This window comes from Mobula hypostoma, chromosome 23 (genome assembly GCF_963921235.1).
Source record: "Mobula hypostoma chromosome 23, sMobHyp1.1, whole genome shotgun sequence".
Lineage (NCBI taxonomy): Eukaryota > Metazoa > Chordata > Chondrichthyes > Myliobatiformes > Myliobatidae > Mobula > Mobula hypostoma.
Genome location: NC_086119.1, coordinates 25,333,951 through 25,478,129, shown reverse-complemented (window position 1 = coordinate 25,478,129; position 144,179 = coordinate 25,333,951). Strand labels below are relative to the sequence as shown.

The 144,179-nt window shown below is 40.5% G+C and overlaps 3 protein-coding genes across 4 annotated transcripts; 1 reads left to right on the top strand and 2 right to left on the bottom strand.

Moving 5' to 3' along the window:
• Nucleotides 1-24,790: 24,790 nt before the first annotated feature.
• Nucleotides 24,791-52,594, bottom strand: sdf2 (stromal cell-derived factor 2). The gene is made up of 3 exons (XM_063031906.1): nucleotides 52,370-52,594; nucleotides 46,831-47,027; nucleotides 24,791-25,632 (listed from the first exon to the last, which is right to left on the bottom strand). The coding sequence occupies exons 1-3, from the start codon at nucleotides 52,548-52,550 to the stop codon at nucleotides 25,345-25,347; spliced, it is 666 nt and encodes a 221-aa protein (XP_062887976.1). The 5' UTR covers nucleotides 52,551-52,594; the 3' UTR covers nucleotides 24,791-25,344.
• Nucleotides 52,595-54,856: 2,262 nt separating this feature from the next.
• On the top strand, nucleotides 54,857-128,793 carry supt6h (SPT6 homolog, histone chaperone and transcription elongation factor). The gene is made up of 37 exons (XM_063031795.1): nucleotides 54,857-54,967; nucleotides 55,814-55,930; nucleotides 63,320-63,499; nucleotides 63,871-63,941; nucleotides 68,173-68,365; nucleotides 69,599-69,683; nucleotides 70,149-70,425; nucleotides 71,791-71,892; nucleotides 76,086-76,202; nucleotides 78,777-78,866; nucleotides 82,177-82,319; nucleotides 83,345-83,499; nucleotides 84,916-85,017; nucleotides 85,493-85,622; nucleotides 85,825-85,975; nucleotides 87,035-87,189; nucleotides 87,907-88,102; nucleotides 88,883-89,025; nucleotides 91,623-91,740; nucleotides 95,428-95,504; nucleotides 96,253-96,388; nucleotides 98,385-98,522; nucleotides 98,990-99,157; nucleotides 99,983-100,110; nucleotides 100,941-101,148; nucleotides 101,794-101,941; nucleotides 102,050-102,192; nucleotides 103,843-103,983; nucleotides 104,067-104,262; nucleotides 109,152-109,390; nucleotides 109,809-109,922; nucleotides 113,693-113,817; nucleotides 119,124-119,236; nucleotides 119,925-120,005; nucleotides 120,882-121,036; nucleotides 122,135-122,292; nucleotides 123,394-128,793. The coding sequence occupies exons 2-37, from the start codon at nucleotides 55,825-55,827 to the stop codon at nucleotides 123,581-123,583; spliced, it is 5,172 nt and encodes a 1,723-aa protein (XP_062887865.1). The 5' UTR covers nucleotides 54,857-54,967; nucleotides 55,814-55,824; the 3' UTR covers nucleotides 123,584-128,793.
• A 1,741-nt stretch (nucleotides 128,794-130,534) lies between these two features.
• Nucleotides 130,535-137,865, bottom strand: proca1 (protein interacting with cyclin A1). Of its 2 annotated transcripts, none has more exons than XM_063031797.1 (4): nucleotides 137,294-137,865; nucleotides 136,118-136,250; nucleotides 135,751-135,885; nucleotides 130,535-131,930 (listed from the first exon to the last, which is right to left on the bottom strand). In XM_063031797.1, the coding sequence occupies exons 1-4, from the start codon at nucleotides 137,778-137,780 to the stop codon at nucleotides 130,814-130,816; spliced, it is 1,872 nt and encodes a 623-aa protein (XP_062887867.1). In that variant the 5' UTR covers nucleotides 137,781-137,865; the 3' UTR covers nucleotides 130,535-130,813. The 2 variants fall into 2 exon arrangements, with proteins under 2 accessions (XP_062887867.1, XP_062887866.1); XM_063031796.1 differs by having other exon boundaries at nucleotides 130,536-131,930; nucleotides 137,228-137,865.
• Nucleotides 137,866-144,179: the final 6,314 nt, after the last annotated feature.

Below are 144,179 nucleotides of genomic sequence, written 5' to 3'. Positions count from 1 at the left end.
CTCATCTCTGTTTTAACTGGGTACCCTTTAATTCTAAGACTATGGCCTCTTGTCCTGGACTCACCCACCAAGGGAAACAACTTTTCCACATCTACTCTGTCAAACCCTTTCAACATTCGAAATGTTTCTAAGAGATCCCCTCTCATTCTTCCATACTCTAATGAATACAATCCAAGAGCCGAAAGACGCTCCTCATATGTTAGCCCCTGCATTCCAGGAATCATCCTCGTAAATCTTTTCTGAACTCTCTCCAACATCAGTATATCCTTTCTAAGATAGAGGGCCCAAAACTGCACACAGTATTACAAATGAGGTCTCACTAATGCCCCATAGAGCCTCATCAACACCTCCTTACTCTTATACACTATTCCTTTTGAAATGAATGCCAACATAGCATTCACTTTCCTTACCGCCAATCCAACTTGGTGGTTAACCTTTAGGGTATCCTGCACGAGGACCCCCAAGTCCCTTTGCACTTCCGATTTTTGAATTTTCTCCCCATCTAAATAATAATCTGCCCGATTATTTCTTCTTCCGAAATATACAACTGTACATTTGTCAAAGTTATATCTCATCTGCCATTTCTTTGTCCACTCTCCTAAACTGACTAAGTCTCTCTGCAACCTTTCCGTTTCTTCAACATTTCCTGCTCCTCCACCTATCTTGGTGTCATTCGCAAACTTGGCCACAAAGCCATTTAATCCATAATCCAAATCATCGATATACATTGTAAAAAGAAGCGGCCCCAACACCGACCCCTGCGGAACACCACTAGTAACCGGCAACCAATCAGAATAGGATCCCTTTATTCCCACCCTTTGCTTTCTGCCTATCAGCCAATGCTCCACCCAGTTCAATATCTTTCCTATAACTCCATGGGCTCTCATCTTATTAAGCAGCCTCATATGCGGCACCTTATCGAAGGCCTTTTGAAAATCCAAATACACGACATCCACAGCCTCTCCCTTGTCAATCTTATTCCAGATTACCTCAAAAAATTCCAATGAGTTGGTAAGGCAGGATCTTCCCTTCATGAAACCATGCTGGCTTCGGCCTATCTGGTCATACACCTCGAGATATTTCATAACCTCGTCCTTGAGGATTGACTCCAATATCTTTCCAACCACCGATGTCAGACTAATAGGTCTGTAATTTTCTTTTTGCTGCCTCCTTCCTTTCTTAAATAGCGGAACTACATTTGTGACCTTCCAGTCCTCTGGAACCATGCCAGAGTCTATTGATTCCTGAAAAATCATTTCCAAAGCTTCCACAATCTCCAAAGCCACCTCCTTCAGAACCCTTGGGTGCACCTCATCCGGGCCGGAAGACTTATCTATTCTTAGTCCACTTAGCTTCCCAAGCACTTTCTCTCTAGATATCTTGACTGTACCTAATTCTATTCCCTGATACCTCTGGCTATCAGGTATATTGCTCATGTCTTCCACTGTGAAGACTGATGCAAAATACTCATTCAGTTCCTCCGCCATCTCTTTGTTATCCATTATAATTACTCCAGCATCATTTTCAATCAGTCCCATATCTACCCTTGTCACTCTTTTACTCTTCATATATTTAAAAAAACTCTTAGTATCCTTTTTTATGTTAGTTGCCAACTTCCTTTCATAATTCATCTTTTCTTTCCTAATGACTTTCTTAGTTTCTTTCTGTAAGTTTTTAAAGGTCTTCCAGTCCTCATTTTCCCCACTAATTTTTGCTTCCTTGTATGCCATTTCTTTTGCTTTTATTTTTGCCTTAACCTCTCTCGTTAGCCACATTTGTGCCATTTTTCCATTCATGATTTTCTTTTTTCTTGGAATATATTTTTCCTGCATTTTCCTTATTTCTTGTAGGAATTTCATCCAATTCTGCTCTGCCGTCCCTCCATTTAGTTCACTTTTCCAATTGACTTGGGCCAGTTCCTCTCTCATACCACTGTAATTTCCCCTGTTCCACTGAAATATCGATACACCTGATACCAGCTTCTCCTTTTCAAATTTGAAACTGAACTCAATCATATTATGATCACTACTTCCAAGAGGTTTCTTTACCTCCAGCTCCCTAATCGCCTCAGGTTCGTTACACAGCACCCAATCCAAAACAGCCAGTCCCCTGGTGGGCTTCTGGACAAGTTGCTCCAAAAAGCCATCCTGTAGGCATTCTACAAAAATAGTTCATTATACTTGCAAATATACTATTACAATTTTGCACGACCAACCCGACAATTGTTAGAACTTGTTGTGTTATGCAAATTAGCACTTAAAACGTAGCTGGTCAACATAAAAAATAAACCTAAAAAACAAAACAAACTAAATCGTGTCAATTTCCTATTTTGTTTCATTGGAATTCCAGAAAAAAAATCAGAACTTTCACTTCTACAGAGTGTCACGTGACCGGCAACAATGAATTATCAATTGAGTCAGGTTTTATAAAAACAAACAAACATTTATTAAACTTTGCTCAGCAATAGAGAAAAGTTTTCCAACAACTAACTTAACCGGAAGTTAACTGCTATACGGCCACTCTGGAACAGTTCTTAAAAGGGTAAATTCAAAAACAGTTCTTAAAATGGTAAATTTGAAAGTCTAAGTGATTTACACAGTCAATAAGGAGAGACTTCTCTGGAAACGGATTTCTTCGAAGACGTGATGTTACTGTTGATTCTCCAAAGGATTCACGACGAAGGAAATAAAACGGCTTAAAGGAACTGACCTTTTCCTGGCAAGTGAACACTGCGCAAACTTCCCTGCTCTTGCAGGAGTTATCTCAGATACAGGTCACTATTTCTGAATAATACTCAATAAGGTCGATCCTTTATTAAACCGCCGAAAGACTCCAACTTTATTCGGGCCTTCAAGGTTCCCGTACTTTAGTAAGGTCTTCGCTCTCCACTACTACTGTAAAGGTAAATCCTAGGTACACTGAACAAAGCTGGCAGCGATAGGTGAAACTGCCAGCACAACGATTTTACCTTACAATAGAAAGTAGAACTCCACTTTAAAACGAAGCTGCGTCATGAGACGAATACACAGCATAAGGAGTAACTGACGAACTAAACTGAAAACCAAACTGAAAACTAACTGCGTCACAACAGGGTTCCCCTTTATACCTGTTGGGAACATGTCATCACGTGACCTCACACTGGTGGGAAAATTACATCATGTGACCTCCACAAGACCATTACATCATGCTCATAAGACAGTCAATTACATCATGGTCATAAGACAGTCACAAGATACCCACAAAGTATGTAGCAAGAGCTTTGCATAACAATGGTTCATAGGAATTTCCTAAATGAAATACAAACGCAAAAAACTCTGCAGGTGCTGGAAATCCAGTGTAACACACACAAAATGCTGGTGGAACTCAGCTGGTCAGGCAGCATCTATGGAGAGGAATAAGCAGTTGACCTTTCAGGCCGGGATCCTTCATCAGAACTGGAAAAGATGAGCGAAGCAGTCGGAATAAAATATGATACTTTGGCAGAAAAGCTTGGTCGGAGGTGAAAATTTTTTTTTAATTACTGGAAAAGCTCCAGTTAGACGAGATCTACAAAAGAGGTAAACAAGATTAATATTTCAGATCAACATTCTTTCATCAAAACCATGCAGTACCAGAAATCAAAGATGATTAAGATGCAAGAAGGGGGAAGGGTACAGAGAACAAAAGGCAATATTTGTGGTAGAGTAGATCGCAAGAGCATCTACTTGTCAGCCAGGAGAGGATAAATGTTTGTAGATTATCCAGGTTCAATAGCAATGGCATACTTTTATTACACCCATAGTATTCCATCAGTATGAACTTTTATTTATTAGTCCAAAAAGAATCTGTCAGAAATTTAGATGGTCCTCTGTAACACAGGAGCCCTGTCCATCCTTGGAGATCCTTGAAATATTGTTATTAAAATTGATAAAGACTGCTTACATTTTCCTGCTCACGCCTTAGAACAACATCAACAAGAGATCAAATGTTTCATTTGCTACCCTGTGACCAGATGCCGAAGACACCACACCTCTACATCTCAGGTGTTATCAGCCCAAGGCCTTTTCACCTGACAGTTTCTGACTATTTGAAATCGAAATGCAGAAAGAGCTAATTCTGTAACCCTGGACTTGTAAAGCAACACCTGTGGAATTCAGCCAGCATCATTGACACAGTGCATTGATTCATTTCAAACATATGCCAAGATCTGCAAATATTACATTTATCAAAACATGCTGCCTGAGACATATTACACAAATTGATATAATCTTTAAAACCTAACATTAGCCCTGTGGGCTAAAGCCTACATACAGAAAGTTATTGGGCCAAGTTATCTTCGCTGAAGATCACTGTTATCAATTAAAGCATGCTGCTCAAACTTCCATTTCTTTCTATATGGACAAGTATTTTTTAGATTAATTCTGCCTATTCATTAGGTCTAAAATTACAATGTGCAGAAGATTAGATTTCTTAAGACTGTCTTGTCTAACGTCTCAGGATAAATTGACTGCATTTTACTTGATAAGCAAGATCATAACATAATAAATTGTTTGCTAAGCAAAGTGCTTTCAAATAATTGAAAATAATTTGATTTACAGTTTATGTATTGTTGCTTTAATGCTCCACTCTCCTTTCCAATGTTATCTGCCTCTTTTGCTTTGAAGTACAATAATGTTCAATGGAAAGTGGAGATTATTAATTTTAAGTCAGAGATCCTGTGATATGGACTGAAATTTCTCATTGATTTTTCCCATTATTAAATTGCATGTTCTTCAAATAAATGGACATTGAATCAAGATAAATAACCTTCCCCTGGATACAAGGATGATGGACTACAGCTTCATTTAGGAAAAGAAACAATTCACTGAGGTTAAATTCAGAACTTTATATTCCAGGAAGAGCATAAGTGATAAAAACATATTGCTTTGGTCATATTCTATTTATCAGGAATTAATAGCAACTGGGGTGAAAATATTTTAGTGGTTGTCATAGGGAACGTTGAAGAGGAGATGTGAGAACTGAAGCGATACTTCAGAGTAATATGACAAGACTATGACATCTGCAATAAGCCTAGGAACCTTCTTGACCAAGCTCCCATGTGGGGCCTTATCAAGTGCCTTTCCAAAGTCCCCGTAGACATCATCACTGCCTTACTTTCATCAATTTTCCTGGTAGCTTCCTTGGAATACTCTATAAAATTGGTTAGACACAACCTACCATGCACAAAACTATACAGACTATCCCTAATCAGTCCATGTCTATCCAAATACTCATATATGCCCCTTAGAATACCTTCCAATAACTTTTCCAATACTGATGTCAGGCTAACTCACCTATAATTTCCTGGTTTATTTTTAGAGCCTTTCTTAAACAGTGGAAAAACGTTAGCTATCCTCCAATCCTCCAATACCACCCATGTTGCTAAGGATAATTTAAATATCTCTGCTAGGGCCCCTGCAATTTCTGCATTAGCCTCCCACTGGGTCTGAAAGAACACCTTGTCAGGTCTGTGAGTAGCAAACCCCTCCTCCACTATCATCTGTACAGGGTCCATGAAGTTGATGCCACTTTGCCTCACTTCTATAAACTCTTGTTTCCATCGTCTGAGTAAATACAGATGCAAAACATTCATTTACGATCTCCCCCAAGTCTTCTGGCTCCACACATGGATTACCATTCTGATCTTGTGGAGAACCAATTTTGTCCCTTAGAAATCTGTAGAACTCCTTAAGATTCTCCTTTACCTTGTCTGCTAGGGGAACCTCATGCCTTCTTTTAGCCCTCCTGATTTCTTTCTCTTGAATCTCTCATACTCCATAAGCATCCCATTTGTTCCTACCTGTCTGCTATGTACTTCTTTTTTTTTCTTAACCAGGGCTTCAACATCTCTTGAGAACCAAGGATCCCTGAACCTGATATCCTTACCTTTCACGCTGACAGGCACATATAAGCTTTGTACTCTCAAAATTTCACTTTTGAAGGCCTCCCACTTACCAAGTACACTTTTGCTCGAGAACAACCTATTCCCAATCCACTTTTGCCAAATCCTTGTTGATACTATTAAAATTGGCATTTCTCTAATTTTGAATCTCAACCCGTGGACCAAACCTATCTTGTTCCATGTTTATTTTGAAACTAAAGTTGCAGTAGGTGCTACAGGACAACGTAATTCAAGGGAATAGCAGCTTCTGTATAACAATGGCATTGGCGTTAAAGATACAATTAAATGTATCTCAAAGTTAGAGGATTGACTGAGGAACTAGAAGGGAAGCAGCACACACAAGATGCTGGAGGAGCTCAGCAGGTTGGGCAGCACTTATGGAGGGGAATAAACAGTCAGTGTTTCAAGCCAAGACCCTTCATCAAGACTGGGAAGGAAAAGGGAAGAAGCCAGAATAAAAAGGTGGAGGGAGGGAAGGGAGTACAAACTGGCAGGTGATAATTGAAGGCAGGTCAGGTGGAAGGTGGGTGGGTGGGGAAGGTGGGGTGAGGAGTTGGGAAGTGTTAGATGGAAAAGGTAAAGGGCTGAAGAAGAAGGAATCTGATAGGAGAGGATGGTGGTCAATGAGAGAAAGCGAAGGAGGAGGGGTGCCAGAGGGAGGTGATGAGCATGTGAGGAGAAGAAAAGGGGTAAGAGGGGAGCCAGAATATGTAATTAAAAAAAGAGAAAGGCAAAGGGGGAGCAATTGTCAGGTTGAAGACAGACTGGAAGATATTTGTATTAACATGGATTACAGATGATAAATTGAAGACTCTAAAGAATACAATGCTAAAAATGCAAAATAATCAGGTTCCACCCTGGCAAAGGAAGGACAAGATTGTCACAGCCAACAAATAATGGGAGGCATATGCAGAGAAAGTAACTTCCCTTCAGTATAATCTAAAAACAAATTTAGTGCCTGTGGAAACACGAAGATAAAGATCATGAGGAAGATAAACCAGTGGCTATATACTTCATTAAGACTCTGAGGAGACTTAGTACATCACCAGAGACTCCAGCAAATTTCTGCAGAGAACATAAAGAACCTTCTGCCTGGTTGCCTCACCACCTGGTATGGAGGCTCCAGTGCACAGAATCAAAAGAGGCTGGAAGAGGTTTGTAAGCTCAGCCAACTCCATCAAGGACATCTTCAAAGGTCTGTGCCTCAAGAAGTTAGCTTCCATCATAAAGGACCCTCTCACCTTCACCATCTAGGACATGCCCTCTTCTCATAACAACCATCAACCATTGTTCTTCCACGGAGAAGTTACAGGAGCCTGAAGACCCATACTCAATGTTTTAGGAACAGTCCATGAAAACTACCTTGCTACTTCTCTTTTGCATTATTTATTTATTCTATTTATTTTTGCAACTGATGGTCATCTTGTACATCTTGCTGCCACAAATAAACAAATTTTACGGCCTACATCTGTGATAATAAACCTGATTCTGAATTCATTAGAACGAATGCAAAGAATGCTAAGAATGTTAAGGCAGAATGCAAATGATTTCCAGCAAATGTATCTACTCCTATAATTCAAAACTGTGTATTCCATAAAAAGAGCTGGAAAGGTGTGATTGCAGAAATAAGCAATATTTAATAGAACAGAGAAAGGTATTTTTTACAACCACTTGATGGTTTAATTATCGCAAGGTCCAATGAATAGGTCCCACAGCAAGTGATAATAGAAGTCCAAAGCCACAATTTCTACAATTTTTATGTGCTATTTTTCCATTGCTGCAATGATTTTCCCAGAAATCTGCAAGAAAATATAGAAATTGAAGTCAGCAACTCACTAGAGACATATTCAGCCCCAATCCCTGCTGCAGCATATGTGAAGACTGCCCATTCTCCATGACCGCAAGAGCTTCCTTCCTCCCATATACCAAATGCATCCTCCAAAAATCAACAAGCTCCAAAACCTCGGCCTCTGTACCTCCCTCTGCAAATGGATCTCATCGGAAAACCACAATCGGAGCAGATCACAAATAACATCGTTGCCTCATTGAAAATCAACACTGGCGCACCTCAAGGATGTGTGCTTAGCCCACTGCACTGTTTTCTCTACACTCACGATTCTGTGGCTAGGCACAGATCAAATGCCATCTATAAATTTACTGATAACATAATTATTGTTGGCAGAATTTCAGATGGTGACAGGGAGGTGTACAGGAGTGAGATAGATCAGCTGGTTGAGTGGTGATGCAACAATCTTGTATTCAACGTCAGTAAGACCAAGGAATTGATTGTAGAGTTCAGGAAGGGGAAGTCAAGAGAACATTCATCAGTCCTCATCGAGGGATCAGCAGTGGAAAGGGTGAGCAGTTTCAAGTTCCTGATTTTAGATCTCTGTTTATTTTCTGATCCTTGGGGTTCTTCCATGAGTCAAGAATAATGACCAGTCGTAATTCTAATGATCATTTATTTGAAAGTATAAAAAACATAAAAATACAAAGCAAACTCAATAAAAAGCTGAGAAATGATGTTACGAGATAAATGAACGGCAAAGAATATGAAGACAAAAAGATGGTGCCTCTGAAAAATCCATCACTTTTATATTTAAGATAAGGAAAACTCCTTAGATAGAAATAAACTAGTTAAAAGGCTACATAATTAAAAAAATTACTTCACATGTGTAATGTGCAAATACTTAACCAATGAAAAATGAGCAAAGTGATAAATGGTTAGTTTAACTGCTATACTATTTTCTGCCAGTAGTTGGGAATGAACCATCACATACTGTGAAGCATATTGATGCAATCACAAAGAAGTCATGATGGCAGCTAGGAGTTTGAGGAGACTTAGTATGACACCAAAGTCTCTCATAAATTTCTACAGGTGTATCATGCAGAGCATTCTAACTGATTGCATCACCATCTGGAATAGAGGGGCAACTGCACAGAATCAGAAAAAGCTGCAAAAAGTTGTGAACTCAGCCAGTTCCATCATAGGCACTCGCCTCTCCAGCATGGAGGACATCTTCAAAAGATGATACCTCAGAATTGTGGCATCCATCATTAAGGACCCCCATCACACAGCACTTGCCCTCTTCTTATTGCTACCATCAAGGAAGAAGTGCAAGAGCCTGAAGACAAACACTCAACATTTTAGGAATAGCTTCTTTCCCTCTGCCATCAGATTACTGAATGAACAATGAACCAAATCAAGACACTACTTGTCTTTATTTTGCTTTCTTGTTGCACAACTTGTTTAATTTAATATTTTAAATATATTTCTTAATGTAATTTATAGTTTTTAAATATAATTAGGTATTGCAATGTACTGCTGCTACAAAACAACTAATTTCACAACATATGTAAGTGATATTAAATCTGATTCTAACTCTAAATGCATCTTTGGTACATCTTATGTCCAGCAATTTTACTTGAATTCTGCCACTTGAACATCCAGAGAAGAGTGGAAGGTTAAGAATACTGACAATAATTCAGCATTTCAGACAACATACTCCTCTCCTTTATAAGCAAGATTGCTCAAGAAAAATATGCCGTGCTAAACCCTCAGCCACCACATACATGAACTGCTATGGTTTGTAACTCCAGAAATTAATCGGAAGAAAAACACTGCAGCAGGGATACTTGTCTACCTAGTTTTCTTTCAGTGAGACACTCATATATGTTGCAGTGGCGTAATGATGCATGCTATTCACATGGTTCTTACATATAACCCATTCTGAATTATCTAAACACACAAAGAATGCTTAATCAAACAATATATTTACAATATTACTCAAATACAGTATTACTGAAATATTAACACACTCCTCTCTGCTTAGCTATAAACTCAACTCAATATAGAATCCATCTCAACTCAAACATGTATTGTATTGCCCTCTAGTCATTCTATATATGCAGAGTATACTATATTACACAACTACTATATATTGCAGGTATCCACAGCACAGTAAATTTTAAATTGTCCCATTCAGGCCTAAGATTTAATAACCCTGGAGGATTTCTTACTTTGTGGGATGATGCCTTTCTTGAGGAGGAGAAATCACTCTGCTTGGCAGATGAGATTGTGGCTGTAAAGCAATCTCAGGCTCTGAGGCCTCCTTCATGTTGGTTGTAGGAGTTGACTCTGGGACTGCAGGAAATGGTTCTGAGAGCTCTCGACACCTTTCTTCTCTAATGGCTGACTCTGCTCTCAATTGATCAATGTCTCGTCTCCAGACGATATCAGACGCAATCTCCACTGTGGAGGAGAGTGGTCCAGTTCTGTCCTTAATCTTTCCAAGTGCTCACTTTTGATCACCTCTCTTCTGCCTTGCCAGGACTGCTCGTCCAGGAGTGAATCATCGAATCTCCTTTGTTTGATGAGCCCTCTATCTGTCTTAGCTGTTTCTTCTGCATATTCCTTCTGAGATTGGGTGGTGGAGATCCAAGCATGAGCACAAGAGATGACCCAGGGACAGCATAGCTGGGGTGAATTGTTTGTTATGAATGTGCTGCACTGCAATAAGCAAAGAGAATGTTGGTGAACTTCTGATTTAGTGTAGTGTGTTCTACTGACGGTGTTCGCAGTGTATTCTTTAGACTCTGGATAAACTTTTCAGCTAAGCTGTTGGTAGCTGTGTGATCGGGTGCAAGTGTACTATGTCATATTCCATTCATTTTCAAGAATGACTGAAAATGTTCCACAACAAAAAAATTCCATTATAACTATACCAGTCTTTGAGAAGAGGCTTCTCAACACATCAAGTGTGTGAAGCTCAAATCAAGGCTCTTGGGAAAACTTCTGGTAACTTTGTAGCTGCAATCCACTACTACCATGAATTTGTGGCCATGAATGTTCCAGCAAAATCCACATGAATCCTCTGCCGGGGCAACACAGGCCATTCCCTTGGTTGGAGAGGTGCTGCTTTAGGAATCTTCTGAATGTGTTGTCATCTTGAAAAGTGAATAGCAAGCTTCTCAATCTAGTGATCTATCCCAGGCCACACAAAAGAGCTTCGAGCCAACATTTTCATTTTGACCGTGCCTAGATGACCTCCGCCAACATTCTAGCTCTCAGCTTGGATGGTACAACTCTCAATCCCCACATAAGGCAACTTCTGTCAAGGGCAAATGCATCCCGTCACTGGTAAAAATGGTGGAACTTGAATTTCTGCTGCACATTCCAGTTATTTTAGTTTGCCATGTAGACCTGAGATAGTGTTTTCTCTTGTTTTCCTTTGGAGCATCTCTGCCATAATAGGAGGACTTGATTTGCATTAGGGAGAATACATCAAAGGAGTGTCCTCTTTTATAAATTTTTCATGTATTTCTTTTTCCAAGTGCAAATAGGACAATCCATAAGCATTTCCATTGGTTGTCCTCCTGACTTCGATCTTGTAATTGTATCCTCCAAGAAACAAAGCCCATCTCTGCATTTATGCTGCTGCTGTTATTTGACAAAATCTTCTGTGGATTGATAATGGACACTGGTGGTTGATTAATCAGTAATGAGGGCAAACTCTCTCCAATACAGGTACTGGCTGAAATGTTTACACCCTAAATTAGATACAATTATGTCAATCTGCGCACATTTTTTCTCTGCAGCGAAAAGGCAACATGATTCAAAGGCTATGAGGCATTCACTTCCATCATTCATAATATACGACATGACTGTACCTAAAGTGAGGTGTCGCAAGCCATCTTCACTGACGATGTGGATTATAATGTGTGCATACAGTGTCTGTTGTCACAATTTCTTTTGCCTTCTTGAAAACCACTTCACTCTACTTTGTCCATTGCAATTTCTTACTGATCTGCACTAACGAGTTCAAAGGATGAAGCATAGTAGCCAGGTTTGGCAGGAAGCTATTATAGTAATTAACAAATCCTATAAAGAACTACAACTGTGGCACATCCTTTGGCCTTGCGTATCCACGACTGCTTGAACCTCAGCGCACTTGTGTAATCCTGTGCATCAATGATGTGACCACAGTAAGTGATGGATGGTTTATAGATTTCACACTTATGGCGTCATGCTCTGAGCCCATAATCTTCTAATCTTTTTAACACTGTCATGAGATTTTGGAGATGATCCTTGTCATTCTCAACAGTAACAGTGATATCATCCAGGTAACACTGAGTGCCTGGACAACCTTGCAGCACCTGGTCCATAGCTCTCTGCCAGAGTGCAGATGCTACTCTAAAATAAGCCTATTATAGCAATAAAGCCCTTTGTGACTGTTTATGATGAGATGCACTTTGGACTCTTCTTCCATCTCTGCTAAATGTAGGCCTCAGCTAAGTCCACTTCGCTAAAATGTTTTTCTCCAGAAAAGTTTGCAAAGATATCTTTTATGCTGGGCAGAGGGTATTGGTCTACTTTCAGTACTAGGTTGGTGGTGACCTTAAGATTACCACAGATCCAGGCAGACCCATTTTTCTTGGTGACTGGGACCACTGAGCTGCCCGTGAGCTCCACTCAACCATGGAAAGATGCTTTAAGCCTCCATGTGGTCTAGTTCACAGCCTTTTTTATGGATGGTATAAGGAACCAACCAGACAGGCTTTGTAAATCTTGGGTATGGAATTTTCAGTTAACACTACTTTATCCTTGATATGTTTAAGTCATCCTTGACCATTGCTGTGGTTTTCTTAATTCACTTTCGGTTGACGCTGTTGCAGGGGATGTGAGTTACAAGTGTAGAATGGATCTCCAATCAAGTTGCAGTTGCCTCAGCCAATCACAGCCCCACATGCTGGCCCTCCTGTTTTTACCACAGACAAGCCCAATGTGGCTTGTTGGTTGATGTATTTCATTGTTATGAATGTCACTCCCACAGGAGTCATCTTTTCTCCAGTATAGGTTCTTAGTTGGCTATCTACAGGCTTCAATTCAGTATCTTTGAATTGCCATTCAAACTCATTTTATGGAATGACTGAAACAGTTGAAGCAGTGTCCAATTCCATTTTTCATTAATTAATTTTATGATGTAAGCCATATTGTTTGTCTCTTGTTACTTTTCACATTGTAAATCTCATGCCTATGCTGTTGTGTGTCATGATTATCAGCATCATTAGATTAGATTAGATTCAACTTTATTATCATTGTGCCGAGTACAGATACAAAACCAATGAAATGCATTTAGCATCTGACCAGAGGTGCAAAAGAATAGTGTTGTTTACAAAATAACTGTGAATAAAAAGTAAGTGCTACAGCACACAAATATAAAAGTACTGAGACAGTCCAATATGGGTGCAATACTGCTTAGTGCTGTGATGTGAGGTTCAGCAGAATCACAGCCTCAGGGAAGAAGCTCTTCCTGAGCCTGCTGGTGCGGGAGCGGAGGCTCCTGTAGTGCCTACCGGATGGGAGGAGAGTAAAAAGTCCATGGTTAGGGTGAGATGCATCCTTGATAATGGTTTTTGCCCTGCCCAGGCAGCGTTTATGGTAGATGTTCTCAAAGGTGGGCAATTGGGTGCCGATAATCCGCTGGGCAGTTTTCACCACACGCTGGAGTGCTTTGCGGTCCGATACGGGACAATTGCCATACCACACTGAGATGTAGTTGGTGAGTATGCTCTCAATGGTACAGTGGTAAAAGTCCGTCAGTATCCTGGAACAGAGGTGAGCTTTCTTGATGCTCTGCAGGAAATAAAGGCACTGTTGTGCCTTTTTGATCAGGATGGAGGAGTTTAGGGACCAGGTGAGATCCTCAGAAATGTGGACACCAAGAAATTTGAAGCTTGATTCACACTCCACTACAGCTCCGTTGATGTAGATGGGTACATGAGTGTGGCTCCTAGCATGCCTGAAGTCCACAATGATCTCCTTGGTCTTCTGGATTTTAAGTAGCATGCAGATTAGTGCTCTTTTTGAAAATGCAACTTGACTTTTTATCTTTTTCTCTTCCCTGTGAGTCCACTTATTTATGTCTGCCCAACATGTTCTTTGTAGTGTCCTACATTGTTGCATTTTCTGCAAGTTTTGCCTTTAAACATGCATTGGTCTTCTGTATGTGAGCCTCTGCCACAAGGGTAACACAATTTATTTGGCCAAGCAGGTTACTGTTTAGACATTGCTATTTTGTTCAAGCTTGCCTTCATTCCTGAATACAACTCAATTGTGTCTCCTGCTGGCTGTTCCCATTCATACAGCAATTTCAACTGCTCTTTTAAATGTGTGTTGTACTTCAGTTAGGAGCCATTTTTGACTGCCTTCTTGTAAGATTTCGCAAACTAAATGATCTCTCAGTGCATTATTATTCTCATCACTGAACTGATAATGCTCAGATAATTTCTTCAATTCAGCCACGTAAGCCCCTTCCTTTTCATTCCGCTCATGAAACCTAAAGCATTTTGCAATCAACAATGGCTTTGGTCTAAATGTTCCTGTATTACATTCACAATATCGCCAAAGCTCATTACTTCTGGCTTGGTTGGAGTAATTAAACTTCTAAACAAGCTTTATGTTTTTCCACCCATTGTACTCAGCAACATGGGCACTTGTTTTGATCGACAATCTCATTTGCTTCAAAATACTGTTTAATTTGTTCAGTACACATCATCTACACATGCAATCGAATGTGTCTATTCTTCTGATGTAGTCAAGCATTTCTGCTTTTCATTTTACTTATTATTCTTATTATCACCCAGTACTCATTATTTATGAACCTGTGGCCATACTCATTGTTTGTTACTTTCATCCGTTTTCTACCTTTATCTTTTAACTCGAACACCTCTCAACCCTCCTGAAGAAAAGCATGCTGCACTTCAACTGGTAGGTAGTCATCTCAGGTTTATTTTAAATCTTCCTATTGCCACTGTTAAGTTTTGTAACTCCAAAAACTAATCAAAAGGAAAAAACACAGGAGCCGGGATACATGCCTACTCTGTTTTTTTCTTACTGATGTGCTCACATATGATGTGGTGTTGTAATAACGTATGCCATTCACATAGTTCTTACATATAACTCATAATGAATGATGTAAACAAAGAAAGGATGCTTAATCAAACAATATATTTACAATATTATTGAAATATTAAATACACAACATGAACCACACTAATTTTCCTGGGAGTGTTGGAGGAAGCTCATTATGCCTCTGCTTTAAAAGAGAGGCAGTCATGGGGCTTCAGCATTTACCTCATGATAACATACAAATAGCTGGAACAACGACAGCTTCTCATATCAAAGGAATACCAAACACAACATGTAGTTTTCATGCTGAAGCTAGATAAGGTGCACAGCTTTCATTTAGCAAAGGTTTGCTCGAGAGCCATGGATATAAAATTCAGCCTCCAAACAGACATTAGCTCTCATGTTATATGAGCAAACAATATTCAATGCATGATAAAAAAAAATGTTATCCATGTACTTTACTGAGATGTTGAGAAAGCTCATAGCTTGATCTACCCCTTGCTGGTTGTTAACAACTCCCACCACAGAAACAGGCCCTTCAGCCCAACTAAAGCATGCCGATCAAGATTCCCACCTAAGCTAGTCTCATTTGCCTGAGTTCCCATATCCCTTCCAACCTTTCCTAGCTATTTACCCATCCAAGTGCCTTTTAAATGCTGTTTATGTATTGTGTCTGCTTCAACCAGTTCCTCTGGCAAGTCATTCAATATACTGACCACTGTCAGAGTGGTGCCCCCCACCCCACACCACCCCCCAAGTTCCTAGAAAAGATCTCCCTTTTCACTTTAAATTATGCCCTCTAGTGATTCACTTTCCCTGGGGAAAAGACTGTGTGCATTCATCCTATCTATATTATTCATAATTTTATATACCTCTGGAAGATTGCCTCTCAGTCTCCTACACTCCAATGAAAAAAATTCCCGACCTGCTCAACCTCTCCGTTAACTCGATCCTTTGAGTCCCAGCAACATCCTTATAAATCTCCTCTGCATTTTTTCCAGTTTAAGGGCACCTTTCCTATAGCATGGCGATTAAAACTGAGCACAATATTCCAGACGAACTGGGAGTCGACGTGCCTGATCCACTTTGTTCGGTTTTTGAGCTGGAGGAGGGATATGGGGGCTGGTGTGCCTGATCCTTTTTGCTCGATTTTTGTGGGGGAGGAGGGATTTGGGGGGTTGATGTGCCTGCTCTGTTTTTGTTCTTTTTTTTTGCGGGAATGTGGGATTTGGAGGTTAATGATCATGCTGCCTTTCTTATCTTTCTTGGTTTCATGGCTACCCAGAGAACTGAAGAATTTCAGAGTTGTATACTTTGAAAATAAATGAATTTTTGAACCTTCGAAATTCAACTTCACCAACGTCTTGTACAGCTACAGCATAACATCCTAACTTCTTTACACAATAACACGTTCAACTAGAAATGCCAATGAAGTCTGTACACGATAGTTGAACACAGATAAGCTGAAACTGTATTTCGTTTCTCAAATTCTCTATTGATTGCATCTGTTATCTACAAGTGTTTTACTTTATGCAGGAATGTAAGTCAACAATTTGATTATACATCAAAATTTGATTGCACCAGGGAATACATGGTGAGAGATCTAATATATTCATCATTCCAACTAATTTATTATAATTGATCTAGAGACATTTACCTCACAAGTTTCAGAAAGTAAGCGAAGAGCAAATAATGGAGCAAGTAAATACCAGGGTGAAAGGAGATACCAGCGTAGACTAACCAGTCCATGGAGCCCAGGTAAACAATGAACGCAAAAATAAGACAGGTACAAACTTGTGAAGCCTGCTCAAACAAGAGTTAAATCTGAGTATTGCTGCTGTGACTGTTAATAAAATGCATCGTCACCAAGTCAAAGTAAAGTTTATAATCAAAGTACATGCATGCGACCATATACTACCTTAAAATTCATTTTCTTGCAGATATTTCCAGGAAAATAAAGAAATACAATATAATATTTACCAACTATACATAAACAAAGACTGCCTAACAACCAATGGGCAAAAGACTGCTAATTGGGCAAATAAAGACAAAATATCCAGAGCATAAGCTGTAGAGTTCTTGAAAGTGAGGTGGTATGTTGTAGAATCAGTTCAAGTTGTGGTGATTGAAGTTATCCATGGCGGTTCAGGAGCCTGGTGGTTGTAGGGTAGTAACAGTTCCTGAATCCGGTGGTGCGGGACCCAAGGCTTCAGTGCCTCCTACCTGATGGTAGTAATGAAAAGAAAGCATGGCTTGGATGATGTGTGTTATTGATGATAAATGCTATTTCCCCAGTTAAACATGACTTACTTCCAGCAATACACAGAATGCTGGAGAAACTCAGCAGGTCAGGCACTAGCTATGGAGGGGAATAAACAGTCAAAGCTGCTTTTGTGTGGCAGTGCTCCACTGTAAACATACCAAATGGTGGGGAGACCTTGTAAAATATTGAAGTGCATCAGAAGGGTCTGCACATAGGTTAAATTTTAATATGCTAACCATGGGTGGACCATTGTAAAAATTTCATTTAATTAAATACTTCATCTTTCTCATTTGCTCTCATTTCTATGTGACTCAATTACAGAGGAAGCAATCAAGAACCATTAATAAATCCGAAGAAAATTAAACAGTATAAAGAAAAATAAATCAAAATGTACAGTACTGTGCAAATGTCTTGGGCACATATACTGTATATAGCTAGGGTGCCTGAGAATTTTGCACAGTACTGTATTTGTCAATGTGGAGCGGAGAGTGAGGTTGTAAATCTGGCGGGAACAAAGGATGTTGGGAATGAGGAGCATGGAGCACCGCAGGAAAGCTGTGGAACAAGTGGCAGAGAAGGAGTGTTGGGGGGGTGGGGGAGTGGCACGGGTGCAGGCACACCCAGCCCTGAGTCACCAGGGGGCAAGGTCATTTAATTCCAAGCAATTAATTTGTCAATCATAACAGATCTCTCTGGTGCTTCCCACTCCCTCTTCTTTAACATACCCTTTACCAACCATAGTTCCCCTCTTCCTGCCCCTTCCCATTCTCTGTCCACCTGTATCAGAATCAGATTTATCATCACTCACGTATGTCATGGATTTTTTTTTTGCGGCAGGAGTACCATGCAGTATGTAAAATTACTACAGTACTGTGCAAATATTTTAGGCACTCTAGCTAATAGAATCGAAAATACACTTGGACTAAGATGTTAGCTGTCCTGTGCTATCACCAGTGGGATCATCAGTTGAACTGCCACCTGTCTTCAGGAGTTTCGGCCCACTTATGATCAAGACTCCCTCGAGGTGGTGGGCCAGCAGTGATAAAGCACCACCTCCCACTGGTGAGCTTAAAAACTTGGCATCTGCCGCTGTCAGAGTTGTAGGTCGCTTCCATCCAACAGATAGTCTACTCTTCAGGTGTCTATGCAACTACTGAAGATTTTGCAAAAGATGGATACACTGTCCAACTATCTGCCCCTCTGGACGTACTTGGTCCACACTCATGATGATCCTGTCTCTGCTGCCTCAGCTACAGCCCTGCTGGTTAACTTGATCTCTCTTCTAGTGAAGCCAAGGTCATGCAGCCACTTCTGGAAAGTGAACGCAATAAAGCCACGGCAGCGTACTTCGACTGGATAGCATGAGACCTTCCACCCTCTGTCTCTGCACTCTGATCTTAATTCTGCATCCTTGGTTAACTTGCGCTCATGGGCTTCATCGATGTTGTCTTCCCAGGGGACTGTGAGTTCACCAATAACCACTTCTCTACTGGTGTCAGACCATACGATTATATCTGGACACAATCTGGTGAAAGCTATTTGCTTCGGGAAACTGCCTTTCCCATCCAGGTCGGCCTACCAATCATTGGCTGAAGAAAGTATGCTTAATCGTGGGCCTGCGCTGTACACCCTTGACTTGGAGCCTTCTTTCGCAAATGATATGTGATGTTCTGTGCAGCATGGGGCATGAGATAAGTTGTGCTGCAGTACTCTCTGCTCAACCGCTTCTGTTACAATTTTGAGAACATTGTTATGTCTCCAAGTGTACATGCTGCTGGAAAGATCGACTCTGGATGCACTCAAGATATGTTGAAGTGTTCCCTTCTCGCCACAAGCAGCACACCTGTCTGTCTTATCTTCATACCAGGTGCTGAGGTTGGCAGGTGTTGGGAGCCGATCGTACGCTGCTCTGCATAGAAAAGAAATGCAGAGCGGTTCCATCTGCCACAGAACATTCCAAGATAGATGTTGCTGTTCAACACTTTCCCACGAGGTCCAAGCCCCTTCCTTGGCCAGGCTAGCTGTTTTAGCTAACCTCTTCTCCTCTTCTACATCTCGTATTTCTTGCGTTACAAGCTCACGGCGCTCCTTACCTGTAGAAGATGTGGGTTGTCCATCCAAGTCCCTGGTGGCCTAGCTGGGTAGCCCCAACCTCCTTGTGCTTCAGTCTAGACTCTGCCTCATCAACTGCTACACAGGCTGACCACTTCCTGCCTGATTTCACATCCAGCTGGGTGTGTTTGATGACAGGGCCTTTTGAGTCTCGAAGCATCAAGAATGATCTTAACTTGGCTACCTTGACCTCTTCAACAAGGGATTGCACAGGGATGGTAAGCTTAGTCTGGCAACATTGGTGAGGCTGCTCGGTACTCCAAGCTATTTCTTCACATACTTGTTGATCTTCCGTTCCATTGTCTCAACATGGGACATTACCACTTCATAGACAGTTGGTGGCCACATTATCCGTGGTATCAGTCCGTACTTCAAGCACCACAACCACACTTGTTGACAGACATCAGACCTCTGCTGATCTGTTCTCCTGTCTCTTGAACCCTCTTGGTGTCTCTCAGTTACTCTGTGTACCATTGCCCGAGGCTCTTAACTGGTTGGCCCTGAATGGATGGAATCTCCTCTCCACAAAGGGTGAAATGAAAGTCAACCAGCTTTCCTCTCCTAAGAACAAGGCTCCTTGACTTCTTGGTCTTGAACTTCATTCTTCCCCAATCCATTAGCTCCTCGAGTCTAGATAGTACACTTTCCACTGCCTCCGTGCTCGGACCCAAAAGGGTGAAATCGTCTATGAACGCTTGTATTGGTTGTAACTCCCCTCCGCCATCCAGTGCAACACCTGGTCCCACTGATTCTGCAGCCCTCACAATGACCTCCATAGCTAACACAAAAAGGTTGGGTGAAATCGCACATCCCATTGGGATTCTAACATCCAAGCTCTGCCACCTAGTTGTAAACTGCTGAGTGGAAAACCTCATCCAGAAATCATTGTAGTACTGCTTAACAAAGCTCCTCACCTTAGCAGGAATCCATAGGAATTCCATCGCAAACTCAATCAGGACATGGGGAGCAGAACCATACGCATTTGCAAGATGAAGCCAAACTACAGCCAAATTTCTTCTCAGCCTTTTCGACTCCTGGATAGTATGCCATATCATACTAGTATGTTCAAGGCATCCCGGGAAGCCTGGTATTCCTGCCTTCTGCACAGATGTATTTACCAATCCATTCTCTATCACAAATGAAGATATTCTTTCTGCTAGAATCTTCCCCTCTTCATTCAGGAGTGAAATTGGTCAGAACTGATTCAATGTAGTAGAATTCTCTTCCTTTGGGATGTATAGTCTTCAGCCTCACTCCATGACAAAGGAACAACACCTTGTCTCCACACCACCTTTAACAATCTCCACAAGTATTTCCTCAGCTCTTCACACTTCTTGAATGCTTTATACGGCACTTAATTAGGTCCTGGCACTGAACCTGACCTTGCCTTTCTGATGAACCATTCGACTTCTGCCAGTTTGGATTCTGACAGATCGAACTTCACGCCTGGCTCGGTAGGCTTCACAAGCCCTGAAATCTCAAGCAAAGGAGCCTCCCGCTGTTCGTTAGAGTAAGTGCTTGCCAGGTGATCCTCAAGTTCTTGTTGCCCGCTCTTACTTTGTTCAATTTCTTTGTGAACTGGTGAGGGTTCTCAAAGAACAACTTTCTTGCCTTCTCTCTCTTCTTTCTCTTTTTACTTTGTGACTCTGCACAAGAGTGATGTGATGCTAACTTTAATTGAAAATGCTCTTGGAGATCAGCAAGCCCTGGCTTGTCACCCTCACTTGCTACCTTCCATCTCTGTCTGAACAATCTAAGCTCTCTCCCCAACCTACTAATCTCCTTCTGGCGCCTGCTTGGTGTCTGTGTAGACTTTGCTTTCTTCAACTCAACCAAACCAAACTGGTACTTTTCAACATTGTAAATCATATCACCCTTCACTTCCAACTTTCTCTTTGATATTCCTATGAAAGTGTTCTCCAACATCATATTGATATCCTCATCAAACACACGCCAAGCCTTCTCATCTCCCATTGCTGGCCACTTGACCTTCCTCTTCTTCTCTACCTCCTCACCACCACCATCATGCGAAGGATCTACCTGGGTACTGTGGTCCGAAACCCGACCTGGAGTATGATGACACTCTCCCGAGCGAATCGCTGTGGCTTGTGAATCAGTGGTTGAAAAGACCACATCATCTGTGCTTGGTGAAGTAATTTCATCTTCATCCACTGGGATGGAATAGCACTTCAACTTATATGTGTGTCGAAGACTTTTGCGCAGTAATTAATTTAAATGTGAAAAGTTTATCATCCCTTGCTCATTTTCCCCACAAGGGGAAAGCTATAGCAATAATCCATTTAAGGTAATACTTCCAGTGCACAATGAATTCAAAAGTACAAGTCTGCAAGACTACAAATCAATTTCTGATTAATGCTGTGTGCCAAATTTGCAGTCTCAGTCAGGATTACAGATGAATGCTCAAATTGGTCAAAATGAATAATGCAGAAGAAATAATGTGATTCAATTGTTTAGAAAGAACTTCCAAAGCTGAGATCCAAATTACCAGTATTGCCAGAAAGTAAGTGGCTACATCATAGCTGTAAACACTTCCTAGTGATACTGCCATCAATGGAAGGTGAAATGTTTGAAAAATTCTTTGCACCAAGAATAAAACTGGATGGAAAAAGCTGACTCAATTTTGAGAAGCCAAGGGACAAATTTTTGAAGTGAATCTAATTGATGATTTCAATTATGAACCTTCCAAAATAAACAAAAATTCCATTAAATATATCAATGTGATTAGAGACTTAAATGTACTAGACTCAAGAAAATGTTAATTGAATTAGAGAGGGACAATACTGAAAAAGATAGATGGAAATGTTCCCGTTAATCATTTAAGAATAATACGATAGCTAATATAATTTAAAATAATCCAGATAGGTAATAAAACTTAATATAAGATAGGTAATATAATTTAAATAATCCACACAGTACTTGTTGGTGCTTTGTTATTACTTATGGAGAATCAGCTCAAGTGTCAATTAACATTGGAAAAGAATGCAAAGCTCAGAAGTTTGGACTGGTGTGCTTTGTTTAAAGGAAGAACAATCTTTAGTATTCATCACAAGTGATCCATTACTGGAGCTCAAAATTAGTTCCAGGTTTCAGATTTGATTTGTTTGTAGTGAAAAACAATTTTATGCTGAGTTAGCATAAATGCTGGAAAATGAAAATGTTACTTAAAGTAATCAAAGTAAATACTGCTGAAAAAAGAAAGGTTGATACTTGAAGACAAAAGACATTTACAAGAGACCCCAAAAAGAGAATTTAATATAGATAAAATAATGAAAGATGGGTAAATTCAAATGTGGGAAAAAGTTAAATTTTTTTCACTACACATTATGATGGCACGGTAGTGTAGTGGTTAGTAGTGGACAATGTCTTACAGTACAGGTGTTCCGGGTTCAATTCCCGCCACTGCCTGCAAGGAGATGGTACATTCTCTCTGACTTCATGGGTTTCCTCCCACAGTTCAAAGACATAGCAGTTTGTAGGTTAATCAATCGTTGTAAATTGTCCAGTGATTAGGCTAGGATTAAAACGGAGGATTGCTGGGTAACATGACTTGGAGGGCTGGAAAAGCCTATTCCTCATTGTATCTCAGTAAATATAGATTTTGATCATCTGCTTACAGGCCACAATATACAAGAAAAATCAAAATCATAAAACAATTTACTTGGACTGATTACAAGCCATATCATGGAGATAAATTATTACCTACTTTAATTACAATCTTGCCATATCCCATCTATCTCTGTTGAAATAGATTGCACTTCTGACCCAAATGTATTTTGGAAATCTATGGTATTGTCATTCTCAAACAGTCCACATGGAGAGCAGTACCAAGTAGAAACATATGGAAGGTACAAAATCTTACACCTGCAAATACATGTTGCAAGTAAAATTGTTCAAAAAACACCTTAAGGATCAGATAGTGTGATTAATAGTGTGCCAAATGTTCCACCAGCAGGATGACAGAGTCTGGAGAAGGCAGCTGAAAAAGGAAGTATTTCTTCTTGGGCAGGTCAGTGGAATCGTATGATTTCCAGCAACACACCCAAAATGCTGGAAGAACTCAGCAGGTCAGGCAGCATCAGACAGTTTGGGCTCAGGATTGGAAAGGAAGGGGGCAGAAACCAAAATAAAATGGTGGGGGAGGGGAAGTGGTACAAGCTGAAAGGTGATAGGTGAAACTAGGTGAGGAAAGGTGGTTGGGTAGTGGAGAGGGAAATGAAGTAAGAAGCTGGAAGGTGAAAAGGGGAAGATATCTTGATAGACATGGACTGATTAAGCAGTCAGCATGGCTTCGTGCGTGGTAGGTCATGCCTAACCAATCTTATAGAGTTTTTTCATGAAGTTACCAGGAAAGTTGATGAATACAAGGTATCGAATGTTGCCTACATGGACTTCAGTAAGGCTCTTTAGTATTGGCTTTATGAGGAAAGCCAGAGAGTGAGAGTAGATGGTTGCCTCTCTGACTAGAGGCTTGTGACCAGTGGAGTGCTGGGTCCAAATGATGTTTGTCATCTATATCAATGACTGGATGATAATGTAGTTAATTGGATCATCAACTTTGCGGATGACACCAAGATTGGGGTTGTAGTAGAGAGGCTATCATGGTTTTCAGTAGCATCTGGTCAAGCTGGAAAAATGGGCTGAAAATGGCAGATGGAATTTAATGCAGACAAGTGTGAGGTGTTGCACTTCGGTAGGGTCACCCAAGCTAGGTCTTATCTAGTGAACATTAGGGCATTTTCAAGTGCGGTAGAACAAAATGATCTGGGAATACAGGTCCATAATTCATTGAAAGTGGTATCACAGATAGACAGAGTCGTAAAGAAAGCTTTTGGCACATTGGCCTTCATAAATTAAAGTACAGAGTACAGGAGATGGGATGTTATGTTGAAATTGTATAGAACATTGGTAAGGTCTGATTTGGAGTATTGTATGCAGTTTTGGTCACCTACCAAAGATGTAAATAAGTTGAAAAACTACAGAGAAAATTTACAAGGATGTTGCTGGGTCTGGAGGACCTCCGTTATGAGGAAAGATTGAATAGGCTAGGACTTTATTCCTTGGAATGTAGAAGATTGATTGAGAGTAGAATTGATAGAGTAATACATAATTATGAGGGGGTATAGATGGGTAAATGCAAGCAGGCTTTTTCCACTAAGGTTGTGTCGAATTACAACCAGAGGTCATGGTTTAAGGGTGAAAGGTGAAAAGTTTAAGGGGAACATGAGGGAAAATTTCTTGACTCAGAGTGTGGAATGAACTACCAGCATAGGTGATGTGTGCAAGCTCAATTTCAATGCTTAAGGGAAGTTTGGGTAGGTACATGGATGGTAGGGCTATGGAGGGTTCTTGCCTGCGGGTTAGGTCGATGGGAGTAGGCAGTTGAAATGGTTTGGCACAGACTAGATGACCTATTTCTGAAAGACCTATTCCTATGAAAGACCTATTTCTGTGCTGTGCTTTTCTTTGACTATGACCCTATTGGGAACTGAGGTCTTAAAATACGAGTAACCAATGAAAGTAGATTCAAAATCTTCAAGGTATAAAGACACATTTATTTACTAGCTTTTTGTATAGTCAAGTTTTATTTCAACAATTCCACATTTGAAGCAAATTTTGCAATTCACCTATACGTGAAATTCAAATACACTTGAAATTAAATCAGGGCTAAAAGTAAATGACAATCTTGGTATCTTTGATACAATAATCATATTTGGTACTGATTTTCAGTGACCCAAATGTAATAATTTTATTATTCCTTGAAACTATCCCCCTAAATTGATTTCCAGATATGAATACTCACTTGGTTATGTTCCCATTGAAGAACACATTTAATGCACCATAAACATTGTTCTCAAGTAGAAATGTATAAACACTGTCCACAGCAAACCAAAACAGTTTTAAAATACTTCCACGCCCATTCCAGGCTTCGGAATAGAATTTTGCAAACACCAAGAGGTCTCTTCACGATTACCAATATTTGAAATACATAACATTTTAGCTGTAAGAATTCATGTAAAAGTTTAATACTGGGAAAAAAAAATCCATGTATGTAGATTAAGAGATTTCATTCAGGAACCTTTGCTTATAAAGTTACACATCAGTACTGATGATTCCTTATCATAGTTCAGAATGTACACTTCCAGCCTTTGGCCCCTCCATAGGCTTCATAAAGATTCCTTCCATCACTTTCCAAGAATTATATTGGTTTGAATACTGCATGCCATGAACTTCACGTTGGCCATTTATTGGTCGCCCATACTGTTCCCCTGTAATGGACAGCAGGACTTCTGTAACAGTATGCTTAAACCTTACTGAATTTTTTCTTTCCCAGTACGTTCCACTACACATGACAGTCCAATTATCCAGGTTATCTCCTTCGCCATCTTCGCCAAATGCACTGACCTCCTTTTTCAAAACAAAAGGAAACATTCATGAGTTTACCTTTAACCAAGTGCAAAAAAACCTCAAATACGTAAAGGCTTAAATTACAATGTAATCTGAATACCATTCACTGTTTTCATATTCAAGGCAGTTTCATAAAGATCTATTATTATCAAATAAGTTGAGCAATAAACAAGTTTACACTTTCAATAATTTTCACAACTAAAGGAAGGCATAAAGTTCTTTTGTGCCAGTGAAACACATCTGAAGTGTAATCATTATTAAAGTCTCAAAAATAAAACAGCCAATATACACTGCAAATTCCCAGTTACGTGATAATGCATTAAGAATATGCATTAATAACACTAAGTTAGTACTTGCGACTTAACAACCCATTATTTAACACCATAAACCTTGAAGAATTTTTTTTAGATATTAAACTTGTTTTTGTTAGACATTAAAGTTGGCACCATTTTCAGATTTCACTAATTAGCTTTTTTTTTAAGCAATATTTCACTAAAACTCATTCAGCACCCAAATTTACTGCATTGCAGTGCACAATTCATCAGCTCTATGGAATCATGCAACTTTCAAATTTAATTTGAGGGGTCACAGCCTCAAAGGGTAGATCATTTTAAATTGAAACATGGTGGAGCATCTTCATCAAGAGCAGTGAATCTTTAGAAATCAGTACCCTATTGAGCTGTGAAGATGCAGTAATTCAGAATGGATCAACGGGTTTCTGGATATAACAGAATCTATGGGACACAAAGTATGCCAGAATCAGAATCAGGTTTGTTATCATCGGCACGTGACATGAAATTTCTTAACTTAGCAGCAGCAGTTCAATGCAATACATAATATAGAAGAGAGACAAAAAATAAAACTTAAAAAATAATAAATAAATATGTAAATCAATTACAGTATACGTATATTGACTAGATTATAAAATGTACAAAAAACAGAAATACTGTATATTAAAAAAAGTGAGGTTGTGTGCAAGGGTTCAATGTCCATTTAGGAATCGGATGGCAGAGGGGAAGAAGCTGTTCCTGAATCGCTGAGTGTGTGCCTTCAGGCTTCTGTCCCTCCTACCTGATGGTAGCAGTGAGAAAAGGGCAGGCCCTGGGTGCTGGGGGTCCTTAACAATGGATGCTGCCTTTCTGAGACACCGCTCCTTGAAGATGTCCTGGGTACATTGTAGGCTAGTACCCAAGATGGAGCTGACTAGATTTACAAACCTCTGCAGCTTCTTTCAGTCCTGTGCAGTAGCCCCCCACCCCCCATACCAGACAGTGATGCAACCTGTCAGAATGCTCTCCACGGTATATCTATAGAAGTTTTTGATTGTATTTGTTGACATGTCAAATCTCTTCAAACTCCGAATGAAGTATAGCCGTTGTCTTGCCTTCTTTGTAACTACATTGATATGTTGGGACCAGGTTAGATCCTCAGAGATCTTGACACCCAGGAACTTGAAACTGCTCACTCTCTCCACTTCTGATCTCTCTATGAGGATCGGTATGTGCTGCTTCGTCTTACCCTTCCTGAAGTCCACAATCAGCTCTTTCGTCTTACTGATGTTGAGTGCCAAGACTGATGTAAGGTCTAAGACCTGTCTTGATCTTGTTGAATAATGAAACAAATCAAAGTGACCAAATGGCCTACTTCTGCACCTGTTTATCATATCTCATTCCTGTATTTCGTTTCCAAAATATTCTCACAGCAGCCAAGCAGATGATCTGGCAATCAATTAATCATGCATGCTTGCATTTGTCATTTTCTTAAATAACAAGCCAAACTTAAACCAAATTAGTTTACTTGCCAGATTCTTCTGGAAAAAATTAATAGCAGCTTTTAGGTGGACACCCCTGCTGTGGAACATAGAATAATACAGCACAAGAATAGGCCCTTCAGCCCATGTCTACACTGACTATGATACCAATTTAAACCCAACATCATCTGCCTGCCCCTCACACTCCATCCCCTTCCTGTTCATGTACTTGCTTAAATACGTTCCTTTTGCATCTACTTCTACCTCCCCTGAAATCACCCTGGGGAGTTATCCACCTTTATGTTTTTCAAAGAACCAATACCTTCTCCATCTTGACATCAAGATGCCCTAGAATACCTCTCCCTGATCTCACTATCCTCCATATCCTAACATATCTGGGTTTCTGCATTTTTGTGCAGATGAAGTTACTATTATAGCTACTGTTTTATACATTTTCTGAGGATACCCACAGGAAAATGAATCTTAGGGTTGTATATAGTAACATACAGTTGGCCCTCCTTATCTGCGGGTTCAACCAACCGCGGATCGGAAAAAAAACCGGAAGTTCTCTCCCAAGCATTCGTTTGAGCATGTACAGACTTTTTTTACATAGCATTTACATTGTATTAGGTAGTATAAGTAATCTAGAGATGATTTAAAGTACAGGCAGTCTTTAAGTCGGATTTGTACGTAAGTCGGAACAGGTACATCCGTTATTATTTAGCGTCAGTTAGTCAAACGTTTGTCTTTGTATATAGTATATAGTTTACCTTTCCATGCATATAAAACACTTAAGAAATGTATGTATTTCAATAATTAAACCACTGCATTGCTTAGTAATAATTGTAGTTTTCATCAGGGCCTTTCACATGCTCCATTATTCTCACTTTATCCTTTAAAATTGTTCCAATCGTTGACCGACTGTAGCCTAACGCTTTTCCAATGACCGATGGCGTTTCTTCTCTTTCCGATCGCTTTATTATTTCCACTTTATTTTCAACTGTGATCGTTTTCCATCAACAGAACAGAAACTGCGGATACAGCAGCAGCCGCGGGCGGCGGGTCTGAGCTCCCCCGGGTCCTACCCACACTGAAACAGGTTAAATAGGGTCCGGAGCTCCCCAGGTCCTAAAGTCCACCTGCACTGAGACAGGTTAAATAAAGGATTTGAGCATCCACACTTTTTTAGTATCCGCGGGGGGTCCCAGAACCAATCCCCTACGGATAAGGAGGGCCGACTGTATACGTTCTTTGATAATAATATTTCTTTTGAACTTTACCTAACAATTAGCTCTTGGTTTCTTGACTAGTATTCTACATCATTTGCACATCCTTTATCAATGTAGGTTGAGATTAACGTTCAATGTAAGTTAGTTGCATATTTGTCAGCTCTTTGTGTAACTCAATTTCCCTTACATTTATGTTCAGAAAATTTAAACAGCTGTTTCTCCAGCAGTTGCTGGAGATGCCATATTAATTAACAGTGTCATAAATAATACAAAGGCCCCCATAAGCAACATTATTCACAGGAAAAATTCTCAGGCCTTCATCGAGTGCTGGATCTCAGCTAGATATCGAGAGGGCAGGAAGTCAGAAGATATTTATGATTAATACTGAACAAGTTCAGAATGGTACATGCATCTTGGCAAGAGATAAAAGTATAACATTAGCTCTGACTAAACAACCCCTTTGATAAAATAGCAGGGCCATCAACCTCTGAAAATTTAGAGCTGCTCTCTCAATAGGTGTTGGTTTGATGAACGTAGATTCCTGACAGGGAATTGTGCACTGATTATGAGAAACTGTGATCACACATCCACACTCAGCAGATCAACACAGCAAGTGAGCAAAGTCCATGCTACTATACAAGGGTATGACAGGGTAATGAAGATGTGTATCAGAAAAGATATCCAAAATGATTTGCTCTGCAAAAAGTGCAATGGTATTAAAAATATTTTGCTGCTTTTAATAGTTTAAAAGTAACTGGTTTATGAGTTTGATGTTAAAAGTCAAATCAACTTGTGATGTATTTTCAAAATGTATCCAAGTAGACCTGAACCATAACATTAGAATTTCCCTCTATTCCCAAAGAACAAATCCTATACCAAACTAAGAAAGATCACTCCAATTGTGGGGCTTAGGGTAAACAAAAAAAAAGTCGTCAGTTAATTCTTTAAATAAGTTAAAAGAAAGCAGTTGAAGTACCTACTATCTTTAACAGCTGTCAGTCAGTTTACCTTCCCCAGACCACTACTGAACTGATGCTACTGACACATAAAGAGCTAAAGTCTCTCAATAGGTTTTCTGTCAGTCAAGTCACAGATAAAGACCATCTAAACAGTTCACATCCTATTGTCTTGGTTTGCAAGTTTACAAATACTAATCGTTGCCTTTTGCCAATTGTCCCTCAGTAGCAGGAAGCATATATGATTGAATACTACACCAGTTTGAGGAAGAGAATATGGCAAGGGTATAATCATGAGACCCTGCATTGGTTGGGATTGACCATGGATGTTGTATCGCATAGACAGCTGGGATACACAAGCCATGGCAGTACTATATGGAGAGCAAGCTGTTGTCCATGTAGCAGGCTCCCCCTCTCTACACAGCTGATTAATTCAAAGGAATGGCAGAGACCAGTAAAGTTTGGCAACAGCGGCATTGCAGAAGTTGCCTATCAATGCTAAACTCAACATAGGACTACCTTAAGGACTCCAGCTCCAGAATTTTCTTTGAGGTTTGCTCCCAAAGCCCTCCCTGTGAGTGGATATAGCCACAAGGCAGCAGACAGTTGAGATCAGTTATTCTTCTCCTAGATGAGCTGCCAATCATAGCTGATGAGCTCCATTTGCCCAAAGCGACTTGTTTTAAGGTGCCCGTAACCCCCCCTCCCTTTTGCCCCTTCTCCCGTCAGTAGACGTGGTTCTGCCTGGCTTAGTGGCTATGCCACACATGAAGGCCCAGAGCTGGACTTGAGATGCACGCCATTGGGAGCATCTGATAGGTAGCGGGAATTTATCCCCACTACCACTACCAGCTATATATAACAACCTTAAGGAACCAAGGGTAGAATACTCAACTTGAAAATCAATTATGAGGGCATGAAAGTAGTCTGCTAAAGCAGGCAAGCAAGATTAAGAGATCAGGTCATCAAGAACAGCGGCAGATAAAATTTAAATTCTTTCAAAATACAAAATAACAGGCCAACATAAAAGAAAAATTTCAAGGGGTAGATAGATCTACCAACTGAGTTGAAGATTGTACCAGACATAATAAAAAGCAAGTGTACAATGGGTGACAGAATTATTAAAAAGCAAAGCCAAAACTGTAAATAAAAATAAGTATACAAGATAAAATTTACCATGAACGTAAAACAATTTCTATAAATAATCAAAACAGTAAGCAAAGTGAACACAAGGAAAACAAGGAAATGGCAAATGAATTTTGTGCACCACACATCACTAAGAGATGTTGGAGTGCATATAATTAGGCACTTAGCAAGGTCCAATAAACATGGTAGTTTTAAGCAGAGTGACCATTGTTGGGAATGGGCCAGCATTGGATTACAGAGTGCAGGCTTTGGTTCAAATGGTAGGAAGAGTGACAAGGTCCTGTAAAGTGAGTTTAGGGACTTAGGTGCTATGTTAAAGGACAGGAGCTTCGGGGTTGTGATCTCAGGATTATTACCTGTACAACGTACTAGTGAGGCCAAAAATAGGAAGATGTGCCTAAGGAGATGGTGCAGGAGGGAATACTCCACACTTTTGGACCATTATGCTTTCTTCCAGGGAAGATGAGACCTATACGGGTGGTTCAGTTTGCACCTGAACTGGAGGGGAACTAGCAGGAAAGTTTGCTAGTGTTGCACAGGTGAGGGTTAAACTAGAGCTGCAGACAGATGGGAACCAGAGACCCAGAGGAGTTAGTGGAGTGGTTGGGGGGGGGGTGGTGAAAGGGGGGCAGATGTTGTTAAGTCTGTACAGAAAATCAAGAATCAAAAGTTTCAGCATGGTGGGATTCAAGTTTTGAATTATGTATATTTCAATCCACGGAATATTGTAGGAAAGGTAGATCAGCTTAGGGCATGGATCAGCACGTGGAACTATGACATTGTAGCCATTAGTGAGATTTGATTGCAGGAGGGGCAGGACAGGCAACTCAGAGTTCCAGTGCTCTGTTGTTTAGAGCAGGATGGATTTTCGGGGGAAGGGTAGCATTATTAGGCTGGGGAAAATAACACAGCAGTGCTCAGACAAGACAGACAGGAGAGTTCACCCATTGAGGCTATACTGGTGGAGCAAAGGAAGAAGAAAATGATGACCACATTAATGGGATTATATTATAGACCACCCAACAGTCAGCAGGATTTAGCGGAGCAAATTTGTAGAGATTGCAGACTGTTGCAAGAACCACAAGGTTGTGATAGTAGGTGATCTTAACCTTCCATATAGGGGTGGCATTACTGGTCAGGGATACTATTACAGCCACAGAAAGGGTGGGTAATGTAGCAGGATCCTCTTTTGAGTCAATATGGGTGGAAGTCAGGAAGGGAGCAGTTACTCTATTGGGGGTATTTTATAGGCCCCCTGGTAGCAGCAGAGATACAGAAGAGCAGATTGGGAGGCAGATTTTGGAAAGGTGCAAAAATAACAGGGTTGTTATCATGGATGACTTTAACTTCCCTAATATTGATTGGCACCTGATTAGTTCCAAGGGTTTAGATGGGGCAGAGTTTGTTAAGTGTGTCCAAGACAGATTCCTGTCACAGTATGTGGATAGGCCGACGAGGGGGAATGCCATACTAGATCTAGTACTAGGTAATGAACCGGGTCAGGTCACAGATGTCTCAGTGGGTGAGTATCTGGGGGACAGTGACCACCACTCCCTGGCCTTTAGCATTATCACGGAAAAGGACAGAATCAGAGAGGACAGGAGAATTTTTAATTGGGGAAGGGCAAATTACGAGGCAAAAAGTCTAGAACCTGCGGGTGTGAATTGGGATGATGCTTTTGCAGGGAAATGTACTACGGACATGTGGTCGATGTTTAGAGATCTCTTGCAGGATGATAGGGATAAATTTGTCCCGGTGAGGAAGATAAAGAATGGTAGGGTGAAGGAACCATGGGTGACAAGTGAGGTGGAAAATCTAGTCAGGTGGAAGAAGGCAGCATATATGAGGTTTAGGAAGCAAGGATCAAATGGGTCTATTGAGGAATATAGGGAAGCAAGAAAGGAGCTTAAGGGGCTGAGGAGAGCAAGAAGGGGGCATGAGAAGGCCTTGGCGAGTAGGGTAAAGGAAAACCCCAAGGCATTCTTCAATTATGTGAAGAAAAAAAGGATGACAGGAGTGAAGGTAGGACCGATTAGAGATAAAGGTCGGAAGATGTGCCTGGAGGTTGTGGAAGTGAGCGAGGTCCTCAATGAATACTTCTCCGGTATTCACCAATAAGAGGGAACTTGATGATGGTGAGGACAATATGAGTGAGGTTGATGTTCTGGAGCATATTGATATTAAAGGAGAGAAGGTGTTGGAGTTGTTAAAATACCTTAGGATGGATAAGTCCCCGGGGCCTGATGGAATATTCCCCAGGCTGCTCCACGAGGCGAGGGAGGAGATTGCTGAGCCTCTGGCTAGGACCTTTATGTCCTCGTTGTCCACGGGAATGGTACCAGAGGATTGGAGGGAGGCGAATGTTGTCCCCTTGTTCAAAAAAGGTAGTAGGGATAGTCCAGGTAATTATAGACCAGTGAGCCTTACGTCTCTGGTGGGAAAGCTGTTGGAAAAGATTCTCAAGAGATAGGATCTATGGGCATTTAGAGAATCACGGTCTGATCAGGGACAGTCAGCATGGCTTTGTGAAGGGCAGATCGTGTCTAACAAGCCTGATAGAGTTCTTTGAGGAGGTGACCAGGCATATAGATGAGGGTAGTGCAGTGGATGTGATCTATATGGATTTTAGTAAGGCATTTGACAAGGTTCCACATGGTAAGCTTATTCAGAAAGTCAGAAGGCATGGGATCCAGGGAAGTTTGGCCAGGTGGATGCAGAATTGGCTTGCCTGCAGAAGGCAGAGGGTCGTGGTGGAGGGAGTACATTCAGATTGGAGGATTGTGACTAGTGGTGTCCCACAAGGATCTGTTCTGGGACCTCTACTTTTCGTGATTTTTATTAACGACCTGGATGTGGGGGTAGAAGGGTGGGTTGGCAAGCTTGCAGACGACACAAAGGTTGGTGGTGTTGTAAATAGTGTAGAGGATTGTTGAAGATTGCAGAGAGACATTGATAGGACACAGAAGTGGGCTGAGAAGTGGCAGATGGAGTTCCACCCGGAGAAGTGTGAGGTGGTACACTTTGGAAGGACAAAGTCCAAGGCAGAGTACAAAGTAAATGGCAGGATACTTGGTAGTGTGGCAGAGCAGAGGGATCTGGGGGTACATGTCCATAGATCCCTGAAAGTTGCCTCACAGGTAGATAGGGTAGTTAAGAAAGCTTATGGGATGTTAGCTTTCATAAATCGAAGGATAGAGTTTAAGCGTCGCGATGTAATGGTGCAGCTCTATAAAACTTTGGTTAGGCCACACTTGGAGTACTGCGTCCAGTTCTGGTCACCTCACTATAGGAAGGATATGGAAGCATTGGAAAGGGTACAGAGGAGATTTACCAGGATGCTGCCTGGTTTAGAGAGTATGCATTACGATCAGAGATTAAAGGAGCTAGGGCTTTACTCTTTAGAGAGAAGGAGGATGAGAGGAGACATGATAGAGGTGTACAAGATAATAAGAGGAATAGATAGAGTGAATAGCCAGTGCCTCTTCCCCTGGGCACCACTGCTCAATACAAGAGGATGTGGCTTTAAGGTCGGGGTGGGAAGTTCAAGGGGGATATTAGAGGAAGGTTTTTTATTCAGAGAGTGGTTGGTGCGTGGAATGCACTGCCTGAGTCAGTGGTGGAAGCAGATACACTAGTGAAGTCTAAGAGACCACTAGACAGGTATATGGAGGAATTTAAGATGGGGGGTTATATGGGAGGCAGGGTTTGAGGGTTGGCACAACATTGTGGGCCGAAGGGCCTGTAATGTGCTGTACTATTCTATATATGGATTGGGACTCCCATATTGTAAAAGGGCTGGATGGGACAGAGTTTGTTAAATGTGTTCAGGAAAGTTTCCTTAATAAGTACATGGAAGTCCAAACCTGAGAGAGTGTGAAACAAGATCTCTTATTCGGGAATGAGATAGGCTAGATGACAGAAGTTTGTATAGGGGAATACTTTGCATCTAATGATCATAATGCCATTAGTTTCAATATAATTATGGAGAAGGATAGATTCTCAGGTTGAGATTCTAAACTGGACCAATTCTAATTTTGCTGGTATCAGAAATTATCTGGCAAATGTGGATTGAGACAGGTTGCTTTCAGACAACGGTGCGCTTGGTAAGTGGGAGGCCTTCAAAAATGAAATTTTGAGAGTGCAGAGTTCATATGTTCCTGTCAGAGTGAAATGCAAGGATAACAGGTTTAGGGAATCCTGGTTTTTGAGAGATAATGAGGCCCTGGTTAAGGAGAAGGAGGACATAGCAAGTATAGGCAGAAAGGAACATATGAGGTAATTGAGTATAGGAAATGCAAGAGAATAGTTAAGGAGGAAATCAGGAGGGATAAAAGAAGTTATGAGGTTGCTCTAGCAGATAAGGTGAAGGAGAAGCCTAAGGGATTCTACAGATATGTTAAGAGCAAAAGGATAACAAAGGACAAAATTGATCCTCTTGAAGATCAAAGTGGTCATCTGTACATGGTGCCAAAAGAGATAAGAGGAGGTCTTAAATAGATTTTTCTGCATCTATATATACTTGGAAGAGGGACACAGAGTCTACAAAAGTGAAGCAAAACAGCAGTGAGGTTGTGGACCATATACAAAATTGAGGAGGAGGTGTTTGCTGTCTTGAGGCAAATCAGGGTGGATAAATCCGCAGGGTCTGACAAGGTGTTCGCTTGGACCCTGTGGGAGGATAGTGAAGAAAGTACAGGGGCCCTAGCAGAGATATTTAAAATATCTTTAGTCATGGGTGAGCTGCCGGTGGATTGGAGGACAGCTAATGTTGTTCCATTGTTTAAAAAAGCTCTAAGAATAAGCCAGGAAATTATAGACCAGTGAGTCTCACATCAATAATAGATAAGCTATTAGAAGGTAGTGTAAGGGACTGCATATATAAGTACTTGGATACACTGGAACTGATTTGGGATACAGGTGTCCCCCGCTTTTCAAACGCTCGCTTTACGACACCTCGCTGTTACGAAAGACCTACATTAGTTACCTGTTTTCACTAACAGAAGGTGTTTTCACTGTTACGAAAAAAAGGCAGCATGCCCTGAGCAGCCAAGCTCCTCCCCCAGAACTGCATTCTAGCAGGCATTGCTTAAACACGTGCCTGTGAGCATCTGTGCTTTATGTCGATTTATCTTGAGCATCTATTAGCAAGATGAGTTCTAAGGTATCGGAAAAGCCTAAAAGAGCTCATAAGGGTGTTACACTTAGCATAAAACTAGACATAATTAAGCGTTTCGATCGTGGTGAATGAAGTAAGGACAAAGTGAGTTTGGCTAGTGGAAGTTGACAAAGATGATGTTGAAGAGGTTTTGGCATCCCATGACCAAGAACTGATAGATGAAGAGCTGATGCAATTGGAAGAGGAAAGGACAACAATCGAAACCGAATGCAGTAGAGAACGGACCAAAAGTGAAGTCGTCCAGGAACTGAACATGAAGCAACTGCGCAAACAACAGGAATTCTGCAGATGCTGGAAATTCAAGCAACATACATCAAAGTTGCTGGTGAACGCAGCAGGCCAAGCAGCATCTATAGGAAGAGGCGCAGTCGACGTTTCAGGCCGAGACCCTTCGTCAGGACTAACTGAAGGAAGAGTGAGTAAGGGATTTGAAAGCTGGAGGGGGAGGGGGAGATGCAAAATGATAGGAGAAGACAGGAGGGGGAGGGATAGAGCCGAGAGCTGGACAGGTGATAGGCAAAAGGCGATACGAGAGGATCATGGGACAGGAGGCCTAGGGAGAAAGACGGGGGGGGGTGACCCAGAGGATGGGCAAGAGGTATATTCAGAGGGACAGAGGGAGAAAAAGGAGAGTGAGAGAAAGAATGTGTGCATAAAAATGAGTAACAGCTGGGGTACGAGGGGGAGGTGGGGCCTAGCGGAAGTTAGAGAAGTCAATGTTCATGCCATCAGGTTGGAGGCTACCCAGACGGAATATAAGGTGTTGTTCCTCCAACCTGAGTGTGGCTTCATCTTTACAGTAGAGGAGGCCGTGGATAGACATGTCAGAATGGGAATGGGATGTGGAATTAAAATGTGTGGCCACTGGGAGATCCTGCTTTCCCTGGCGGACAGAGCGTAGATGTTCAGCAAAGCGGTCTCCCAGTCTCCTCCTCTTATTTACCCCTCGATCGTGACCCCACTAAGGAGCACCAGGCCATTGTCTCCCACACTATCAACGACTTTATCCGCTCAGGGGATCTCCCATCCACTGCTACCAACCTTATAGTTCCCACACCCCGCACTTCCCGTTTCTACCTCCTACCCAAGATCCACAAACCTGCCTGTCCTGGCCGACCTATTGTCTCAGCTTGCTCCTGCCCCACCGAACTCGTTTCTGCATACCTCGACACTGTTTTATCACCCCTTGTTCAATCCCTTCCGACCTATGTTCGTGACACTTCTCACGCTCTTAAACTTTTCGATGATTTTAAGTTCCCTGGCCCCCACCGCTTTATTTTCACCATGGATGTCCAGTCCTTATATACTTCCATCCCCCATCAGGAAGGTCTCAAAGCTCTATGCTTCTTTTTGGATTCCAGACCTAATCAGTTCCCCTCTACCACCACTCTGCTCCGTCTAGCGGAATTAGTCCTTACTCTTAATAATTTCTCCTTTTGCTCCTCCCATTTCCTCCAAACTAAAGGTGTAGCTATGGGCACCCGTATGGGTCCTAGCTATGCCTGCCTTTTTGTTGGGTTTGTGGAACAATCTATGTTCCGTGCCTATTCTGGTATCTGTCCCCCACTTTTCCTTCGCTATATTGACGACTGCATTGGCGCTGCTTCCTGCACGCATGCAGAACTCGTTGACTTTATTAACTTTGCCTCCAACTTTCACCCTGCCCTCAAGTTTACCTGGTCTATTTCCGACACCTCCCTCCCCTTTCTAGATCTTTCTGTCTCTGTCTCTGGAGACAGCTCATCCACTGATATCTACTATAAGCCTACTGACTCTCACAGCTATCTGGACTATTCCTCTTCTCACCCTGTCTCTTGCAAAAACGCCATCCCCTTCTCGCAATTCCTCCGTCTCCGCCGCATCTGCTCTCAGGATGAGGCTTTTCATTCTAGGACGAGGGAGATGTCTTCATTTTTTAAAGAAAGGGGCTTCCCTTCCTCCACTATCAACTCTGCTCTTAAACGCATCTCCTCCATTTCACGTACATCTGCTCTCACTCCATCCTCCCACCACCCCACTAGGAATAGGGTTCCCCTGGTCCTCACCTACCACCCCAACAGTCTCCGGGTCCAACATATTATTCTCCGTAACTTCCGCCACCTCCAACGGGATCCCACCACTAAGCACATCTTTCCCTCCCCCCCTCTCTCTGCATTCCGCAGGGATCGCTCCCTACACAACTCCCTTGTCCATTCGTCCCCCCCATCCCTCCCCACTGATCTCCCTCCCGGCACTTATCCGTGTAAGCGGAACAAATGATACACATGCCCTTACACTTCCTCCCTTACCACCATTCAGGGCCCCAAACAGTCCTTCCAGGTGAGGCATCACTTCACCTGTGAGTCGACTGGGGTGATATACTGCGTCCGGTGCTCCCGATGTGGCCTTTTATATATTGGTGAGACCCGACGCAGACTGGGAGACCGCTTTGCTGAACATCTACGCTCTGTCCGCCAGGGAAAGCAGGATCTCCCAGTGGCCACACATTTTAATTCCACATCCCATTCCCATTCTGACATGTCTATCCACGGCCTCCTCTACTGTAAAGATGAAGCCACACTCAGGTTGGAGGAACAACACCTTATATTCCGTCTGGGTAGCCTCCAACCTGATGGCATGAACATTGACTTCTCTAACTTCCGCTAGGCCCCACCTCCCCCTCGTACCCCAGCTGTTACTCATTTTTATGCACACATTCTTTCTCTCACTCTCCTTTTTCTCCCTCTGTCCCTCTGAATATACCTCTTGCCCATCCTCTGGGTCACCCCCCCCCCCGTCTTTCTCCCTAGGCCTCCTGTCCCATGATCCTCTCGTATCCCCTTTTGCCTATCACCTGTCCAGCTCTCGGCTCTATCCCTCCCCCTCCTGTCTTCTCCTATCATTTTGCATCTCCCCCTCCCCCTCCAGCTTTCAAATCCCTTACTCACTCTTCTTTCAGTTAGTCCTGACGAAGGGTCTCGGCCTGAAACGTCGACTGCGCCTCTTCCTATAGATGCTGCTTGGCCTGCTGCGTTCACCAGCAACTTTGATGTATGTTGCATGAAGCAACTGCGAGAGACTTTTGCTGCAAATGACAACACTGCAATGATTGTAGAAAAGTACGACTTTAATTTTGAAAGGGTACGTAGCTTTAGGGCATACTTGCAGGATGGTTTGAGTGCTTACAAAGAACCATATGATAGAAACATGCGCGAGGCTAAGCAGTCAAGCATACTGTCGTTTTACAAGCCTTCCACATCAGCCACAGCAGATGACAAACCTCGACCTTCGATATCGAGGCAGGCAGACATAGAAGATGACCTGCCTGCCCTGATGGAAACAGACTACGGTGAGATGATACCCCAGTTCCCCACCACACCAACCTCCGATGACTCAGCCTAACAGACCTTCATCAGTGTGCTCGCTGTCTTCCCGATTCCGGTAAGTGATACTACACTGTACATACATTATTTCTACTTTATGTAGGCTGTGTATTTTTATGTGTTATTTGGTATGATTTGGCAGCTTCATACCTTAAAGGTTACTGGAGAGAGTGTTCCTGCCGAGAGGCTTGCGCCGAGTGTTCCTGCCAGGAGCGCTTGCGTGAGATTTTCGCTGCACTAGACAGTGCTCCAATGATTGCAGAAAAGTATTTCTACTTCATATAGACTGTGTATTTATCATATCATTCCCGCTTTTACTATATGTTACTGTTATTTTAGGTTTTATGTCTTATTTGGCATGATTTTGTAGGTTATTTTTTGGGTCTGGGAATGCTCAAAAACTTTTCCCATATGAATAAATGGTAATTGCTTCTTCACTTTACAACATTCCGACTTATGAACCGTTTCATAGGAACACTCTATCTTCAGATAGCGGGGAAAACCTGTAGTTTACATGACTTTGTGCATGGTAGGTTATGTCCAAGAAAGTTGAGGCCAGGCATGGACTTTAGCAAGGTCTTTGACAAAGTCCCGCATGGAAGGCTGGTCAGGAAGGTTCAGTCCCTTAGCATTCCGGTGAGGTAGTAAATTGGATTAGAAATTAGCTTCACTGGAGAAGCCATAGGATGGTAATAGATGATTGCCTCTGACTGAAGGCCGGTGACAAGTGGAATGTCACAGGGATTAGTGCTGGGTCCGTTATTGTTTGTCATCTACTGTACATCAACGATCTGGATGATAATGTTGCAAACTGGATCAGCAAATTTGCAGATGACACCAAAATTGGAGGCATAGTGGACAGCGAGCAATACTATCAAAGCTTGCAATGGGATCCTGTAAATTTCTGCAGATTTGGATCCCAATAATGTATTTCCCATTAATGTATTTCGATTTGTTGGTTGTGAGATGAATAGTATCCAGGATACTACAGAACTTCCTGATCCACTTCAACAATTTTATATCTTAACCAAGAGATAAAAAGGCAAAATCCACTTCACTCAAGCCCTGGATTGAGGCTAAACACGAAGTACTCAGAAAGAAAAATGTTACAAATTTTATCTCAGTTAATTTGTGTTCATGTGGATTGCTTTGCAGAATAGGTACAAATTAATCCCAATTAATTCACAAGAAATTTACAAGAAAGCAACATAAAAGTGATAATAAAAGAGTTTTACAATAAAGCAGCCACATTAAGGAATAATCGGGTGTCACTTCTCTACTAACGTGGGTTCTGATTGCTTTCATTGATGGGTAATCAAGTCCATGTAACAACATATGCAAAATACTCCACTGGAATAAAAGATACAAGTCTGAATTCAATATATAACACTGCGCAAAACTATGCTTTTTGCCACATACAGTACTCACAAATTAACAGCTAATATGGTCCTGATGAGTTTCTTATATAGTAAGTAACGCTGTAACAATTTGTGAGAAAGTACAATGTCCGAACAAGTCGAGGGTAAAAAGCAGACTTAAACACAAGGCTTGAGTGTTAACCTTACTGAACCCATTATTTCAGATGCAGTAAACTGAAGCAAATTCAAGCATTTGCCAAAAGAACAAAGCTTTAAAACATATACTCTAAATTCCAAATTCCAATGAATTCCAAAACTTGTCTACAAATTGCAAATCCAACGGAACACCAGCATCTAATTTACGTAATGTGATACCAAATCTAGTCCCTCAGGAACAAGATTTAAGTTCACAGAAGGTACAATGACCTGAAGCTTGTAGGACTTTGTTGTTTCCACTAACAATAGGAAACTACAGAAACAGACAAAATGCTAGAAGAAGTCAGCAGGTCAGGCAGCATCTATGGAAGGAAATGAACAGTCAATATTTCAGGCCGAAATCCTTCAGCAGGACTTGAAAGGAAGGGTGGAAAGCATGCAATTGAGCTAGTCTTCCACTGAATGAATGGGCAGCACTAACAGAAGGGGAGATCTCCCAATCCAGCATGGTTGCCGCGCTGCACTGCTTCTGGCATTTCCTCTCCTGGACTGCTGTAACAGTCAAGCCCACAGCTTGAGGTCTAGTCCTCAGTACAACCGAGGCCACAGAGCTCTGTCACCTGTCTTGCCAATAAACAAGGGAAATGGACTTGCAGTATTTTACATTACCAAAGTCCAACATGGTCTTGCGATCGCAAAAGAAATGTCGAAGACAATCACTCGCTATTAGACTGCACACCACCTTCACGCACTGACAAAAGTACATCTGTTGGCCTTGAAGAGGAAAGTAGAGGAAGATAGGTAGGATTGGGGGTAGGGGGAAAGAGGAGTGGTAAGAATGGGAATAATGTGAGAAGCTGGAAGAGTGACAAGTGGAAGAGGAAAAGAATGAACAAGATGGGATCCAATTAGACGACAGACCATGGAATAAATGGAAGAAAATGGGGAACCAAAGGAAGGAAGGTGTGGGTGAAAGGCAGATCATGAGGGTGAGGGAGGGAAGGGGTAATGTAGCTGGAGGGATAAGGGGAAAAAGGGGGGCAGAGCAGAGTGGTTACAGGAAGTTACAGAAATCAATGTTGCTGCCATCAGGTTGGAGACAATCAATCTGAAATATAAGGTGTTATTCCTTTAATCTGCATCTAGCCTGAACTTGGCAGTAAAGGAAGCTTCTTACATCATTCCCACACCCCCATCACCAGGATACATTTATCACCCTTCCCCTTCTCCCCACCCTTTTATTCTGGCTTCTGCCCTTTTTTTTTCTAGTCCTGATAAAGGGTCATGGCCTGAAACAACCACTGTACATTTCCATCCACAGATGCTGCCTGACCTGCTGAGTTCCTCCAGTATTTTGGGTGCTACTCCAGATTTCCAGTGTCTACAGTCTTTATATTTATATGAAACTACAGAAAATTTAGTACAGTTGCCTTCATCAGATCTCATCAAGGGTCTCAGCCCAAAACGTCGACTATTTATTCCTTTCCATAAATACTGCCTTACCTGCTAATAAATAACACACATATACATACAGCAAATTCCAGTTAATTGGGCCATCGGTTAATCAGGGTAGCTGTTTATTTGGAACAACACTTGAAGAATAAAAACTAAATGGAGAAAATAACTGGGACTCCCTTTGTTTATTTAGGACACTATGTCACTTAATTGGGACAGGAAACCGTTGCCAGTTTCAAACTAGTGTTGGTTGCATGCACTTGCATGGTCATTAAATATTACACCATGCTTAGAGCAGTTAGTTTTTAAATAGCGTCAGTTGTGTGTGTTTGTGCTCAAAAAGCATAGGTTTTTGTTACTGATAGTTGGTGATAATTAAGTAGCATGACAACTTGGAATGGTTTTACTCACTGCAGTTTCAAGCATTCAGGCTTGGAGACGCCAGAAAGAGCTGGGGGTGAAAATGAAATGTTTTCACTACTTCAAAAAGTTATGAATTACAAAGTTATCTTGAATTATTACCATACAAATCAAGATCTGGAGGATGTAGTCATCTAAAAAATTGCATGAAGGCAGGCTATTATCTGCACTAGGTGTCTGAGCTGATTTTGTTCATTCACAGTCAATCAAAAGTACACGGCAGTTGAGTTCCTCTGTCAATAACTATTAGGAACTAATACAGTTTCACAGTACATTAGAGGCATTGGTAGTGTTCTAATTTGTTCTATATTTCATTTAAATACATAACTTGTTATTCAATTAAACTGTAGTTTGTCTATACCTTTTAAGTATTTCCATGAAACTTAAAAGGGCAGCTAATTGGGCAGCTGCATAGTTTGGCCAAAACGTACTGCTTCTGATGTGTCCCAATAAACCAAAATCCACTGTATATTATCACAGATTCAAATTCAAATCATCAAGCATGAAAAATTCTCAAGTAAATTCAGATGGTAAACTATTAACCTGAATTACCAAAGAAAAAGGTGGATAGAAGTTTAAAGATAAGTCAGTAGATGAAAAAAATAATGTTATTATAAAACAACTATCTGACACCCTTGGGACCATGGTTCAAGTTCAAGTTTATCATCACCTGACTGTAGATATAGAAGCAAGCAAAACAATGTTCCTCTGGACCATGGTGCACTAACAAAAACATACACCACACACAGAACAAAATATTACCACGAATAAGTTGATAAAATATAATTCGAAGTGCATGTAGTCCACAGCACATGTAAACAGTAAATAACTCACTGTCCTAGTATCAAGATCTTGATGGTGGCAGGATATTCATTAGTCTCATGGCCTGGGGGAAGATGTTATCCAGTCTGGCAGTCTAGTCCTGTGCTCTTATACCTCCTCCCTGATGGCAGTGGGTCAAAGAGATTGTGGGATGAGCAGTCTCAACAATGCTTCTGGCCATTCATATACAACGCTCCCAGTAAATGTCACAAATAAGGGGAGATCCCCATGATCCTCTCAGCAGTTTTTAGGGTTTTGCGGTCCAATACCGTGCAGCTTCCATACCACAAAATGATTCAGCCAGACAGGACATTCTAGATGGTCCTCCTACAGAAAGTTGTATGAATGGGCGGGGGGAGATCACAAACACCTCACACTCCACAGAAAATGCTGTGCCTTCTTGACTATTGAGGTGGTGTCGTGGGCCCAGGTTAGATCATCCGTTATGTGCACACCAAGAAACTCTGTGCTCTTCTCTCTCTCTGCTACAGCAGGGCCAGTGATATGCAATAGAGAGCGGTTGACCTCACCTTCCTGAAGTCCAAAATCATCTCTTTTGTCTTGTCCATTCACTTGAGACTCAGTTTGTTTTTCTCACACCACTTGACAAGTCCATCTACCTCCTCTCTCTATGCCAACTCATCCTTCCTGTCTAAGATGGACTGGTGAAACACAGCGATGACTTGCTAGCAGCAAACACAACAAACAAAACTATTAATTATAGTATTAATCACACTTTTTATTGGAAACGATCACTGCAATTAATAGCCTGTAACTTCCCTTTCAGAGCTGAGCTTTTGAACTACCTGTACGACCTGGCATTTTTGCAGTGTGAGTTAAGTCTCGAAGGTGCAGGATGGTTGCGACGGGGTGGGTATGAGCCGAATTAAGGTGACAGTGCCCAAGCCCAAGACTGGGAAATGAGCCAAAGTTTGGCCATTCATGAAGCAGACTCCAAGGCGATTTGATGTAACCAAATCGAGGCAAAGCAGAGTAGAGACAGCGGGGCCAGGCCTGAGAGCGAAGAACGACCCACTGTTTGGCTGATTTACGTGTCGAGCCAGATTGGAAAGGTCAGGTATGGGCCGAAATGAGGAGCGGGGCCAGGCCCAAGTGCATATCGAAGCAGCAGGGCCCAGGTTTGAAAGCAAGGAATGACCTGAGGTTTGGCCAATTTAAGTGCCGGGCCAGATTGAAAAAGTCAGGGTGTCGGGACCAAAAGAGAGGTACGGGCCAGTGTTCAGCTTGCTGTTTTTGCGAGGTTTACTCATCTCTGCGTGGAACTGAGGGGCTGTGGCCTGTAGCTAATGGATTGAACTGAGGTTGTGGCCTGGATCAGCTGTAATGGTGAATGGCTCCAAGGCTGTGGACTTACTTTCATGAACTTTAGTTCTGATTGTTATTTGCTTACTTTTATTGCTTGCATAATTTGTATTTTCCCCTGCAGATTGGGTGTTTGACAGTCTTTTTTTAAATGGGTTCTATTGGGTTTCTTTGTTTTGTGGCTAGCCAAAAGAGACAAACCTCAAGGTTGTATATTATATATGTAGTCTGATAATAAACGTACTTTGAACATTATTGTTGATGAGGCTAACCACTGTTGAACAATGATGCGGTTTGAACTGGATCTGGCAGTGCAGCTATGAGTCAGCAGTGTGAACAACAGCAGGCTGAGCACACAGCCTTGGGGGGTGGGGGGGGACATGACAGAGCTTGAGATGTTGCTGCCAACTCAGACTGACTGGGGTCTTTCCATCAAGAAAGCCAAAATCCAGTCAGAGAAGGATGTTGAGGCCCAACGAGGACAGTTTACCCACAGCCTCTGAGAGATGATCATGTTAAACACCAAGATAAAGTCGATTAACAACAACCTGGCATATAATGCATCGTTCTTTATGTGGGACAGAATGGAGTGGCAGGCCAAGGCTATGGCATCATCAGTACACCTAGTATGAGCGGTAGGTGAACTGGAAAAGGTCAAATGATGCAGAAAGTGGGATTTTGTGTGATCCATTACCAGCTATGGTTGTATTACATAAGCATTGACTGACCCAGTGCTGAAGAAGGGTCTCATCCCGAAACATCAACAGTTTATACATTTCCATTGATGCTGCCTGACCTGCTGAGTTCCTCCAGAATGTTGTGTGTTGCTATGATTTTATTACATTTGGTTTTCCAGACTATTCTGTTACTCTTGCTACCCTTCCACACATCAAATCAAAATGAAATGCACGCTACCCAATAGTATAATAAATTTTGCAGTGAGCCCAATGAACTTCAACTTGTCAAAACATGCTGAAACAATGAATATTCCAGACCCTAGCCTGACCCTCATTATCAACCACTGGCATTCCCAACTCTGGCAACATTCCTATTGCACACACTTTGAATAACAAGGACTTGGTGTACCGACTGCTGGGATTTCCAAACACACTGATATGGGGTTAGAGTTTTATTGCATATAGAAGAAAAACTTCACAATTTCTACTGCGTGTGTTACTCTCAAATCACCACTTGGTGGCAGGAACTGAATGCCAGTAAATATGCAAAGACCTAATATGGCTTGACAGAGACTGTAAAAGAAACTAAATGATTCCTTGATGTAGGTATTTATTATACCATGTCTAATTGAATATCTTAACTGTGTATCTGAAATGCTAGTAAATTCATGCTTCTGTTTTGCGTAATGTATCAATTTTCCTTCCTCTCCATTTGGATCTAATATAAAGGAAATTGCTCAGTATACAGACCACCTATCAATTTATATTAAAGGTGCACACTGTACACGCAGTGCCTACAATTTATATCACTTTGTGCCACAACAAAATGAAAATGTGCTTTCTCTGGAAAGTTTAATAGAATGAAGACAATTGAAATTTGTTAAAAACTATTTACACTAGACGATCAAATTAAACCAGAGATTTAAAGAAATAACTGAGAGTGGCTTCATTAATTCTAGAATTCAAAATGGTCTATTATATTTAGGCAAACTTCAGGTGTCAATAGAAAATTGGTAATAAAGAGATCCAAGTTAGATCTACATTCTGCACACTCCTGTACCCACTCCAGTCCTCTTGGCACAACACATCAATGCTCCCCCCGCCCCCAGAAACTATGGGTATGATTTTAAGAATATGCAGCAGCAGAGATATTACATTACTTTAAAACAGCAATGTTAATATGAACCTCAATGTTAACATTCACTGAAACATAAAAATTGACAGAATGCTGACTTCTTTAGAGTTAGTTCTGGTTTGATTGATTCAAGATTTCCAAACTAATTCTGCAAACAGCTAACTTACAATTTTTCAGCTTGGCAATTAACAAGCAGGTGCCAACATTATCAAATACCAGTTCAGTCAACACACCTGATTTCCTGACAATGGTGAAGTAAAGTAATGGCTGTGCAGGTTACGGCCTGTGTTGACATGGGTCAGTCGAATAGTCTCACCACATTTTATTGGATTTCCACGTTGACAAACAATGTCACTTTTTCCACGTATCCTCCAATAACTATTGCTGTCGTCTGCATCAGTTACTCCAGTGACAGATTGCTGCCCACTTCCTGAAACAAAAGCAAAGTGTGTCTTGGAGCTGCTTTCAATATTAGCTTAAGTGAGGAAACAAAATTGAAGATCTGCTATTTAGCCCATCAAGTCTGCTCCGCATTCAACCATGGCTGATCCTTTTTTCACCTCCTCAGCCCCAATCCCTAGCCTTCTCTCCATAACCTTTAATGTTGTGGCCAATCAAGAACCTATCAATCTCCACCTTAAATACACCCAACAAGGTGGCCTTCACAACTGCCTGTGGTAACAAATCCCACAAATTCATCACCCTCTGGCGAAAGAAATTTCTCTGCATCTCTGTTTTAAATGGACTTCCCTCTATCATGAGGCTGTACCCTCTTGTCCTAGACTTTCCCATCGTGAGAAACATCCTCTACTCTGTCCAGGCCTTTCAACATTCAAAAGGTTTCAAAGAGATTCTCCCCTCCCCCCACTGATCATTCTAAATTCCAGTCAGTACAGGCCCAGAGCCATCAAACGTTCCTCATACGACAACCCTTTCATTCACGAAATCATCCTTGTGAACCTCCTTTGAACACTGTCCAATGTCAGCACATCTTTTCTTAGAAAAGGAGCCCAAAACTGTTCACAATACTCAAGGTGAGGCCTCACCAGTGCCTTACAGAGCCTCAGCATCACATCCCTGCTATTAGATTCTAGACCTCTTGAAATTAATGTCAACTTTGCATTTGCCTTCCTTGCCACTGACTCAACCTGCAAGTTAACCTTTAGGCTGTTCTACATAAGGACTCCCTGGTCCCTTTGCATCTCAGATTTTTGGATTTTCTCCCCACTTAGAAAATAGTCTGCACTTTTATTTATTCTACCAAAGTGCATTTTCCAACATTGTATTGCATTTGCCACTTTCTTGCCCTTTCTCCTAATCTGTCCAAGTCCTTCTGCAGCCTTCCTGTTCTCTCAACAGTAACTGCCCCTCCACAAATCTTCGTATCATCAGCAAACTTGGCAACAAAGCCATCTATTCCATCTAAATCATTGATATACAGAATAAAAAGAAGTTGTCCCAACACCAAACCCTGTGGAACACCACTAGTTACTGGCAACTAACCAGAAAAGGATCCTTTTATTCCCAGCAGGCCAGGCAGCATCTATAGGAAGAGGCGCAGTCGACGTTTCAGGCCGAGACCCTTCGTCAGGACTAACTGAAGGAAGAGTGCTTTACTCTTCCTTCAGTCAGTCCTGACGAAGGGTCTCGGCCTGAAACATCGACTGCGCCTCTTCCTATAGATGCTGCCTGGCCTGCTGCGTTCACCAGCAACTTTGATGTATGTTGCTTGAATTTCCAGCATCTGCAGAATTCCTGTTGTTTCCTTTTATTCCCACTCGCTACCTCCTACCCATCAGCCAATGCTCAAACTATGCTAGTAACTTACCTGTAATACCATGGGCTCTTAACTTGGTAAGCAGCCTCATGTGTGGCACCTTGTCAAAGGCTTTCTGAATATATAACATACACTGCATCCCCTTTATCTATCCTACTTGTAATCTCCTCAAAGAATTCCAACAGGTTCATCAGGCAAGCTTTTCCCTTAAGGAACCCATGCTATCTTGTCCTGTGTCTCCAAGAACTCCATAACCTCATACTTAACAATTGACTCCAACATCTTCCCAATCACTGAGGTCAGGCTAACTGGTCTATAATTTCCTTTCTGCTCCCTTCCTCCTTTCTTAAACAGTGGAGGGGCATTTGCAATTTTTCAGTCCTCTAGCACCATGCCAGAGTCCAATGATTCTTGGAAGGCTGTTACTAATGCCTCCACAATCTCTACCACTACTGCTTTCAGAACCCTAGGGTGCAGTTCATCTGGTCCATGTGACTTATGCACCTTAAGGTCTTCCAGCTTTTTGAGCACCTTCTCCCTTGTAATAGTAACAGCACTCACTTCTCTTCCTTCACACCCTTCAACATCTGGCATACTGCTGGTGTCTTCTGCAGTGAAGATTGATGCAATATACTCATTTAATTCGTCTGCCATCTCCTTGCCCCTCATTATTATTTCTCTAGCCTCATTTTCTAGTAGTCCTATATCCACTCTCATCTCTTTCTTATATACTTGAAAAAGCTTTTTTATCCACCTTGATATTGTTTGCTAGCTTGCTTTCATGTTTCATCTTTTCCCTCTTAATGATTCTTTTAGTTGATTTCTGTAGGTTTTTAAAAGCTTCTCAATCATCTAACTTCCCGCTAATTTTTGCTTTGTTGCATGCCTTCTCTTTTGCTTTTGCATTAGCTTTGACTTCCCACGTCAGCCGGGGTTGTATTATTTTGCCATTTGAATACATCTATCCTGCACTTTCCTCATTTTTCCCAGAAGGTCAGCTGGTGGCGCAGTGAGATCGGTGCTGGGCTCAAGAACAGAGGTTCCCGAGTTCGATCCAGTGACAGACCGCTCCCAAGCGTGCTCTCCATCCGTGCCGGGTTGATGTCAAGCTCACAACTCGACCTCGTAAGAAAAAACACCTCCAGTTTAAATTCCCATGCAGAATATTGTGGAGGATCAACTACCCAAACCCAAACTCAAGCCATGCTGCTCTGCAGTCATCCCTGCCAGCATCTCCTTCCAATTTACTTTGGCCAACTCCTCTCTCATACCACTGTAATTTCCTTTACTTCACTGAAATACCGATACATCAGATTTTACTTTCTCCCTATCAAATTTCAAGTTGAGCTCAATCATATTGTGATCACTGTCTCCTCAGGGTTCCTTTACCTTAAGCTCCCTAATCGCCTCTAGTTCATTTAGCTGATCCCCTAGTAGGCTCAATGACAAGTTGCTCTAAAAGCCATCTCAGAGGAGTTCAGCAAAGTCATTCTCTTGAAATCCATTACCATCCTGATTTTCCCAATCTACCCGCATATTAAAATTTCCCATGACTATCATAACATTGCCCTTCTGACATGCCTTTTCAATTTCTCGTTGTAATCTGTGGTCCACATCTCAGCTACTGTTTGGAGGCTGGCATATAACTGCCATCACGGTCCTTTACCCTTGCAGTTTCTTAACTCAACTCACAAGGATTCAACATTGTCCAATCCTATGTCACATCTTTCTAATGATCTGATGCCATTCTTTACCAGCAGAGCCATACCACTCCTTCTGTCTACAGTCCTATTCCTCCAATACAATGCGTAATCTTGGACATTCAGCTCCCAACTACAACCAACCTTCAGCCACAATTCAGTGATGGCCACAACATCACACCCGACAAACTGTAAAAGTGCAACAAGATCATCCATCTTATTTCTTATACTCTGTGCATTGAGATATAACACTTTTAGTACCCCTTTTGATTCTGCATTCCTAATGCACTGTTAGTCACCCTGGGGCTACAATTTCATTCTATCATCTGCATGCCCTTCCTGACAGTCTGACTGCACACTATCTTTGCTTTTTATCTATCCATCCTATCCCGAGTCCCTTCATTCCGGTTCCCATCCCCCTGACAAATTAGTTTAAACTCTCCCCACAGCTCTAACAAACCCGCCTGCAAGAATATTGATCCCCCTCGGATTCAGGTGTCCCTTTTGTATCTTTTACAAATAAAGATTAGGAATGAACTAAAGATTTCAATCCAAGGACACAGTAACAGAATTCCACTCCATTCAAACACCTTTTCCGATAAAATAGCACCAAAATGTCCACAATATGCAGACTTTCACTCTCGTACAATAGTGAGGGAGCCACAAGTGCCATTTTGCAGCTAAGATAATAAATTGAAGTAGCGCTTTTGATTTGGTGCAGAGAGAACAATGACACAATACTCCATGCAGTTAATTTGATTATGATCACATTGTTGTTTATGGAATCATGTAATGCACAAGCTTCCAAAAGTGCTCAATAAAGTAGCGCTGAAAGGGATGTAATAGTGGTGCACTAAGCAGAGATAGAAACAAGCCACTACAGCATACTGGGAAAAGTGACAAAGGCAATCAACACAAATCAGTGAGGTTAGTAATACTATACTACTGTAGTATTAGTACACTAGTTCATCCCCCTTCCCCGGTTTCACCTATCACCCACCACCTTGTGTTTCTTCCTCCCCTCATCCCACCTTCTTGCTCTGACTCCTCATCATTTTTTCCCAGTCCGAAGGAAGAGCCCCAGCCTGAAATGTTGACTGTTTATTCATTTCCATAGATGCTGCTCGAGTTCCTCCAGCAGTTTATGTGTTTTGCCCCCACTATACTAGAGAGCAGGTTAAGTTACTTCCACCCTCACATAAATGCATAAACTGCACTTTTGCCTTCGAACCCATGACAGGTCTTTGTGCTCTCCACACTCCCTGTTCATCGACATGTTAAAATTGTTTTATCTCTTACTTCTCCCGTTCTAATTAAAGCCTTCAACCGAATAAAAACCATTAACACTAGAAACATTCAGCAAGTCAGGCAGTATCCATGGAAAGAGAAACAGTTAATGTTTCAGGTTTATCTCCAGGCTCCTTCCCTGAACTGGAAAACAGAGCTAAGCAATTTGACCTTCAGCAATAGTTAGGGGCTTAAGTAGAACAAAGGAAATATCTCTTAAAGAGAGAAATCAGATGAGTTGCCAGAAGCACATTACACAATGATACATAATGTGCTGTTAATAATGAGGCTGTAGGACATACCCAACAGGTGAGACTATACTACCAGCAAAGGGCAAAGCTGTAAGACACACAAAACAAGTGAGACTAGTATATGCCCCGCAGCCTCGCCATTAATATAGCTGCTCTGCTAACTGCCCCCATTCTGACTCGCTCTATCTAAGATTCCCCACTTTTTTCTCCTCCAAACTATTACCAAGAAAAATTAGCTTGTTTTTTCCTTCCTTGCTGTGCAATGGAGTCCCAGATCTGAAAGGCTAACTGATTCTGCTTTCACAGATGCTGCCTGACCTGTTGATAATTCCAGTTTTAATTCAGGATTTCAAGCACCTGCAGATTTAAAAAAAATCTTCTCCAATTCAAAAGTTTTCTTTTTCAGATGACATATAGATTGTTTCCAGTATTATTTGTTTTATTACAGATCTCCGTTTATTTTCATATACATACGATCTTAAGGCCAAGGCTGAGCAATGCTGGGGAGTGATGCCACCCGGTCCCTTTAACGACAACAGCACCAATTACCAATCCCATCCCACCATATCATCTCAAGCCCACACTCAACGCGTCCTTAGCCCCCTCACATCCCGCACCATGATCCTATCCACAGCCCCGGCCAACACAACCTCCTCTCCCCCTACCCAGACCCCCATTCTCCAATTCTCTCCCCGTCCTCGGCCTCCTCCTCTCCTCAACAGCTCCGACCTCCATCGCGTCCCGTCCCGTCACTCACCCGAGCCGTACTTCACCTCATGCGAGTGCAGCCGGACGTTGTGCTGCGTGTTTAGCAACTTGATAACCGACCCGCAAGTGACATAACTCAGGTCGGACTCGCCCGAAAGAGCGGGGACAGAAAGAAAGGAAAGAACGAGGACGCGGGCCAGCAGCAGGAACCGATCTAACAGCCCGCTCATCTTCCCTCCACAACCGAGCCGACAGGTCAACGTCAGCCTAACGGAGCGGGCGGCGCCGTGGAAAGCGAGCCGTAGCGCCACTGGGAGGACCAGAGGCCATCCGGGGAAGTGACGGCGCCGCCGGGAATTCCGGAGGACCTGCTGACCCGGTCAAACTGCTGCGCGCTGGGAGGGTGGCAGCCGTCTGGTACAGAGTGTCACAACGCCTTTGTGGGGTTTCAGCAGGAGCTGCTGATAGATAAGCTTAAGTAGGAAGGGAGGTGTAAAGAGTCTCCTGAACGCAGGTGTTGTTACAGGACACAGCTGGAATCGGGAACTTATTAATTGTTCACAAAACTTGCAGGAAGTTCTTAGCATCTTCAGCTCCTCCTGATATATAGCCTTGGAGTTACTAAGGTTTAGGTGCTCTGTAATTCGATTTATTGACTATTTTTAATATTTTAAAAATGTTTGTTTCTCTTTTAACAGATTCCTAATATTAAAATAACTTTTTCATTGCATGAACTGAGGCCACTGTAAAAGGCTTAAATATTAAAATAATTTACAATAATAAAGTTCAAATTACATTTATTATCAAAGAATGTATAAATTATACAACCTTGAGATGTGTTTGCTCACAGGTAGCCACAAAGCATGAAACCCAAAAGAACCCAATTTTTTTTAAAAAACAAAAATAAAAACACCCAATGTGCAAGAGAAAAAAAAACACAAATCATGCAAACAGTTGCAGGGAACAACAAAAATCCAAACCTAAAATTGTGTACTCAGATTTGAACCCCACACAGATGTACAGCACCCAAACTGGAAGATAATTTCATAATTTTGTAAACACACATTCTACAAAGTTAAAATTTGTCTTTGTTTTAATGATTTTGAATCAATTGTCCTTACATCATTTATTTATTTTACATTTTTACATTTTCATTGCTTACATTTACTTGACACATTTCACTGTATGTTTCAATGTTTTTTGATGTGCATGTGACAAATAAAGCTAACATTATTTAAATATTTGTAAAAGGGCGTATTCCTTGAGTTGGCCACTACTCATGTTGATTAACAAATGTAATATGGAGAAAATATTTATCATGGCCTTTGTCTTGTGGATATTGTATTATCTTTCTGATGAAGGCTATAAAACGTTTTTCTAGCATAACTAAATAATTAAAACCATAACATTGACCAATAAGCTTAACATACTGAATCAGAATTGTTAGATATGATGGAAGAGAGGCAAATATCATATCACAGCAACAAAATAGAATGTGGTTTTAAATTATTTCTCCAAGCTCCAAGCTCAGGCCACATTGCTAAAGTTCCCTTTGAATATCAACATTTCCTCTTCATCTTTCAACGTTTAAAAAATGTTTTTTTTTCCCCCCAATGTTAGATAGCTTTTTTTCAGATTGCCTTATAACGGCCCATTCACTGAGTTTGTCTGTATCCCCTTTGTGCAGGCTCTTTGCTCCTTGTATTCCCAACTAGTTTCACGTGATCAACAAACGTGTAAATGTTGTATTTTTACACAGCTGATTATTAATGTGTATTATTGGTGCCCAAGTAGACACCCCTGCAGTAATCACAACTTGCCAACATAATGACTCGTTTTCTCCTGATGAAGGGTCTCGGCCCGAAACGTCGACTGTTTACTCTTTTCCATAGTTGCTGCCTAGCCTGCTGAAATCCTCCAGCATCTTGCGTGGGTTGCTTGGGTTTCCAGCATCTGCAGATTTCCTCATGTTTGTCATTTTCTCCCACTGTTTGTTTTCTATCAAACAGCACCCTTATGGATGCCAGTTCAAGTCGAGTTGATTGTCGTCTATACAAACACAGTGAGGTACAGGTATAATAATCTTGCAGCAGTATCGCAAGCACTTAAATTCAGACAGCACACAGAACATGAACTATGCAATAAATTATTCAATACAGTGAAGAAAATGACTCTGCAAAACAAGACTTGATTAAAAAGGAACACGATGAGAGACAAGCCTGTGGTATTGAGGAGGTGGTCTGTAGTTTTCTATTTCTGAGGTAGGGTGAGTGTGAAGATTTGTTCAAGAACTCTACTATAAGAATGGAGCTAATCCTGAATTTGTACTGGCTGCGGATTACGCGATAGAATGAAAGAAAAGCTTAAGCGCAAATTTATTTAAACGCCCATTTATTCTTGGCAGTAGTAAATGGGTGGGTTTGGGTAGAGTTGACATGTAGGCGGCGCATGGTTGCTGTGTAGATTCCTTATTCAGTTTTTTTTAATCTACCACTCCCGCATCCGGAACCGTGTGACACCGTCTGAAACTGCGGGGAGGACGGACTGCTGTTGCACACAGTCGGCCATTTTTAAACCAGTCGCTGGTCCGGGTGGCTGGGGAACTTGGTCCGTTTGATTTTTTTCCCGTCTCGTCGTGTTGATCGAGGTGCGGACGCTGTTGTTTCTTCCGGCAAGGGTTGTGGCATTTTAACGCGTGCCGTCGTGTTGGGATTGCGGTTAACATTGTCCTGTAATAGGAGCTGGAAGCTCGCGATTCCGAGCCTAGGCCCCGGGCCTTGAGGCCGAGTAAAGACCCCTAGTCTAAGTCAAGAACCACGGGAGAGTGGGAGTTGGTGGATGGGAGGGAACCCATTTCAGGACTGAGGTGGAGGAAGGATCACCGTTGGAAATGCGTGGAATTAGTCGCAGCCAGGGGGAGGGAGGGCTGTTGGGGAAGTAGGTGATAAGCTGGACACAGCTCCCCGAGGAAGAGGCCGAGGGTGGCTGTTTAAAAGGCCTCAATGGGAAGCTGAGGAGGAATCTGGGTGTAGATCCTGGCAAGAAGCCGTGACCGGGTATGTAGGGAGCGAATGGAGTGGGCAGAGGCTTGTACAATGCTATCCATGGGGTTGTTTTTTAAATTCTCTCTTTACCCCCGCCTCCCCGATGCGTGTACTTTGTTAAAATTCTGATTGACTTTTAGTTCCCACCATCTGCATTAGGGTGACGTCCGATAAGCATCGTTTAAGCAAGCAAACTGTTTAATGTGTGCGCATCTTTCCTCTTCTACACCATCAGTTCTGTCTCAAAATATCAAAAATGACTATAGCGCTTTCCTATTTAACTTTATAACTAAGATGGTGCTTGCCTCATGATTTTTGTTATTGAAAATTAAAAGTATTTATTAAAATTCGTTCAGTGGGGGCTTTGGTTAAAGTAAGCAGCTCTTTATTTCTTAGTGTTAGTGTGGGTGTCAGGTAGACTTACATTGCATATGTTCCTTTTTCTGTAGAGCTTGCAGACATGTCTGACTTCGTGGAGAGTGAAGCTGAGGAGTCTGAAGAAGAGTATGATGAAGGAGGATCAGTGGTGCAGAAAAAGCCCAAGAAGTTCATAGAAGATGATGATGGTACGTGCACCCAAGATGCAGCATTAGTTTTGTTGTTGTGAGGTCTTGGCTGATGTTTTTTTAAAAAAACTTGAGAGGCAGCTGTTTCAATTAATTTGTATAGGTTGGAATTTAAGAAACTAAAAATAAAAGTTCATCTACTGCAGGGTTAAAGTTATTAGTTCCTCTGGAGCAACTAATATAAAATGGCACCTTGGTTTATTAAGCATTACGTTTTTAATACTGGATATCAGAAATCGATGGAAGACTGATAATTTCCTTGTATGTGTGTACTTTATAATCTAATGATCTATAAAGAAAGGATTTGTAAATACATATGCTTAGAATTTTCCTGTTTGAGCCAATGTAAAGAAGCAGTAGTACATGTCTGTCAAATGTAGGTCATTTTCTCATATATGCAGCCTGGTAATTTTAACATGATTGGCTTTGAAGGCCAATTCTGGATTCAGTGTAAACCTGAAGTGAAATAGCTTGCTGCATGGGAATAGGAGAAAAAAAGAGATTCCACCCATCATTCAATTCTGATACGCAAACACGAGGAATTCTCTAGATGCTGGAAATTCAAGCAACACACATCAAAGTTGCTGGTGAATGCAGCAGGCCAGGCAGCATCTCTAGGAAGAGGTATAGTCGACGTTTTGGGCCGAGACCCTTCGTCAGGACTAACTGAAGGAAGAGCTAGTAAGAGATTTGAGAGGGGGAGGGGAGATCCAAAATGATAGGAGAAGACAGGAGGGGGAGAGATGGAGCCAAGAGCTGGACAGGTGATTGGCAAAAGGGATATGAGAGGATCATGGAACAGGAGGCCCAAGGAGAAGGAAAGGGGGGAGGGGGGGACCCAGAGCATGGGCAAGGGGTATAGTCAGAGGGACAGAGGGAGAAAAAGGAGAGAGAGAGAGAGAAAGAATGTGTGTGTATATGAATAAATAACGGATGGGATACAAGGGGGAGGTGGGGCATTATTAACGGAAATTAGAGAAGTCAATGTTCATGCCATGAAGTTGGAGGCTACCCAGATGGAATATAAGGTGTTGTTCCTCCAACCTGAGTGTGGCTTCATCTCTACAGTAGAGGAGGCCGTGGATAGACATATCAGAATGGGAATGGGACGTGGAATTAAAATGTGTGGCCACTGGGAGATCCTGCTTTCTCTGGTGGACAGAGCGTAGGTGTTCAGCAAAACGATCTCCCAGTCTGCATCAGGTCTGGCCAATATATAGAAGGCCACATCAGGAGCACCGCAGGCAGTATATCACCCCAGCCAACTCACAGGTGAAGTGTTGCCTCACCTGGAAGGACTGTCTGGGGCCCTGAATGGTGGTAAGGGAGGAAGTGTAAGGGCATGTGTAGCACTTGTTCCACTTACAAGGATAAGTGCCAGGAGGGAGATCGGTGGGGAGGGATGGGGGGGACGAATGGACAAGGGAGTCGCTTAGGGAGCGATCCCTGTGGAAAGCAGGGAGAGGGCCTTGGACTAATCCAAAGATACATATTAAAATCTCACCTCAGGAGCTGGAGAATTTAATTGTGGTGACTGGAGAACCTGGAGCTACATTGGTGACCATAGAAGCCACACATGGGCTTGTCCTGTTCTATGAAAAAAAATGTCATCCTTACTTAGAATTGCATCATTGATTCTAGACATTTAGCAATGTGAGAGGTAGTTGCCCTGTGAAGTGGTGTTAGAAAGCATCAGTTACATCTTTATGCCAAAACATAAACCAGTAGGGTCACATCAGTAATCTTGGACCAGTTCTGAGCAGTATGAAAGAGCTCAACCTGGTTAACTCTCAAACTCGCTGATATCAGCATAAATGGGGTTAAATTGGAAGTTGCCCCACAGAACATCTTTTGGCATTCTCAGTGTTGCAGGTTCATCCATCGCTGTATCTGGTTGCGGCCCCTGTCGCAGCAGAACAGTTCCATTGTAAGTCATAGCTTGGTGGTATACATTTGAGAGGGAGAAGTTATGAGTATTGACATAACACCTTAGAAAATGTTCTGAAGCCTGATGGCATCCTCCTTTAGCAAATGACAGTGATGGTGATACTGAGTCCTATCTGCACCTTGAAGCTGAGGCCTATCAGCTGCAGGAGGGAGATTTCTACCACAATCTGTGACAGGCATGGCCTAATATAACTTTGATGCTACCTTCTGCAGTCCATTCATTGATAATCTTCCTTCAGTCATAAAGAGAGGATGTTCATTGATGATTACACAGTGATATGTATTATTCCAGTCATGCATGTCGGCAAAGCTGGACCATATACTAGCGAAGTCTGATAAATTGCAAGTAATATTTCCTAGCGCACAGTACTGGTGATGACCATTTCCAATAAGAAGTTCAGGGTTCACTCCTTGACTTTTAAGTCTATGGCCTTCAATAACCAGCTTAACCAAGAGGGGCATACATTAATAAGAAACTTAACTGGTTTGTCATATTCAGTTTGAACACGTTTTCCCGAAATAATAGACATTGGGTTCAGCAATACTGTTGGTTTTGCATTTTAGTGAATTTGCAAAAAAGTCATTTTAAGTGGTCGCCCCAGAATGACAAATCACCAGGTTGATCTCTGGAACTGCACTATGTCAACTGTACAGCCTTTTCTATTAAAGATATGGGCAAAATAAAATTCATTTTCTCTAATAGGGATTTTCAACAGTAAAAGAAGATAACCATTGAAATACTCGTGGATTTTATAGTGTATCAGTTACATACATTAGCTTCTAATTGAACTAGCAATATTGCAGAAGTTCATAAGTGGTCCTGTAGGGAAAAGCTCCCAGAAGTAGTGTATTATATGAAGTGATGTGCTTTCCTCATTTAATATTTCCCCTGACTTAATCTATAGTTCCCATGGCAGTCCAGATAAATTATACCTTTTCTGGGAGAGGTAATATTTGCATTTGCACTGTGGTCTTTTATTACTGATATAAAATTTGCTGAGTGAGTAAGTTCCTATGTGTTTTAATAGCATGAGGCTTCTACACTATGAGAATGGAAATGACATATTGTGGCACTCCAGGGGTGCAGTCAACAGCCCACCCCAGCGCTATTCCTTGTGGCCAGCGCTATTTACTGTTCTTATTTTGAAATGCGTTTGTGGGATTACGGTGGGTGTTCATTTATTGTTACATCTTAGCTTGGGTTATACATTTATTTACTTGTGTGTTTGTGGGTCACCATGACTGTAACCAGGGTGTGTATTAATCACCTCCCCCATCTGTATGTGACTGAGTGGGATCTCTCCCTGGGTCATAGTGCCCGGTCTATTTTTATGCTTAGCTCAATAAAACATGAAGCTGAGCTAAACAAGCTTCTGTCGTCATGAAGTAAATGCTTGCCACATTGGTGTCGGGAGTGTGATTAGAGATTGATGGCTGCGATGTTGGGTGAAGCGATTTAAGACCCTGGGAATAAGTTGAGGAACCAAGCAAAATCTGCTTCCTCTGCATCCCTGGGCAGGGCTCCTGAAGATGGGACGCCAACGTGGAGGGAAACCCTGGGAACCGAGCGCTGTGCCTTTCCAGGGAACCCCAATGGGGCGAGCATAACCAGGCTCTCCAACCTGGGGGGCATGGCGGACTGCATCACCCACCTCCCTTGTGGCAGGTACCATCGATACCACCGGAGAAAGAGGAAGACCAGTGGGCCCCAGCAATTAACACCACAAGGTCCACCCTGAAGCTCCCCAGGTACAACAGTACCGGCTGCCTCGAGCCTTACCTGGGGCAAGTCAAACTTGCCACATGACACAACGGGTGGTGCACCTTGCCTTGGCACTGGAAGGGGGGTGTGTCCTGTAGGCTTTCCTTGATCTAATGCCAGCTGAGCAGCGTGACTTCAGGGCCCTGGTAGTGTCGCTGGAGGGCAGAGGCCATTGGAGGAAGCAATGAGGGAAGAACTGGGCAGCAGACGGCGCCATGTGGGAGAAAGCCTGGAGGCATTTGCAGCAAATCTCCACCACTGTGCTCTGCATGGCTACCCCCAGTTCCCTCTCACGGTCCAGGAAGAACTTGCCCTCCATGCCTTTGTAAAGGCGCTGATGCCGTAGCGCCTTTGGCATGTGCTCACCTGATATCACCATCATCTCTGAAACAAGTGCTTGCAGAGGCAGAGAGAGCAAAAGCAATTTTAGCCCCCAGAGGTGTTCCAGTGCCGCCCCACGTGCCACGAGCTCAGACTCAGTGAGACGGAGGACGAAATTGATGAGGAGCAGCCCATGAGAGGGATCTGACCAGCGTCATGCCAGTCCTGCTGTGTGCTATGGAGTGATCTCTGCTACCGGTGTGGTGAGGTAGACCCGGGAATGCCCACACCGGCACCACACCATAGCCCAGAGCAGCCATCGGGAAATGCGGAGTGGGCGGCAGTGCCTGAAATCTCCAGGAGAATCCTTTCATTGTCACCTCTCCTGGTGATCCGTTTGGTTGAAGAGCAAGACTTAAACAGCCACGTGGTGGAGGGCATCAGATGCTGTGCGTTGGTGCACACAGGGTCAACCATCACCATCACCTGTCCGGGTGTCCTCCCCAACACAGACCAGCCATCCCTGCCTGGGTGGACAGCAGTGGCGGTCCAGCTGGAATAGGTCACCAGCGACTGTGTGGCGATGAGAAGGAAGAGGTGGCTGCACACTGCAGTAGGGATAAACACAGTTGACATCCGGCACTCCTGCATCATTGGCCTGGACCTGCTGTCCCAAGGGCAGACTCTACCTCAGCGCTGAAGCTGTGGCAGCTTTGGGAAGCGGATCAAGCGGGCTCAGCCACGACCACCGCCGGTTTCACGGTGGCCCACCGCAGTGCAGCACATCCCACAGTGATCCAACGCGACACAGTGGAACCAGGGCAAGCAGTGGTTGTGGTGTTTCAGGTGGCAGCCGGCGGCGAGGCAGGCCTCCCCGCCATTGACCAGCAGCCTCGCGGCGAGCAGGTGGGCCATCCTGTGCTGGCCTGGGTGAGGGAATGGCTGAGCATGGGGTGGTGGCCGGAGTGAGCAGAGGTCTCCACCTGGATCCAGAGACCGAAGCCCCATACTCTCAGTGGGACGTGCTGGAGGTGCACACCAGGTTGCTGTTCTGGCGGTGGCGGTTTTCTAATGATGGATATCTGCGGCTGGTGGTCCCCTGGGGGCTCGGTGCCACTGTGCTGCAGTCAGTGCATAGGCTGGTAGGGGCCGGACATTTTGTGGTCACAAAGATGTTGGGCAAGCTGTACAAGTGCTTCTCTTTGCCTGGGTATAGGCAGACACAGAGCTGTTCGAGCGTCTCAGTATGGGTCTACTGCCCCACCCAGAAGAAGGGACTACCCCGAGCTTGGAAGCTGCTGGAATGGGTTCAAGAAGGTGCTCGACTGCATCTCTGATGTGGCATACTGGGTGCGGTTGCCTGTGCAGGGCATGGCAGTTGTGCTGCACTGGACCGGCTGGCCCTTGGCCACCACTGACCCCGTGAGGCTGAAAAAAGGAAATGACACCTTCAGGTGCCCTGCCTGTAGCCTCACCAAACAGTACCTCCCGGGGAGAGGGGGGTGTTCGCTGCAGACGCCCTACAGTGTCCCAGGCGGTGGCATTGACTACCACTAAGACTTTTGAACTTCGTTGCGGACCCTGGGATTGGGGCAGTGTGGCGCTCCAGGGGCGCGGTCAGCGCACACCCTGGCATTCCTAGTGGCCAGGGCTAATTATTGTTCTTACTTTAAAATGCGTTTGTAGGATTATGGTGAATGTTCAAGTTCATTTATTGTTAGATTTTATTGTGGATTATGCAGTTATTTGCTTGTGTGTTTGTAGATCACCCTACTGTAACGGGTGTGTATTAATCACCTTCCCTGTTGTCTGTATGTGACTAAGTGGGCTCTCTCTCTGGGTCATAGTGCCCGGTCTGTTTTTGTGCTTATTGCAATAAAACCGGCAGCTGAGCTAAACTAACTTCTCTTGTCTGTCATCATGGACCAAGTGCTAGTCACAGTATCAACATTGGAAAAGGATTTGAAACTCCAAAAGAAATAATGCTGAACTTGAACAAGCTGTAATTAAGCCTCTTCTGAATTCACTTTCGAGAACTAAGTCCTTCAAGGAAATTTTGGCCCTGGTAAGTGGCAGTGCAAGTGACTTAAAGGATTTAATTTAGTAAAACCAAAAGGCAGTATAATTGGAATAGTAGAGTCCCAAGATCATTCCTGTGATTTGGCATTCTGAGACATCTATTTTAAATGACTTGTCTTTTTGCATGTCCAAGTTGCAATACCAAGTATCATGGATAAATCCTTGATGCAACTGTGAAGTGTGTTTGATTCATTAGATTATGAGTAAATTTAACAGAGGCGTTTCAATAGATCATTAGATTCTGTACAGTAAATCCCTAGTAGGAAATTTAGCAGGGAGGTACTTGTTCTTGAAGAAATCTGGGAATTATTCCTCAGAGCTCTGGGTGCTAGGTTAATTGAATCAAACTCTGAAATGCTAGTTGTCGTAGGATATGTAATTACATAAGATAGGAGACACAAGAGACTCGGTATATTGTCATAGGATATGTAATTACATAAGATAAGAGACGCAAGAGACTCGGTATATTGTCATAGGATATGTAATTACATAAGATAGGAGACACAAGAGACTCGGTATATTGTCATAGGATATGTAATTACATAAGATAGGAGACGTAAGAGACTCGGTGGGTTGAGCAGCCTCCATGCTGGGAAGTGGGCAGTCAATGTTTCTGAATAAATAGGTTGAGGTACAGGGCAATTTTGTCCAACAAAATGGCAAAGCAGATTTCAGGCTAATATCCTATTCCTGATACCTTTTGGTATTTTTTGTGACATTAAATTCAAATAATTCCCAGGTTGTCTCCACGCCACAGTGTTTCATATTTAGTCCAATATGTATTGAGCTTGATAGACAGGTGTTCTTTATCAGTTTTGGAGTTTGTTGATCACTTGCCCAAAATGATGGTTGATTTTGGCCTGATGGAATTGAAATATCAGGTTATGTCTAATAATTACATTGGGTTTATTTGTGAAGTTTTAAGTGCTGCAAATTCACAAGTGCTAGAAACAGAAAATGCTCAGCAGGTCAGGCAGCATGTGGAGGGAGAAACAGCTGACAATAAGGTGGGTCAGTGACCTACCGTATTTCCTGTTTTTCTTCAATCATACTGCCTGTTCTACCTATGATCATCAACAATTTAATTTATGTTTTTGGGTTTGTTACATCGCCCTCATCGTTTGTCTTCTACACTGTTTATTTTCGTAACAGAGTAATTTTATGTCTTGCAATAAACTGCTGCTACAAAACAGCAAATTTCATGGCATATGTAAGTGATGATAAACCTGATTGTGAAACCTCATTTTCAAGATGCTTAACTCTTGTCTTTGCCTCTGCAGAAGAAGAGGAGGAAGAAGACGAAAATGCTGATGATCAAGATGAGCAGGGGAATTTGAAGGACTTCATTAATGATGATGTGGAGGAGGATGATGAGGAGGAAGAGGAGGAGGAAGACGATGATGCAGGGAGTGAAAGATCGGGAGGTTCAGACACTATCATTAAGAAAAGGAAACGCAAATGTTAGTACTAATATCAGATACTTTTACAATAGAAAATCAAACTAAGGCATTTAAACATTCTTTCAATTATTGCTAGAGCTAGGGACAAAGTTATGAAAATTTTCAAAGAAATTTTTTTTTAATGTGACCTGTTTCTGGGAGAAATGTCGGGAACATATGGAATATATGAATTTTTAATGATAGGAAGCAGTCAGCACTCCTGGAGGGCTCACAACAGTATATAATGCAATCTTGGGTGGGTGGAGGGTGATAATGCCATCCAGGCTTCAGTAATTCTTGTGTTGAAATAACTTTTTAAAACCAATATCTTTGGAGACGGTGTTATTTTAGATATGTAGTGTTGTGTATTAATTGTTATTTATTATGTGCAGCTTACGATGACAGGCTGGAAGATGACGATTTTGACCTAATTGAGGAAAACTTGGGTGTCAAAGTTAAAAGGGTAACTAATTATTTTGCTATAACCAATTACTTGGTGATCATTCAGAATTGAGAGGTAGTAGAGCTTTCCTCAGGTGGAAAATAACTCGCTATTATTTCCAATATACAATGTTGTTTAAAAAAATAAATATTAAATTAATTTTGTCTTCAGAACTCTGCCAAAGTGCCATTAGTACTGCCTAGCATAGTTGCAGATTTTTGTATGTTGCGTTTTATTTTCAAGAGCTTTTCACAGGAATACTAGTGTTACAAGTCGGTCCCATTCATACTTGGAATAGTTTGAGGTGATAAGTTAAGAATTGGCAGAAAAGCAAAAAATAGATTCATTTGGGACAATTGCTTTCTGTGAGTAAATTTATGGGTACACTGTTAACTGAAGTAGTTTTTTTCCCACAACTTGCTGAAAGTAAATTTCAGAAACTTTCATTTGAGACTATGAAAGGGTAATTCAATAGAGCAATGATTGCTTGGTTTTGATCAAGCTGGTATGGATAAATGCTAGATTTCTGTTCTCTAACCATTTTAACAAAGATAAAACATTCCAACTTCACAGGAATGTTACGAACAAAATCTGAGATTGGACTATAAATGGAGATAGTAGGGAGGATAATTAAAAGCTTCATAATGTAAGTTTTGTGATAGAGGAATGTGGTCATAGTAGAAAAAAAATTAATTATGTGATTCTGGAGCTGAGGTCCTTGGCAGCTGATAGAATGGACACCAGTTGTGAGCAGTTACATTTGGAATTGATCTGGAAGCTAGAATTTGGAAGACACAGATAAGATTAAATGGAATAAAATTTTGAAAGCCATAACAATGACATACTGTAATTAAAATGTGAGATTTGGATGCTGTCTGATGAGTGTAAAGTGAAAGAGTGGGGGAAGGGTGGTGGTGGATAAAGTTTAAATATGAATTTAGTAATCTTTCAATTATAACTTGTCATGGCATAAAACTCTCAAGGCCAGACTGTGGCACTGCTCTGCAGCTGTCTTTTGTCCATCTTCCATCCAGCTGTTCTCTTGTTCAGCTTTGGACTCTTTAATCCATGGGCAAGTTTGGCTTTGAGCACTGTGTTATCGGCAACATCAGTTTAATTGTTTAGCTTTGAGTATGCTCTAGAGAGCTGTCACACAAGACGGAAAGTGACATCTATTTAGGGTCTTTAGTTCTATATGATTGCTAGCCTTTGGAAATTTGATCAGTACTTTGGGTGTTTATGGTTTTAAAAAACTTTTGAAAATATTTATAATAAGGATTGTGCATATGTATAAATGATTAACAGCAAAAATCTATCAAACCTTATACATAGTTTCTACACCAATGTATCTCCCAACCTATCAGACAAGAAACAAAATACCCGTTTAGAAACTAGAACGCTGATTCTGAAAAATACCTCTTCATTTCCTTTAATGTTTGTATGGTTAATAACTAGTCTTGGAGATTGCTTTGGCCAAATTCATATTAATCACATCTTTAAGGAGAGGATCACTGAAGATGATGTAAACTTTTAAAAGACATTTGATGTGACTTTACAATACAGATTTTTAGTCAGAATTAGAGCCCACGGTGTTAAAATTGGCTGCACGACAAAAAGTAGGCATAGTGGTAAACAGTTAGTTGTTTTTCAGCCTGGAAAAGTACACAGTAGTGTTCTCCAGGAGACAGTATTAAGATTATTGCATCTAATGCCCATCAGTGATATGAATTTTGGATTTTCAGAGCAGTTTAAAGTCTGAAGGAGTCAAGAAGCTGTGAATGCAGTGACCAGAATGGTAATTTCAGGAAAGTATAGATAGGCTAGTAAAAATTAGCAAATGCATGGTGAATGAAACTTAAGTATCATTTGATAAAGTCAGAGAAGGCAATATATATTTATTGGTCAATCTTTTAAGCTGTATATTGGAATGACTTGTAGAAATAGTCCACAAATCCTTCATGGTGATAAGCTAAGTTGAGAAAATAAAAATGTCTATGGACCATTGGCTTTATGGCTTTAGTAGGTAAATATCCTACGAAAATCATGCATATAAAACTTATCTAAATCATGTTGTAGGAAAGATGTTAATTTCTTAAGATACAGAAGAGTTACAGATGCAGAACTCCATTCCTATTATCAAGAAACCAAAGCATCTGAGGTTCTTTACAGCAGGGAAGGTTTAGAGGAGATTTTATAGAAATATTCAAAATAGTTGATGGTTTTTATGAGATAAACATGGAGAACCTTTTCCTGATGGAGAATGGTTATTACCCAAAGGACAAAGGTATGATTGGCTGAAAATCAGATATGAAAGCAGGGCTCCGAGAGCACATTTTTGAGATTTGAAAAGCACTATCTGATGGGATTATGGAAACATGCTCAACAGATTTCAATGATGATTTGACAGGAATTAAGATAATGGGGCTTTAGAGAAGGAACAAACGAGAAAGAATAATGGTATAGTTCTGTAGAAGATCTAGGTGTAACCCGCTCACCGAGCTTGTATGCGTACTTGGCTCATTAGTTGGCTGTGCTAACAGCCACGGGACTTAGTGATGAGAAGGGCATCTTTCATAAACAACATACGTCTAGGGTCGGTATGACTTGGGATCAACCAAACAGAAAAGTTATGATGTTTTGATTAACATGACCCCGATTTGAGCGGACGCTGTGTAAATACTGTCCACACACAATTATCAGTTGGCAAGAAATAACAGCTCGTACACTGCATACAATTATAAAGAAAATGTATTTACTAATTTCAGCTTTATCAAGCAGTTATTAATAGAGAGAAAAGAGAAAAGAAAAAAAAAAGTAAAAAGGCCTATTACAATTAAACTAGTCTGTGCACATACATTGGAGCTTGTATTGTACAAAAGCTGGATATGACTATCATTCAAAGCACTAAATTCTCATCACCAATCACCGGTAGAAATTCCCAACTTGGATTCCTTCATCTTGCAAGCACTCCTTGCAATTTGCGTAATCCCGTCGAATCAAATCCTGCTGCCATCTCCCCTGATCTCATCTCTGCCCAGCTCTGTTGAAACTTCTCCCAATTTCACAATCCTGATTGGCTGACATGACATTCTAAAGTTGAACGTCATAGCCCCTGATCTTTAGCTGAACCCAAAACATTCTACCGGCTGGGCACATTGTTTTTACAGAAGGCTACTAATTGAAATATCCTACAGCATTAGTAGTAAAAATCTTAACCAGGGCATTACATAGGATATTCACAATGATGCATTTGGCCAACTTGAGTGTCATTTCATTCTATGAATCCATCAACTCAGGTCTGAAATAGTCAGGATTTCTTTTGGACAAATTAGAGCAGTCATTCCACAAAGTTGGAAATTGTTTTAATATCTTAATGTTTTACAAGCAAAAAGAAACTCATAACAGTGAACCAGCTTTTGATTTTTGATTTTCTTCAATTTTATTAAAGAGAAAGAATTTTTGAAAGAAATTCAATTTAAGCCCATAGTGACCTTTTTTTGGAAAATGTTTTGTTTTCCTGAAACTGAGGAATAGCAAGGTGAATGGGCTCACCATTCTAAGCCTCTCGAGTTTTCACTGTGGGACTCATTTCTTGTGATCCTCATTTGAACTTTTCCGTAATTTCTTTGTGATAAATGAGTTAAATTAAAGATTCAATTACAACCTGACCAAGGTTTTTTAAAAAAAACACCAAATTAAACCCGTACTCACAGAAAGAAAATTTTAAGCTTATAGTAATGAAAGTTTAGAGGAATCTAAGGCAAGTTTTAGATGCATTTTCCCTCATTTTAAACTGAGAGCTAATAATTATGATTCTAATCACAATTATCAACAGCCTCATGTTTTTGAACTCCTCCATCTAATGGTCTTTGTCCAACAATGTGAAATATGTACAGAATCCATTCAGGCTGCTGTTAATTTTCTACTTGGAGAATTTAATTTACTGAATACATTTAGTATGATTTTACAATAGAAAATACAGCTAAAAGTTACTTCCTTGACAGTTGATGATCTTTAAGTATTCTTCATATGTTAGGTAGCATTTGCTGGGCATCAAATTAGCCATGCAATATAAAAAATGTGATTTTTAAAAAATTTCTTATAGCTTGTATTTAGTGGGGATATCAATGCATTCATCCAGCTGCTAATGTCTGATTACATCTTCAATGCAGCCCTCTAATTTAAAGTATTGTTAATAATTAATTAGTTTATAGTTTTTCATGTTTAAAATTTGATGAATAACTCTTTATAGCAAAAATTCCGACGTGTGAAAAAAGTATCTGATGATGAAGATGAAGAGGAAGAAGAAACTACCAAGAAAGGACATGAAAAGGAGGCTATTGCTGATGAACTTTTCCCAGAGTTTGAAGGGGAAGAAGGAGAGCAGGCAGAACCACCAGTAGTAGCCCCTGAGGAAGAGGAGGAGGAAGAAGAGGAAGAATCAGGTATGTTTGAGTTATCACCACAATCATAATTGGTGGACACCAAGAATAGAGGCCTCTTGATTTAAGGGAGCAAGATCATTGTGGAATCCGTGAGGTGATACTTTTGTTTGTAATCAGTGCTAACCAGCATGCTGTTCTGTTAACCTGTGCAGTTGCTTTGTTCTATGTGACAGTAAGTTATTCCTGTTCAGCAAATAACATCACTTTTAGAATCGTACCTCATTTATTACAAAGATAGAATTTATGTTAAAATGGAATTTGGAGTACATTTAACATGAATGTTCCAGTTAGGAAACACAAGTTTGTAGAATTTAAGTATGAAGTATGGTTTAGTTGTAAGTATTTTTATGTCTGGGTTCAAAACTATTCCAGTTAATTGAACATAAAATATAAATTGTCACCCCCTCCAATACCAAATGAATCCATTTAAAATGGATCTTTCCAATAAGACATGAGGAATTTGGGAACATAATATATGCTGGACCTCTCCAGTTGTAGAAGGGATCTAGTATACTGTTGGTTACTGATGCATTCTAGTTTACAGCATTCGTTGCAGGTACTGTGGGGCGGTGGGGGGGGGGGAGAGAGGAGTGCAAGTTAGTTGGTGGTTGAGCCATTTACTGAAGGGGAGCTGATTGTGACTTGTGTTTTATTTCCTTAAGTCACTGCAACCAGTTCCTATCGGTCAGATTTTGTATTCTGCTGCAGCAGGTTTTACATTTGTCTCAATGAGCCGAATGGTTGAATTGAGAGTTAAAGGGCAAAAGTTTAGGGGTAACATGAGGGGGAACTTCCTTACTCAGAGTGGTAGCTGTGTGGAACGAGCTTCCAGCAGAAGTGGTTGAGGCAGGTTCGATATTGTCATTTAAAGTTTAATTGGATTGCTATATGGACAGGAAGGGAATGGAGGGTTATGGGCTGAGTGCAGGTTGGGGGGACTAGGTTCGCGTAAGCGTTCGGCATGGACTAGAAGGGCCGAGATGGCCTGTTTCTGTGCTGTAATTGTTATATGGTTATATTATGGTCTAATTTTGCTCCTAGATCTAATGGTCATATGGTCTAAATTTGTTAAATGGATGTTTGATGGTTAGTGTGGACTCTAACTTTGAAGGCCTGTTTCAATGCTGAATGGCTTCATGACTGATTCACAAAAATTACAGAACAGCATTTTGGTTTACTTTTAAATTGATTATGCAAATATCAATTTTATTAAATATAATCAAATACATGTAGATATCGATGACTTCATTGTTGATGATGATGGGCAACCAATCAAGAAACCAAAGTGGAAGAGAAAATTTTCGGGGTACACAGATGCGTAAGTAGCATTCTATTACAGAAAATTATCTCTTTGCTACCCAGAATTATGCTGGTATAATCAAGACCCACTAGGAAAGCACTTCTGAAGAAATGTTAATAATTCTTTTGTTATACAAGTTTAAAGATCAGCATATGTGACAAAGAAAATTTGCTACAATTAAACCTTTTCCACGATGCTGCTCTATGTAGTGCTGAAATCTTTGCTTAAGAGAAAATGGTAAATGCGTATTTTACATTTTCTGCATATCTAAGTGAGATGATGCCACAATCAAGATTGTCTTCTATTACATTGTGAAATTATGTAAATGGGTTTCATGGTGGTGGCAATGTATGGATAACCTTCAAAGATCATTATCTTTCAGACATATTTTCTGATTTGTGACCATCCGTGTGTATGCTATTCAACAGAGTATTAAAAACTACTAAATGTTGTGTGATTGGTAATTTTTAATCTTAATTACAGTGCTCTTCAAGAAGCTCAGGAAATCTTCGGAGTAGATTTTGATTACGATGAATTTGAAAAATATAATGAATATGACGAGGAGCTAGAGGAGGAATATGAGTTTGAAGATGAGGAATTGGGAGAAGGTGAAACAAGAGTTCGCCCAAAGAAAACCACCAAAAAACGTGTCAGCCGACGTAGCATCTTTGAGATCTATGAGCCCAGTGAACTGGAGAGCAGCCATCTCACAGACCAGGACAACGAGATCAGAGTTACAGACATGCCAGAAAGATTCCAGGTTGGTTCACTGTCTTCAAGGAAATGGGTCATGTGCTTTAACTTTGGTTTGGCCTATAGTGATTAGCAGAGGCAATACTTTGAAAACTACAACTTCTAGTCGTAATCAAGTTCATGTGCTTAGTGCCACAGAGTAATACAGTATGAAAACAGGCCCTGTGGCACAACTGGTCTAAGTCAACCACAGCATCTTCGCTGCTCATTCCGTATACACATTACCCTCCATGACAAGAAGTTTCCACTTAGGATTACAAGGTTGGGGGCAGGTGGGAGCTTGGATAGTTTAATAGAATGTATGGAGAAAGGGTTTAAGAGATGATTAGTGTAGATGGGTGTTTGTTACTTGGCATGGATTGTTGGATTATTTCATGGCAGCCTTGTATAAAGTTGAAAGTTACAATTATTTTGTGCTGATCCTAAATTACTTGCAGTGTAATTTTAATCCTGGTTAACTATGGTTTATGTGGACCTTTCAAGAATTTGCATTTTTCCTTCCCTGTCTATTTTCTCTTAATAACTCATTAAATCCTCTTAAGTGTATGTCAGCAAGTTTAACTGAGGATTTGATAACTGTTCCTTAACTCCCAATAAAATTCTGATACCAATGTTCATATCACCACAGCCACAGGTCCACTCTTAATTTCTTACGCAGTTGCAAATTTACTAATTGTTTTATAAAACAAAATATTACATTGTTACATTATATAACAGTGGGCAACCAGATAGTCCATTGACAATTTACCAAGGAATGCCACCACATTTTTAATCAACTGGTTCTGAAATTCTCTGTCATTTGAAGTAGCGGCTGAAGATGATAAAGCCCTTCAGTAGATCAAAGTTCAGAGTAAATTTATTATCAAAATACATATGTCATTATGTACAACCTGAGTTTCATTTTCTTGTGGGCATACTCAATAAATCTGAAATAGAATAATAGGCATAACAATCAATTAAGACTGCATCAGTAGATGGGTCAAATGGAGTTGATTTTAAGAATTCTATTAACTAATCCCATCCTCTTGGCTATTACATTACCTTTATCAAATTCTGCGTATTATGGTTGGAATTGTGCCTCAGGGAGCATTACATGGTAATAGATATCATTATTTAATCCTTGAAAAATCAGTATTTAATTTTTTTCCTTAACATCATTGCAGTAGTTTTAAAGAGAAGGTTTGTCACCAGCTCAAGGAGCATTAGGAGACAATAAGTAAATGCAATGTTTCTAACTCTACATCCTGAGAATAGCTTTTCAGGATTCATATTTTAGTAATTCTGTTGCATTTAATCCACTCCACTAAATATTTAACTTGGGTTAATAAAACTAAATACCAACAATGGTTAAAATTAAATTCTCTTTCAACAGCTTCGTGCAATTCCAGTCAAGCCATGTGAAGATGATGAGCTTGAGGAGGAGTCTGAGTGGATTTACAGAAATGCCTTCTCAACACCTACTGTTTCATTGCAGGTTGGAGTCCATATCTATTTTCTGTTGAAAAATGTTTCCGTGTGGTTTCTAAAAATACGGGTCTAAGTGGTAGTTTCTGCGCAGCTGGTTTCTTTGCAATTTATGTTCAGTTTTTGAGAATGCTGTCAACATTAGGATTCAGCTGATAAAGTACATTAAGTATAAAGGTGCTCTTTTCCCAGGTGAAGTAAGACAGAAGTTACAGGAGAGGTGTTTTCCAAGTCCGTTGTCTCAAAACTGTCGAAGTATCTTAAGTCACTGAAGAGCCAGGACTTGTGCTCCTCTGGGATTATTTTACATTGCTTCCAATAAGATTTTTTTTTTTAAAGAGTGGCAGCTGCAAAGGGTAACACATCAGATTTAGAGTGCCTACATTCAATTTTAGAAAAAAATTTGATTAGTCACTATCTCCAGTGAATACAAGTAACACACATCAAAGTTGCTGGTGAACGCAGCAGGCCAGGCAGCATCTCTAGGAAGAGGTACAGTTGACGTTTCAGGCTGAGACCCTTCGTCAGGACTAAATGAAGAAAGAGCTAGTAAGAGATTTAAAAATGGGAGGGGAGGGAGATCTAAAATGATAGGAGAAGACAGGAGGGAGAGGGATGGAGCCAAGAACTGGACAGTTGATTGGCAAAAGGGATCTGAGAGGATCATGGGACAGGAGGCCCTGGGAGAAGGGGGGGGAACCCAGAGGATGGGCAAGGGGATAAGTCACAGGGACAGAGGGAGAAAAGGGAGAGTGAGAGAAAGAATGTGTGTATATAAATAACGGATGGGGTACGAGGGGGAGGTGGGGCATTAGCGGAAGTTAGAGAAGTCAATGTTCATGCCATCGGGTTGGAGGCTACCCAGACGGAATATAAGGTGTTGTTCCTCCAACCTGAGTGTGGCTTCATCTTTACAGTAGAGGAGGCCGTGGATAGACATGTCAGAATGGGAATGGGATGTGGAATTAAAATGTCTGGCCACTGGGAGATCCTGCTTTCTCTGGCGGACAGAGCGTAGGTGTTCAGCAAAACGATCTCCCAGTCTACGTCGGGTCTCACCAATATATAGAAGGCCACATCGGGAGCACCGGACGCAGTATATCACCCCAGCCGACTCACAGGTGAAGTGTCGCCTCACCTGGAAGGACTGTCTGGGGCCCTGAATGGTGGTGAGGGAGGAAGTGTAAGGGCATGTGTAGCACTTGTTCCGCTTACAAGGATAAGTGCCAGGAGGGAGATCAGTGGGGAGGGATGGGGGGGACGAATGGACAAGGGAGTCACGTAGGGAGTGATCCTTGCAGAGTGTGGGGGGGGGGGGGCAGATGTGCTTAGTGGTGGGATCCCGTTGGAGGTGGTGGAAGTTATGGAGAATAATATGTTGGACCCGGAGGCTGGTGGGGTGGTAGGTGAGGACCAGGGGAACCCTATTCCTAGTGGGGTGGCAGGAGGGTGGATTGAGAGCAGATGTGCGTGAAATGGGGGAGATTCGTTTGAGAGCAGAATTGCTGGTGGAGGAAGGGAAGCCCCTTTCTTTAAAAAAAAGAGGACATCTCCCTCGTCCTGGAATGAAAAGCCTCATCCTGAGAGCAGATGCGGCAAAGACGGAGGAATTGCAAGAAGGGTATGGCATTTTTGCAAGAGATAGGGTGAGGAGAGGAATAGTCCAGATAGCTGTGAGAGTCAGTAGGCTTATAGTAGACCTCAGTAGATAAGCTGGCTCCAGAGATGGACAGAGAGATCTAGAAAGGGGAGAGAGGTGTCGGAAATGGACCAGGTAAACTTGAGGGCAGGGTGAAAGTTGGAGGCAAAGTTAATAAAGTCAACGAGCTCAGCATGCGTGCAGGAAGCGTTTGCCATGACGCGGAACTGTTCTTCCGCCATTTCCGTCTCCGAGCCTACTTCTTCAGCAAGGACTCTTCCACCCCCACCGATGACCTCTTCTCCCGTCTTCAACCCTCCTCCTCTCATGGACACCCGGCTCTGGTCTTCTGCCTGCTCTGGATCTCTTTATCGCTAACTGCCGACGGGACATCAACTGTCTCGACTTCACCGCACCTTGTTCCCATTCCAACCTCACTCCTTCAAAACGCTCTGCTCTCCACTCCCTCCGCACTAATCCTAACCTTGCTCTTAAACCCGCCGATAAGTGGGGGTGCTGATGTAGTCTGGCGCACTGACCTCTACTTTGCCGAGGCACAGCGATAACTCGCGGATACCTCCTCTTATTTACCCCTCGATCGTGACCCCACCAAGGAGCACCAGGCCATTGTCTCCCACACCATCACCGACTTTATCCACTCGGGATCTCCCATCCACTGCTACCAACCTTATAGTTCCCACACCTCGCACTTCCCATTTCTACCTCCTACCCAAGATCCACAAACCTGCCTGTCCTGGCAGACCTATTGTCTCAGCTTGCTCCTGCCCCACCGAACTCGTTTCTGCATACCTCGACACGGTTTTATCCCCCCTTGTTCAATCCCTTCCTACCTATGTTCGTGACACTTCTCACGCTCTTAAACTTTTCGATGATTTTAAGTTCCCTGGCCCCCACCGCTTTATTTTCACCGTGGATGTCCAGTCCCTATATACTTACATCCCCCATCAGGAAGGTCTCAAAGCTCTCCACTTCTTTTTGGATTCCAGACCTAATCAGTTCCCCTCTACCACCACTCTGCTCCGTCTAGCGGAATTAGTCCTTACTCTTAATAATTTCTCCTTTGGCTGCTCCCACTTCCTCCAAACTAAAGGTGTAGCTATGGGCACCCGCATGGGTCCGAGCTATGCCTGCCTTTTTGTTGGCTTTGTGAAACAATCTATGTTCCAAACCTATTCTGGTATCTGTCCCTCACTTTTCCTTCGCTACATTGACGACTGCATTCTCTTACTAGCTCTTTCTTCAGTTAGTCCTGACGAAGGGTCTTGGCCTGAAACGTCGACTGCACCTCTTCCTACAGATACTGCTTGGCCTGCTGCGTTCACCAGCAACTTTGATGTGTGTTGCTTGAATTTCCAGCATCTGCAGAATTCCTGTTGTTTGAGTACAAAATTTGTTGAGGTTGTCTACTACATTGTTCAGGCTAAAAGTATGAAGGATTTACCAGAGTTGCAAATAGACTACATACACAAAAAGGGTAATGCTAAACTTGTGTAAATCAATACTGAAGCCTCAATTTGACTATTATATCCAGTTTTAGAAACCACAAAGATCTTGAAGAGGCTATATGATACCATGGATGAGGAGAATCAATAATGTGATTAAGGTTGAGAAGTTTACCCACTGGTCGTAGGGTCAGTAATCATGGGGTGCATATTTGTGATAATCGATGAAAGAAACAGATGCAAGAACACTTTAGCAAACAAATTAAATTATAATTTGGAATGCACTGGTGAAAGAATGGTGGAAGATTACTGCTACCACAGCTTGTTTCTGACAGCATCTGTTACCAAAATATTTGTTTACAGGAAAGCTCTAAATACCAGTAATATAGCGGGGAAATCAACAACTTAAGCCAAATTTAGAAACTAAAGAAAACTCTGCTTTAAAGAGCTTGGAATGGAATCTGTGGGATTTGGAGAAGGAGCATAGTTAGTGAGTGACTGGATGGCCTTACCAACAGGGCCAAATTGGCAGTCTTGTGTGACTTGATAGTTTTGCTGGCATAGATTTGTAAGTCTGCAATTTTTGTTATGAGTAAGTACAACTGTTGAAATTCTAAAAATTAGCTTGGGGAAACTAGTTTCTAGCATTAGAAAACAAAACACTCATTTACATTGATCGAGCTGCCAGAAAAACTCAAATACACCTAGATATTTGAGAGCTAAATTGTACTGCTTTTGTCCGTCTGTTTTATCCAGTTCTTATATCAACTTTTTAAACAAATTACTGAAGGATATTGCTGTAGAACAGAGATGATGGTGAATCTGTGGAATTCATTGCCAGAGATGACTGTGAAGGCCAAGTCATTGGGTATATTTAAAGTGTAAGTTGATAGTTTCTTGATTAGTAAGGGCATCAAAAGTTACAGGGAGAAGGAAGGCAAGTAGGGTTGAGAGGGATAATAAATGAGTCATAATGGAATGCTGGAGCAGACTTAATGAGCCATATGGTCTAATTCTGCATCTGATGTGGTTATGATCTTATCAATGGTTTGTTTTTTGGATTAAGTTCCTTTTGCCAGAATATTTGTTTTTCCATTATAGGAGAGTTCGGAGTACCTGGAACGTGGGCAGGGTATCAGCAATTTTAGCCGAAAAGGTCCTGCAACTATCCAGAAGATAAAAGAAGCACTCAATTTTATGAGGAATCAGCATTTTGAGGTATTTCTGTTTTCTACTATTTGCCATATCAGTGAATTGCATTCTATGAACTTTTCTTTGTAATACTTTACAGACAGAGAGAACTAGTTAAGTGCAGAGTCATTAAAAGGAATTTGGAGTAAAAAATGCAAATTTTGACATACTTTAGTTCTCATTCTGGAGGCTTGTCCACTATTAGGCACAGAGCAGGTTTTGGGAAGAGAACTCTGGTATCCTGGCAAAGTGCGCTATGATCCTTGTGACAGATCCCATCTTCCGTTGTGGTTTTCTGACAGAATTAATTGCACCAGTAGCAAGGTGTAAGCATTGGAATGCCATCACTGAGGTCTTTCCTCAAGACATTTTTGAAGCTGAAATTGGGTTCCATCCACCTTGATGCTCTTAGCCCAATTGAACATTGTGGACATACTATGTTGACACTGGAATGTGTGGCAACACTTACATTTCACTGAGTGTTTTGAAATGCAGTACAGTTTGAATCTGAAACCATTTTATTTTCCTCAAGAAATCTTGGTATGGCTCTCATCTCAGTTCCACTTGAATTGAATTCTAGCTTTTCATCCCATGTCCTGATATTTCCCCTGTGGCTCAGTGCTAACTGTTCATTATTGATGCTTGTAAACATTGATGTGCATTCATATTGTAAAGCTATTGTACAATTGTATATGTTGTTTACAAACAATTTATTTACTTTTACTGTTCATACAAGTAAAACATTGATATTAGTTGAACTTGCATAAAAATGTATATATTAAATGAAATCATGGTTGTGGAAAGATGCTGCATATATTGTTTATTTGTGGTGGTACTCATGTTATCAAAGTTCAAAGTAAATTTATTAAAGTGCATATATGTCACCATATATAACCCAGGGAGTCATTTTTTGTGCGGGCATGCTCAATAAATCCTTAGAATAATAACCATAATAGTAACAAGGAAAGGCTGCACCAACTTGGGTGCTCAACTAGTTTGCAGAAGACAACAAGCTGTACAAGTACAAAAAGATAGAAATATTAATAATAAATTAACTATCGAGAGCATGCACCGAAGAGTCTTTGAAAGTGAGTCACACACATCAAAGTTGCTGGTGAACGCAGCAGGCCAGGCAGCATCTCTAGGAAGAGGTACAGTCGACGTTTCGGGCCAAGACCCTTCATCAGGACTAACAGAAGGAAGAGTTAGTAAGAAATTTGAGAGGGGGAGGGGAGATCCAAAATGACAGGAGAAGACAGGAGAGGGAGGGATGGAGCCAAGAGCTGGACAGGTGATTGGCAAAAGGGATATGAGACGATCATGGAACAGGGGGCCCAGGGAGAAGGAAAAGGGTGGGGGGGGGAGGGGAAACCCAGAGGATGGGCAAGGGGTATAGTCAGAGGGACAGAGGGAGAAAAAGGAGAGAGAGAAAGAATGTGTGTGTATATAAATAAATAACAAGGGGTACGAGGGGGAGGTGGGGCGTTAGCGGATGTTACAGAAATCAGTGTTCATGCCATCAGGTTGGAGGCTACCCAGACGGAATATAAGGTGATGTTCCTCCAACCTGAGTGTGGCTTCATCTTTACAGTAGAGGAGGCCGTGGATAGACATATCAGAATGGGATGTGGAATTAAAATGTGTGGCCACTGGGAGATCCTGCTTTCTCTGGCGAACAGAGCGTAGGCGTTCAGCAAAATGATCTCCCAGTCTGCGTCGGGTCTCACCAATATATAGAAGGCCACATCGGGAGCACCGGACGCAGTATATCACCCCAGCCGACTCACAGGTGAAGTGTCGCCTGTGAAAGTGAGTCTATAGGTTATGGGAACATTTCAGTGATCCGGCAAGAGAAATTGAGTGAAGTTATCCCCTTTGGTTCAAAAGACTGATGTTTGAGAGGTTATGACTGTTATTGAATCTGGTGGTGAGGGACCTGAGGCTCCTGTATCACCTTCCTGATGGCAGCAGTGAGAAGAGAGCATAGCCTAGGTGGTGGGGGGTCTTTGATAATGGATGCTGCTTTCCTGCAACAGTGTTTTGTGTGTATGTGCTCAATGATGGGAGGGCATTATCCATGATGGACTGGGCTGTATCCACTACTACTTGTGGGATTTTCCATTCAAGGGGATTGCTGTTTCCATACCAGGCCATGATGTAACTTGTCAATGTATCCTCCGCCACACATCTGCAGAAGTTTTTCAAAGTTTTAGATGCCCTCTGGAATCTTTGCAAACTCCTAAGGAAGTAGAGACGTTGCTGTGCTTTCTTCATAATTGGACTTAAATTGCTAGGACCAGAACAGATCCCTCAAAATAATAACACCAAGGAATTTAAGTTTGCTGACCCTCTCCACCTCTGATCCTCCAATGAGGATTGGCTCATAGACCTCTGGTTTCCTTCTCCTGAAGTCAATAATTAGTTCCTTGGTCTTGGTGACATTGTGTAAAAAGTTGTTCTTATGGCACTCCTCAGCCAGATTTTCTATTTCCCTCCTATATGCTGATTCATTACCACCTTTGATTCAGTCTATGATGCTGTAGCTGATTATAATTTCCTACTTTCCAAAAACATTATACTAAAATCTACTTTGTTTACTAGGTGCCTTTCATTGCCTTCTACAGAAAGGAGTATGTAGAGCCAGAACTGAACATCAATGATCTGTGGAAGGTCTGGCAGTGGGATGAGAAGGTATGGGTTGGTGGATAATGTTTGAAGTAAAATTTGTTAAGTAATAAAATATTTGGAGCATAGCTTTTCATTAAAGGAAAGTCAGTTGTGATAACAACTAACATACATTTTAAATCTAACCAACTTTGGTCCAAAGGAACAGCTGGAGACATCCAGAGGGACTACAGTTCTATGGAGTTGCAAAGTTTCCTTTTCTGAATTAATGATGTTGTAAGGCAGCTGTCACAATCCACATAGTATGGCCTTGCACAATGTAATGTCGGTGCATGCAATGTGATGGGGTGGAAGTTGAACAAGCCCAGCCAGTGAACCTACTGAAGGACTTTGGTAACTAGATAATACCCCAGATTTTACTGGTTGTCAGACTTCTCAAAGTATAAATGTTAAAGTGATTAAATGACTTAAACCTAATATTTTTAATTTAAAACATTAAAGTTAATACATAAAATGTTGCTTATTGTCTCAAAGCTTTCATTGACCACTCAAGCTATTGACTAATAGTCCAAAATTGATTATGGTCAGAAAAACTGACCAGCAAGTTTGAGCATTCATATGCACACAGAAATTCTGAATTTGGTGGAACTTGCTCTGAGAATCTGAACAGCTGGCATGCCCCCAAGAGCTCCAGCCCATTGTTTCCTGGATACATCTCTTAATAGGCATACCGGTTTGCCAAGGTCAGGCAAATGTCTTTTTTTTTTCAAATCGAAATGAGGTTTTGCTACCCTCTGGATGAAGAAATTTCTGCTTTTATCTGTCCTGAGTTGTTGGTCCTCTAATTCTGGAATTGTGACCATACCACCTCAACTTTTAACCAATGCTGTTAAGCCACTTAGGAATTTTTTACATGCACATGCCTACTACTGTTTATTGCTTCATGCATAAGCACCTTTGAGGTTCTCACCATTTCAAAGTACTCTAGCTTTCTTTGTAATGAAAATTATTAACTTTGCATTTTTCACAATATTTTGTATCAGCCTTCCCATTCTTTTCAACTATTTATCTCCTGAAAGCTCTCTGTATCCTCCTCACAGTCCTCATTGCCAGCAAGCTTGGTGTCTTGGATATGTTACACCTAATTCCCTCATTCACCTATGTTATGAAGAACTGTGTCCCCAGTATTGATCTTTGCTGTGATTCACTAATCACAGCCTCCAAAAATTGACTAGTTTATTCCCCTCTGTTTTCTGTCCTTCAATAAGTCACTAATCCAGATGGTATATTAAACTCAATTCTGTCCATTCAAATTTTGTTTAAAAATGTGAATATGCCTTTCAGAAGACTTATGAAACTACAGAGACACCACATTGCTGGTTCACAAACATCCCTATTGTTTGATATAACCATTAAAAAAAACAATAGTCTTGTCAATTGTAATTTTCCTTTTATAAGTTCATTTTGCCTGATCCTTTTATTATTTTTCTTGTCCTTTGCCACTTCATTAATAATTAATTCTAGCATTTTCCTTAATGTTGATGCCATGTTAGATGTGGTAGATGGTATTCTGTCCTCAAATCAATAGAATTTTGGAAAATTGTAACCAGTGCATCACTGTCTCAGTTCTTATCGCCTTTCAGTTCTGTTAATTTCTCCCATATTAGTTTTTATTAATGTTTCTTATGTACTCTAAGTTTATAGTATCTATTATTTTGAAGAAATGCTCTGATTCCTCTTCCATGAAGATAGACACAAAATATTTGTTTAATTTTGCTGACATTTCTTTATCTGGATCTACTCTTGATCTCATAATAGTCTTTGGTGTCTATGTAAGACCCACACCAACCTTTGATAATCGTTATTTTATATTTGGAAAGACTTTTGATAAGGTTCCCCATGCAAGGCTCCTTCAGGAAGTAAAGAGGCATGGGCTTCAAGGAGACCTTGCTTTGTGGATGCGGAATTGGCTTGCCAGTCGAAGGCAAATGGTCTGCATGGAGGTCGGTGACCAGTGGTGTTCCGCAGGGATCTGTTCTGGGATCCCTCCTCTTTGTGATTTTTATAAGTGATCTGGATGAAGAAGTGGAAGGGTGGGTTAGTAAGTTTGCTGATGACACGAAGGTTTGGGGTGTTGTGAATGGTCTGGAGGGTTGTCAGAGGTTACAGCGAGACACCAATAGGATGCAGTACTGGGCTGAGAAGTGGTAGATGGGCTTTAACCCAGGTAAGTGAAGTGGTTCATTTTGGGTACAATTTGAAGACAGAATGTAATATAAATGGTAAGACTCTTGGCAGTGAGGAGAATCTGAGAGATCTTGGGGTCCATGTTGACAGGATTTTCAAAGCTGCTGCGCAGGTTGACAGTGTTGTTAAGAAGGCATATGGTGTGTTGGCTTTCATCAACCATGGGATTGAATTCAAGAGCCTTGAGGTAATGTTGCAACTATATAGGACCTTGGTAGACCCCACTTAGAGTACTGTGTTCAGTGCTGGTCACCTCACTACAGGAGAGAGTGCAGAGGAGATTTACAAGGATGTTGCCTGGATTGGAGGGCATACCTTATGAGAATAGGTTGAGTGTATTTGGCCTTTTCTCCTTGGAGTGATGGAGGATGAGAAGTGACCTGATAGACGTGTATAAGATGATAAGGGGTAATGATCGTGTGGCTAGCCAGAGGCTTTTTCCCCCAGGGCTGAAATGGCTTTTACGAGGGGGCATCGTTTTAAGGTACTTGGAAATGGGTACAGAGGGGATGTCAGGGGGAAGTTTTTCACACAGAGATTGGTGGGTGCGTGGAATGCACTGCCAGCTGCAGAAGTGGCTACAATAGGGTCTTTTAAGAGCCTCTTGGATAGATACATGAAGCTTAGAAAAATGGAGGGCTATGCATTAGGGGAATTCTAGGCAGTTTCTGGAATAGGTCAAATGGTCAGCACAACATTGTGGGCCGAAGGGCCTGTAATGTGCTGTAAATTTCTATGTTCTTGTGTCCTATGACTTGCAGACTGTTTCTGTTTCTCACCGGCCTACTCAAAACTGAGTAATAAGGTTTTCTCTGCCATGACATTTTTATGAATAGGATGTTAAGGGAGATGAATGTAATAAATGTTTTAATTCTGCTTACACAGCAAAAGACTTTTGTTCCCTTGTGATTTCAAGTTCAAGTTCCTATTTCGTATTGAGTTGTTACCAAGATATGTTTAAGGCACAAAGCATAGAGTGCATTGTAAATTTATTTAGAAGTATGAATGAAATAAAAGCTAGTCATCATATTTTTCCTCCCACTTATTGGGTCTGTTGGAATCTCTTTTTGTTTACTAATGAATATTCTGCAGTTCTGCTTGAGTCACCTTTTGCAATGGTCCATTACAGTGGACACAGCTGAAGACTCGAAAAGAAAACCTTACCCGACTATTCCAGAAGATGCAAGCATACCAGTATGAACAAATCTCTGCAGATCCAGACAAACCCCTGGCCGATGGTGTTAGGGCACTGGACACTGCAGATATCGAAAGGTAACCTTCTGATTTTATCAAGTAGTGTGCTAGACGTTCCTGGAAAGTCATTAGCAGTTTACAATATAGCTTTACTAGCTCTCCTAGTGTTGCATGATGTGGTCATTGCAGTTGCAAAGCAAATGCTTTGAAACTGATGGAACCAAATAACAAAAATGAAATTTGCAACAGTATTTGAGAATGAGAAATTACAGTCTGTGATCCACAATCTGACATGCTGTAAATTACTGACATGTTATACAGTCGACCTTCACCAATCCAACTAATGTAATCCGGTTCCTTCGATAATCCGGCACTCCTCCGGTCCTAATGGTGCCAGATTAGTGAAGGTCGACCTCTCTACTACATAGTATATGTATTCTGAGCATTTATTTTATTTGTTGAGATACAGAAAAGAAAACAAGTCAGAAAATCAAACACATTTACCACCCTTTGCTCTTTATCTGTTGGTATCCTTGTGTAGAAGTATTAATGGCTTCAACTAATCTAGAATCCACTATGTTGGAAATGTTTTCCAGATTTTTTTTGTAACTCCTTGTTTAAAGAAATGTTCCCTGAATGGCCTGAGCCTAATTTTAAAATTATGCTCTTATCTGGATTCTCAGCTAGAGGAAATAATTTATCTTTGCTATACAAAAATCCATCCATCAAATGAAGTCATGATTTCTACAGTTGTTCCTTTTAATTTACCCCTGAAGAGTTTCTGTTACTCTGGTACATCTACACGAAATTTCTACCAAGTGTCTTTGAAATACAGCACCCAGAACATGGGGCAGTAGTCCATGCTTGGTGTAACCAAGGCATTCATTCAAGTGACATATAACTTCAATACATTTGTATGCTAACTCCCTTGAGATTAAGGTCTGGTAGTCATTTTTTTTTCTGTACCTGTCCATTATCTTTATGGAACTGCATGCTATTTCTCTTTCAAAACATTTTAAAACAAATTTGCATTTCCTGCATTTGTTTCTGTAAATTTTGTATTACTGTTTATTTGTTCTGATAGCCTTTTTGAATTTTTATAGATTAAAGGATGTGCAGTCAACTGATGAGCTGCGAGATGTGTATAATCATTTCTTGTTGTATTATGGTCGTGATATTCCAAAAATGCAAAATGCCTTAAAACCAAGTAAGAAGAAATACAAAAAGAATCAGCAAGGTGGAGAGGATGAGGAGGAAGGTTGGTATGTCTCCATTTTCACAGGAAAACATCTGCTCTCTTTTTCTTCCCCATATCAGCACATGAAACTAAATTTAATGAGGAATATTACTTTTGATGTTACTAGACCAGAGTGGTGTCAGAATAAAATAATTTGTTTTTTGTTTTATGGAGTTGATCACTAATGCAGTTACTTAGCCTGACAAGAACAAGCTAGAAATGGCAATCAGCTGCACTGATAATGCAGTGAAAAAATTAGCACATCTACTTTCAGGTTCCATTGCCAGCACAACTGGTGTTATGAATGGCTTTTCGTATTTTATCACATAGTTATAGCCCGAAAGGATCAAAATTATGACAAAAAGTACAAAGTAATTTCAATTTCTCATTCTTATCTGTAGATAAATGAATCTTTCATGTAGTTACACATGTCAGTGTAAATGCCCCCAATTTCTAGCCCTGACGAAAGATCTCGGCTCGAAACGTTGACTGTACCTCTTCCAGTAGATGCTGCCTGGCCTGCTGCGTTCACCAGCAACTTTTGTGTGTGTTGCTTGAAATTCCAGCATCTGCTGATTTCCTCGTGTTTGCGTTTTTCAATTCCTAGCCTGTTCATTTAAAAATGCTTCTGAGTGTAAATGGGTTTAAACACCGAAAGGTTAATTGGTGATTGCTTTTAAGTCTAGATTAACAAGTTGCTGGTTATGACATTGATTTCTTCAGGTATTTGCATTTACTTTTAAAAGCTTTGACAAATGTTTGGGTTTTTGGCCATTCAAAATTCTGTAAATTTCTATTGTACAATGCGTTGGGATGTGAACAAAGAAATAAAAGCAGCAGTGGGCCATTTTATCTAAATATACAATTGTAAGGAATTTTTTTTTAGGAAAATACGCTTAAGATTTCATTTATGTTCCTTTGCTATGAAGGTAGATCAGATATGCTGGGCTTGCTTCTCCCTGGAGATTGAGCGGTAACCTGATAGAAATATATAAAATTGAGAGGCATGAATAGGGTAGACTGTCAGAATCTTTCTCCCATGGTAGGGGGTATCATAAACAAGAAGGACAATGTTGAAGGTGACAAGAAAAAGTTGTAAAGGGGATTTAAGGGGTAAGAGTTATTTTTTTTAACAGACATTTATATTGAACATGCTGCAAGAGAAAGTGGTGAAATCAGATTCAATTTTGCATTTAAAAACTAATTAAACACAAAGGTAGGCAAGCAATAGAAGGATAATGTCCCAGTGAAAACAGCTGAGATTATAGATGGTCCAGAAGGTTGGCATTGGACGTTGTTGACCATTGGGCCCATTTCTGTGCTTTATGACTCTGATAACATTTTCATATTGCCCATAATTTAGTTAATGATAACTTCAGTAAAGGTGACTTTTATTGAAACGTTAATTGAAAGATATTTTGATTTTACATTTCTCAGGAGAGCGTGATGAAGAAGTTGAAGATGATGAACATCATGGACCAGAGCTTAAGCAAGCTTCTCGCAGAGATATGTACACCATTTGCCAGAATGCTGGTCTAGGTAAAGTATTGGAACTTGTTAAACTGGATCTTTGCCTAGAATTGCTTTTTTTTAAAAAATATATTTAAATTGTAATATTAATATTTTTCATTTTAAATATTTTTATTGCATAAAATGGCATTTGTGAGAAACATCTGGATTAAAATAAGAATGTCTGTTGGGCCAATTTTTTGCGTGAATATGAAAATGACATGTTTTCTGTGTGATTAAGTAATGTCACTAAATCCAAAGTGACTTCAAATTACCAGACAGTGGGGAGCAAATTTTCCACTGAATCGAAGGGTTACCCTGAAATGAACTCAAACTGAAATTTGCCTTTTGAGTACAGCAATGCTGTGGTTAGTCTTATTTTGGCACTATTCTACTATTGTATGAATGTAACTTTTAAAAGTATATTCATCCTTTACGTAATTGGAACTATATATAGCAATAAATCGAAATGTACCACTTGTTAACACATCCATCTATTTTATAGATGGGCTTGCAAAGAAATTTGGTCTGACCCCTGAACAGTTTGGTGAAAATCTGAGAGACAGTTACCAGCGTCATGAGACTGAGCAATTTCCAGCAGAACCATTGGAACTGGCAAAAGATTATGTCTGCAGGTTCGTAGTAAAAATTGCTGCTTGATGTTTATATTGGTTTTTGGATATTTGTAGACTCATTTTTGCATTGAAGTAAACTGTGCTTAGATACCTTCTCACTGAATCTGGAAAAAAATAAATTAACTCAGATAATTTTGAACATAATAAACTTTGCAATTGTGAAGCTAATGGATATCTACCTGATAATATTTGCATCTTTCAGTCAATTTCCATCACCTGAGGCTGTATTAGAAGGTTCTCGATACATGGTGGCCATGCAGATTGCCAGAGAACCGTTGGTCAAACAAGTTCTAAGACAAACTTTTCAAGAGAGAGCCAAGATTAATATTACTCCCACAAAGAAAGGCAGAAAGGTAATATGAAATTGATGGGTCTTTGTATAGAAATCAGGGTGATCAAAATTGAAGTATTTATTTTGTCTTCACTTGTATCATATTAAATTCAGGAAGCAAAGGTATGCATTTTTGTTGTGATGCTGTGCATTATCTTTGGATACAAGTCTTACGAGCCATATACTAAGCCCAGCACTGAAACTGAGTAACTGATAATAGTGCAGAGTAAATTTAATCCAAAGTTAAAGGTTGCCTGGAATAAAATAGGTAAACTTAAGTATTTTAATCAAATTATCCCTTATTTTACTTGCAAGGAGCAAAATTATCTAAGGTTTTAAAAAAAAAACAGAATGCTAGAACATTGGTTAGGTAAAGCAATAGTTTTGGAGAGAAAAATATTTGACCCGTCAAATGAGATTCTTCCCCAAATAGTAAAAACCTTGGCCCTGAAACAGAAACTGTTGTCCACCACAGACACTGCCAGATCTGCTGAGTGTTTTAAATCTCAACTACTGCAAAAGTTTTGTCCCTTATGGAAGCATGTGGATAGTTGTCTATTCTTTTAAGATTTTTCATGCACAGTTAAACTCTTAATCATTTGAAACTCTAAACAATTAAACTCTTACAATGCCAGTGGAAGTGGAGGATGTGGAATCGATTTCAACATTTGAAAGAAATTTGGAGAGGTACATGGATGGGAGAGTTATGGAAGGTTATGGTCCAAGTGCAGGTCAATGGGACTAGGCAGATTGATAATTTGGCATGGACTAAATGGGCCGAAGGGCTTGTTTCTGTGCTGTAGTATTCTGTGACCAATGTAAATTGGAATTATGAATACTTTGTTATGATGTGTACTTGTACATTTAAAAATGAAGTATCTGTTTAAGAATCTGATACTTCTGAAAAGATTAGAGAGGGTAGTATATCAGAATTCTGATGTGTAAAGCTTAGCACTTAAATACAGTTCTAGGCAAATGAGGGGATGATTAAGTAATTGAAAAATGTCAGTAATGTATCGAATAAATGCGTGTCTAAAGCACATAAATTTCAGTATTGTAAAACTTGTTTTTACGGTTCCAGGATATTGACGAAGCGCACTTTGCTTACTCTTTCAAATATGTAAAGAATAAGCCTGTCAAAGAATTAAGAGATGATCAGTTCTTGAAGATGTGCCTTGCAGAGGATGATAACTTATTAACTGTGGATATCTGCATTGATATGAAAGGACTAGACGGGTGAGTTGGAATATGATGAGAAAGATACGTACTTGATTCATGGTGCGGCTGTGAGATTGATGTAAGTTTTATGATCACATATTTCAACTCCCAAATAACATGAAAGCAATAATTCCAGTTTAAAAGCAATAGGCACAAAATGCTGGAGGAAATCAGCAGGCTGGGCAGCATCAAGGGAAATGAACAAACAATTGAGGTTTCAGGCCAGGTCCTGATGAATGGCCCAAAATGTCATCTGTTTACTTGTTTCCACAGATGCTGCCTGACCTGCTGAGACCCTCCAGCATTTTGTGTGTATTGCTGTGAATTTCCAGCATTGGCAAAATCTCTTGTGGTTATGATTCTAGTTCAAGACATTTCTAAAAACCAGTTATATTATCCAACAAAGTGTCACATTTTCAGATAATTTCAGTGTAAATACCTGAAGTGTTCATCAGTTTATTGACATTACTTGAAGGCTGTAAATTCCTTTTTCAATATTGAAGAAGAATGTCAATGAACGCCGCTTCTGAGGTAAATTTAACAGTACATGCGCTTCAGAAGTTACCATCGGTTTTGAGTTATTATGATAGCGAGTGCTGATAGTTTCTTCATCATTACAACTGGAAAATTGATTGTCCCTTGATATGTAAGCAGACGAAGTACTGTATTCAGAATGTAACCTCGTATCTTATTAGATAATGAATTTGATTTATGGTTATATTTCCCACCTTTTAGGTATGGAAATGACCAGAGTTATTTTGATGAAATCAAGCAATTTTATTACCGTGATGAATTCAGCCACCAAGTGCAAGAGTGGAATAGACAACGCAGCATGGCAATTGAACGAGCATTGAATCAATTCTTGTACCCACAGATGGGCAAGGAGCTGAAAAACAAACTGCTGAATGAGGCACGAGACTACATTTGCAAGGTATTTAATGAATACTTAACTTCTGCTTTGGGCATTAAACTTTTTGTTTCGTAGTATAGGGTCATGTCTATGATTCATACTTGTGATGTTTTTAATTCCCTCTGTAATCTGATGCATGTAACTTTCTATCTGGCAAATTAATAGTAATGGACACTTAGTCGCAAAGTGGTAAATGTTCTATTCACAGAAAGAGGCAGGATGCAGAAAAAGTGGGTTCAAATGTCACTTATTTTGAACCTGTGAAATGTATTAATTAAAACCATTGTTAAAAAACTTTTGATGCTTTAAAAGTTGGTCCTTTCCTGAAAATGCCTATTGTTACAAATGCAGGCACTTCTAAAGTGCTTTTCAATTCTATCATGGTTTATTCAGGCACCACTTTTCTAAGTGCCATCCCAAAAGAAAATTTTTTTCATCTTAATATTTGTAATTTGAAGCCGGCAGTTCCTTGTAAAATGTGCTTAGCCGAAATCAACCTACTTATAAATAAAAATGTGAACTTCCTGCTCAAGACCACTTATAATATAAATTGTTAGTAAATATACTTTTGCTCAAAGTGTGCAATGGAAAATTATAAGGTTAATTATCAATGTATTACTAGGTTTTAATATGTTAACTAATAACTCTGATGCTTGAATGTAATTAATGCCAGCTAGAAGTCTTGTGACCAGCTTGTCAGTCATAAATACCTGATTATTTTTTCTTTGCTCTTGACTGTTTGCTTGAAATCAAATCTCCTTTTAACAAAAGATGTTATCTTCTGTGAATCGTCTCTGTTAGTGTTGTAGTCGCAAACTTTACAATTGGTTGAAGGTCGCACCATATCGACCTGACCAACAAAATGAAGAAGATGATGACGATTTTATGGAGGAAAATCAGAGTAAAGGTGTTCGAGTGTTGGGTCTGGCATTTGCAAGTGAAAGGTATGTGTGCAAGAAAAGACTTGTATACGTGAACAATTGTTCAGAGATAGAGAAAATTTTGGTTTCCAAAGTAGGATGTTGCTTATGTTTTGAAAAGTGGTTGCAGTAAAGATTGGTTTAAATTACTTCCACTGTGGTACAGTATATAAATAATTTAGTGGTTCAACAGAACTATGTATATTTAAGTCTTTTAGTTGATAGTTAAGCTGGGCAAATTTACAGAATTTCCTTAAATATTTCAGAAAGATTCAAAGTATATTTATTGTCAAGAAATGTATTAGTTATACAACCTTGAGACTTGTTTGCTGACAGGCAGTCACAAAGCAAGAAACCCAAAATCACTCAATTTAAAAATACCAACCCTCAGTGCTCACAGAGAAAGAGAAAAATACACAAAGCATGCAAACAGTAGAAGTAAGCAACAACAGCATTTTGAACCAAATTGAGACCTTCTATCCAAATTATTGAATCCATACTGCCTCATAAAATACAGTGTAATGCAGAGCAGACACAGTACACGGTGTGGAGTTTTAAGAAGAGTTTGTCCTAGTTTTGTACTTTACCTTGTGTACTTTAGTGAAGTGCAAGGACTGGTGACGCACTTAATGATTTGACTGTCGAATCAGTATTATCTGAAAAAGGGAAACTTTGCTTAACACATTGATTGAACTTTGCTTTTGAGTGTAATCTCAACCTTGCATTGTATCTCTATATCGTTTAGTGAATCTTGTCAAAATTTCTGTTTCTCTTTAAAAGTAATTAAAGTTGAGAATTTCCTGTGCACACAAGGCTACTACAGGTCCACAATCCCTTATCCGAAATCCTCGGGGCCAGTTGCGTTTTGGAATTAAGAATTTTTCGGATTTCAGACCTCCCAATACCAAAAAAACAAGTATGCTCAAGTCCCTTATTTAACCTAGCTCAGTGCGGTGGACTTTAAGACCCAGCGGCGCACCAAACCTAGGCACATCCTCCCGTATACTTTAAATCATCTCTAGGTTACTTATAATACCTAATACAATGTAAATGCTATATAAATAATTGTTATACTATATTGTTTAGGGAATAATGACAAGAAGAAATTTTATTTCCAACAAAAACATTCAATAGAACATAAAAATATACAGCTTCAAACGAACTGAATCAAACACATGGTAAATGACTTATTGGAATAAATGTAGAACGTCACTGTCACTATAAAACTTCAGTAACTTGTCCTTCTGTTTATTTAAATCATATACTGAAGTAGTTTCGACACTATTTTCTTCAGTAAGACGCCACACAGACACACCATGATCAAGCTTCTGCAATAACTCCACTTTCTGCGTTATTGATAGAGAAGATTCCTTTTTTTTTCCTCATTGTTACTCTTGGGGGTATCTGCAGCTCTTTTTGACATTTTCACAGTGAAATTAAACACAAAGTCAACAGTGAACACAAAATATCAGCGAACAGTAAATGTACGTGTAACCAGTACGAGCGCTGAGCCACAACTGACGTCTGGCGGCCTCTGCTAGCGCTGCCACGTCACACCTGAGTGACATCAACTGTTGGTGAAAAAAACTTCGGTTTTCGGAGCTTTTTGGATTTCAGAATTTCGGATAAAGGAATGTGCATCTGTACTTTGTATGAGGTGGAATCAATATTACTAATTTGCTTTACAGTCTCATTTATCGTGTGCTTTGAAATTGAAATCTATAAAGGCAGAACAGTTGAAATTCATCTATTTGAAGAACAGTCAGCCAGCAAACAATCAAGGCTAGTAGCCGCCCTTTTTTGTGCTTTAGCCAAAACTATGTTGCGCATTCAACTAATTTAGGCCACATTGTAAAGTCTGGAAATCTTTTTTATTGAATCATTTTAGCCCCACCTTGTCATGCTGAATAAGGTTTGCAGGGCTGGCAAGAGAGACAGAAAACATTGCGGATAAGAATATTAATCATTTATTTACAAACAGTAAAATTTCAACCAAACGTTCATGTTCCCCAAGTTAGACACTACAAAGCTGAATATTCAGCAACATACATACATTCAACAAACATACTTAGATAAAGGGCACAGAGAGTATACTTTCCCAGTGGTCATGCGCACCGCTTGCCTTAAACAAAGGAAGAGAGGTAGAACCTTCCACACGTACTCTGTATATACCCAGGATATATATTAGGCAGTTGGCCAATGGGAAAAACAGCTGCAGTTTCTAAGCTAACCCAGTGCGACAAAGTGACTTTTAACAATTAAAATAAGACACGCTCCCACAAGACACACTTCTATCCTTGACTTCTGATACTTTTTTCAGTACTATCAGAAATTATTGATGGGGGAGGGGTGCTCTGCAACCATCATGCTGGTTGGTGTTGAGGCCCCTGGATTTCAATTGGCTTGCTTTCTTCATGAGCACTGATTTTTGCATTAAATACATCAGACTCAGTTTAATCTACAAGATGAGATGGTTAAATTCCAAATAGGATGCATATATGAGAATTGACTGATCTTGCAACTCAATGTTCTTGTAGACTGTTTTAAATAAACCACTGTAGATTTGTTATTTGCAGGCTCATGGACCCATGAAAACTTGTTTTTGTGTGTTTTTTTACTAGGGATACACCAGCCTTCTGTTCTCTTGTCAATGGAGAAGGGGAAGTGACAGACTTCCTCCGTCTGCCATATTTCTTAAAACGTAGGAATGCTTGGCGAGAGGAAGAACGAGAAAGGAAGGTAAAATTATTGTTTCAGTGCTTTGAAGCTCAGACTTGATTGATGCTAAACAAGGTTGTACCCAGTCTGAAGCCAAGGATCTAATGGATGAGAGACAGTGGATGTTACATGCTTGGATTTGAGACTAACAGTGTCGGCATTTATTCTCTCTTCTTAATTTCTCTTGGATAGATGACAAATGCTCCATTCACTAAAAGTTGTGCCCTGCTTTAACAAGGCCGTTTTAAATTAAAGGCAAATTAAAAATGAGGATTTGTTCCTTGAGAGAGAGAAATAAAAAGTAGGGAAGTTTTGTACTAAGTCTATATAGAGCCGCCTTTGTCAGTGGAGAGAGTGGAGGAAAATTTACAATAATGAATTATAAGGATGTGACTATGCTAGAGAGTGCAAAAAAGTATTCACAAGGTTGTTGCAACACACATCAAAGTTGCTGGTGAACGCAGCAGGCCAGGCAGCATCTCTAGGAAGAGGTACAGTCGACGTTTCAGGCCGAGACCCTTCGTCAGGACTAACTGAAGGAAGAGCTAGTAAGAGATTTGAAAGTGGGAGGGGGAGGGAGAGATCCAAAATGATAGGAGAAGACAGGAGGGGGAGGGATGGAGCCAAGAGCTGGACGGGTGATTGGCAAAAGAGATATGAGAGGATCATGGGACAGGAGGCCCTGGGAAAGTGAGGGGGGGGGGAATCCAGAGGATGGGCAAGGGGTATAGTCAGAGGGAGAAAAAGGAGAGAGAGAGAAAGAATGTGTATATATAAATAATGGATGGGGTACGAGGGGGAGGTGGGGCATTAGCGGAAGTCAATGTTCATGCCATCAGGTTGGAGGCTACCCAGACCAAATATAAGGTGTTGTTCCTCCAACCTGAGTGTGGCTTCATCTTTACAGTAGAGGAGGCCGTGGATAGACATGTCAGAATGGGAATGGGATGTGGAATTAAAATGTGTGGCCACTGGGAGATCCTGCTTTCTCTGGCAGACAGAGTGTAGATGTTCAGCAAAGCGGTCTCCCAGTCTGCGTCGGGTCTCGCCAATATATAGAAGGCCACATCGGGAGCACCGGACGCAGTACATCACCCCAGCCGACTCAATGGTGGTGAGGGAGGAAGTGTAAGGGCATGTGTAGCATTTGTTCCGCTTACAAGGATAAGTGCCAGGAGGGAGATCAGTGGTGACCCACTGATCTCCCTCCTGGCACTTGTCCTTGTAAGCGGAACAAGTGCTACACATGCCCTTACACTTCCTCCCTCACCACCATTCAGGGCCCCAGACAGTCCTTCCAGGTGAGGCGACACTTCACCTGTGAGTCGGCTGGGGTGATATACTGCGTCCAGTGCTCCCTATGTGGCCTTCTATATATTGGCGAGACCCGACGCAGACTGGGAGATCGTTTTGCTGAACACCTACGCTCTGTCCGCCAGAGAAAGCAGGATCTCCCAGGGGCCACACATTTTAATTCCACATCCCATTCCCATTCTGACATGGCTATCCACGGCCTCCTCTACTGTGAAGATGAAGCCACACTCAGGTTGGAGGAACAACACCTTATATTCCGTCTGGGTAGCCTCCAACCTGATGGCATGAACATTGACTTCTCTAACTTCCGCTAATGCCCCACCTCCCCCTCATACCCCAACCGTTATTTATATACACACACATTCTTTCTCTCACTCTCCTTTTTCTCCCTCTGTCCCTCTGACTATACCCCTTGCCCATCCTCTGGGTCCCCCCCCCCCGCCCTTTCCTTCTCCCCGGGCCTCCTGTCCCATGATCCTCTCATATCCCTTTTTCCAATCACCTGTCCAGCTCTTGGCTCCATCCCTCCCTCTCCTGTCTTCTCCTATCATTTTGGATCTCCCCCTCCCCCTCCCACTTTCAAATCTCTTACTAGCTCTTCTTTCAGTTAGTCCTGACGAAGGGTCTCGGCCTGAAACGCCGACTGTACCTCTTCCTAGAGATGCTGCCTGGCCTGCTGCGATCACCAGCAACTTTGTGTGTTGCTTGAATTTCCAGCATCTGCAGAATTCCTCGTGTTCACAAGGTTGTTGCTGGGATTGAAAAACCTTTTGACTTTTTCCCTGAAGTGGGAGGTTGAGTGGTGGTCGTATAGAGGTTTATAAAATCAAAGCTTAAATGATTCCAGGAATTTTTTTATCTTAGCTAGAGACGCCTAAAACTAGATGATAGGTTTAAGATGAGAAGGGAAAGACTGAAAGAAGATTTTGGGTGAAAAAATTTCCATGTAAAGGATGGTGGGAGTATGGATTGAGCTGTTAGAGGAAGTGGTAGAGCTGGGTGCATTTACAATGTTAAACAAACATTGACATATATGGGTCAAATGAAGGCAAAAAGGATAGGAATAGGATAAGCATTATGATCAGCGTGGACGAGTTGGATCAAGGGGCTTGTTTCCATGTTTATATCTCTGGTAATAGAAATGTTAGAATGAATGCATTGTGGAAAAGGTGATCAGTTTGGATATCATTTCTCGTAAGAAATGTTTGCTGAAGGATGATTTTGTAAAAGTCTTTAAAGTAATGAAGGCTTTTGATAGTGAATTCAAGGAGATTTTTCCTCTTCTGGGAATATGTATATAGAAAACCTACAGCACAATACAGAGCCTTCAGCCCACAATGCTGTGCCGAACATGTACGTACTTTAGAAGTTACCTCAGATTACCCATAGCCTTCTATTTTTCTAAGCTCCATGTGCCTATCCAGGAGCTTCTCAAAAGACCCTATCATATCCGCCTCCACCACCATCACCGGCAGCCCATTCCACACACTCACCACTTTCTGTGTTTTTAAAAAGAACTTACCCCAACATCTCCTCTGTATCTACTTCCAAGCACCTCAAAACTATGTCCTCTTGTGTTAGTCATAAATTGGCCATTAATTTAAGATAATCATGAACTCCAACAGGAAATTACAACTTTCATTTGCTTTGAGTATTGAACTGGATGTAGCTAAAGTGTGGTTGATAGCAAGTGACCAATGAAGGTGAGCTGCTGCAGATAATTTTCATAATTGGAATTGCATCCAGATGGTTTAAGAGCAGGAATAAATAATAATTGCATATAGTTTCAGAAGTATTAACGTGTGCAACAGGTGGCAAAGTTAATTTGGTATAGGGAATGGAAGGTAATTTATTAGGCAGGCTACATTATGTGCTAGGTTGGAGATATTCAAGGCATTCAAGCAGATTCAGATTCAAAAAAAAACAAAGTTTACCCTTTCCTCTTAAAAAGCAGCCAGGACCATGTTACATATTCTACTAAGTGGAGGTATGTAAAGGGTTTAGTAATTGTATGCATTATTTTCTTGCCCAAGTGGTTATTTCCTTTTAGGCTTCAGCTCAGTTACTATTCTCATCCAGTCAAACTTTTATTAATCCACCGTAAATATCAGAGAAAATATACAGAGCTCAAGAATGTAGAAGCTTGTAATATAAAATAGCTAGCTTTTCCGTAAAGACTGTGTATTCTGCATCTTTTTGTGATAGCTTTCCAATATTTCCTGTTTTATTTGTGCAAGTTATTTTTATTAGACTCTAGTTTGTCTTTTAATATTTATGTCCCTTTGTCATCAATAGAATAGTAACTGCATGCAGAATCAAAAGAAACAAATTCTAATCCTTAAAGTAAATTAAGTTGGAGTCCAGCAACTCAGTTCTGTATATCCCTATCCACAGGCACATGATATTGAAACCTTGAAGAAGTTTCTGTTGAGTAAGAAGCCTCATGTTGTGGCTGTTGGCGGAGAAAATAGGTGAGAATTAATTTTGTTGAGTTAGTATTTAGACAAGGAATGATTTTTTTATCTCAAGCAAAATTCAAGTTGTTTTGCATTTGTCAATTCTTTCATTGAACTGTTTAGAACCTTGATTCACTCAAAAGTGTTATTTTTTAAAATAAAATTGACATTTTTCAATAGAAAAGACACAAATTTGCATCTACAATACTATACCAAAGTCTTAGCACATGCATTTAGTTATTTATTGTGTAACCACTATGTCAGTAGTAGAAGTGTACAGTTTGGTACAGTGTTTCCCAATGTGCTAAATCTATTTGGGGTCTCGGAGAGGCTAGTCATTTTCTTTGTAAAAGAATAAAACTATAGCTTGTTTAACATACACACAAAAGATTCTGAAGTTGTTGGAAAACGCATACGAAATGCTGGAGGAACTCAGCAGGTCAGAGAGCATCAATGGAAAAGAATAAACAGCCGGTGTTTCAGGTTCTGATGAAGTGTCTCAGCCCGAAACATCGCCTTTTTATTCCTTTCGGTACGTGCTGCCTGACCAGTGAGTTCCTCCAGCATTTTGTATATATAGCCAGTTTAACCAACCCATCTCAAAAGCAATAGATTCAATTTGGTAATAATTCCTTTGACTTTCTTTTAAATACTTGCATTGGTTGTTTTGTTCTTATGAATATTAGCATAAAAGTGTTCTCTTTTGCATAGCTGACGTACATTACTCATAAGAAATAAAAGTTATGATTGCTTCTCCGCCTAGAGATGCACTTATGGTTGTAGAGGACATAAAGCGAATAGTGAATGAACTGGAGCAGGAGCATCAAATGTCGCCTATCGGAGTGCATTTAGTAGACAATGAGCTAGCTCTCCTCTACATGAACAGCAAAAAGTCCGAGGTAAGAAATGGATAACTAGAAGCAACCTGAAAATGAACTGGCTACAAGTGGAAAATGAAAGAAAGCCAACCTACAAAGATGAGCAGTATATTGTACATTATAGAAATTGTACTATGACATGGTATATTGTTCAAATTTGTATATTAATATACAGATCACCTTAAAATCATTTAGTGGCATTTTCATGTGTGTGCCATTTGGTGGAAATCTGAAGTGTGGTTTTTATTAGCTTCTTTCTATCCATTCTCCATGTCAACAGTGTTAGAGATGCCAGACTGAGGATTTCAGTCATAAAGAGACTGGGTAAATTGGGATTGTTTTCCCTGGAATGAAGAAGGCTGAGAGGTGATTTTAGATATATAAAATTATAAGAGGTATAGATACAGTAGATAGTCAGAATCTTTTTAATGTGAGAGAATTGAATTTAAAGAGTATCTGAGGTTTTTTTTCTCACAATGGCTACCTGTAACACTGCTAGAGTACGTGGTGGAATGACATACAATTAATACATTTGAGAGGCATTTAGACAAAATGTAGAAAAATATATACCTAATCTAGGAAAATTATATTAGTGTAGATAAGCATAGGGTTAGCCTGAAGTGGTCGTCAAAAGGTCAAGTTTCTCTGCTATATGACTTGACTCTTCAAAAAGAATCAGTTGTTCTCCTTATTTTACAATCTACAGAGTCTCACAGTTATCTTGAATATACCCATCTTCCTACCTTGTCACTTGTAAAACTGCTATTTCCTTCTCACAGTTCCTCCTCTTCTGCTGCATCTGTTCTCAGATGAGGATTGCCCTTCCACCACTATTAATGCTGACCTCATCCACACCTCCATTTTCCCACGCATCTTACCTCATCCTACAACTGTTATAACAGGGATATGGTTCTCTTGTCCTTGCCTATTACCCCCTGAGCCTCCATATCGAGCACATAATTCTCCATAGCTTCTGCCTTGTCCAAAGGATCCTATCAATTAAGCAGATCTTCCTTCCTCCACACTCCACATCCCTCTGCTTTCCTTAAGGATTACTTCCCTGTCCACTCATCTGTCCCCATTGATCTCCCTCCTGACAGTTATCTCTGCAATTATGTTAATTTCTACCTTCCCCTATTCCTCCTCCCTCACTGCCACTTGGGACCCAAAGCAGTCCTTCCAAGTGAGGCAATACTTCACCTGTGGGTCTGTAGTCATCTGTTGCATCTGGTGTTCTTGATGCATCCTCCTCTGCAACATTGAGACACCGAGACAGAAGGGACCACTTTGTTGAACACCTTTACTCTGTCCACCTCAAAAGGCAGGATCTCCCAGTGGCTACCCATTTTGGTTAGAGAAGCAACCCTTCATTCCATCTGGGTAGCTTCCAGTCTGATAGCATGAACATCGATTTCTCCAACTTCTGGTAATTTTTTTCTCCCTTCCTCCTCTTTTTCCACTCCCCATCCTGGTTACCTTCTCACCTGCTCATCATCTTCCTCTGGTTCACTTGCTCCTCCTTTTTTCTCCCCATAGTCCAATATTTCCTATTAGATTCCTCCTTTAGCCCTTTACTACTTCTACCTATCCTTCCCCAGCTTGTCATTTCATTCCCTGCAGCCCCTTCCGCACTCACTTTCCCCCTTACCTGCTCGCATCTATCACCTGCAAGCTTGAACTATTTCCCCTGCCCGCCCCATTTTCTTATTCTGGCTTCTGCCCTCTTCCTTTCCAGGCTTGATGAAGGGTCTCAGCCTGAAACATTGGCTGTTCCCCTCCATAGATGCTGCCTGACAGGTTGAGTCCCTCCAGCATTTTGTGTGTGTTGCTCAAAATTTCCAGCATCTGTAAAATATCTTAAGTTTATAGTTGTACATTTTTGATGCTAATCATCCAGCAAGTTAGGGATGAAAGATACTGGCAGAAGACTGGAAGCATTTTTGCAAATACAATTTAGTGAGAGGGAGGTATCAAGGAAAGAAGACGGGATCTTTCATTTTCTTCCCTTGTCTACTAGAATGACTTCAGGGATTATCCACCACTATTACGTCAGGCAGTATCGCTCGCTCGCCAGGTGCAGGATCCACTTGTCGAGTTTGCTCAAGTTTGTGGGACAGATGATGACATTGTTTGTCTCAAATTCCATCCTTTGCAGGTAATTTGTTATTTCAAGCTTTCAAGCATTTTTTAAAGGAAAACACTGAAAATTAAATTTTTTTCTATTACAACTGTAAGGAAGTGAATTTTGATTGATTTGTGTGCTATGTATGGTAAGTTTGGGTGAGCTCCCAACAATTTAATTGATAATTGTCAGTGATGTATAGATGATTGTTGTGTACTTAATTTTGTATCATCACGCTTTTAGAACACAAAGTGAATGTTAAAAAGATGCTGTTGACCTTCTTAAAGCTAGTTTCTGACAGTAATTTAATCCTAGTCTGTAGTATTAAGGATGTGTTATTAGTAGGATAAAGTTAATTCTCTTTCTTATTGTACTTCAAGAGAAATATTGGCTGAATCACATAACCAGTACTACTTTCCCTCTGTCAATTCACTGAGAGGTTTAAACCACTTTCTTGGTATTTTCTTGCCTCATCTGCGCCCCCCCCCCCCAAATCTCAGGAACAAGTAATAAAAGAAGAATTGCTGAATGCACTTTACTGTGAGTTCATTAACCGAGTGAATGAAGTAGGTGTGGATGTAAACAGAGCAATAACTCATCCACATACTCAAGCACTAGTTCAGTATGTTTGTGGTTTAGGACCTCGTAAAGGATCGCACCTACAGAAGGTAAGAAAGTAAACTACCTGTACACTGTTAAGAATGTGTTAACAATGTATTAAAGGGAAGCATTTAGAAGATAATGCAACAACACAGTACCCATTTATCCATTACATGGCCACCTTCCCCTATGTCTTTAATATCCAGTAACTTTTTGATTGCTGACCCTTTTTGATTTTCAGTCCTTTGATTTTGCCTGTCAGGGATATACTTAGTGGCTGAGCTTATATAGCCCTCCTTTATGGGGAATTCCATACATTTACTACCTTCTGGGTATAGAAGTTTCTTCTCACTTTAGTTGTTTGGAGCCGAATCCCTTATGTTCTATGAATTGTAATGAGTTACATAGAACTTAAAATAACAAAAATGCATGCCTTCTTAGTCAAGCCTTCCACTCAGTAAATCCAATTTGTTTAAAATGTTTCCTGAAGCAGAAAATTTAATGGGCATTTTGGAAGGGAGTGGGGAACAATGGGGTCAAATGCATTGAGAGGAAAGAGTGGCACCAGATTGCTATATTTAAAGGTTTTATTTTTAGAGTAAACTTGCTTATAGGAAAGATTTTAAATAAAGATTAAGCATTCTCAATCAGTCATTTGCAATGTTGGCAATGTTATTAGTTACCCAACAAATATATAATTATTTGGTTGCATTTTTACAGAAATATAAAATGACTTCATTTTAATTGCTAGTTACTTAATACTGATATGTTCTACAACCATATCTGAAAAAATAAAGCTGATATGTATAGTTTTGTGAACTACTGTTGCAGTATAATTGTGTATATTTGACTTTTATGTACTCATCACACTAACAGATAGTTATTTTGTACAGATCCTCAAACAGAATAATACTCGCTTGGAAAATAGGACGCAGCTGGTTACGATGTGTCATATGGGTCCAAAGGTCTTCATCAATTGTGCAGGATTTATTAAAATAGATACTGCGTCGTTAGGGGACAGGTTAGTCTTAAGAGTACTGGCGTACACTTTCTGAAGCTGGACAGCATTAATCATATCCCCAGTCATTTTCCTAAGAATTTGTAAATGAAAATTGTCTAAATATATGATTACCATGGCAAATCAACTGTATGCCACTGCAATTATTACAGTGTGTACAGCCTCTGAGTGCAGGGTTTCATGATGGTTTCTTTGTAAATACAGTGCTAATTCTTTTAAAGATTAAGTTTTATTACCTATGTAAGCATTCCATAACAACTTCCAAGCGTCTGTTTAGTAGTTAAACTTGTAATTTTGTACTTGTATTTGAAAGGTATTGGCAGCAGATTTCCAAATCATTAATTATCCTAATTTTGTAAAATATCTGTCCTCATTTAATTGTTGAGTATGTCTTTTTGTTGTAATATAAAGTAATGCAGAACTTGTGTGGTAAGTTCGATTAAAAAAAACAAATTCAAAAGTTAAGAATTTTTATCTTATAACCAAATACAATTAACATTTATTAAAATGAAAAGTAAATTGTTGTGTAGAAAAAAATCATATATTCATTAAAAATGATTCATTTCTTTAGCCAGTCAAGTTGTGAGGAATCAGAAAGCAAGAATTATTCAATTAGTTGTCAATTTTGAATGATATTAACGGAACTAAAGTATAGTCCTATTTCTGTTGAAGAAATCTCCTTCAACTCATTCAAAATTCTTCCACTTCACTAGCGTAAGAAAAACTTATGTTCTGTACATTGGAAAAAACTATATACGGTTGTATACCACATTTGACAAGTAAGATTTATTTTATCTCCTTGGGAAATAATGTTTATCTTTTTATACTGGCAGCACTGATTCCTACATTGAGGTTCTGGATGGCTCAAGAGTTCATCCTGAAACTTACGAGTGGGCCAGAAAAATGGCTGTGGATGCTCTTGAATATGATGAATCAGCAGAGGATGCCAACCCAGCTGGAGCACTTGAAGAAATTTTGGAAAATCCTGAACGACTAAAGGATCTTGACCTTGATGCATTTGCAGAAGAACTGGAAAGGCAGGTTGGTATTTCTCTTGGTGGCTTTTCAATAGAATATGTAGTTTAGAATTGTTTGGCATAAGCAATTTACTACAAATCTTTAGCAACACGCAAAATGCAGAGTTCTTCCAGAATGTGCATGTTACCCTCGCTTTACAGCATCTGCAGAATCGTTAATGTTTATGGTTTCCTGTAAATTTTTTGTCTGATTTGCTACAGTAAACCTAGTCTGTAATTGGTATCTCATGTTACATTGTTTACTGATTTTGCTAGACAGATTGCTGTATGGTATGCTTGAATGGTATAATTTATAACAAGCTTTTTTTTTTGTGTTTGGTACATTAGTAATTCCTGTTTTCAATTACTTCAGCTTTTGAGGTACTTATACCAAGCCTTAATATTGTTTGATGGGATTTATTTTAATGATAATGTACAGTACTCAAGCTTCAGAAAAATATTGTATGCCAAGAACATTCAGTGAATTAGAAGTGCATGCTGTTCTTGGAAATATTTGTTTGTCACAATAGATAAAATTCACTTAAGATTTTAATTGTTTAATAAGTGATCGGCACAAACATTTCTTACAGTGTGTACTAATTAATTAAAACAAGAAACAGTTTTAGATGTCTGTATTGGAGTGATCAGTTCTAATTTAACCATTTCACAGGGCTATGGTAACAAAGGTATCACATTGTATGACATTCGAGCTGAACTGAGCTGCAGATACAAGGATTTGCGTGTACCATGCCGTGCACCAAACTCTGAGGAGATTTTCAACATGCTTACAAAAGAAACGCCAGAAACATTTTATATTGGTATGGCTTTCTCATTGTTCCTTAAATGGAAAAGTAGTGTTAAACATTTTCTTAATTCTGTGTACTTATTAGATTTCCTACAATTTTAACTTTTTTTTTATTGTTTAGGTAAATTAATAACGTGCAATGTCACGGGAATTGCTCACAGGAGGCCTCAGGGTGAGAGTTATGATCAGGCTATCAGGAATGATGAAACTGGTCTTTGGCAATGTCCTTTCTGCCAGCAGGACAATTTTCCAGAGCTTAGTGAGGTATAATTCTGTAACATTTTCTACAGTTGCTTCATGTTGCAGCATTTTTATCAATTTTAAAATTGAATCTGCTTAAAAATGATTGATTATTTTATGAAACACTGTTATCCTGACAGTATCTGCATAAGACATTTGACTGAGCCATAGACTGTAGTTTAGTTCCAGTCTAGAAACCTGAACAGGCACTGCCTAATTCTGGTGTACTGTATTGTCTGGGGTATAAATTTTCTAATTGCACAGGTAATTATAAAGTAACCCACAACACATTTTGAGGAGGAACCAGTAGTTCTCCCCAGGATTCTTACTAAGTTTATCCTTGAATTAGTGTAATTAGAAAACAAAGATTCAATCATTGCAAGTATTGTTGGACTTTGCTGCACACAAATTGTACATGAAATCCCTGTCATGTGTTCTGTAAAGGTGACTATAATTCTGAGCTATTGCCTCACGATTCTTTGAGTCACAGGTCAAGAAATGTAGTGCTGTGTCTCTGCCTGTCTGCTCGGAGAACTATTTCCAGTAAAGGACTGAAAGAATGTGTTGGGTGGATTCTCCAGTCAGGTGTGAGTCACTTTTGTCAGTCCATTAGGTGGAAATTTCCAGAGTAAAAGAACGCAGAGAGGAAGTGTCGTGCTAAACGTACCTCACCCACCAAAGGAAGGAAACTGACAGTCATTTAGGTTGTGCCCACAGTTCTAACCAACGCAGTCAGGATTTTAATCTATCAAAATAACCTGGTTTTCAAATGCTTTCATTTATTTTAAACCTCCAAAGCATTCAAACACCTTTTCGAAAAGAAAACTTGATTAATGGGTTATTAATGGTTTTTATACAAGTCTTTAGAAGGATTTAAGCATTCCTGAGCTCATGTTTCTGAAACACTTTCTAAATGACCAGACTTGTTTCTGGGATTCCTGCAGCTGTTTCTTTTCAGTAAAATCAATAGGAGAACGTCCCTTTTACCGCACACACACAGACACATGGAGGGGCACGCACAGACACATGGAGGGACATGCACACAGACAGACAGATCTCTGCTAGGTTCATAAACTAGATTTTAGAGAAATTAGTCCACCTTTCCTCTCCTTCACTTAATTCAATAATTATAATCCACTGAGGAAAAAGTTCCAAAGTACAGGCCATTGAGAGTTTTTTTAAAACACCAGTCAATCTCTAATACTTTAAAAGAAGTGTTAGGAGTGGATGTACATGTAGAAGCTACCCTCTTTCCCACATTGTTGCTCCAAATGTTCTTTAAGTAAAATCCTCAACAGTTAAGTAATTTAAAACAGAAAATTGTGCAAATGCTGCACAGATCGGGTCAGCAATGGTGTAAATGAAACGTTTTCAACCTTAAGTTAATTCTTCAGTCCCGCCAAAGAGTTTCAGCTGGAAACATCAATTGTACCCTTTTCCATAGATGCTGCCTGGCCTGCTGAGTTCCTCCAGCATTGTGTGTGTGTGTGTTGCTTAAGTTAATTCTGTTTTCTTTCCACAAATATTGCCTGTCTTCAGAATATTTCCAGTGTTTCCTGTTTTAATTTCGGGTGTCCAACATCTGCAGTTTTTTTAACTATACCAAATTTTTAAGTTAATCTTAAAACCTTATTTGTACTCTCCCTGCACCCCCCCCCCCACCCAACCTTCCAGGTTTGGAATCATTTTGACAGTGGTGCATGTCCTGGCCAGGCTATAGGAGTGAAGACAAGGCTGGACAACAATGTTACAGGTTTTATTCCAACAAAGTTCCTCAGTGATAAAAATGTTAAACATCCTGAAGAAAGGGTCAAGGTAGATATAATTCTATTGAAATAATTTCTAGTATTGCTAGATATCTGATGGGTGTCTAATTGACCATTGCTGTTCTCTTATAGATTGGCATGACTGTACATTGCCGCATTATGAAGATAGACATTGAGAAGTTTAGTGTAGACCTTACTTGTCGAACATCTGATCTGATGGATAAGAACAATGAGTGGAAGTTACCCAAGGATACCTATTATGATTTTGACTCTGAGGCTGCAGATCATAAAGTTGAAGAGGATGCAAAGAAAAAACAACAACGCACAAGTAAGTAATCTTGGCAGACACTGTTTAGAAAACTACAGTTTACTTTTTTTAGTATTTCATTTTTCAAAGTCTTAAGTTCCCATTTGCTCCTTGAATATGCTGCAACCTCTGACTGTGCAGGTTCATCATCAGACTGTGTAAGTATTCAAAACGTCACTGAGAGATTCTCATGATTCAAAAGGGACAGAGAGGGAGGTAAAAGGGGTGGGGGAGTGGCATTGCTAATCAGAGATAGTATCATGGCTGTAGAAAGTGAGGACGGTGGAGAGATTCTCTACTGAGTCAGCATGGGTAGAAGGGAGCAGTTACTTTATTGGGGGTATTCTGTACAGTACCCCAGCAATAGAGCAGTGGTCCCCAACCACCAGGCAGCAAAGCATGTGCTACCGGGCCGTGAGGAAACGATATGAGTCAGCTGCACCTTTCCTCATTCCCTGTCACGCACTGTTGAACTTGAACATAGGGTTGCTAACTGTCCCGTATTTGCCGGGACATCCCATATATTGGGCTAAATTGATTTGTCCCGTATTTCCCCCGCTAAGGTAGAGCGTTCCTATGAAACCTTTCATGCCGAAATGGTGTAAAGCGAAGAAGCAATTACCATTAATTTATGTGGGAAGAATTTTTGAGCGTTCCCAGACCCAAAAAACTAACCTGACAAATCATACCAAATAACACATAAAACCAAAAATAAGTAACACTAACATATAGTAAAAGCAGGAATGATATGATAAATACACAGCCTATATAAAGTAGAAATAATGTATGTACAGTATAGTCGGGAAGATGAAGGCAAAACCGATTTGTGGGAGAAAAATTCAGCACGTACGCACATGCGCAGACAGGTGCCCGCGCAAGGCTTTATGATCATGGTAGTCTTTCCTGGGGTAAAGTGTCCCGGGATTTGACTGCTACTTTTGTCCCTTATTTGGGAGTGAGAAAGTTGACAACCCTAACTGTAAAAGACATGTTAAGGTGAGTTTAACCCTACTTGAACACTACCCCCTCCAGTCGGCCAGTTAGCAAGAATATTGTCAATATTAAACCGATCCACGGTGCAAAAAAGGTTGGGGACCCCTGCAACAGAGGACTGAGGAAAAGATCAAGAGGCAGTTTTGGAAAGGTGCAAAAATAACGAGGGTGGTGTCGTAGGTGACTTCAACTTCCCTCATGTTGATTGGCACCTCCTTAGTGCAAAAGATGTAGATGGGGCAGAATTTGATGGGAAGGAGGGATTCCTAACACAGTATGTAAACAGGCCGACTAGGAAAGAGGCTGTACTAGATCTGGTACTAATCAATGAAGTTAGTCAGGTGACAGGTCTCTTCGTGGTGAGCATTTTGGAGACAGTGACCTTTAGCATAGCCTTGGAGAGGATAGGAGCTGAGAGTATGAGTAAGTATTTAATTGGGGGAGGGTGAATTATAATGCTAATTCGCAGGAACTTGGAAGTGTAACTGGGGAATAGGTGTGTGTATTCAGGGAAATGTACAATGGAAATGTGGAGATTGTTTAGGGAGCAGTTGCATGGGATTCTGGATAGGTTTGTCCCATTGAGTTAAGAGAAAGTACGGCAAATTCTAATGCTACAAGGCAGGAACTTGGGAGCATAAATTGGAGTAGATATACTTAGAGAAATGTCCGGTGGAAATATCAAGATTGTTTAGGAAACACCTGCATGGGGTTCGAGATAGGTTTGTCCCATTGAGGCAGAGAAGGGATAGATAGTAGGGTAAAGAATTCAAGAATGATAAGAGAAAGAAAAAAGCTTACTTAAAGTTTAGATGGAAGGATCAAATAGATTCTTAGAGTTACAAGATAGGAATCGGCCTAAGAATAGATTTAGCAGAGCGAAAAGAAGATATAGGAAGACCTTGGTTAATGGGATTAAGGAAAACCCCAAGATTTTTCACACATACACGAAGAACAGGAGGATGAAGGTAGAGCAGTGGATGTGGTGAATACGGATTGTAGTAAGGGGTTTGATAAGGTTCCTCATGAGAATCTCATTTAGCAAATCGGGAAGTATGGAATACAGGGAAACTTGGCTGCGTGGATTCAGAATTGGCTTGCCAGCAGAAAGTACAGCGTGTTAGTAGGTGGAGACTATTCTGCCTAGAGACTAGTATTCTTCAGGGATCTCTGCTCTGAGATTTTTATAAATGACTTGGATGAGGAAGTGGAAGGATAGGAGAAAAGACCTAATTTATTCAACCTATTCTCTTATGATGTGCTCTGTCATCCAGACAGCAACCTGGTAAATCTCCTTTGCATCCTCTCTAAAGCCTCTAGACCCTACCTGTAATATAGTGACCAGAACTGGCCACAATGCTCCAAGTGTGGTCTAATCAGAATTTTGACAGAGCTACAATATTACCCCACAACTCCACCATGGATGGTGCCGAGCCAGGCTGCGAAAGGAGGTTTGGGCATGGGGCTAGCAGCCCTATCCTGTTAAAAACTCAGCTACAGAACTTCGAAAATCTGCATCTTGAGAGAGAGGAAGGATCTTCGCCTAGAAGAGTTATGAAAATCATGTAGGGCAAATGGAAACCACAGGGCTGATCATCCTTTGGCCCAGGACAGAGGATTCTGGCGTGCTGCTATTGGCAGCCTATGCCCCAGCAGGGGTGTTGGAATGAAGAAGGACAGTACCTCACAACTTGTGAACTCAATCCTTCGAGTAATGAAGCCCTACACACCATAGGCATTCTTAACCATCCTATCAACTTCCTGGCAATTTTGAGGGATTTGTGAATGTGGACTCCAAGATCCCTCTGTTCCTCCATATTTCTTCTTTCAAGTTTATCACTTCATGCCTTTCCAGATTCAATTCCATCTGCATCCTATCAATGTCCCATTGTAATCTATGACAACCTTTTGCACTATCCAAAATATCACCAACCTTCATGTCATCTGCAAACTTAATAACCCATCGTGGACTCAATGTTCCCTCTTATTTGTGGATGACCAGCATGCACAAAAATCTTCTGCTGTGCTATGTGACAACAAATGTGCACACTGAATAATTTCTTCAATAGAAAGTGTTAATGAGCCACCTCTAAAATCTGCAGACAAGTCATGTGGATTCCATGTTATCAGCACTGTCTGCATCAGAAACTGGAAAAAGAAATGTGATTGTGTACAATCATGAAATATACAACATGCTAACTAGGTAGTGGGTGACAACCTTTTGTACGCAATTTAAATTCCCTTGTGCGCGAGTAAGCAAATGATGTGTACACCTTAGAGGGAGCATTATCTGCACTGTGCTGTGTTGTTCTAAGATATTTATTTGAAAACTTATTTCCATCTAACATGAGGTTTTCAACTTGAAAACTTTTTAGCACAGCACTTAACAGTACTGGCTTTTAATTCCCGCCGTTGCCTATAACAGGGGTCCCCAACCTTTTTCATACTGCGGACCGGTTTCATATTGACAATATTCTTGTGGACCGGCCTACCGGGGGGGGGGGGAGGGTTTAGGGTTGCCAACGTACAAGAGTAGCAGTCAAATACGTTGGGTTTACCCCGAGAAAGACTACAATGACCATGAAGCCTTCCGCGGGCACCAGTGCGCATGCGTAACTTGCGCATGTATTTACGTGCCGATTTCTTAAAAATTGTTTTTGCCGATTCTGTTGGCGGCAGCGGGTGGGGTGTGTTAATCACGACCGGAGTATAGGTGATAAGTGGCTAATACACTCAATTTCGTTTCTAAAAGGGTTTATCTAACGAATTTAATATTAAACACAAAGCGCATATTTTCCTCGCATGAATATAGCGATAAGACAATTATCAGGGGAGGACAGGGGAGCTTGAAGTGTTGAACAAACTTCCCGGTAGAAGTGGTAGAGGCAGGTTCGATATTATCATTTAAAGAAAAATTGGATGGGTATATGGACAGGAAAGGAATGGAGGGTTATGGGCTGAGTGCAGGTCGGTGGGACTAGGTGAGAGTAGCGTTCGGCACGGACTAGAAGGGGCAAGATGGCCTGTTTCCATGCCGTAATTGTTACATGGTTATATAAGTCACTTATAATAGCATCATAACATTTTAAGTAACGTTTGGATATCAAACACCGCATATTTTCCTTGTATGAACATATAAAATCATTGCAACGCACGAATATTGCTGAATCAGTGGGAGCCCTGGGCTTGTTTTCCTGCAACAGGACGGTCCTATCGAGGGGTGATGGGAGACAGCGATACTCGAAGGGGGTTCCTTATGTCTAGTCTATTCCGCAATTTAGTTTTCGTTGCATTCATCGCAGAGATATGTTGGAAATGAAAGCAACGTTTTCAGTGCTTTCCTGACTATCTCAGGATACTTAGCCTTGACTTTGATCCGGAATGCCGGCAGAGATGTTATGTCAAACATACTTTTCAGCCTGCCGTCATTTGCAAGCTCGAGGAGTTGATCTCCTTCCCGCGCTGACATGGATGACGTGCGGGTAATGACCTCGCGTGTGTTCAAGCTCAACAGCGCGTGACAGGGAATGAGGAAAGGTGCAGCTGACTCATAACGCCAAATCATATCGTTTCCTCGCGGCCCGGTAGCACATGCCTTGCATGTGGTTGGGGACTGCTGGCTGAAAAGGAGTTTGTACGTTCTCCCTGTGACCACGTGGGTTTCCTCCGGGTTCTCCGGTTTCCTCCCACAGTCCAAAGACATACTGGTTGGTAAGTTAATTGGTCAATGTAATTGGTCCCATGACTAGGCTGGGATTGAATCAGGAGATTTCTGGGCAGCATGGCTCAAAGGGCTTATTCCACACTGGTGCTCAATAAGTAAATAAAATCACTGTTGTGTTGACGGAAATGAAAGCTTTGTCCGTATTCAAACCAATTCTGTTTTATTAATTATTTACTTTGTGACTCTTTCTTAGCATACATCAAACGAGTAATAGTGCATCCATCATTCCACAATATCAACTTCAAGCAGGCTGAGAAGATGATGGAAACTATGGACCAAGGAGATGTCATTATCAGACCCAGCAGCAAAGGAGCTAATCATCTCACTGTAACCTGGAAAGTGACAGATGGGATCTATCAACACATAGATGTGAGAGAAGAAGGCAAGGAGAATGCCTTCAGTTTGGGACAATCTCTTTGGATCAACAATGAGGCAAGGAAAATGAGTTTTATTCTAATTTATCAGTGATTTATTAATTTACTCCATGTGGAATTTCTGTTGCTCATAGATCATGCTACACAGCACGTTACCAAAATTTTTGCTTTTACTTGCAAATGTAGTGTAAAATTGGTAGCTGTCACTATTCTCAAACTTGGAGTAAGTTGTTTCACATATTACACTTTAAACCTTCAAATCTACGTGGACAAATTTCCTATGTTCATATCTATTGGTATATTTTTCATCTGAGATCAAATACTGTTTGAAAATATCTTGCTGTAGAATCCCTTTGTAATCAGTACTTGATTCAGTTTGTCTTTAGTGTGATTCTGCTGTTGTGTATATGTAATAGTGACATAGAGTATGTTTGTTTATTTAAATAAGAATCTTAATCTGCATTTCCATCATCCAGGAATTTGAAGACCTTGATGAAATTACTGCTCGATATGTACAGCCAATGGCATCTTTTGCTCGTGACCTGCTCTATCATAAATATTACCAGGATTGCAATGGTGGAGACCGTAAGGTACTAGTATGAAAGTTAAACTTAGCTAGCTTAGTAACAGTTACGTGGTGAACAATTCTAATGTGTTTTTTAATGTTGGTAAATGAGGAATAAAAATATTCATCTTTGCATTAATTTTAAATCTTTTACTCAGCTGTTTTGCATTTTATCTCAATAGACTGGGCACTTTACAGTAAGCCACCTCAGTGCCTACCCAACGTGGATAGTGCAATAAAGTAATTTGTACCCTATTGAGAAGTGTATCAATTAGTAGAGAGGTGCTGTTTATGATCAGACACTACTGCCTCCACGTTTCATAGAAACTGGTTAAATTTCCCATGCTGATGAGGGGTCTCAGCTTTTTACCAGTTTCCATGAAAGAATGCAGAATAAGAGGTGCTTTTAACTTTAAGGAGTCTTAAAAGCATTTGAGTACTATATAGGATTCCCCTCTGAATCATTTTTGAGAGTAGATGCCTGAAATCAATATCCAGTGGTGGGGGGAGATAATTAAGTATGCAGTCACCCTTTAGACAGATTAAGGCACACATATGTTATGTTTGCTATCTTAGTTTATTCTAAATTCTGTGTAGTATTGACCTGATGATGATCTGTCAGAAGGCAAATAGAGAAATATCCACATTGCATAAGGATACTTATGTCACTGTTGTGCAGGGTAGGGAGTCAACCAAAAGATAAACTAGAATCGTTTACAAAAGGCACTACCTTCACTGAACCAAATAAGTTATCTATGGAAAACCGGGATTAACTAGCATTAACTGTAGCCTAGAAGCAAATTTTGTGAAATAAGGGGATAAAATTACAGAAATAAGAGAATTTGCGTACTTGGACTCAGCTTGCAATTATCAGTTAACTGCAGATAACACATTGGATGAAAGCAAATGAGTGAGAGTCCTGCAACAAGGCAGTAGATTTGCACAAGCAGTTCATAAATGTTTGTGGACAGATGAATGAGACATTGAGCCCCTCAAGCCTATTCAATTATTCATTGGATCATATTGATCTACTGCAACTCATTTATCAGTCTTTGATCCGCATGATGCCATTATCTACTAAAAATGTCTGCATTAGCTTTGGAAAATAGCAGTCTGCAGCCTTTAAATGGAAAGAATTTCAGATTTCCACCTCTTTTGTGTCAAAAGTGAGTCTTGAGTTCTTGTGAAGTGGCTTTTGTTTAATGTTGAAGTTATGTCACTTTGAGCTGGATTACCAGAATCCCCCAGCAGAGAGAGTAGGTGTCTTGTAAAAAGCTGTCAATCAAAACATTTCATTTACGCCACCTTTGACCCTTCAAATTCTAAGGAGCATACCCACTTTTATGTAACTTGTTATCATACAAGTGTTTAGACCCAGTAGTTATTCATGGCCAATGCATTCTTCCTGAAGGGCACAGTGCAAGATCTGCATAGTTCTTTAGATGGGCGGAATGAAGACTAGGTTGAACTGAAATGCAATTTTATTCCCACTATGCTTCAGTTTTCTCGAGGTAAAAGCCAATGTTTTTGTGTGTGGTGCATTTTAGAATGAAGAGCAAGGAAAGCCAATATGAATGGATGCTGCTGTTCTAAAGCAAATTTGTCAAAACTAAAGCTTTTAAGTTTATAAATATACAAATCATTGAATGCAGTCACTAAATGTTTTTAGAATTAGGATCGGAACTCAAGTGGAAGATTGATATAGTTTCGCAACATATAAATAAGTTTGACCATTGAGACAGATAAAGAAAAAAATTGCGAGCAGTGAGTGACTTGGAATTGCTGACATTAGAAGTAAAGGTCAGTTCAGCTGAGATGTTTTGGTAGTTATTCCAGAGAATCTCTTTGCTGAAATGTTGATCAAAGAGCACACAATGAAGTAATAAGGGGAAAAAATTGACTTTTTTTGCATTGTTATGGTTTGAAATGCAGTGCTTAAAAGGATAATGGAATCATATTTTTGTTAACTAATAAAGCTGATGAATGTCAGGAGGAGAAAAAGCACAGAAATGGGATTACTACAGCAGCAGTTTATGGGACAATAAGCTGAACATTCTCTTTAAATGAGTCCTGTATGTTAGTTTTCATAGAAATTAAGCAGAATATGCTGGCAATGCTTCAGACATCTGTGGAGAGGGAGGGAGAAAAGAAATTAACTTTTCAGGCCATTGATTTTCAGATTGTCTAAATTGGAATATACTCAGCATAACAGCTACACTTTTTCTATTTATTGCTATAAATTTACAATTGCTATAACCATCAGGAGTTTTTAACTATCTGTAATCCTACCCATCCAAGTCCTTTTGGCCATGTACCATTACTGTTTTGAATGACAAGAATTTGTCATTCTTGGATCTGATAACTGATACTTTGTGGATGAAATACCATCTGCCACATTCCTGGCCATTTGCTTAATTTGCCTTTGCCCCTTTCCCAGCTGTGTGACCTGCAGATTTAAACATGCATTTGTGCTGTAAATTATCCAAGATATTGATATATATGGGGAAAACCTTGAGGTCTATACCACAGCACATTCTATCAATCAAATCTTTCTTGCAGAAAATTGTATTTATGAAAATCTTACTTTACATTGACTAATTATGCTGTACAGTTTTACATCTAGTAATACTTAAATTTTCCTCATATAGTTCAACTGCCATCGATGTTCTTCCTCTACCATAAAAAAATTCTGTCCTTTGCATCAGCTGCAAAAAACTGCCAATATGTATACAACATGTATTCCAAATTTTTATTTTAAAACTTTTTGTAGTTTCTGATACTGCTTTGCTAATTACATGGCAAGTTGCAAGTAAGGTCAATGGAAATTAAGACTCACGTACAATAGCTGAAGGTGAACCCTCTGAAATTTACTCTTTCCACATACACCTTTATCTTCAGTGTGAATGACTTGTTACCCTCCTCATGGCAGTAATGTTTCACAACCTGAAGTGAATGCAAGTCTTACTTGAGTAGTTTATGTGGTGCACTCTGTTTATTTCATTGCCAATGGTGTTTGTTGATCTTATGGCCTTGGGTCTGGATTTGTTTGCAATGTGAGTTATAGAGTATCAGCTCCAGCAGATATTGATAACAAGAATATGCACAAAATAATTGTGTTGGCACGTGGCCAAGTGGTTAAGGCATCAGTCTAGTGATCTGAAGGTCGCTAATTCAAGCCTCAGCTGAGGCAACGTGTTATGTCCTTGAGCAAGGCACTTAACCATGCATTGCTCTGTGACGACACCGGTGCCAAGCTGTATCGGCCCTAGTGCCCTTCCCTTGGACAACATCGGTGGCGTGGAGAGGGGAGACCTGCGACATGGGCAACTGCCAGTCTTCCATACTACCTTGCTCAGGCCTGCGCCCTGGAAACCTTCCAAGGCGCAAATCCATGGTCTCATGAGACTAACGGATGCCTATTTCTATTTAATTATTTGGTCTCAGTAAGTATTGTATTAAGTTTTGAAAAGATGCAAAACTTCTAATGTGTATTTAAAAAGTATGAAAATAAAATTGACTACCTTCTGATAGCTGAAATAATAGTAGCCATAGATTCAAATGTAAGATGCGTGTTCAGATGAATTTTGAACAACGCTTTTTATTAATTGAAACATTGGTCAAGTGTACTGTGCCACCATCCTTTAGTCATTGGAGAAGGTCCAGATAGTACTAAGATTAGGTCAATCTTAGTTATCCACCAGAAGTTTAAATAGTTAATGTTTGGAATTGTACTGTACCCTCATTTCCCATGTGACCTAAGAAAAATATTAAATGTAGCATTGTTACTCTTTCTAGAAAATGGAAGAGATCCTATCAAAATCCAAAAGGGAAAAGCCTTCTTTTATTCCCTATTTCATTTCAGCATCAAAGGAACTGCCGGGAAAGTTTTTGTTAGGCTACCAACCTCGTGCCAAGCCCAGGTTAGTATCTACAAAGTGTCTTTATGTTCAGTAGATAAACTTAAGTAATTATCACCTTGTTAACCTTGATGAAAATAGTTGTCATTCTGAATAAGTCTATGTGATTGCTTCTAACTCTACCTTGAATTTATTATGAACATAATTCTGATTATCATACACAATGTAAACTACTTAAAGCCAGTTCTGTTGCTCATTGGATTTGATAATGATTAGCAATAACAGTTTTAATCTGAAAAGGCCTGTGAATCTGTAGTACAAATTATCTATCATTTCCCCCTTAATATCAATTTTAAAAGAAAAATCTAATATTTTTGTACTATTTTGATCATAAAGGTATAAATTGATTTGAGAATTTTAAGGAATTTTCAGATGACAACACAGCTGCTGTAGAAGATGAGTGACTTTATGGTTGAGGGTTAGGTTTTAAGGAATAGAGGTACAGAGGCGATATCGGCTAAGTTTTTTGTAGAGAGTGGCAAGTGTGTGGAATGGGTTGCCGGCGATGGTGGAGACGGATGCAATAGGGTCTTTTAAGAGACACTTTGATAGGTACCTGGAACTTAGAAAAGTAGAGGGCTATGGTAACCCTAGGTAATTTCTATAGGAAGTACATGTTTGGTACAGCATTGTGGGCCGAAGGGCCTATATTGTGCTGTAGGTTTTCTATGAATAAAACTCAGGCTGTCAGTAGAAAGTTGAGAAAATTTTCAATGAGATTGTAGCACATTTTCTGACGCTGAGGCTTTGGTTTAAGTTCTTCGGAAAGGAGATACATGTGAGTAATAGGTAAAAACAGGTTGGGTTTCTTTTAATATAGAGTAGGGTTTCTTTTAATGTAGAGTAGTTAAATTAAAAAGCTACCAAATTGCAACAAACTAAATAAAGATGTGGGATCAGATATGGTAGCTACATGATGTAGAAAATGATGGATCCCACTGTGGTTCCGGATGACCCTATCTGCAGCAAAGTGTTGATTGCTCGAGGAACTCAGGCGTAAAGTTGATGGTCTGGAAGCTGAGCTTCAAAAACTCCCATGCTTCAGGGATTCGGAGAGTTATCTGAACCTGGACGCTGTTTCGAGGTAGTCACACCCATTAGATTATCTACGTCAAATTCAGTCATTGCCCGGCGACAAGGTGTGATTGCGAGTGAGGCAAGTAGGGGTAACCAAGAGGTAGTGCCTAATACGTCTGAGATTGGTGCTGGCTATGAGGATGGGAATGGGAGCTGTAGAAAGAATGAGCAACCAAACTATGGCACTGTGGTTTAGGGACCCATCCAAGAGGGGAGAGAGAAGAGCAGTGTAGTTGTAATTGGAATCGTGTCATTAGAGGAAGGATTGAGAGTCGCAAAGGCTGTGTTGCCTGCTTGGTGCCTGGGTTCATGACATCACATCCTGTCTGCAGAGGAGTTTGAAGTGAGAGAGGAACGATTCAGTTGTCATGGTCCTTGTGGATACCAATAAAAAGGAAAAGTTCTAATGAGGAAATTTGAGCAGCTAGGGACTAAATTTAAATACGCAGAACCAAAAAGATAATAATCTCTGAATTTTTACCTGAGCCACATGCAAATTGGTACAGGGTTAATAAGATCAGAGAGTTAAATATGTGGCGTAAAGACTGATGTGGGAGAAATGGGTCTGAATTCTTGGGACGTGGGCATCTTATTGGGGAAGGAGAGAATGGGCTGCACCTAAACCATGCTGGGACCAGGGTGCTGTGAATAGAGCTTTAAATTAAATAGTATGGGGATAGGTTCAATAGCTTGGGAAAGTGTGGATAAAGTAAAAGGAAAGGAGAGCACAGGAGTGATTAGTAAAGTGTCTAGAACAAAGGAAAAGGACAGAAGTTTATAAAGGGATAAGAATTTTTTAAGTTCAGGCAACATGGAAACAAAATTGAAAAGGTAGTGAATACAGGACTCAAGGTATTTTACTTGAATACACACAATATACAAAGTAAGATAAATGATCTTGTAGTATAGTTAAAAGCCGGCAGGCATGATGTGGGCATCACTGAGTTGTGACTGAAAGAAGACCACAGCTAACAGCATTTCATCCAAGATTACACATTGTAATGAAAAGACAGGCAGTTGAGGGTGAGATGGCTTTGGTTAAAAAAACTGATTCAAGTTCTTAGAAAGAAGTGACATTGGTTCAGAATATGTAAAATCCTTCTGCGTAGAGTTACAAAAACGTAAGTATAGCAGGATCCTGATGGGAGTTAAATACCAGTGTCCAGACAGTAGCCAGGATGTGGAGTATAAATTACAATGGTATATAGAAAAGGCATGTAAAAAGGGCAGTGTTACAGTGGTTAAGGGGGATTTCGTTATTCAGATAGACTCAGAAATTAGGTCGCTGCTGGAACTCGATAAGAAACTTGTAAAGTGCCTACACGATGGCTTTTTAGAACAACTTTTGGTCAGGCCCTTTAGAGGAAAGGGCAACTTGGATTGGGTGCTGCATAATGAAGCATATCCGATTAGGGAGCTCAAAGAAAAGAAACCCTCATGACGCAGTGATCATAATGGTAGAGTATATCCTGCAGTTTGGGAGGGAGAAGCTAAAATCGGATGTATTAGTATTACAGTTCAGTGAAGGTAACTATAGAAGTTTGAGAGATGAACTGGCTAAAGTTGATTGGAAGGTAATGATGGGTGGAGTTTATGGGAGTATTTTGGAAGACACAGGATTGGTTAATCTCAAGGAAAAAAGGCATTCTAATAGGAGGATTAGGCCACGGTGGCTGACAAGGGAAGTCAAAAACAGTATAAAAGCAAAGGAGTGGACATTCAATAGAACAAAAATTAGTGGGAAACATTTTTTTTAAAAAACAGTGCAAGGCTACTAAAAAAAAGCAGTAAGGTGAAAAAAATGAAATATAAAGGTACAGTTCCAAGAAAAAGTTTGTGAACCTTTTCCAATTACCTGTTTTTCAGCATTAATTACTCATAAAATGTGGTCTGAACTTTATTTAGGTAACAATAATAGACAAACACAATCTGCCTAAACTAATAACACACAAACAATTGTACTTTTCATGTCTTTACTGAACACATTGTTTAAACATCCATAGTCCAGGCTGAAAAAAGTATGTGAAACCTTGTATTTAATAATGGGTAGAACCTCCTTTAACAGCAATAACCTCCACCAGACATTTCCTGTATCTGCGGATCAGACTTGCACAATGGCGAGGAGAAATATGAGACCATTCCTCCATACAGAACCGTTTCAGTTCATCAATATTTCTGGGATACCTTGAATGAACACCCCTCTTTAGGTCATGCCACAGCATCTCTATTCGGTTAAGGTCTGTACTCTGACTTGGCCATTCCAGAACACACATTTTCTTCTTTTTGAACCATTCTGTTGTTATACTGTTGTGTTTCGGATCATTGTCTTGTTGCATCGTCCAACTTCTAATAAGCTATAGGTGCCGGACTGCTACCCTGACATTCTCCTGTAAAATGTTTTGATACAATTTTGAATTCATTGTTCCCTCAATGAGTGCAAGCTGTCCAGGCCCTGAGGCAGCAAAGTAGCCCCAAACCATGATGCTCCTTGCTTCACAGTTGGGATGACATTTTGGTGTTGGTGCGCAGTGCCCTTTTTCCCCCAGATATAGTGGTGTGCATTTCTGCCAAAAAGTTCAACTTTTGGCTCATCTGTCCACAGAACATTGTCCCAGAAGCATTATGGAACATCCAGGTGGTCTTTTGCAAACTTGAGACATAGTTTTTATTTGGAAGAGCAGTTGTTTCCTCTTTTAGTGATCTCTGCAGGTCTCTTGCTGTTATCCTTGGGTTCTTTTTTTTAAACCTCCTTCAGCATTGCCCTAGGATGCCCACTCCTAGGGAGAATAATAACAGTAGTGAATTTCCTCCAACCATGTGTAAACAATTTTTCTTACTGTGGACTGATGAGCACTCGGGTCTTTAGAAATGCTTTTGTAGCCTTTTCCAGCTGCATGTATCTCTTCAATTCTTCTAAGGTCCTCTGAAATTTGTTTTGATCAAGGCTTGGTGCAGATAAACAAATCTTTCTTGAGAAGAACAGGCTCTGTCAGTAACCTGACTTTATGTGTCTTTTTTTATAGGGCAGGGCACTGCTATAACCCATACCTCCAATCTCATCTCATTGATTGGAACACTTGACTCCAAATAGCTTTTGTAGAAGGCATTGCCCCAGAGGTTTACATACTTTTTTTGAACCTAGACTGTGATTATTTAAATGGTGTATTCAATATTGACCAGAAGTCATCCAATTGTTTGTGTGTTATTAGTTTAAGCTGATTTTCTTTGTCTATTCTTGTGACTTAGAAAAAGATCTAGCCACATTTTATGTAGAAAACCAAGTAATTGCAAAGGGTTCACAAGCTTTTTCTTGCAACTGTAAGATGGCTGATACTTTTTAAAAGATAGCAAGACTTTTTTTTAAGGTATATAAGAGTAACAGAGAGGTGAGAGTAGACATCGAACCGCTGGAAAATGCTGGAGAAATGGTAAGTAGGAACAAATGAAGGATGGTCTAACTGAATAAGTACTTTGCATCTGTCTTCACTGTGGAAGACACCAGCAACATGCCAGAAATTTGAGAGTCAGGAGCAGAAGTGAGTGTTGTTGATATTACTAAGAAGAGGGTGCTTGGGAAGCTGGAAAGTGTGGGGTAGATAAGTCTTCTGAACCAGATGGACCACACTCCAGGCTTCTGAAAGATATAGCTGAAGAGATTGCAAAGGCATTAATAGTGATCTTTCAAAACTTACTAGATTCTGGAATGGTTTCAGAGGGCTGAAAAATTGTAGATGTCACTCCGGAGTGGAGTGTATGTTTCCAGTAGTGGAAAAGTCTAGAACTAGAGGGTATAGCCTCTGAATAGAAGGATGTCCCTTCAGAACAGAGACAAAGTTAAATTTCTTTAGCAATAGTGTGGTGAATCTGTGGAATTCATTGCCACAGACTGCTGTGGAAGCCAAGTCATTGGAGATAGTTAAAGCGGAGATTTATAGGTTCTTGATTAGTAAGGGTGTCAAAAGTTGCAGGGAGAAAGCAGGGGAATGGGGTTGAGAGGGAAAATAGAAATAAATTGAATGGTGGAGCAGACTCGATAGGCCAAATGGCCTATATCTGCTCCTATGTTCTACAGTCTTACTTTGTAGGCAAGGCATACCGTATGTTATTAGAGAGAATCTTACGTGAAACAAAGTTTATGAAAGAGGTATGTATAAAACATTAGTTGAAGTGGCAGTTGTAAGAGTTCATCAAATGAAATAATAGTTTACACTTAACGCTATTTTGTTTTGCAGGGTAGAGTTTGTCACAGTGACACCAGAAGGATATCGGTATAGAGGGCAAGTTTTCCCAACTGTGAATGGTTTATTTAGATGGTTTAAAGATCACTTCCAGGACCCAGTGCCAGGTAAGATGGGTCTAAATACAGACATCAGTGAAAATAATTCGTATGTAAAACATAAATGCTTTAAAATGGGCTGGAATTAAATGGTAAGAAAACTAAAAAAGTTTAATAGGTAAGATGTTCTACTTAAATCCACTTGGATCTTTTGACCTTAGCCTACTAAACTGGATAGAAGCTCAAGAATGTCAATGCAACCTGACATTAGAGCCTTGCACGTACCATCTCTTATGATAAAGTCCATTATGGCCAGGAATGTCAACTATTTTTTAATTTCCATAGATGCTGCCTGACCTGCTGAGTTCCTCCATTCTGTGTGGTGCGTCTGTTATGACCATTGTACTGTGTTGTTGGATTCTTTGAACTTTTGCAGATCTTCCCATTTGAAGTCTGGGAAATCTGCCTGATATTCCAGCAGCAAATTCCTTTCAGTGGAATAAAGTAGCTGTAAAGTGATCGATAATTCAATTTAATTGATTTTTTTTTAATGCTCGTTTGCTTTAAATTTGTTTTTAATGGTCTTGAGTGATTCTGAGTATTAAAGATATTCTCTAAGAAAGAGGGCTCTGAGGACAAACATAATTCAATATATTTTAAGACAAGATGTACATTGCCATTTGATTTTTGTTTTAGTGGTTAACATTGTGTAAAACATTCTTTGAATGTACTAACAAATGTGGATCCCTTTTCCTAGGTATAACACCTTCAAGTACAAGTAGGTCCAGTAGAACTCCTGCCTCGATGGATGCAACACCAGCTAACATTAATTTGGCAGGTACATGTGTGAAAATGCTTGAATTTGTGTTCAAAGTATCCATCACTTAACATTCCTGATTTTATGCTAATCTTGCTGTCTTCCTGGGCTGATGGTTTTTTGTTTTACTTTCACTGTTAAATGAAGTTACATGGCACTGATTGTAGAGATGCCATTGAATAGATGTGATGTAATGTACAATGATCTCAGTAGATTGTATGCAATTTTTACACAAACCCTTCACTTACTATTGCCTTTCTAAACACTATCATAGGATCACCTTGAATTTACAATTTAAAGTAGTTCAATAATTAGCATGAGTGCAACATAAAAAGTTGTTTGAAGTTTCACCAATAGGATTTTAGTCGATTAGTAATTGAGAAGTTAATGTAGCTGTTTCTTCTCTTCCCAACATCTTATCTTCCACAGTAATAGTCTGTGACCTAATTGGACACCTTCGTAATTCTGTTAAGTTTGTGAATAAGTATAACGGAGCATTTAAATGGAGATTCTTGTCTTGGGCATCAAATTTCTACCAAAGAAGTTAAAATGAAGTTCGAGTCTCCAAGGCTAAGAGTCTCAGTATGAAGTTTGATGTGTTTTCAAATGCATGTTGATGGGGGAAAATTGTATAATATAGTTTTTGTTTATACTGTTGAAATTTATCAGTTGCATTTTGAACAATCACATTAAGTCATGGGATTTTTTGAAACCTGTTAAAATTGTGTGTACTTGTGCTCTAATAAATTACTTACTACACAGAAACCTCAAACAAATTCATGTCTTTATAGGAATGAATTTACTCGGCTGTGCTAGTGAAGGTAGATTTTTAGTTTCAATTAAGATGATGGGTGTTCACTGTTATTCATAAAGTAAATATGTTCTCTCCTGACATAGATCTTACCCGAGCAGTTAATGCTCTCCCACAGAACATGACAACGCAGATGTTCAATGCAATAGCAGCTGTTACTGGACAGGGTCAGAATCCAAATGCCACACCAGCACAGTGGGGATCCAGTCAGTATGGCTATGGAGGAAGCAGTGCCTATCATGTAAGTTTGTCACTATTTCTGTCAGGATTTCTGATCAGCTTTTTAAACCCTAGGATATTTTGGTGCTTAATTCTAAATGATGTGATGTTCCAGATGTTGTCATTGTAGCTTTGATTCAACTTCACTATTTCCAGACTGGATTTGCCCATTAAGTAAACATCCATCACGACTAATACATAAAATGCTAAGGATAATTAACAACCAAATTTTAACAGTACACAATGACATTTTCTCATTTTGTTATGAAATTTTACAACAGGTAATGTGTTACTTTTGTAGAAGAATTATTATAATAAAATTAAGAAGGAACTGCCCTGTTGCCCCTACCACATACAATGCATAAAAGCAACAGCCTGATACTCTAAGGTCCCTCATCCACTGGATCTATATTATAAATTAATCCAGATTGTGGGAAAGATCTCTAGACTGTTACATATTCTCTCTAATGAAGTAGTGGCTTCAAAGCAAGTTTAAGTCTTTACATGAATGAAGTACTTATTCAGCAGTTACACATGCCTGAACTTTTCTAGTAAGGACCAACTCAGCCAATGATTTACCAAATCCAAGTCCAAGTTCAAACACTGTAATGGAAACCGGTATTTTCATTCTGTATTCCCCTCATGCCATAGCCGATTTGAATACTCAAAACAAAACTGCAAGTGCTAGAAATACAAAATGGGGCAATTTCTATGGAAATTGAATTGGCATGTTAGGCCAACAACCTTTTTTCAAAATTGATAAAGTTAAAAGGGAAACAAGATTTAAGTAGCAGACAACTATTCTATGATTGATTATTTGTATACACATTGGCATGTTCCTTACTATAGTAAATCAATACTATATGTATTCTGTCCAAATGAAGTTAGAATCTTCAATGATAATGTAATATTTTCTGTGATTAGATTTTTAGCCACCACCTTAAGAGTAAAATACATAAATAGATACAGAAAACAGGCAGTGGTCCTGAATGTTCGATCAGTTTATGTTTACCCATGATTGAAATATTGTGCAATGGCTGTGATTTTTTTTTCTCTCTAAATCGCTATTTTCAGACTTTAGTGTAGTGGAACCTGACTTAGTGGTTTTATTCTTTTCCAGGTTTTTGCAACCCCTGCACAACAACCAGTAGCAACGCCATTAATGACTCCAAGCTATTCGTATACAACACCTAGTCAGCAACCGATTACAACGCCACAATACCACGGCAGTGCTACTCCACAGACTCCTGCCACAACCCGACAAAGGTCACAGCCAAAGTATGTGTCTCTGGAAAGCTGATTGACATTACATTAAAAGGGGCAGTAAATTGTGCGTGTAGGTCCTGAAATGGTGCATGGAAAGTAAATCCAGTGATTTAATTTTGGTGAATATGTGAGATCATCAACTCTTGAGCCAGGGAGGATAAAGAAGAATAATTTAAAAGCTGGGAATTACAAAATTTCTGAGAACATGGTGTCCAAATGCACAAGTTATTTAAAAATTATTAGATTCATTTCAATTTGGATGTATTAGGGTCAAGTGTAAGATTTTTAATCTGAATTAATCTGAAGTTCTGTGTTTAATTCTTGGTTACGTACTTAAGGATGCTATAGCCTTGGAGGTGGTACAGCACAGTTGCCTAGACTGGAACTTAAGAGTTTGAATTTCTTTTGAATGCCACAAATTAAAAGGTGATGTGAGGATTTGATTTGGTAGTTGCTGAGACGTTTACAGTGAGGAATGAAAATCAGGGGAAAATAATATTAGAGGATATATTAAGCTGGAGCACAATTAATAAATGCACGAATGATAGTAGAAATCCTTAAGAGGCTTCTCCTTTAAAAAGCTGTGAGTACTACATCATTTGGGTCTGTGGCAGTATCAGAGGATAGGGATCAATTGTAACGCAATGGAGTTGAAACGGATCTGCCATAATCCATTTAAATTCAGAATATGCTTTGAGAAGTGAATATACCAATATCTGTATACCATGTAAAATTGAAATACAGTTTCTGTAATCCCAATGAAAATCTTGTACTTCAGGAATTTGTTAGATTGTGCATGAAGGATAAAAATATGCAAGTGACAAAAGTGCATTTACCAGCTTCCTATTGTATACTCCTGATCTACCGAAGTATGCTCTAGAATTACCAGGGTGCCTTATTAAAGATTTGAAATTGACAGGGATATCTATATATGGGAACATTATTCCTGAATCTCAGGGCAAGCTTCAAGTTTGCATCTGTTGATGGATGCAATACTATACCAACTTCAGAGATGCAGGCAAGAAGTGAGTAGAAGTCGAGATGCAGTTTGGGTTAATGTGACATTATTATGAGTTCAAGATTCCTAACATTGTTTCTGGTCTTTTGACTTAGGACTTCAACTGCCCATACTGCTGTTGACTGGGGCAAAATAGCAGAACAGTGGCTGCAGGAGAAGGAACAAGAGAGGCGAAAACAGAAAGCCAAGATGACTCCTAGACCTTCACCCAGTCCCATGATTGAAGGCACCCCAATGTCTATTGCCGGTGATGCCACACCATTGTTAGATGAAATGGATCGATAGGGGAGGGCAGCGTGAACATCATTTGAACTTTGACCCCTGCCCTCTCCCTTGGGTCTGCTAATTTCAGTGTTTCCTGATACCCAAAACTACTGATTGGCTAAGGATTTGTTTTCTAAGCTATATATTGGTTACTTTCAGGTTGTCTTTGACTCTCATTTAACAAGAAGTGTGAAACCTTCAGGAGGCCAAGGGAAGTCACTGGAATGCTGAAATGAATAGGTCGCTGGGCTTGGATACAATGCCTAATGGCTGAAACAGAATGCATATCCTATTGTGATTTGCACATGTGCAAAAAAAAGTCAGTTTACAGCCAGTCTAATTTTAATTTCAACAGAGTTGGGAGTTTGGACATGTGTAACTGTTAAGTAAGGGATGGCCCTGTAAAGCATACCGGTTATCACCTTCTTGACAAATGCAAATGTTTCCATCATATAATGGTGTACATAAGTAGGTATATGCAAACTTGTTTTTTATGCTTGAGGTGAAACTTGACAAACACAGAAACAGTCACCAACATGTGGTACTTATGTTCTGGTGGGAAGAGAGAAATTGTACCTGATTTAATAAGCTTCCCTGCCCCCCACCCCCCCCCCCCAATAAGAGCATTTACTTTTCAAGACACTTTCTCACATTCTGCTTCTTCTGTAACTTAAATCAGAACAATTTTATTATCAAAACTCCTTTAGATACTAAATGATTCAAACACAACTAGCTATACTTCTGTGTTTGTATTCCAAAGCCATTCAGTGTATGAAGGGAAGAGATTGTGCAGTGAGGGATTTAAATAACCTCAGTTTATCAGTATCTGAACTCCAGTGGCATGCATCTTGTATGCCTGTGTTCATGCAATTTTCAGGTTTTCTTGGTAGCAATAGCAGCTCGATGTTATCACAGCTGGAAGGCAGACACCAACAATTATACACCCTCATATGAGCTGGAAGGCCATTGTGCAATGTCATTTCATCTGCAACAGTTTGTTGCAGAAGTACGTCACAGGGTCTGCTGTTTCCCAGCAGCATCCGGTGAAATGTAATATTTTTGCTGCTGTAGTCATGATGTGATGGTGTTTTCCGCTCAGCTTGCTTCATTCAGACATAAAGTCTATCCTGCAGCTTCTGCTAACTGGCAGAAAATTATCCCACACATTCCATTCATAAGGGATGATGCAGGAAAATGGAATACTGTAGATCTACCATTTTTGGTAGAGGTATTAAGTTCCATTTTTTTCAGGTGAAAGACTCAAATATTGAGTTATGGCAAAATAGTAACCCCTATATATATATTGCAGTTCTTTCCAATCACATCAGTCAATGAATATAATACCCTTTGGCTCAGAAATAGTTGAAGGCCCTCAAGACCCATATTTTTGGTTATTTATTTTTTGAAAATAGTCACTATAATGGAGTTTGTAACTACGTTGTTTTAAAGGTTTGTGTAGCTTATGGAAAAATATTAGTGAGTATTAAGAGTTGCTGTAGTGCTTCCTACAGTACCTTTATTTTGTTGCTGAAATTAGAAACGTTTTTGAAATGCCCTGTACCTGGATTACAAATGCCTAACCCACAGCTAAAAAACCAATACAGAATAACAAAACTTTACTGATGTATTTCTCAAATATGCGGTTTCAACCAAATTTTGAGGTGATAATTCTGGTTTTGATTTACTCATAAGACAAATTTTAAAATGTATCGTTTGGCTGTAGTCAATGATACAGTGCAGTGTTCTATTTATCCAGATAACTTTAAACAAAACTTCTCTAATCATTAAATTTATAGAAGCACAATCACTAAAATAGGTTGGATTTGCATGAGCCTGTAAAACTGAGTCCAAGTTGTATCCAAAGGCATTGAAATGCCATAGTTACATGGATGGGAACAATTCTGATCAGTTAGTGAAATTATATGCGGTATGTGAAATGATAGATCCAGAATAGTTTAAACTGAATTGTTTTGCATTGCAGAATAATTTTATGCAACCTTAAATGATGTCATTTTGAAGAGAAATATTTTCAATTTCATTCACATTGTAAATTTCCTACAGCTTTTGCTCTGAATAAAAGTACAGTACTGTGAATTCAAATCTTGCTTATTGAAGCAGGCATTTTGTAACTACTGCAAACAGTTGCAAGTGTAACCATATGCAAGTTGAGTAAATCTGCCATGACAAAGTTACCTTATTTGCAAAAGCATCTTATTTTAAGGAGTTGTAATTCAATTTGAATAAGCAAGCTTGTGCTGTGCATTGAAGGCAGCTTTATGCACACTGGGGACTGTAGTATTTTTTTGAAATAATGTAATTATATTCCATTTTACACAAGAAAAATCTTTAAACCCATATAGTTACTAGTTTATGCTAGTATAATCTATTTCTTTTTTTTATTGGTGAGTGCCTCTTCCCACTTATGTATTGTTGGGAAGTATATTACATGAAAAATAATGGGGTTCTCCTTGTGCTCTGTTATTTAAATAATTTAAAAGTTTTATGGCTTCAGAGTTGCATTAAATTGTATTTTCAAAACAAGGAATCTTAATCCAGATTATCATGCTTTCCATTCTCTACCTTGTATCTTTCCATGAATAAAGCAAATACACCAAACCATTCGTGTTTCAATGCTTCAGTGGCAAGTTCCCATAGTGATTCAAAGTTTACCATGGTATCTGGGTTTTGTAAGCTGACATTTTGTATACAGAATGAGGTTCTTCCTCCTGGTACATTTTCTAAAATGCAGGTTCTAATTTTAACTAAAAGAAATACAACCACTGGATTCAAATCACTTCTATTTTAACTTTTTTCCGGGGGGGGGGGGGGAAGAACTAAAAGGTTGAATTTCCAAGTTACTGGAGATCATTTGGTGGGTGAGGAGGGAAGTTTTTAAACTTACCAAATTTAAAACTTGCAGCCTCAAAGGGAAAACGCATTTCTTGGAGGTAACGTTTTTTCCATTTCAGTGTAAGTACCTCTTAAGATTAAGTGCTGCTAGTCAACCTGATACTGAAAATTAACTGTTGTAATCTTGTTCCATTCTTTAAGTTTGGTAAGTTCAGTTGCTGATGAGAGTACTGTGTTTACAGAGCAAGCTTCCAGAGAAGGTGATAGAGACAGCTACAATTATGACATTTAAAAGACGTTCAGGCAGATACATGGATAAAGAAAGGCTTAAACGCAGGGGTTCGTAAACTTTTTAATGCTATGGAGCATTACCATAAACCAAGGGGTCTGTGGACCCCAGTTTAGGAATCCCTGTGGGGATATGGCCAAACAAGGATAAATGAAACTAATTCAGTTAAGCAACCTGGTCAACATGGACAAGTTAGGTTGAAATGCCTAGTTTGTGATGCTTTTCACTGAGCTCTTAAAGCAAAACTTAGTCTGCATTTCCTTCTATCTCAGCCGAATCCTGTGTCATACCACTTCATTTAAATGACGCCAGAACAAGCAAGGAATGGTCTTTATCCAGGCATATAGATGAGTTTGGCATCATGGTTGATTCAGACATGGTAGTTGAAGGGCTGTCATTCAATGTTCTATTTGTGTTCCTGCACATAATGATGTTGAACTTTTATTTCCTTTCTCAGTCTGAACGCTGTCTAATTATTCTTTGCATTTTCAGCAGCTTGTGTGAATATGCAAATAAGCATGTGAATACTCTGCTAGAGTGAAATATGGAACATTGTGCAAATTATCTTGGTAGGGTGGGGGGTATCTTTCACTTAACCTAACCTTAGGATGTTTGTGTCTGTTGTTTTGCAAATATGTGGTTGAGCAGCTCTTTTTTTCTCAGTTGAATTCAGAATAAATACAACATGTGCAGTCAGCATCATTCACTCCCATTCCCTTCATCCATAGAAAGGCATAGTTGAGATTAGATAAATGCATTTACAATATTCAAATCAAAGGTTAGAATTACTTTGCAAGTGATAATTTCTAAGGAATATACTCCCCTCTTGTGCTGGCTCTTATGTACATTTGATATCTTTGAGCCTGTACTCAATGGAGGTTACAAGAATGAGGGGGATCTCATTGAAACCCATCAAATATTGAAAGGCCTAGGTAGAGTGAACATGGAGAGGGCGTTTCCTATAATGGGCGAGCCCAGGAACGGAGGGCACAGCCTCAGGACAACCATTTAGAACGGAGGTGAGGAGGAATTTCTTTTGCCAGAAGGTGGTGAATCTGTGTAATTAATTTCCACGGACTGCTGTGGAGGCCAAGTCAATGGGTATAGTTAAAACATTCGTTGATAGGTTCTTGATTAGTAAAGGTCAAAAGGTATGGGCAGAGGGCAGGAGAATCATGATGAAATGGCAGAGCAGACCTAATGGCCCAAAGCCCCAATTCTGCACCTGTCTTGTCACTTTGTAAATGACACATGCCAGAAGATTTCTCCACTAACCTACCAATGGCATAACCTAATAATGTATAGGACAAATAAAGAGGTGAATCCGTCTTAAGCCTGGTCTATGTAGGATTGAAATGTCAATTAGAGCAACAGCATAAAGAGTGGATCAACTGTGTCGCTTTTGAGGGGAAACCTAAATCATGAGGTTTTATACAAAAATGAAGGCCGTTTGAATAATGTACTGAAAAGGCACTGGATGTTGTAGAATAAAGTGTTACTGTTTACAGAAAAGAATATAAAAATAAATGAGAAATTAAGTGAGGAAACAAAACAATAAATGCAAAGCAGGTACCCGTTCCATAAAATGTATCTATATTGTTAACTGGATAAACTTATTGTGAATTAATAATTCATGGCTTTAATTGTGTAAAATATTAATAAATGTACTTAACAATTAGAGAGTATTTGATTCAGTACAGCATTTTAGATTTTTTCTTCCAATAAAACAGGATTATGCCTCACTTATGAGAGTCTTAATAAATACACTACAGTTCATTTTGCTCTAACAGCTTGCAACTAATGAGTAATAAATGCCCACAAGCTATGAGTGAATTCAAAAATAACCATGATCAAACAGCATGATCCACCATTTAAAGCATTATTTCACTGCTGTGTGTAGAATATGGGATTTCAAAAGGCTGCAGCAACTCTTTAAATTATCGGTTACATAGTTTATTTTTTCACATAAGAGCTTTTTTTCTGTATCCAAAATATTTTGGTAGTGATTTGTTATTTTGTAAAGGCAGATTTACATTTATCTGAAATGCTGTAACATGGAGGTGCACTATAAATAAACTTTAACCTTGAGAAAGCTGGAAACTATGCTCTTTTGTGGTGATTGATTCTTAAAGTGAAGTGTGTAGGTCAGGCCAGTTCATTGTACCATTTGAGAAGTTACATTTCACTTATGGAAAACTTGTGTATCCTAAATATCCATTGAACATTTTGTTAAACTAATATTTTTGTGTCTTCATTTTCTACCAATATACACACACGCACAGAACCATACACCCACAAGTACATGCACAAACAACAAAGCACTCAGTAGGCACTCTTCGGTCTAGGAAGTACCTAATAAAGTGGCCACTCAGTGTATTTCCATATATTGTGGTCTTCAGCTGTAGTAATCCATCCACTTCAATGTTCAATGTGTTGTGTATTCAGAGATGCTCTTCTGCACACCTCTGTTAAACACGTGGGTATTTGAGTTACTGTCTCCTCCCTGTTGGTTTGAACCAGTCTGGCCTCTGGCCTCCCTTGTCTTCTCTCATTTAAAGGGTGTTTCTGCCCACAGAACTGCTGCTCACTGGATTTTTTTTTTGTTTGTTTCTTGCACCATTCTCCATAAACTCCATGTGCATGAAAATTCCAGATCAATTTCTGAGATACTCAAACCACCCTGTCTGGCACCAACCATCATTCCACGATCAGTCACTTAGATCACATTTCTTCCCCATTCTGATGTTTGGTCTGAACAACAACTGAATCTTTTGACTATGTCTGCATGCTTTTATGCATTGAGTTTCTGCTACGCGATTAGCTAGTTAAATAATTGCATTTACGAGCAAGTGTACCTAATAAAGTGGCCACTGGGTGCATATGCACACAAACGTTTGTAGCTTTTAGAAATTGCCCTTTCTTCATCTAGTTGTAGTGTTTGCATCTTGCATAGATGATGCCACAGAATCCAATCACTCTGTAATTCACCCACAGCAACTCATTATGTGGCACTCAGTATTTCTAGCAGATTGGGCTGCAGCTTCATTGTTGATGAGTCCAATCCTGCCTTCACAGAGCATTCCCCAGCACGTTTCCTCTCATAAATTATTACACTGAGATGTGCTTCAAACAGTAAGCAAGGACACAGACTGACTCCACCAACCCCTTTCTGTGGTTAGACATACATTTTAAGTATGGGTGTGTCATGTTCTGTAAGGTCATTAAAAGCCCAGTCTCAAGTGTTGGAAGCATTTCAGAACAGATCAACAAAATAAATCATCAAAAACACTTTGGTATATGTGGACCCAACAGTTCAAAATGGTTCTATTCCAGAAAGGTTGTAATGATGATGCTCAGTTTAAGGTTATGAGATGATCTCTTGATTATAGAAGTGCTTTATCATTTCTAGAATAAATGTTTTTTGAAACAACCAGGGGAATCAAATGATTGATTTGATATGGACATGGTGAAGGTAGAAAGGATTAGCGTTTGGGTGTTTTTGATTGGATTTTGTTCTGAATGCCCTGTTCCTGTGTTGTAATCCATGTTCTGTTATTTTTATTTTAGTATGTATTGAAAGAGGAAGTGGCAGTGACTGTAAATTACTGCTCCTACAACTAATCAATCAATCTATCTACATACAAGACATTTCAAACAAGCTATATCATTCATAATTAAACGCTACCTTTATAAACTTTACTCTGGCCAATGGTGCCACTTGTTGAAATTGCCTTGTCGGGAAAAGGGTGAATTATGATAAATATGCGAATTTAGCTCAATAGAACATGGCAGCTTGATATATACAAGTAAGCTTAAAGTAAATGTGCACAGCAAGATGATTAAAAGGTGTTAAATTTATTAAATTTTATAAAGGTTCCTTTCTATGATGCAGTTAAGTCCATCTGTACAAATGTAAAGCAATAAAGAATCAAAACTTATCACAAGGAATATCTGTGTATTGTATATTTCTAGTCTATCTCTGTGTTGTCCACTAATCAGCTGTAAAGTCATGCATTATTTCACCATTTGCAAAATGTTAATGCATTACAGTACAATTTTGATTTGGTACATACATACATTGTTATGAGGTCAATGGGAATTTTTCTGCAACACTACGTTTCAACATCTCCACCAATAACCTTGCCAGGTGCTGTTGGTATAGTCATCTTTCTTTTTTGCCGAGATTTTAAATTGTGTCTTCTCCTGCCCTTTTTAGGCCGTGGTTTCTTGATTACATTGCCAATTGGGGGAACTAAGTGGTTTGGTTTCAACGTAGAATTTATTGCCACCTGTCTGGGCACTGTGTGGGTAACTGATGGGGTTGTTGTCTCCTCTTGTCGAGGTGTAATCACTGTTAAAACAGAAATTTCTTTTTTGAAGGAGTGGGAATTGGGGTTTTGTTCAGTAGGCGCCAAGGTGAATGTTCCTTCTGTGTAGGACTGATGCCCACCAACTGGCTCGTGCCATAATTTGGCAGTCAGATTTTCTCTATAGAATTCAGCTGAAGAGTTCTGTGTCACCGAGAGAGGAGTATCATCTTCCATTCTGTGATGCTGAAATCTCTGATTAGGTTTGGGCACTGTCTCAGTAGATGTCTTGTGCAGTTGTGTGTAGCTATCTACTCTGTGGGATTCATCATTCATCATGTTATTAAATATATCTCTACTTATCATTGAATCCAAAGAATTATCAAATAGATGTCGGTCAAGTTCATTACTGCTTCCTGTCTTCTCAATCTCAATGAAATATTCCTTGTTCTGAATTTTCTTTTCAATAGCATTTGTTGCCTTGCTGCCTTTGTGACCAAGTTTCCCTTTACGGTTCTTCTTCTTCCCTTTCCCCTTTCTTCTCTTTTTGCCTTTCCTTCTTTTCTTCTTCTTCTGCTTGGCTTTGTCCAACAAAATGTCAGTCTTCTCATTTGCAGAACTGCTTGCAGTCCCAGGCACATTGCTGTGGACTGAGCTCTGAGTGACAGTCGCCATGACTTTAAGGAGGTCTTCCGCCGCATTGAGTACTTGGCCGAGGGTTGATTGTTGACTTGTAGCTTCTGGTTTAGCGGCGCCTGGAGTGGCTGTAACTGATGGACCGCTGCTCGTCCAAGGCAAGGTTGCTGGGAAAATGGAATCGGATTTCGGCTCCATTGTTGGCTTATCAATCAGATCTCCTCCGTAATCAAACAGCACAGACTTTCTAGGTACAGCAACAAGAATATGATCGTACCTCTTGCACCTTTCAAACATGAATGGAAACGATTAAAACCCTCCTTACACCCAAATGGTTGCATTCGTTATAAAGAAATCTTGTATGGCATTGCCACGCTAGATAACTTAATCAACATCTGAACCAAACATTTGAAAGTTGTTAGCTGAAAAATTAATCTACTAGGATGTAACATTTGAGAAAGTTCTTCTGTCTGTAGCCACTCACTAGGATTGGTGATTTAGTTGAAGACCCAAACTCAATGTTTTAAAAACAGTTCTTCCCCAAATCCAACAGAGTTCTGACCTGCCCATGAACCTCTGAACACTATCTCATCACTCGTCTTTTGCACTTCATTTTGTCAATGATAATAAACCTGGTTCTGATTCTGAATTAATAAAGAGTCATATTACTTTGCAAAGGTCTAAATGAACCATGTTTCTTCCGCTTATTTATTATGTAGACATTAATTCTGAAACTCTGTTTGATCATGTTTGACCAGCAACAATGGGGATTTCAAAATGAACCTCTACACAAGATTTTACAAAGTAACCACTAAATCAACAGAGACACAAGAGACCACAAATACTGGAATCTGCAGGCAAATACAAAAGCTGCTGGATGAATTCAGCAGATCAGGCAGCATCTACACAGGAAAAGAAATTGTCGATGCTTCAAGTTGAGACCCTGCGCCAGGACTAGAGGATGTTTCCTATGGTGGGGGAGTCTTAACCTCAGGATAGAGGGACGTCCACTTAGAATGGAGAGGAGGAGGAATTTCTTCAGCCAGAGAGTGGTGAGTCTGTGGAATTCATTGACACAGGTGGCTGCGGAGGCCAGGTCATCGGGTGTTTGCAGAGGTTAATAAGTTCTTGATTAGTCAGGGCATGAAGGGTTATGGGGAGAAGGCAGCAGAATGGGGCTGAGAGCGAAGTGGACTCTGCTCTTATATCTTATGGTCTTGTGGACTAAGAATGGAGAGGAATGATAGTTGGTGTAAGGAAGAGAGGGAGAGGGGTTCAACAGATGATTAATAGTTGAACCTTGGAGGGGTGAGGGCTGATGAGCAGAAGGATCCAAGTGGATGAAGGGGAAGGGTGAAGCTGGGGGACGGAGGCAGGTAGGCGATGGATGGAAGCAGACAAGGAAAAAGGGCAGGTGGACCCATGTGGGGGAAGGGAAGGTGAAGGTGGAGAGATGCAATGGAAGAAGATAGGCTACAAATCCTGGAATCTGATATGTTAGGAGGTCCTCATCGCAACCATTTAGAGAGAGGTAACCAGACAGGGGAGTAGGGGAGTCTATCAGTGGATGAATAGGTGGATGGAACTGAGGAGGGGGGAAGAGGACAAAAAATGGATGGGACTGGAGAGGTTGTATGAGACAGGAAATGAAAATAGAAGGAATGTAGATGGATTGGAAGGGAGAGGGAACACAGGGAAGTAAGGATTATGTGAAATTGGAGAATAAATGATATGGGCATCTAGTTTCCTTAAGCATTGTAGATGTGTAATAATGATAAGAAACTTACATTGTTTTCATTAAAAAAATTAATTTGATGTGAATAAGGGAAGATGTAGGAACAGCGATCAGTCATACCATCACTTTCAACCTTCTCTCCATTCAATATAACTGCAGCTGATCCTCTCATAAGCTATAACTTGAATATTAGAAGTCACACTGTATCAAAATGTGGTGTGTTCATGTCCCTCTCTTTGTATGTGTACAAAAATCCAGACTAGCATGCAATACATTCAATAACTTTGTTTTTTGATGAAACGTTAAACTGGGGTCTTTGAAGAGGAGAAGGAAACCATCCAAACTAACATCAACATCATGGAAAACTTTGTGATGGTGGACAGTCATAGAATGAAGGTGATAGGTAAAGGTTCCAAAAGTTGAGGTTCAAATTCAAGTTCAAGGTCATTCAACCTTGTCTGTTTCCATCCATCGCCTACCTGCCTCCATCCCCCAGCTCTACCCTTCCCCTTCATCCATGTGACTCCTTCTGCTCATCATCCCTCACCCCTCCAAGGTTCAATTATTACCTATCTGTTGAACCCCTCTCCCTCTGTTTTTTATACCAACTACATGTATACAACAAAACGAAACATCATTCCTATGGGGTCAAGTGAAATGAAGACGAAGTCTTTCTTACCCTTCCTCTATTCCCCACTCTGACCTTTTACTTCTTTTCACCTGCCTATTACTTCCCCCTGGATCCTCTTCTCCTTCCCTTTCTCTTCTGGTCCACCCTCCTCTCCTACCAGATTCTTTCTTCTCCAGCCCTTGACCTTCCCCACCCACCTGGCTTCACCTATCACCTTCCAGCTAGCTCCGTCCCCCCCCCCCCCCACCGCCGATCTTTTTATTCTGGCACGTTCCCCCTTCCTTCTCAGTCCTGAAGGGAGGTCTTGGCCCAAAATGTCAACTATCTGTTCATTTCCATAGATGCTGCCTGACCTGCAGAGTTCCTCCAGCAGGTTGTTTTGGATTTTCAGCATCTGCCAGGCTTTCTTGTGTTTCTTAGGCAATGGTTGTTTGGATTTAGATTGCACTGCTGTGGAGAGTAGCAAAGGCAAATACAGTCAAGGAGTTCAAAAAGGGAAAGGAAAAGAAATGCAAGTCTCTGGCTGTGGAGAAACAGAGGCAATGAGGCTAGTTGGATTGATCTGCTATAGAACCGATATAGACTTAATGAGTAAAAATGGATTCCTCCATTGTCAGACCCATTAAGTCCATATGATTGTATTGCAGAGCACATGGTCATAATGCTCTTTGTAGGAGCATGCTGTCATTATCAGCCACAGTCCTTACACTGCGACAATGACTACAATCAAAACTTATTTCATAGGATATCAAAAACTTTGAGGTGCACAGAAAGGGAAGTGAGTGACACATGAATGTATATCTACCTTATCCACTATCCCAACTGATCCTTAATCCCTTGTTCCCTGGTGACTTGTCGTTCCATCCCAGTTTTAACTGCATTTTGAATGTGTGACCTGGTTTATTATACGTCAACATAAATGAAGCTATTTACAAATGACTTACATTCACCAGAGAGTCTTAAGGATGTAAATTCATGTCGAACAAATAAATTCACACTTTGAGGAGAATTCCTCTGTTTCAATGTGGGACAAATTCTTTAGCGTGTTTGCATGTTTAGGGTGATAATTAGGATATACATACCGTATAGCAGAAATCTGCCTTCATGATTTAATTATCTTTATTTACAAAAAGCACTTATCAAATGAAGGGCTCTTGTGCCATAAGATCATAAGACATAGGAGCAGAATTAGGCCATTTAACCCATCAAGTCTGCTCCACCATTCCATCATGGCTGATTTACCATCCCTCTCAACCCCATTCTCCTGCCTTCTCCCTGTAACTTTAGACACTCTTGCTAATTAAGAACTGCTTTAAACACACCCATTGACCTGGCTTCCACACCCATCTAAGGCAATGAATACCACAGATTCACCCCCCTCTAGCTGAAGCAATTCCTCCCCATCCCTGTTTTAAAGGAATATTTGTCTCTGACATTCTTTAATAAATAAAGCAAAGATACACTGGGTGTGAAAATCAGAAATTTTAAAAATAAAATGCTAAAAACACTAGAAAGGGCAGAGGGGAGTACATCTTTCCTGTGGCCTGGTTTCCTCCCTCACAGTTGTTTTCTGTGCTGCTCTTCCGAGCAGTCTCCACCTCTGTGAAGCACATTTTTTGGCTTTGAAGGCTCCTGATGCAGCTGCGAGGAATGCTTCAGCTGGGAGAAAGCTCATAACAGTAATTTCTAACGAGTAACCCCCACAGCTTCACTTAGTGTCATCATTAAACGTGAACTCACCAGCCATACCAATACCGTTCCACACACTGCTCCTTGTAGGCCAAGTCAAAGCAAGGTACCTCTAACACATTGAAGAAGGCCTGACCTACAATCCGGGATGATGTGTCATTGACTCTTCTCAAGCATTGCTTTAACCTACGTGGAGAAGCCATTTGGAGAGTGAGAGAGGGGAGGGAAGGCAAATAGACATCAACAAATTTAACATGCTTCCTTACAGTGTTCATTTTCCCTCTTACATTACTGACCCCTGTCCCCACTGTAACATCCCAATTATGGTTGCAATCTTTCTCCACTTTCCCATTAAGTTCTCTCCCCAGGTAACACCCTTCAGAAGAACGGTAAGGGTCAAATGGCACTACGTACTTACTCAGTATCGCAGTCACAGTGGCTCATGGTGTGCAGCCTGAAGTTCCTGTGACCGTAGGAATAAGAGAAAGGGTATATCACGTGAGAACAGTGGTCATGTTCTCGGCAACACTTGTCCGTCTCAGAAAACTGGCCTGAGAGAGGGGGAGAGAGAGAGAAAGAGAGAAAGAGCAGTCAGTAAAATCCCGCCACACGGCTGAACCCCCAAGCACGATTAAATCCAAAGCACCACACAGAATGACGGAGGAACCCAGCAGGCCAGGCAGCGTCTGTGGAAAAGAGTGAACAGTCGACGTTTCGGGCCAAGACCCTTCATCGGGACTGAAGGAGGACACAGAGCCCAATTGTTATCGACCTGACGGCGGAATCAGGAAACAGCAGGCGGCAACAAGGACAATCACTCCGAAGCTGCAGATGCTGCAAACGTGAACCAAAAGCAGAAAATGCTGGAAACCCACAGCAAGACAGGCAGCAAACAGGAACACTGCCCTCTTCCACGGGGGCAGCCAGACCTGCTGCGCTTTGCTACCATTTTCTGGTTTTGTTTCACAGCTACGATTTCAAACACAAATTTCCAACCAGACCGAATTTACACGTAGTTATGCCAAGGCTGTTCCGTTCTGGCAACACAAATGACGGCAGATACTAGCATCTGGAGCAACGAATAATCTGCTGGGGGAAACTCAGCGGGTAAAGCGACATAGGTGTGGTGTGTGTGTGTGTGTGTGTGTGTGTGTAAGGGGGAGGAATTGTTAATATTTCGGGTCAAAATCTGGCATCAGGATTTCACCCCGAAACGTTGACAAACAATTCCGTGACTGTTTCTCGGTTCGTTAAATTCCTCCAGCAGGTTGTTGCTGGAGATTCCAGCATCTGTCCTCTCTCGTGTCTCCGTTTTAAACGTGAGTTACGGCCAGAACTACTTCACGCCGGCAACATGGGGCACGGCACTTATTCGCTCCAAGTCTATAGTTGCAAACTTTTGCGTTGAAGTGTCGGCTTTAAGACTCTTAAATCCAGCCAAACAATCCTACTATTGAGCGCCCGGTGGGATTAAGGCGCTTTAATGAAACGGCAAAGCGATAAAGATATTTTTGTTCAGTGCAGTTACCCAAATGGTCATAGCTCTTAGCATTATTGCCTGCCCCACACCACAGGGTCCCGGGGTAAGTGAAACCTCTTTTCCTCCTGCGGAGAACGGCTTCCTCATTGGATCGAGCCTCCCGAGGCAACCGGCGTGGAACGACGTCTCCTTGGGAATGACCCAAGTTCGCGGCTCTTTGCAGCTGCAGCAGCCTCAGGCACTCGGCTCTACCGGTCGCCCACTGCTGGTTCAGGAGAATCCGCCCAGTTAAGGGGGAGTCCGCCGCCCGCAGCGTGCAGTCGTTCATAAAGGAATGGACTGCAACCTGATCTCCTGTGACAGAGCACTCCAGGACCCGGCCGTTGCTCTGCAACATGGATTTAACCATCTCGGCGCCGTCGCTGATCTGGGTAAACCTCAATTGCTTTGCAACGCTCGGGGCAGCGGACCACTTAGCACAGTAGGGGCCGTCCGTCAGGTAGTAAGCCTCCCGCCGTCCTGCCCCCTCCCAGGCGCCCCGATGGCAGCTGGCCAAGTGATGAGCCGAGGGCCAGAGCAGAGCCAGGAGAAGCGGCCACATCGCCGTTAATTGCCAATTTCAGCACCGCCGCTCAGTGTGACAGCGCTGCCGCCGCGCTAAATCCTAGCAGCCAGCGAGCGCTCCATCGGCAGCCACCGCTCTGACCGCCAGTTACCTTGGAGAACCCCCTTTTAAAGTCGCCAAGTAGCAGGATTTTTTTCCCCGATGGAAGGGAGGAGTGGTACGGAGAGATTTCCTTGGCGGCCAGAGATCGGATGATTTGTAAGGACCGATCAGCTTCAGTTTCCTGTGGGATTTAGCGAGCGCCCCCACCCCCCCGCTAGCGCGCCCCATTCTGACTTGGCTTCTGATTTCTTTTGTGTTTTGTTTTTGTTTTCCCGCGAAAAGACACATCGGAGAGAACGTGGGAACAAACGTGACTCAGCTCACTTTCAAATGCGTAAAAGGGTTTTTGTTTAAAATTAAACCCACTGAAAATGAATAGGGCTATTTTGTAAAAAGATCAACAAGAGGGTGGGGAATCTTCTGCCGCCAGACCTGCGCAGTATTTCTGACATTAACATTTTTAAAGATAGACTCAATCAAATCGATTTAGGGGATCTAGTCAAAAAAGATTACTTTACGATTTAACTCCCACGCCGTTCACACCGACTGCGCGTTATAACAGCCGTGCTTGCGCAGTACTAAGTAGAAGTAAGTGATTGTTCTGTAAGAGCGGGGAGGTCTGTAGTTGTCAAGCTTACCTCTAAAACTTACATCATAATTACTCTAATGCTTTCTCTTTATAATAATTAGTATAAATGTGCTCTTTTGCTTAGTGTACGTACCCTAAAAGGAATACTTGGCTAAATATACGAGACGGTAAAGAGACTGCGGAACATCTTGCTGTAGAGTAATTTAAGTTTCTTTGAAATGTTAAGCTTAAAAACGTTTTACACCAGACATTGGATGGGCTATGTTATAAAAGCAAAATGTGACAGGTTTTTCCAAATTTCACAGACCAACCATCAATTCCTTATTAGCCCCCTTTACTGAGGGGGCTCACTCACCACCTTCCCCACATATCCCACCTCCTAAAACCTCATTATCTCTCAGAGGAGCACTGGTTCTGCTTTGCCATTCATAGATCATAAACAGTATGGCATATATGGGAAGAGGCTCATGATGTTGTACTGAACTAATAAACCTTGTCATTAAAAACCTAATTAAACACAACCCTTCTTAAACACTTCTATCACATTGCTTCTATTACTACCCAGGAGAGCACATTCAAGGTACCCATCCCACTCTCAGTGTGGCAGGAGTGATACCTCTCTCTCCCTGTGGCATGTCGAACCATTGGGTGGGCAATGGTTTTTGATGGACTCTCAATCCTGGCCCCTTTGGGGGCTTTGCTATTGCTTGCCTGCCGGGTGATGGGGGTGCTGATGCTTTTGCTGGGGCAGGTGAGGAGAGGGTTGCTGCTTTGCGGCTGCTTCTGCATGGGAGGGGAAGGGGGACTTTGGGGTTCTAACATTTTCCTGTCATTCATTCTTTGGGGTTTTTCTTCTGTTTCGTGGATGTCTGCAGTGAGTAAGAATTTCAGGCTGTATATTGTACACATTCACTGCTATTAAATTGAACTCTCTGTGCAAATAAAGAACTTGTCCTGCACATCTCCTTTGAACTTATCCCCTACCCCCACCTTAAATGAATGCCCTCTAACATTAGACATTTCCACCCTGGGAAAAGATACTGACTGTCTAACTCTTTCACTGCTTCTCATAATCTCATACACTTCTATTCAGAAGATATAAAATATCCCCACAGTATTTTCATCTGACAGTCTTTAATATTATCTTGAAGTTGGAATTGTGTTACTTAAATCCAAGTTTCTTTAACCCCTGTCCTCTTGAGAAAGACTCTTTTCATTGAGTTCACCCTTATCTCCAGGATGCTCCCATTTCATAAAGAACCCTTTCTAATCTTGGTGACTTTCCTATCGTGGCAACTGTTACTTAGTGTCGTTGCTTTGTTAAATGATACCTTTTAGGGCCAAGTGAAGCCACAAGATTTCCCTGTGGTCTGCAACAGAGTCTGGTCACAGTTCACATACATTTTGAATTATATTTTATTAACTTATTGGTGGTAATATTTAGTTTTATGCACTTTGTGTGATATATTATTGTGGGTGTACTGTGGTCTAGACGAACATTGTTTCATTTGGTTGTATATATGTACAGTCAGATGATAATACACTTGAACTTGAACAATAAAGCTTCAGTTTAGACCAGCAATGAAAAGAACACCAGGCAGGGAAGTGGCTATTCTTTTCCAGCCAGATTTCATGGATGCATTGTGCGATTACCCATTGTCACCTTAATGGGTATGAGCTATGTAGCCCTGCACACAGCGTGTGTATGTGTCAGGTTTTGGCTAATCACATTCTCTAAACCATACATCATATCCAAAAGACATGTAAGGAGCAATGTATTCCCATCATTTCTACAATGCTACCTTGCTGTAGTCAATATCAGTTGCACCTGCTCATTATCCAGCTCCCTTTCGTCTTGATTTATCCTACTACATTCTAGCTGCAACACTTCTGGTGCTCTTACAATATTGCATCTTTGGCAAGAGCCTCATGGCTTTCGTATGAAATCCAGCCAGAGAGTGTCATTCTAATACACAGAAGTTGCAAAAAAAAAACTTGACAGTAAAAAAAAACAGAGGACATGGGTTAAGGGTGAGGGGGGAAAAGTTTAAAGGGAACATTGGGGGGCTTCTTCACTCAGAGAATGGTGGGAGTATGGAATGAGCTGTCAGACGAGGTGGTAAATGCGGGTTCTTTTTTAACATTTAAGAATAAATTGGACAGATACATGGATGGGAGGTGTATGGAGGGATATGGTCCGTGTGCAGGTCAGTGGGATGAGGCAGAAAATGGTTCGGCAAAGCCAAGAAGGGCCAAAAGGCCTGTTTCTGTGCTGTAGTTTTTCTATGGTTTCTTTCTATGGTTTCTAGTTCAATCTGGAAAAGAGTGAAGTGCTACACTTTTGAGGGTCCAACTTTAAGGTCGAGTGCAGAGTTAGTAGCAGGATTCTTAACACTGCAGAAGAATAGAAGGAGCTATGGGGTCCATGCTCATAGATCCTTTAAAGGTGCTGCACAATTTGTTAGAGTGGTTAAGAATGTGTATGGTTTGTTGGCATTCAGTAGCCAGGGGATTGAGTTCAAGGGCTATGAGATAGGGCTGCAGCTCTACAAAGCACTGGTTAGAACACAATTGGACCATTGTGTTTGTTTCGAGTCTCCTCATTATAGGGAGGATGTTGAAGGTTTTGAGAGGTTGCAGAGGAGATGTACCAGGATGTTGCCTGCATTACAGAGCATACCTTATGAGGAAAGGTTGAGAGAACTAGGGCTTTTGCCTTTGGAGAGGAGGATGAGGAGTTGTTTGACAAAGGTGTACAAGATAAGAGGCATTGACAGAGTGAACAGCCCGTACCATTTTCCCACAGCAGAAGTGGGTAATACGAGAGAGAATAATTTTAAAGTGATTGAAGCAAAGTATGGGGTAATGTCAGAGGTAGTTATTTTTACACAGAGAGTGGTGGAATGCACTGGCAGTGATCATGGTAGAGGCATCTACATTGGAGACTCTTAGATGGATGAAAGAAAAATGAGGGCCACATGGGAGTGAAGCATTAGTTTGATCTTAGAGTAGGTTAACAGTAGGTCAGGAGCTTGTACTGTGCTATACTGCTCCATGTTCCATGTTCCATGCCTTTTTTCTCTAGAGACAGTCAACCAAAATTCCTTAATTGTTGTCAGGTAAGCCACCCTCTGCTGGGGTTTAGAGTGGCTGTATTTACCCTCCATCAAAATAGCTCGGATTGAAGAAACACACTCAATGTGGTCGTCATCTGTTGGTTATCTTGGTGTTAAGCTTTGTCAAAACCATGGGTGCACAAGCACCATGAGCTGAGGCACTCTCTGCCCCGTTGTTGTAAAGGACAGGCCTGGCCATGTTGCTGGAAAATATACCATTCAATTTGTTCACGGTGAACCACCAATGCCTCATGGAAAATTTATGCAGGAAAACATCTTTGACCACAAGTCATTCAGATAGAAAGTCTCCATGGAAAGTCTTCAGAAAAAGATAATCAGTAAATTTGGTAGAATGAGTCATTACAGATATGTCAAATGAGCATTTTGCTTGGCTAGTGGTAAGAAGGGCCCTCAATGTTGACCTTTCTTGCAGAGTTGAAGTCTAAGCATCATCATACACTGCCTAATGAAGGGTCTTGGCCCAAAATGTTAGCTGCTTATTCCTCAAAGTTCCCTCTAATTTTTTTTTACAGCTCTGCAGACCAAACCAGCCCGTGCTCTGAGCAGGAAATTTTTACATGGCCCAAAAGCAGCACAACGCTTTAAATGTTCATATGTATACTATGAATATTTGTAATAAAACTTGAAAAATCACAACCTTTTGCTTTTATTTATTAATCAGAAGGTATAATGAAATATAGATCATCAAAGAATACCTTTCACATTTTGTAAACTTTTTCTAGCTATGTCGATTCCCGGCTGCATGGCAACCAAGGTTATGTGCACGGGAGCATTTCAGTTACTACTCGGCTGCATAGCTGCACAGTTAGAGGGAACAATGCTTTCCACAGATGCTGCCTGAGCTGCTGAATTCCTCCAGTGTTTTGTGTGTGTTATCATACACTGCCCCTGGGACCATCATCCATCTGCCTCAGGAATATGCATTGACCAAAAAGTAATGGGAGGAGATACAGTGGTCTTTGTTGAGGCTCATCCCAAACAGTTTTGTAACACAGAACTCTGTGATCTGCAGGCTGATGCCTGGAATGCATACTGAACAAACACCAGCCACTGTTGTAAGATTGTCAGCATGGTGAAAGACTTAGGGCCCGCTGAAACCTACCAGTGGGCCCAGTCCAAAGAGCGATGCACCAAACTGGAGACTCACTGGATTCTGCAGCAGCCACACCTAAAGCCCCATTGGGAAAGACCACAGCTTAAGGCACTCCTGCCAAACAGCATGAACCTGTGTCAGAACCTTTGGATCTACTGTTCATGGAGTGTGAAAAAAAAAAACGATGTCATGCTGGTATAAAGTAAATGGAATGGCATGGTTTGCAATGAGCATTGTAACATGATTATATTGTAAATTTGCACATTTCATGAATAAAGTAGTTTGGAGGGAAAACACCACTAATAATTAGAGTGCTAACTGAGTATATGCTGTGTAGATATTGACTTTTCTTTCTACATTTCAACAGTGAAAATGTTCAAAATACTACATAGATTGTAAAGTCCTTTGGATTTGTGGTGCTGTGGAGTGCAAATCATTATCTAACTTAAAACTCCATCTCAGGATTTTTCAAGTAGCTAACAGCTCTGCAAAATTATATAATCTCTGCTTGTGTATGAAAGTTACTGTCCATATAAACCACTTACCTGTGCAATCCCAAATCATTTGCATAAAGCTGCAATAGGTTCAGAATCATATTACAAATACCGGCATCCCCGTGTTTTAGCATTTAACTGTTTTAGTGTTATTTATTTAAACTAGCATTTAATTGCACAATTTATAATTTAAATTGTTACTTTTGATAATGTCCACTTAAAAGATTTTAGAAAAAGAAATCTGATGCCCTCACCTACTATCACCTGCATTCAACTCCCAATCCATAGCAATGTAAATAGCATATTTCTTTACCCATTTATAGGATATGGACTCTACTGGAAAAATCAACACTTGTTCTCATTCCCGATTGTGCTTATGATTCTGGTGGTCAGCCTTCTCAAACCACTACGAGCCTTTCAGGGGAGGGTTCTCCCACAGTATTACTAGGAGAGAAGTTCAACTCATATTCAACTCAGCAATTATGAAGGAGCCACAACATATTTTCAATTTCATGGTGGTAACTTGGAAAGAACCCACAAGCAACTTATTTTCTGTGAACCTTCTGCCTTTGTCCTACATGGTTGGGGTCAGTGGTTTGGGTGATGTTGTTAGATTAGCACAGATCAGCAACTCCAATGTACCTTGTAGAATTGTGCGCATTGCAACCACAGTGCACTGGTGATCAACGGAATGGATCCAAATCAAGCAAGTTGCTTTTCCTGGACAGTGACAAACTTCTCAAGAGTTGTTAGAGCTACATTTTGTGTGTCAACTGGAACCTATTCTATCATTCCCATAACTGGGCTTTGGAGATGGTAAATAGGTACTGGGAGTGAGTCCTTGCTGCAAAATAACTTTCTGCGGTCTTCTTTTGTATCCACAATATTTATGTGGTGACGTGCGCTACTGTCAGAAGACCCCTGAACTCGAGCAATATCTCTCTCTCTCAAAGATGAGTGAGAGCCTGTAGGTCCTCGAGTCAGGGGTGCTTGGAGAACCTGCGTGGGAGATTGTGACAT

Excerpts from the sequence above, each read along its gene's own strand:
- sdf2 (XM_063031906.1), bottom strand. The coding sequence starts at position 52,550 with ATGAGCGGGCTGTTAGATCGGTTCCTGCTGCTGGCCCGCGTCCTCGTT. Across the intron at positions 47,028-52,369 it reads TGAGGTGAAGTACGGCTCGG|GAAGTGGGCAGCAATCTGTC; the intron begins GTGAGTGACGGG and ends CTTTTGTTTCAG. Across the intron at positions 25,633-46,830 it reads CACCATTGTCAGGAAATCAG|GAGGTCAGTGCATTTGGCGA; the intron begins GTGTGTTGACTG and ends GTTTTGAAAAAG.
- supt6h (XM_063031795.1), top strand. The coding sequence starts at position 55,825 with ATGTCTGACTTCGTGGAGAGTGAAGCTGAGGAGTCTGAAGAAGAGTAT. Across the intron at positions 85,623-85,824 it reads GCAAAAGATTATGTCTGCAG|TCAATTTCCATCACCTGAGG; the intron begins GTTCGTAGTAAA and ends TGCATCTTTCAG. Across the intron at positions 101,149-101,793 it reads CAGAAGAACTGGAAAGGCAG|GGCTATGGTAACAAAGGTAT; the intron begins GTTGGTATTTCT and ends ACCATTTCACAG.
- proca1 (XM_063031796.1), bottom strand. The coding sequence starts at position 137,780 with ATGTGGCCGCTTCTCCTGGCTCTGCTCTGGCCCTCGGCTCATCACTTG. Across the intron at positions 136,251-137,227 it reads TAAGAGCTATGACCATTTGG|GCCAGTTTTCTGAGACGGAC; the intron begins GTAACTGCACTG and ends CCCCTCTCTCAG. Across the intron at positions 135,886-136,117 it reads CACTGTGACTGCGATACTGA|GTTAAAGCAATGCTTGAGAA; the intron begins GTAAGTACGTAG and ends TTCTCCACGTAG.